Source organism: Manacus vitellinus, unplaced genomic scaffold (genome assembly GCF_001715985.3).
Source record: "Manacus vitellinus isolate BGI_N305 unplaced genomic scaffold, ASM171598v3 scaffold_5_pilon, whole genome shotgun sequence".
NCBI classification, from domain to species: domain Eukaryota; kingdom Metazoa; phylum Chordata; class Aves; order Passeriformes; family Pipridae; genus Manacus; species Manacus vitellinus.
The window spans coordinates 9,920,029-10,031,361 of record NW_021940682.1 but is presented as its reverse complement, the minus strand read 5'-3'; the positions used below and the strand labels follow the sequence as shown (position 1 = coordinate 10,031,361).

General features: G+C 40.7%; 3 protein-coding genes across 3 annotated transcripts; 1 reads left to right on the top strand and 2 right to left on the bottom strand.

The window, feature by feature from the left end:
* Nucleotides 1–60: 60 nt before the first annotated feature.
* On the top strand, nucleotides 61–8,914 carry ADCK2 (aarF domain containing kinase 2). Its single transcript, XM_029963634.1, has 8 exons — nucleotides 61–539; nucleotides 1,244–1,390; nucleotides 2,618–2,746; nucleotides 3,393–3,488; nucleotides 5,446–5,697; nucleotides 6,549–6,677; nucleotides 6,790–6,843; nucleotides 8,042–8,914. The coding sequence occupies exons 1-8, from the start codon at nucleotides 144–146 to the stop codon at nucleotides 8,183–8,185; spliced, it is 1,347 nt and encodes a 448-aa protein (XP_029819494.1). The 5' UTR covers nucleotides 61–143; the 3' UTR covers nucleotides 8,186–8,914.
* A 1,911-nt stretch (nucleotides 8,915–10,825) lies between these two features.
* Nucleotides 10,826–20,425, bottom strand: LOC108641006. The gene is made up of 9 exons (XM_018080255.2): nucleotides 20,337–20,425; nucleotides 19,976–20,153; nucleotides 18,619–18,847; nucleotides 17,527–18,095; nucleotides 16,481–16,622; nucleotides 15,066–15,310; nucleotides 13,378–13,541; nucleotides 12,413–12,662; nucleotides 10,826–11,595 (listed from the first exon to the last, which is right to left on the bottom strand). The coding sequence occupies exons 1-9, from the start codon at nucleotides 20,342–20,344 to the stop codon at nucleotides 11,497–11,499; spliced, it is 1,884 nt and encodes a 627-aa protein (XP_017935744.1). The 5' UTR covers nucleotides 20,345–20,425; the 3' UTR covers nucleotides 10,826–11,496.
* A 13,404-nt stretch (nucleotides 20,426–33,829) lies between these two features.
* BRAF (B-Raf proto-oncogene, serine/threonine kinase) lies at nucleotides 33,830–95,712 on the bottom strand. The gene is made up of 18 exons (XM_018080558.2): nucleotides 95,615–95,712; nucleotides 84,372–84,635; nucleotides 68,643–68,746; nucleotides 67,809–67,911; nucleotides 66,409–66,557; nucleotides 65,194–65,313; nucleotides 56,976–57,135; nucleotides 55,311–55,347; nucleotides 50,933–51,069; nucleotides 50,043–50,160; nucleotides 49,483–49,567; nucleotides 46,924–47,100; nucleotides 45,482–45,528; nucleotides 44,772–44,890; nucleotides 43,899–44,030; nucleotides 41,158–41,292; nucleotides 40,164–40,317; nucleotides 33,830–33,916 (listed from the first exon to the last, which is right to left on the bottom strand). The coding sequence occupies exons 1-18, from the start codon at nucleotides 95,696–95,698 to the stop codon at nucleotides 33,894–33,896; spliced, it is 2,148 nt and encodes a 715-aa protein (XP_017936047.1). The 5' UTR covers nucleotides 95,699–95,712; the 3' UTR covers nucleotides 33,830–33,893.
* Between the last annotated feature and the right edge of the window lie 15,621 nt (nucleotides 95,713–111,333).

Sequence of the window (111,333 nt, the reverse complement as noted above, 5' to 3'; positions counted from 1 at the left end):
GGGCGGCCGAGGCCGCCGGCCCCACCTGTATCAAGCTGGGCCAGTGGGCCAGCACTCGCAGGGACCTCTTCTCGGAGGCCTTCTGCGATGAGTTTTCCAAGCTGCACGTCGAGGTGAGCCCGCACCCCTGGGGCCACACCGATATGCTCCTAAGGAAGGCCTTCGGTGAGGACTGGACGGGCATCCTCAAGTTCCCAAGCCGGGAGCCGGTCGGCTCGGGCTGCGTCGCCCAGGTCTATAAAGCCTATGCTGACCTCACTGCTGTTGCCGGCTCCTGGGCTCAGGAGCTGCAGCAACACTCGGAGTTCAGGTCCGCTTTTGAAGCGTGGGAAGTGTCAGGCTTTAGAGGTCTCTTCAAGTGGCTGAGAAGGAGGAAGAGCAAGGAGACACGGGATGAGAGGAGCAGGGAGGAACTGAGCCTAGCAGACTGCTCCCAGGGAAGTGCCATGAGTAGGATGTCCCTTATGGAGCAGAGGGCCAAACCACTCCTGAATGCAAATCCTTCATCAGCCAGACATCTCACGCCTGTAGCCATTAAAGTAAGTTGTATACCTGAACAGTAGATGTATGAAAACAGACTGTGCTGGATGGGGTCAATCAGATTTTAATTCCCATGGGGATGAGTGGCTGGCTAGGGCCAGGCAGAGTGAGAGAAGGGATGCTGTCTTCCTTGGTGTCCTTTCTCAGTGCTTTTGTTCCAGCCCAGCGCAATCCACAGTTGTGGTGGCCCCAGCTCTTCCCAGCTGGAGAGCCCAGATACCCATACTGCCTATGGTACTGTTTGACATGGCACGTGGGTATTGGGAATGCCTAAAAGGGCCCAGTTTACATTAAAAAAAAATTAATATTCAGTACACCTTCCAGACAGTGAAACCCCTTCTCTGCTCACATGAAGAAATCTGGAACAGACAAGTTCTTTCCAGCAAAGTTTTTTTTAAAGAAGCCTTATATTTGAGCAGCTTCTGATACTAAGTCAGGGACAGGGCTGGAGCCTGAAAGTGGTGGAAAATATCTTTGGGTGAAACTGTAGTCTCCAGCACAGATATATTCCATTTGACAATTATAAAATGTTTTTTTACAACTTAATCCATGTCAAAATGTGAATTCTTCTGGGGGCTAGCTGAAGAAGCTGGTTGGCTTCCAGTCTAATAGGCTGGGTTCTGTCTATTTGGGATCTATCACTTGAGCTGATTGTAATGGAGTGTTTGGAGAGTTGATCTTGCCACTGCTCATTCTTGTGCAGGTCCTGCACCCTGGGCTGGTCCACCAAGTCCAGATGGATCTGTTTCTCATGAAGATGGGCAGCCGCCTCATTGGTCTTATCCCTGGATTCAAGTGGCTCAGTTTGACAGAGATCGTGGAGGAGTTCGAGAAGCTTATGATGCAGCAGGTACATGCCATGCCATGGTCCCCACTTACTGAAACAAAACTGCCCTTTGTCTTGCTGCTGGCTGGCTTTAACTGTTCACACTGCTGCATTTTAAAGGGTTAGATGAAGGCTGGCTTGTTCTTTACTTATGTTCTGTATTCTAATCAATCACATAATGTTATTGTAGGAAAGGTTATATGCTCACAAAGCAAAAAAGCAAAGCAACGACAAAATTTAACAATCTTTGAGTTAAAAATACTTTTTAGACTTTGAAAATCATTCTGAAAACATTCTCATTCTTCCCTGGTTTCTAAAGACACAGTCCTGGAATGTTGCTAGTATCACACTTACAAAGATTTCACCATGGGCTTAATTGGGCTTATGTTGCTATTAAAATGAACCATTATCTGCTAATTTCATTTCTGTGTCTAGATTGCAGAGTCTGAAGTCTGTAACAAGCTTTTGAAAGCCTTAATTATTTTCTACTATTGCAAAAACTCTACACAGTAAATCCACGTTGTAAACTGTTGACTGTAGTCAAATGTGACTCGAGGTCATTTAGTTCCAGTTTAGTCTGGCAGAGCTTTTGGTGGATGTGCTGAAGACTGAGGGTTAAGAGAACATCTGATAGGCTCACTGTAGTTTTAATTATCTTTGAAAAAACAAGAAGTATTCCTGGGATATTTCCCACTGTCAGATGAGGGAGGTGAAGGAAGGTTATCCTGCCTCCTTGAGCAGCAGCAGACAGAAAGAGGCCCTTGTGTCAAGACACTGCATCACTGAAGAGCCAGGGCCTGGACTTTGCATAATGGATTATTTTGTATGTATTACATTAAATTTCTTCCTGCTATGGCTGCCTCTCTGTTAAGTGAGGCTGGGGCTGCAGTTCATCTACCCTGTCTGCTTGCCTTGCAATTTGGACAGTAAGCTTTGGTTCAGGATCTTGTCGTGTCCTCGAACATAACACAGTCATGGTCTATTTTGAGACACGTATAGTGCCTATAGTAAGGCACCCAGATTTCAAAGGTGCTGGGTTGTGGACCATCCATTACCCAGTCTGTTACTCCACTCTTCCATCAGGGAAGCTATAAGCATGTAAAAAGTACCTCTGATTTTGTTTTCATTCTGGCTTTCTGACTAGTTTTGTTGATATTGAGTCCTGTACAGTCCTTTCCTCATACAGGATCCTGAAGATCTAACTCTAGTTGAATCTATTTTCCCACCTGCTCTTTCTGTTTCTCCCTTGAGATTGACTTACGCTACGAAGCCAGAAATCTGGAGCGCTTCCGACAAAATTTCCTAGATGTCGATTTTGTGAAGTTTCCAACTCCCCTTTGGCCTTTGGTAACAGCAGATGTTCTAGTGGAAACATTTGAGGTAAGAATTTCAGGCTCTCGGAGTGGTGGTAGCAGTGAGATGGCCCTGGAGAGAACATGCCAAGGAAGTTTTTTTTTTGAGAAGGGATCAGAGGCAGAAGGATGCTTTTCTCTTATTTGCTTAAGGAGAATTGGTGTCCTTCCTTGGTGTCTCTTCCAGTATTCTTGTTGGTAAGCAATGCATCCCAGAAGACAGGTGGCAGACAACTCCATCTAGAAGTAGACACTTGGCCCGAAACCAAGCAGACCAACAGTGTCTCCAGCCACCACCATGTGCTCGCCTGTACTTGGCAAACCAAACCACACTCCAAGTCTCTTCTGTGGTGGGTCAAAGCAAGGAGCTCAGCAATCTGACAACTTTCTGATGCTTGCCTTAGTTCCCTTGTGGACGTAAGGCTACTCTCAGCCTTAGTTTTCCTGCATTTGATCCTGGCAAGAGTATTTCTGTCCCAGAAATACTATCCCTCTTTGCAAAGAACAAACCCTTGCTTCTCTCATGTTCTCTATCACACTAGATACAGCCTCTATCTGACAGGTCCTTTCTAGGGCATTGTTGCCACCTCCCCTGAACTCTTGGCACCCAGATAAAGGTGTGGCTGAAGGTGGGACACAGGGTGTGTTTGACTCCAGCCCTGTCTTTATTTCAGGAGAGTGAGCCTATTTCACAGTACCTGCACGCGGAGATCGCTACAGAGCTGCGGCAGAGACTTGCAAAGATGGGCATGGACATGCTGCTAAAGATGGTAGGCACTTGGCTGAAGCTGGAAGTGAAGGTTGTTTTCCTGCAGAAGCTATTCAGTTGGGATAATAACACAACATGGCAAAAGAGAGAACCCATTTGCTTCCCCCTTCTCCTACCTGCACCCGTGTCCGTAGGGACATGGACTCAAAGACACTGTTGTGCCTTTGGAGGCAGCCCCTGGATGCCAGGCATCTTGTGGTAACCCAGGACTTGGGGCACTGTGGCACAGCACAGCTCCTGAAGTGGCAGGAGCTGAGGGAGGGTCTGTACTTAGGGTACAATGTCACACAAGGCCTGAGTAAAGCCTGGCCTAGATAGACCACTGCTGTAGAATCCGACACGGAGCTTCCTCCACTGCAGACGGGCCATCTGCTTGCACGCAGCAGGACCGGCCTGTGCACCTCAGTCAGTGCACTGCTTAGGAAACACACTAATCCATTTAATCAATATTCACATATTGCCCAACTACTGTGTAGTGCAACATAATTAGCAAATACCATGTGCTCTGCAGAGACTCTGGATGCAACTCAGGGAAAACAGCAATAGCTGATTTCTTTATCGGCTCCTTCTCTAAAACTGCCTTTCTGTAAGGAAGAATTAAATACACAGTAAAGAAAACAAACCTGGCCAGATGCAGCTTCTGGCTGTCTAGTTCTTCTGTGGATGAAATAATCACGGATGATCTGGAAAGGAGTGTTGAGAGGGTGATACAACTGTCTTGTGAGGAACCATGAGAACTAGCAGGGAAGAGTTGCAAAAGATCCTGACAGTACTGAGTGAGTGAGTGGGCTCTATGTGTCAGATGAAATGCAGCTGATAACTGCAGCATTGTGCTAGGGTGATGGCAAGCCTCCAGTTCTGACTCCATGGAGTATGACAGGCTCTGAAATAGCTTTTACTACTCAGAAAAGCAATGGTGGAACTAGAATAGTTTTACGCTAACGTTGGTTTCAAATTTTAGAAGTAGAAAAGAATTAAAGAGCAAAGAAACAACATTATGTCTTTAAGTAAAACAAATACCTGTTTCTTGAGTACTCTGTGCAGTTTTAGTCCCTTGCTGTCCAAGACCCTCCAGTTCAAGGGCTGTAATAGAACTAGAAGAGGTGCAGAGGAAGGCAGACAGGATGATTACTAGTGTGGAGTGGCTTCAACACTGTAATGGTCAAATAATTTGGACTCTTAACTCTGGAAAGCAGAGAAATTAGTAGCTTATGACAGAGATAAATGCAGTCATGAGTGCACAAGAGTGAATATTAGCAGAGGTATTTTTTTCAGGCAACACCTAAAAAAATATGTTTTCACACAATTCTAATTATTTATATGGTAGTTGGACAAATTCATAGGAGAAATCCAAGAAATACAAAGATGACCTTGGGGCAGGAAGTCCTGCAGTCCCAAGTGGCCAGGAGATTTAGTGGGGAAGTGCTGTTTTCTACTTGCCCTCTTGCCAGTCCTTTCTGGTGCTAACTGCTAGCAGAGTCAGAGAAGAGCTACATAGATTTGTTTCCTCTTAACTTGTTTTCTTTACTTTCCAATACAGTTGTAAGGTGGATTGATGTCCTGGACTAGAAAAACTTAACCATTTACTAGAACTCTTGGCACTGAATGGCAACTGGCCTATTCTTACTGCATTTCTCTTTGCTAAGGCCCACTGGCGTGCTCTCAGTTTAGAGTTAATTACCAAAGAGCACCTCCATTCCCAGCTGGGACTCCTGGCTGTCCTACCTGACCTCTAGCAAACACACTGGATTGCTCCACACAGCTCTGCTGACTCCCTGCCATGTCAGCACAGCTGGTCTCCAGCAGAAGCCATGTGCTGTGGTGCTGCCAAGGGTAACGCACCGTCATTAGGGAGGACGGCAAACAGACCAGGAACAGCCCTCTGCTGTTTGCCTGGGAGTTTTGGTGAGGGCAGGTCTGGTTGGAATGAGCTTCTCTAAGACTCACCTGTCCTCTAGATCTTTGTTGACAACTTTGTCCATGCTGACCTGCACCCCGGGAACATCCTGGTTCAAGGCACGGCCCGTGTGAGCACCAGCTGCAAGGGGCAGACGGCCCTGGTGGACCTGTGTGACACGCTCGTGGTGGAAGTGCAGCCGCCGCTCCGGCAGCTCTGCCTGGTGCTGCTGGATGCAGGGATCGTGGCGGAGCTGCGGAGCGCCGACATGCAGAACTTCCGGGCAGTTTTCACCGCTGTGGTCCAAGGACAGGTGAGGCCTCTGTTGTGGGGCGGGGGAAGGCTGGAGAGTCTGACAACCCAAGTGAGGGTTTTCTCTCTATTTTCCCTTAAAATACTCCCTAAGAGGGGCAAGGAGACTTGCTAGCATGGAAGCTATACCAAACACAGGGCTTAGACGGTCTGCTACAGCAAGGACGCTGCCAGAGTGGAACAATTTCAGTGGCCCAGGAAACAGAAGGTGCTAAGTGGGAAGTATGGCTGCCACTCCCTGGTTAGGAGTGCTTCTGCTGCAAGTTAGGACTGCCTGGGAGCCACTTGCATTGGAGACTGTTGCAGAATCTTATCAGCTTTTGCTAGAGAAGAGGAGGGAATGGATTAATGTCTTGATCTTCCACATGTTCCCTTCTGCAGCCTTGCTGCTGGAAAGCCCACGTGCCTTCTTCCATTTTGCTGTAGTGTGTCAGCATCTGTAGTGAAGAGCATGTAAAACAGGTAGAGGGTCTGACTCAGAGGGCAGGCTCCTGTGTATAAGGAGAACTACTTTATCCTCCTTCTCACTTGAAATACATTTTCAGATGTGCTAGAGAGTCTAGTGCTAATGTCTCCTATTCATTCTGAGAACAAGCATCTGTGCTCATACTTGCCTGTTGCTGTTTCACAGCTGCAGGTTGAATGGCTCACCAGCATATCTCAAGAGGGACACATTTTGTCTTGCTCTGTTTAATCTGCCGAAGCAAGCCAAGGAATCCATGCTAAACCATGTGTTCAGGCTCATCCTGTGCTGCCAGATGTAGTTCTCAGCTACTAAGCAAGAACTGCAAACAGTTAGTTGCAAGTCACCAGCGATCAAGTCCTGATTCTCCTCTCCAACTTGTTCCTCAGGGGGAGAGAGTGGCAGAGCTGATCCTCCACCACGCCCGCGCCAACCAGTGCCAGGACATCGAGCGGTTCAAGGCTGAGATGGCAGAACTAGTGACCAAAGTCCGGGGGAACACCATTGCCCTGGGGAAGGCAAGTGCACCGTGTCTCATTCTCACTTACCTGCAATTCAGTGCAGCTTGGCACTGAAAACTGAAACAAAAGGGCTTTTTTGATCAGTTGTTTGCTTCTTTTTGTATTCCAGCTGCAGGTGGGAAATCTCCTCTCAAATGTCTTCAAACTATTGATGACCCATAAGGTGAGGTCCTGTCACTGTCTGCCTTCAGTAACTGGAAGTTTATTTGGGGAGGGAGAACTACCAGGAACATGAAGGGCTAACAAGGAGGGGGACTGACTTCCAAAATGAACTGCTAGGAGAGGAACTGCAGGAATGTAACCAAGTGTTGCAGGCTTGCTGCATGTTTCCAGGTATGTCTTTTTTGTTGGGTTTTCTTGGTCTAAATACTGCATTTAATGGCTGATGGTGTTTACTAAGAGGAATACTTTTGTAACACATAGTTTTTCCTATCTCTTTTTGTAGTCTCTTAGAAGCAGAAAATGAAATCTCATACATATTCCACTTCTATAGCATTGCATGCTTTCTTCTCTGGACCTCTTTCTTGATATGGTGTTATATAAAAGCACCAAGCCATTTTACTGGTTTGTTAGAGGGATCAAAGGTGAGAAGTTTCTCACAGGACAGAGATAACAGATAACTGATTATTTGGGGAACAAGTTTCCACAGCTGCAAACATGTTGCTTTGGAAATCAACAGAGCTGTAGTGGCCTGAACTAGAGGGGATGAAAAGGTTGTCAGCCACTTTGCTCACTGTGCAAAGGGTCCCTCTAAACATTCCTTTCTTAGAGTTTTTTGTCATTAAGCCTCATTAAGTAGGTTTCTAGTGAAATGAAATGTAATTTAGGCCCTTACAAAGCAAGTCCTCCCAACTTCATGAATTCTTAGTGCCCTGGTACGCCTTGAAACAATCCTGGTACCTGGCTGGGAAATGGGGAGTATTTTCTTCACATACAGAGCAGAGAATCATTTCTTCTGACCTGTGGGGTCTTTTATGGCCATTCAGGTGAGCTCCCTCTTACACAAGTGCATATGTTCAAGTATGTTGGATACTACTGCAGCCATGGTGAGCACTTCTAAGATCCTGCTATTCTTGTATAGAAGAAAAAAAAAAAATCCATTCCCCTTTTTGTACGAAAAACAAACTCTTGGATTCCCTTAGTGCACTCACCCTAAAACTGTCCCCTTATGTTTGGGCCTGCTGCTGGATTTCAGTGAATTCTGAAACTCCAGCTGGTGGAGTTGCATTAGTTTCAGGTGTGCAAGTGCTCTCAGCAGCCTCTTCCCTTCCCTCTCAGCTTACCCAGAGCTGGGACCTTGGTTGAATGGGTACAGAAGAAAATAAGGTCCACTGTGCCCATTTAGTCTCTTGTGGTTCTAGGTGAAGCTCGAGAGCAATTTTGCTTCCATCATCTTTGCCATCATGGTTCTGGAGGGACTAGGTCGTTCACTGGACCCTGAACTGGACATCCTAGAGGCAGCTAAACCACTGCTCATCAAAACTGCTGCTTCTGTCCTCAAATAGACTCCTGTGGCTGCTGCCCTCTCCCTGTGTGGGGTTACCTGTGCTGTCTGTGAGCCAACAGGAGGGAAGCTGAAGGTGAAGTCACGTGTGCCCTGGGGACATGCTGTGCAATGGGTACTCTCCATTAATGTTGCCTTCAGTCGTTTCAGCCGAGCACCAGGTGTGGGATGATCAGAAGGTCTGTTCCAGAAACCAGAAGACTTTGCACAATTGGACATTTCTGACTCATTGCACAATTTTAAGAGCTAATGTGCTCTGGTAGTTTTAAAACTGACATACGTAGCTTAGGTGCACAAGACGACTGCAGCCTGATGAGAAAAGCAGTTCTACTTGTCTAAAAGTCTTCAAAGAGATGCTCATTCATCAAGTCTGTTTTGAAATCTATCAGGTTTAATATTTAATTTACTGACTTACCTGTCACTGTGGTATAAGAAATGATGTTCTAACATCACCTAAGCAACACAGGCTGAAAAAGCCAATAAACCTCTTTGTCTTTTGTACTTTTAACTTCTGCTTTTATTGCAGAAGTGTCCCAAGATCCTGCATGTAGTGGTCTGTTCTTAGTCATTTTGGATGATAAAAACAGACCAGCCATTTTGATTTTTTTTTGTTGTTTTCAAACTTCTGTACTCCAGCACATTATTATGGGAGTTTGATTATAAACAGCATAATAAAATATTTGCCTAGGCAGAAAAACCTAATTCCATAATAAAAAACAACTTCTGGGAATATTTGTGCTGCTCTTAATTTTTCTGGTTTTGAGGCTTAAAAGTCTTTTTTTTCCCCTCTGTGTGCTTCCTTCTAGTACCCTCCCCCATGCTAGTGTCACCCTATTTAACTCAAAGACTTAACTGATATGCAGATTCTTGGGGTTTGCTTCCAGTAGCTGCAAAACAAAAAGTCCAAGAACTTTCCTAATGAATCAAAAACATGTTGTGAATGTTTAAAATTAAATAAAGCCAGCAAAAGAGCTAGATTATATGTGGCATTTACAGTCAGTTATTTTAATAGTAGTATTAAAATTATTTTATGGCTGCATTTTAATAGTGAGAAATACAGTCTATGAATGATTGGAAATACTGTGATATTAAATATATTCCCAGATATACCATATGTGAAATAGCAGTAGTGCAGGCTCTCTGCAGTGGTCTGTTCTCAGATAGTTAAGCAATGAAGAGAAAGTACATAAGCAGACAATCTGCTGTTTTATGGTGATTATAAAGTAAAGGTTAATGGCACATAAATGAAGTCTGAAAAATAAGTTTAGGTTCAGCTCAATATATTTCACGTACTTTCCTTTAAACACTGCATATTCTATTTCCAAGTGCTTAAGGATAGAAACAGCAGTAGAGTTTAGTATCTTTTAAGCTTTAGACTTGTTTGTCTAAGTCTAGTTAGACCTAAAGTCATAAGTAGGCACACCATTGTCCTGACTAGCACATGATTTTATGTAGAAGAGAACTCAAACAAGAAGAAAAGCAAGCAACCCCAAAGCAATACATTAAAGAAAATCTCCACGTGCTGCCAGCACCCACTTTCCATCAGTGGGGCATGTGCCCTCTTCCCTTTCCACCCAGCTCAGGATAGAGGTGCCAGGCACAGCCTGGGCCTCATCCATAAGTTATGCAGGTCTTGGGCACAACCACCCCTGTTCCTGCTGAGCAACTTCCAGCCAACTTTTCCAGAGCCTAAACAGAGTGTAAGCCAAATGACGGAATTCCATGTCTAAAATGCAAAACTGTGCATCACATGCAGTTTCCATAACAAGCAGTTATATTTTTTTTCCAGAATTTAAGTTAAACAAACAAAATGTCAAAGCCTTCACCTGGTATGTAGGCTCATTCTTCCTTTCCCCTTTTTTTAAAAAATACCCAAAAATCTGAGGATGGCTTATGCATATTATGGATCCTAAAGTTTAAAAATACCCCTTTCAGCTATTAAGGCTTCTGAATAGTTTGTAAACATCTGGATGAGAGACTTAACTTTGTCTTTTTAAGAGAAAGCTGAAGGCACAGCCTCTCCATTATCCATAGAGGAATGCAGTCTGAGACTTACTGCTAAGAAACTGCTGGCAGGATTTCAAAGGAGCTCCCTTTTACAAGTTTTCTTAATTTTACCTTTTTTTTTTCCCTTAAGTAACTGCCATTATCACTTGTGCTGTATTCTTGCAAAAGACATACATTTTTATACTCACACTTTTTGTTGAGCAGTGTGCCACAAAATGTGCAACGTGTTTCTAAGTGTACACAGAATGTCAGGCAACAACATTTAAATTTTGTATCTAGTTTGGTTCCAGGCATTACTCGAAACAAGGTATCACATATATTGTATTTATTTTAGCATAATTCTGTGTAAGATAAGAACATACTTCCACATAGCCCTTAGTGTTCCAGCAAATAAACTGTGCCACGTCCATTCTCCTTCCCTAAATACCCACATCCATTCTCCTTCCCTAAATACCCGTCTGAAAGGGACAGGTACGTTTCTGGTTACCCAGAGCTGATAATAGCATTCCCTGTGACACAGCCACTGTATTTTGTTAACCATCAATTTACCAGTTCATTTGTCTTTGTAACATTCTCCTCATTTATTCACAAAGAGCAAAAGGTGTGGTTATTGTAAGCAATACAATACCTGAAAAGGTATCCGAGCATCTTTCTGACCCACTTTGGAGACTGCCAGCCTGCCAGTGAGACTGTAGGCCAAACAGAAACCCAAGCCCACCGCTGGGTTTGGTGACTCTCCAAAGACAGTTATTTCACAGATCAGACCTTTTTGTCATCACAGTGCCTAGAAAGGGGAGCTTGTCATTAAAAAAACCAAAGAAAAACCAACCAAACAAAAACCCCCACACCACTTTGTATTTTGGGCTTCTAAAAGTCATTCCTCCTCTAAAGGAGTGGCCAGCACATCTCAAGCAGTACCTACACCCTGACAGTAGAAGATCTGTACTTACCTGAAGCCCAGGCTGGTGAACCAGAATAGTAACTCCAGAAAGAAAGGCATGTAAAGCACAGAGCAGTGGACATGCACTCTGGCTGCAATGAAAGGGAGATTAAAGACCTCTCCGGGAATTGTAATTCCACTTGTCACAACTGTAGCACACTGAGTCACACTGAGTCACACCTACAAGACAAAGACCAGGTGTGTGAACTGCTTGAGGGCCTCTCCCCTACTCTGCAGCTTCCTTACACTAGCAGGGATGCCCGAAGCAGCAAAGGGGACTGTTCTCCGAGGTACTGCTGGAGGTCACGGATTTTTTGGTCTTCTTTTTCCATCTTCCGATCTTCGGTCTCCGCTCTGGAACACTCTCACTTTGGCAGCCTGGTGCTGGTTTTGTTGCTCGTCCTGCTCCCGTGGTTCTTGTTCCAACATTTCCTGCTGTGACTGCAGAAACTCCTCAGAAACTCCTACATAAAGATATTTACAATTGTACAGTCAGCTTTCACGCCAAATTTCATCCTCAGTTTTCATCTGTGTCCAGCTCTGGGCCCCCCAGCATAAGAAGGACAGGGACCTCCTGGAGCAAAATCCAGAGGAGGGTGACAAAGATGCCCAGAGAGCAGGAGCACCTCTGCTATGGAGACAGGCTGAGAGAATTGGGGTTTTTCAGTCTGGAGAAGAGAAGGCCCTGGGGAGATCTTAGAGCACCTTCCAGTGCCTGAAGGGGCTACAAGAGAGCTGGAGAGGGACTTTTCACAAGGGCTGGTAGTAATAGGACAAGGGGGAGTGGCTTTAAACTGAGAGTAAGTTTACATTAGATATGAGGAAGAAATTCTTTACTGTGAGGGTGGTGAGGCACTGGAACAGGTTGCCCAGAAAAGTTGTGGATGCCCCATCCCTGACAGTGTTCAAGGCCAGGTTGGAGAGGGTTCTGAGCAGTCTGGTCTAGTGGAAGATGTCCCTGCCCATGGTAAGGGGTTTGGAACTAGATGACTTTCAAGGTCCCTAATCATACTACAGCTCTATGATTCTATGGTAGAAGTCAGAAAGGGGTATAATATATGGATATTCATTCCTTGCATGCAGAAAGACTCCTTTTATGGCAGAGATGGAGAATGTTACTTCCCATCTTTCATCTTTATACACGTCAAAAAAATGTTACCCTTTTTTAAATCCCTAAATATAGTTTTATTGGATATAAAACAGGAGAAAGACAAATACTCCAGATAGTGCCACTGCTGGAAACACAGTACAAGGGAAAATAATTTCTGGAATTACCCTTACCAGCCTTTCTTTCTCTTGTTCAAAGCTCCTTTCATTGCATTCTGCCTGCAACTCCTCTCTCTGTGAACTCTGTGTCTTTAAGAACTGAAGCCTCTGACTTGCCTTCCTCTTCCCCTCCTCTTGAAAGGAGGATTCCTTCCTGCTCCTCTCAGCCCCAGCAGCCTGGAGCAGTGCCATGTGCTGCAAAGCTCTCTCTTTGTGCTCCAGCTGTTTCTCCAGCCCTTGCAATGTTCTCTGACGCAACTGTTGCCTGTTTCCAAAACAAAATTTCTCGAATTTCTCATAAAGAAAGAGCAATAAAAAAGACAGTGCATGAGACACAAAGCAGATATTCTGGCAATGTGTGCTTAGTTAATATTCCAGGGCCCTTTGTTAGGTTATGAGGGTTAAACCTGTGTCCAAAACAGAGGTAGCAAAACTCCCAAATGGGCTGGTACCTGATGTCAGCTAACTGCAGTCATCTGTCCACCTGACTACATAAACCTGGTGTGGCCAAGTGTTGTTGGCCCTGAAGACCAGGAATCAAGGAAACAGATTGTGCAGACAGGGCTGTAGGACTGATCCAGACAACTGGGTGGCTGTGTGCTGCTGGTGGAGCCACTGAGGCAACAGGGGAGAAGGCAAGAAGTGGGTCATGGGGGTAATGCAAGGTCCTGCTCAGCTGAAGTGGACTGTGGGCCAGAGAGCAAGGATTTGAGAGGCCAAAGGATCTTTTGTCTGAGAACAAGATCAAGGGGAATTTGCCCTTGGAGGTAACGCTAAAGGCTACGGGGTCCACGTGTACCCGCTCCCACAAACCTCAAGAATCAACTTTTATTCCCACTAGGGAACCACTGTGACCCCTCTGCAGAGTCTGTCATGAAGCACAATGTGTGATGTTCAGAAACTGAAGGAGAGCACCAAGGAACAGATGTTACCAACCTTCCAACATTTACCACAAAAAGCAGTAAGTTCCCAGGCATCACCTCTGGTTGTCCTTGTGCAGCTGGTGCTGGATGCCATCTGCCTCTTGCTGCTGCTCCCTCTTCAGCTGCCTCTGTTCCTCTTTCCTCCTTTTGTGCTCAGTCTTGGCTCTGTCGAAGCCCATCTCTTTCCATCTCTCCTGAGATGCACCATTAAGGATTGATTTCTAAGAGGAAAAAAGCCAAACTGAACCCTTAATCCCATCAGTGTATTTTTCTAATGCAAACTGTAAACACACAAAACCAGAACAGCTTAGTTCTTATGTCACTCTTGAGGTCTGGAAGCTACACTGGCTCATGAATACTGAAGTTGCTCCCCACCCATGAACACACTGAGGATGATGCTAAAACCTATAGAAAACATTAGGTTTAACCAACCAAGGGGCACCTGAAAATCCAATGTTCTGGTGTTGAGCCAATGCTTAAAACTGCCCAGTCTTTGTGTTTGGATGGAAAACCCAGGTTCTGACCACAAATCACATTACATATTCCTCATTAGATTTTATCAGAAAGAGAAATACCTGCCCCCCTCTGGCCAAACACAAAATATTCCCAGAGTTCTCTGCAGGTGTAGCAACTCTTCACCTGTTGTCTGAGATTTCTACTTATGCTCAAGCAGTCTTGATGTGTTCTTCACTAGTGGCTGCATTACAATGCTGGGCAATGCTGCTAATTTGTGGTTTTAAATGCACTGTGCTGTGCAAGGATATGAAGGAGCACCTACAAGGCTCCTTTTCATAGCCAGAGTGAACTGTTTCTTTCTTTTGTACTCCCTACAGTGCCCTGTATGAGGGAAGGAGCAAGGAAACACCACCAAAACTTCAGACATGCATTCAAGTTTACATTTCTAGAGCTGTTTAGGGCTGGAACAGAATTTCCACAGAATATTTTCCTCTCCTTCCTCCTATTCCCAGCTGCAGTTAGCATGTTCCTGCTGTTAGCTGTTCCTCTGCAAACACAATGCCACCTCTCCAGTTCTTTCCTGTGGACAACTCTAATATCACAAGCTACAAAACACTACAGGACCTTCAAATAAGGTCCTGCCAGTCTCACGTAGCATTTGGATGGGTTTCTCTTAACACATTGATCTGTATGGCTTCCCAGGGGCTGTAAACAGCTTTGTTCTCCAGTGTATTGCTATTCCTTGCAAAAAAATGTACCTTGTGGGTGTTTGTGTTTAATGACATACAGAGGGAGAGATCAAAGAGAGAATCAAAGGTGTTTTATAGGTGGGAGGTGAAAAAATGGTGTTTTCCAACAGGTAAAGTACCGGCCTAAGGTTTAGGAGACAAAGTTGCACCTCAGCCCTGACATGCACTCTCTGCTGTGGGATTCAGCTGACTATCCAGACTTTCTCTTTTTTGGTTTCAGTATCTGTAAAAGAGGAATAAGATTTTTGCTGTCTAGTAGAGCTGGCAGAGAGTTTTATTTAGAAAAGATTAGATCTAAAATAAAAAAACCTCTGTCAAAAGTGCTGAGTAAAAATACCAGAAGTGCCCTGCCCTGTACAACATGGATTCCCAAGTGGAATCCTTAAGATTCTATTTATGCATAACCATTATTCTACATAGGCATAATTTTTGTTGCAGCAAAAACCTTTGCAGGAGATCAAAGGAAAGAACATTCTCACACGACCTAAACAAATCTCCTGATTCTGAGAGAGCTAAATCTGGCTTGGACCAAATACTTACTGTAATGCTTTTGTGTTTTAGAAGGCTTAGAAGTTTTGTGGATCTCCTAGCCAGCACATTGGTGGTACTGTGTGGTCTCTGTACACGTAGAGCTGATCTGATGGTCAGGCTGTCTTTCTCTAGTGATTGATTCACTTGGTCAAAGAAGCTTTGGCGCCTGAAAGGAACCAAAGCACTGGTTCCCAGGGAAGGGCTCCTTAGGGAATGCTGGACTGGAGCTTCTGCCACTCTGGACTCAAAAAGACCTTGCAAATAAATTAGGGCAAGGACATATGAGAATATAGGAAGCTTATAAAAAGAAAGCAAGTTGAAAGAACAAAAGGTCTTCTCGTATAAAATATATTCAAGTAAGAAAGACTTTTATAACATTTTCCTCTGAGGGAAAATTTTTAGACTTCACAAAACAGGTCCCAGCTTCTTTCCAGAAACAAGCTTGCTATTGCAGTCAAGGAAGAGTTTTGCCTGGTAACACAGGACTTTTGACTGCACTTACAGCTACTCAAGCTAAGAGATTGTTTATGTGGTATTTCACAGACATGGGCTGCTCTGAGATGAGTGAAAATGATAAATCTCTTGATAGGGCAAAGCCTGAGCTGTACATCCTGCTGAGAGACAGGAGACATTAGCTTGGGCACAACGCTGTGCTAACACAGCTTTTGGGTAGCTGAGAACATGAGCAGAGTTTGCTCACACCCTTCTGCTAAAGACCACAGACCTGAGTGGCAGCTGTTGCATGGAACGATGCTGGAACACCAGCTGGGAGGAAACGTGCACCCCTGTGTGACATTTCATTCTCCCTCTACCAGCAGTGTCACAAAGCAACAACAGAGAAAGCTTTAGGATTTCAGAATCCTCACTTAAATGCCTGCCATTGTCACAAAACTAAAAATGAGAACAGCAACACTTTGATTAAAATTGTGATCCAGCCCCTTTTGGATGTTAAGGGAACAAAAGGTTACTCAATGACAAGCAATAGTTTTCAGCACAGATAAGAGAAGTGTTCTGCAGAAGAGTCCTGGTGAAATCTTTTTGCTATAGACAGTAATAGTTAATGCTACAGATTAATTTGTAAAGTAAAGAAATTTTATAATAAATAGTATTTATTCTGGGTGTTATGATAAAGTTTAAGAAAACCCAAAAGCTGCTAGTGCAGTAGCTGTAAAAGCCAAAAAAACCTGATTTCCATCTGAAAATTCTTTCACCTTGAGATGATGAACAACTTCTCAAGCTAAAGCACTATTAATACCTACATATAAATATACTACATAATGATGGCCATAGTCACAGCATGGCATTATGGCATTTCCTTTTGAAGCATCAAGATTTATGGCAACGGATCTTAGACACCATGACCTGCTGCAGCGATATTGTGTGGCAAGTGTTACATTTGGGTAAAAGAGCTACAGTTCCACTACCATGCTGGTGTTTAAAATTAGCTTCAGTTTCAGCATCCTGCTGCCTGCTCTCTGGTTCCTCCTTGTGATCTGTCTCCATTAACCAGCTGTCTGTGTTAACAGCAGTATCAACCATAGCATGAGCCATCTCCCTCTGAGCACCCTAGAAATAACAAGAAATGCATTCATAATCCAGACCTGATAAGGAAAAGAATAGGTTAGTTTCATGAACTTGCAGCAGAAGATTCTAAGTTGTAACTGAAGTTTAAGAAAATCAAAAAAGACAGACCCTGGGGGAGTTCTTTACTAAAGAAACAACTCTTAGGTAGAGTAATTTCTGATCACTTCGTGGGTTTGTCTACACCTCCAAATGACCTAAAACTGGCAGTACTTCTGCTTGGAAGGGTCCAAACTGGTAAAAAAGAGATCAGGCCAGAGGACCTCTGGCTGAAAGACAGTCCTGTTTCTGGCACCTGCCAGAAATCAGGATTCTAACCCTTGCAGAGATGAGCTTGGCAGTAGCTGGTGCACATGTACCTCCTCCTTACTGATCCTCGCCCTGTTCACAAGCACCAAGTCAACTGCTGAGGATAACTTAAGCCTCTTATGGTCTTTGATTGAGAGAGGGGACACATCTAACAGGGTGGAGAAGTACCTTAATAGAATTATGTAAGAGACTGTCTTGGTGTGGAGCAACCCTTACTTTAATCCTTATCCAGAGCCAAGTCTTCTGTCTGACACTTTTTTCTGCCTTTACCTCCTTCATACAGAAGCAGGATGTAGAGAAACTGGGCTATGCAACACTTCTTATATTCTGCATCCATGGAAGAGATTCTAGAAGCCTGCTCCAGCCAGGGACAATGACAGCTTATAACTCTTTCCCCGGTCAAGGGATCAGGAAGACAGTGCAAAGTCTCTCCATTCTTTAGCAGGCATATATAGGGGCCAGGCCTAAAACCTCTATTAAGTTTTTGGTACCAAGGGCAGTAAACTTCAAGTAACAAAGCAAATTTATAAAAATAGCAGACCACATAGTGACAGAAAAGCCAGAGTGAAACATTTTTTACCTTCTTAGGTTCTATAAACTCACTGTCCTCTTCCAAACAAGACCAAACGTCTTTTGGAACATTTTCTGTCTCTAATCTCTTCTCTTCCTTTTTCTCTTCCTCTCTGGAAACACTTTCTGAAGATGTAATTCTCAATTCAGACAGTTCCTCTTCTATTTTCTTGCTGGGTACTTCTTCAGCCAAGCCTGTTCCTGGGATGAAGGCATTTTCCTGCTGCACTTTGCACCCTACAGGCCGTGTGGGTTCCCAGGCTGCCAGGCAGCACCGGGGGAGCGAGGGACACTCCCAGCTGCACTTAGCACACAGATGAGCTGAGTACAGACCCCCTGGCCAGCAGTCCAGGTCTGAGTGACCCAGTCTGTAGTGGCCTGAGGCTCTGTAACCCGGTGTCACAATGTATGGGTAATGTAAGCTTGAATCTACCACCATCTGCCTGGCTGCTAAAGGCATCTGCAGTTCTAGGATGATGCGTTCGCTTAAGGGCAGAGGAATCTGCAGAGCTTGGTCAGAAGACACCTCCTTGGTCTGCCCATTCCAGAAATTCACAAGCACTCCACTTCTGTTGCGTGCTGTGCTTATCAAAAACAAAAACAAAAAGGCAAATAATGTATTAGCAGCAGAAAGCAGTAATGACTCATGTTTCAGATAATTTTGTAACAACTTCTATGATATTTTTTCTTTATAGGTTTAAAATCTGACCTTCTTTTGAACTTCCTATGAGGAGACAGGAGATAACAAAATTCTCACTTGTCACAGTGAGGCAGGATTTTACCCTAAAATAGCAGGAAACTAGACTAACAGATAATCAGGTGAATACTCATGAGGGCCAGGAACATTTTTTGCTTTGTGTTGCCCAACCCCCAATATTTTAGGAAGTTTTCAGTTACAGAACAAAGCAAACACACATTCTAGGAGCTGCATTAATTCGGACACTGAAGAAAAGGCTGCTTAGTGTCAACAACACGAATATAGCAAAGAGAACCCAAGCAGCAGGTGGGGAACTCTCCGGGATGGAGACTGTTCCCTTTGCCGTACAGTGACCAGCCCCCGTGGTGAGTCCAGCGCTACGAAGAAAACCAGAACACCCCGCACCTAAATGTGCCTCCTTGCTCTCCACAACCTTCAGCACAGTGCCGGGGCCAAAACGTTCAGCTCTAGCCTCCCACGGTGCCAAGACCCTGTCTCCCGGAGCGAGACGCCGTCTCCTGGCATCCTCGTAGTGGAGAATGTCGTAGAGAGGCGTTTCCTGCAGGCGGAGCTGTACCTTGCCTTTTCGAGCACGACTTTTGTCAAACTCAATTACAAAGCGTTCCCTGGAGCCCTACAAGAGTAGAACATGCGGTTTGCAAGGCAGACATCTGGGTCCAATTAACGGCCAAACATCAAGTGCTAAGAGGGAAGTGGCAGTAATCCCGGGAAGCAGGACGTGATCTGAAATGCAGCTTTCCTCTTCTACCAGATTTTTCACTGCACTGCGTCCATATTGGATTTAAAAGTAAATAAAACGCTGGGGTTAAAGGGGCTGACAGCCTTTCTCTTCCTTTGGATTTAGATTTCAGTAAGAACACAACTAGCGTGCTAAGGCAGAACTTTACCAGGAAAACCTCCCATAAGAAAATGAGTAGCCAAAAGAAATTGCTGTGCATGATGCAGTTGTCAACATAGCAATCAGAAGGGTAACAAACCAGTAAAATATCACAACTGTCAAAAATTGAAATGTTTTAATTTAAGCCTTCAGCAGTGGGTGTGGGGAAGATCTATTACTGAAATCTCAGCCTTGTCTGCAGATCTGTGAGTGCACTTACTCAAATAATACTTTCAGCTCCTACTCCAGTCATGCCACTCGTGCCTGTAACTGTCCCCATCTGTTCCACCCCACACTGGAGCTTACAGACATCCTCACCTACACTAGCATCAAAGTTCAGTTAAATAACCTGCAAACAGCAAAATGAACTGGGTTTTAAAAGAAAGCCTGCAGGGCAATTTTCTGTCTGGCATCCAAAATCACCCCGCAATTTCCAAAAGATAGATGGGAGAGAATGAGGAAAGCTCTCAGTTTGGTAAAGAGGAAGTGAAGCCTGGAGACAGACATTTTGGATTACTAGTTGCTATTTAGCTAACTGACTTTGCTGCTAACTGGGCAAAAGTAGACAATAGGGATAAGGGACCTGTTCTGTTTGTTTCTGAATAAAACCTTATTATAACTACAAAAATGGATTGATCTCCAGGCTCCTTTTCCTTGCAGGGTTTCTCACAGTAAACAGCCAGTCAGCATCAGGTGATCAGGTAACAGATTAAAATAGGATGTGAGGAGACAACAGTGGTTGTGAAGTGCACTGTATCACAGGAGAGCCACCCCACAACAAGGGCACGTGACTGGTGAGGAATGAGGACAATAGGGAAAAAACCCACAGATGTCCTTGCAGCACAGTTCCCAATAAATAGTTACCTTCACCTCTTGGGCAATGTGGCCCAGGTAGTAATAGCCATCAGTTTCTCTCCTTGCCAACACACGAGCCCCCCTCACTAAACTGGACACCTCTGGGGATGAATCAATGAAATTACTCTTTGCTGAGGATATCAAGGGTGCACAAAGAGGACCTGGGTTCCATGTGCAAACAGGAAGGCTGTGGAAAACAAAAATACAAGAAGTAATAAAGACCTTGGCAACAGAACTTCTGTAACTTACTGCAGTAAAAACAAACTAAATCAATATGGAGCACACCCCTCACCCTGCAATAACTGTCTTTGATTCCCAGTTTTTCTCTTCTCTGCTTTTCCAGTAGCTCATCTACAGATTTTGAACTTACTATGTCATTGGACATCTTGGCAGCAGAGAGCCATGGGAATCTTTATTAGTGTGACAACACTGGACATGTGAGATGGACCTGGAGCTTACCTGGAAGGGGGAAGGAGGAGATGGAAGCAGAAAATGAGCATGATTTTTGAACACTTACATCCTTAAACTGGAATATTGTTCATAAAGTTTACTTTCAGTACATTACTTCTCTCTATAATTCTTCCACCATATCTTGTAGTACTATGCTGCTTATCTGTAAGTTCACCACAAATGGTTTTGATTTTGAGAAATCAATTTTGGAAAGAAGAAATATTAAAAAATAAAACATAAGAACTATATGATAACCCCCCCCCTTGTGTTGCACCTGGTTTCTAATCATCTGCTAGGTATGTAGCAGGGGTATCACTGTTTCTTCAGTCAGTATGAGATATACTGTTCAAAGGACAACGTGTCATTTCAAGGACACTATTGTAGGTGTCCATTTTGGCCCATCTCAGATCCTATAACAGTCTTATTCTACTGTGAAGGGGGCACTAGGTATGCAATTCCTGCATCAGAATAGTTTTACTTTCTTACAATTCTTAAATCGGAATAGCTTTACTTTCTTACTAACCTTTACACCTTTTAGTTAACTGATTTTAGTAAAGAGCTTTGAACCTGGAAAAGACACCCATTTCTCAGGACAAGGCACAGCTCGGAGACAGGCAGCAGAAGAGAGGGAGGGTGGGGGTCCTGGAGCTGCCTCTCCCATCCCCAGGAGCAGGTACTCCTCAGCAATGCAGGCACATCGATTTTGCTGGCTCCCTCCCAGGCCCTCTGCCCCGGCTCTCCAACAGCAGCGTGGGCAGCAGTAGCCACGTGTGCATTGCAGCTGTCCAAGCTCCCCAAGCCAGCAAGAGCTGAAAGGTCAGTGAAAGGACCTGAAGTCAAAGAAGAATGAAGGAGGTGGGGGTTGAGTCTGGGGAGACAAAGATGCCTCTGCAGGTCAAAGGCAGCAGTGGAGACATCTGGCCCGAGCAAGATGAAAACCACGAAACCTTTGAGAATGGTGACACAGGGAACAACATGCCAGGGACAATGAGAAGGCAGAAAGACAAAATATGAGGCAGTTGGAAGGTAGAGTTGACAATAAAACTATGAACCTTATATCAAAGCGTTCAGCTTTTATGGAAAAACATAAACTTGGTATGGAGCATGTTGCAGCACGTTTTTGCATTGATCACATGTTAAGTAAAAACAAAGATTGAACAGTTTGCTCTGTTAACTGTTGCTGAAAGTGCATTAGGGCTGTTCTGAGGCTCAGATGAGCAAGGAAATTAAAATTGTTTAACTACAAAGATGTCCACTGCTGTTTCAGCTGAGGATGTCAGCTGTTTGGGATGTTAACAAAATGAGATCATATTACTTATTTAAAATACAGTATTTGATATCCTTCACTCAAGGTGAAGGATAAAACAACACCAAAATCTGTGAATCGAGGCCCACTGGCTGTAGGCAAAGCTGTACAGTCACTAGCAAGGAAAATGGAAAACCTGAGTGAGGCATTTGTTCTTTCCTTGGGACCTTCACCCTGCACTTGTCAGAAACACGTCCTTTCAAGTGCTGGTCTGTAAAGTTCAATGAAATCACTTCACAGGCAAATCTTTCCCTGTAAAAGTAAATGGAGCCAGAGCAAGATATACCCAAATTTGACTCCAAGTGTTGGCAACGATGCCTTTTGCTCAGGGGCTACACAAAGCACTGTCTTTCCTCCCAAGCAGGGATTCAGGGTACAGGTAATATCCAACTGGAAGGCTGGATATGCCAACTTGGGATGTCAGGTGCAGCCTGGCACAGAGATGCCAAACCTATTTAAAATCTTTATCCACAGACTCCTCTGTTCACAAGCTGCCAGGTAAAACAAAGTTACTCTTTCAGAGGGTCACAGAAACTCTTCCCCAGTTCACCTTTGTTAAACATCATCCAGTAAAGATTCAGGAGGAACTAACAAGTATGGACCAATCTTACATTAGCAGCATACCTTGTCAGGAGGAGTAGGGGGGAGTCTGATTCCTTGAAAGGACCCCTCTGATAGTCTGGCTACTTTCTCCATTATTTTTTGCTTCTTTGGGGATCACCTGGATGTCCCAGGAGGCATACCACACGTACTACTGAATGAAACTGGTTCTCCACAAGAAGTTGGCAGAATTCCTCCAACCAGATTCACCCAACGGACCTCCAGTAGATACACCCACCGGCAGGCTGGTTCTTCCAATGCCACGTTCCAAAGGCACAGGGATCGAACCCAGGCTGCAGCTCCAGGGACGCTGCCGAGTGAGCACTGACCACTGCAACACCTGTGGGAAGGGGAAAAGAGGAAAGAACAACAAAAGCCCCTCACACGCGCAGACCTTCGCTGAGGCGGGACAGGTGGGAATTCTTTATTAGGTGTATCTGTGCTGAGGAGCCCCGGAAATCGCCTCTGCGCTCCCACTGCCGGGCCACGGGGCGGGAAGAGGCTCCGCACCTGGTGCTCCTTCAGGGCTATCGCCCCTTCAGGAACGCTTCAGGCTACATCCCGACACCGAGAGTGAATCCCCGCATCCCGGCCCCGCCAGGGCGGGACACACCGCGCGCGTGCCCCGTTGCTACGCAACCGCACTCCGCGGGCTGGACACTCGGGAGCCCAGGGATGACACACGGCGCCTGACTCTTTTCAGCCCCTTCTTAGAGACCAGCAAGCCGGCGCCGCTTCTCTCCCGAAGAAGCGCCAAAAGCGCGACTTTGGCCGGGGAAGTCTCCCGTCGTCGACCTCCGATCGGGCGACGGCAACTTCTGGGACTCACGGGCAGCCCCCGTTAGTGCGCCGCTCCGAGTGCCGTGGCAAAGGTGGTGCGGGGACAGTGGCGCGATACCCCGTGCCCGCGGAGTCGCGCCGGGGGTGTTCCGAAGCCCGGGATGTCCCCGCCCGGCTGTCCCGCCCCGAAAGGCGGCGGGCCGGCTGCCAATGGGCGCGGCCTGTTTGCTGGGCCGTGCGGGTGACATTGGCGGCGGACATGTGGTGGCGGCAGCTGGCCGGGCGGCGGCGCGCGGCTGCTGCGGGCCGGGGTGGCCGCGCCGGGCGGCGGCGGGTGAGCGGGGCGGGCAGGGGGGCGGGGCGGGTTTTTGGGGTGCGGGGGAGCGGGGCGGGCTCGAGGGGGGGTTGCTGACGGCGTGCGGCTTACTGAGAGCGGGGCCCTGCGTGGTGGCTGCACGCGCGGGCGGCGGCGGGGTACACATCGGCCGCGGTAACCGGCAGGTCACCGGAGCTGACGCGGGCGCGGTGATACCGAAGCGAGCTCTCAGCGGCCTACATGTGGTTCTGGATACCCCTGGCATTCTGGCACAGCTCGGAAGGTGCTGGTGAGTCCGGCGTGGCGGCCTGCGGGGGCGAGAGCCGGGGTAGGGACCCGGCCCCGCTACTGACCGGCCTCTCCTACCCAGGGACACTTCCGTATCCGACGCTGTGCCTGGACGTGACACGGAGCTCGGGATTCTCGGACGACCGAGGAATAAGGCGCGTCCAGCCGGGGGGAGCGGCAAGCACTCGGAGTGGCTACCGCTCGCCCCCGCACGGCCCCGGGCTGGGCTTTGCCTTCGGAGCTGCGGTGCAGCCCCGGGGCACCGTGCCCGGCTCCGCCTCCTGCTGGCATCGCCAGAGGTGCCCTGCTCTCAGCGAGTATTCGAGCACTGCTGTAGGAATACTGCTGGAAGTGTTTGCCCGAGGTGTAAACGTGCCTAGTTTCTGTTGTACAGGGCACAGGTGTTTGCACTGCTCATCGCTGCCTTGTCTTAGGTGCCCGAGTGCTCGAGACCTGCAGTGTAACAACTTGGTTTTTTATGGGTTGTACCTTAGCTGGTACCAGTTCAAAATTATTTTCTTTAAGCTGTTCTGTAGACCCTGCATTACCTAACCTTGAGGGCATGCTCTCTGTGTTTATAGGGAGATCTGTCCAGATGTCCCCTTAAAGATTTGAGGCTTTTGCTTGTTTCCAGTTCTTTAATTACCCTGTCTTTTAAGCTGTTGCGTCACGTATTACAGCTCTAAAACCAACAGCTTCAACTACTGCCAAAGGCAGCATGGGCACTGTTGAGGGGGTCCTTATACTCTTCGTGGTGGGAAAAGGATGGGTGAAAAGGTTCTCAGGATTCTCTTCTGTTACTTTCAGGTCCCTGGAACTAATGAGGCTCTTGGAACCAAAGTTTTGGCTCCTGGGTCCTTATTTCAATAAAACTGTAAACAAAGTCTCAGCTAAATTGTATTTTTTTTTAGTAGAATTTCTGGAGAGTGACCACTGCGGCTTCAGAGGTGGGGTACTTGAGTCCATGTGAGCTTCTGTAATGTCTGCGTGATAGAGAATGTGTTGGCCCCAAGAAATAAGGTCTGTGAGTGCATAGTAGGTAACAGTCTTATCATTAAAGCTCTGTCAAATAACCAATAAAAGGGTGAAGGGGAGTTGCCACAGAAGCAGGGGAATTTACCCAGAAGAGAACCCAGACCAGCTGGTGCCAGGCTTTCCCCAGGGTGATGGGGAATCGCCCTTGAATACATAAAAGTCCAGAAAAATCCTTGTGAAGCAAAACCCTTTGCAAAGGTAAAAATGCCTTAGGACTCAGCCCAGCAGTTAAGAGGGCAGTGGTCCAGCTGAAGGGAGGTGGCATCCCTTGATTTTATTGTTTTCCTTCTCTTTCCCTTCCAGAGTTACATCCTAGAGTAACTTTTTCACTCCCCTTAACTACCTTAGTTGCACCTCTCCAACTTCATGGAGAGGAGGAGTTGAACATGACACAATAAACAATCCACTTCAGACTTTTCCATGCAGTCAATCTTTATTATAGCAGTATTCTCATATTCACATCAAGTACATAGAACTTTTTGCCTTTCATATAATACAGAGTTCTTTAAATAACTTTACACAGAAATAGTTTTCTTCAATCTGAATTCAGCTATCAAATTTTAATATGTTTTAAGTCTCCATGCTCTCTAACCAAACTGGACAATATTTCCCATTGTACAAATTTACATGAGAAAAACTCCAAAGTACAAATGGAGGGACAACAAAAGTAAAGGGGGAAGGAACAAACAAGAAAAATAAGTTGTATTGGCAATTACAGGGGAAACTTGAGAAGGAACAAAAGGGAGTTGTCATGACCTACGTAACAGGAAACCGAAAATAAACGTTTTGTTACGAATTAAAAAATAAATACAAGTTTCAAAACAATTACTCCATTGTAGATTTTAAAAAGCAGCTATGGAAATCTACTAACACAATTGGTTGTTTTTTTTTTAAGTAACCAGACTGGACCTTCTACTTTGCAGTCATAAGCCCCTTGCAAACCTCTGGTGGTCAAAAAAAAATACAGCTGAAAGGAATGTGTTAGCACAGAGTTTAAAGTGGTGGGTCAAACATTTCATTGCACTAAGGAACAAACAAACAGAAGAAATTAAATCTGTATATAAATTTCCCTTTCCTCTCCTTACTACATACTTTGCCTCTCATAAACAAGCCTCTGTATTATGAGGTAATGCCATTGTCTTGACTATATATAAAAATAATAAAGTTTAAAGGATATAGATCTGGATATCTATAAACTTTAAACAAGCCAGTCCTCCCTTACTCCCCCAGAGGGTCCAACTACTGAGTGCTACACCTTCTGTCATTGCTCAGTGCAACGTGCCTCTCCTGGGAACCCCCAAGAGACCTGTGCCCCTTTCCTAATCTAGGAAAAGCAGCCTGTGCTCAAGTGAGACAGAGAGACAGTGCAAGTAATGCACCACAGATCACACACACCCACACCTGCTCCTGCAGAACAAGGCAGAGTCACAGAAGGCAACAGTGGCCAGCCTGCATGTGTGTTTGGACAGGGGAAGAGGGATCCAATTAGGCATGATAGCTGATTACTTCTGCAGTTGTTCAAGAATAATGTCACCTGCCCAGCCCTGTGAGATGGTCACTACACCCAGAATGAGGTGGGAGGGGAGTTACAACTGGAGGACAAAGGGCCAGGAAGAACATTGCACTTGGAGTCAGGATGACCACGGCGCAGGTGGGCTGGCTCCGGCATCCCACATTGTGGCAGACCTTGCTCTGGAGGCACAGGTCAGCACTGGATCCCAAAGGGATTTCAAGGGTGGCAAGATGTATGAGGCAGGACTTTCCCCAGTCCCAACAAATGAGATCAGAAGAACAGCAACATTAATTTGGGTTGCCAACACATGCAAGTTGGCCACTGTCAGGTTTCTGTCAATTGAGAAGTGTGGAGAAGGGGGGAGGAAAGGGAGGCAGATAGGACACAAGGCTCATGAAGGAATGATGTGCTTTTTTTTTTGGTTGCTTTTTTTTGTTTCTTTTTTTTTTTCCCCCTAAAGGTTCACAGCTTTGAATAAAAAAGCACATTTATTGCACTTACACATTTTAGACAGAGTTAATTTAAATTATGCCCTCGGAACCCCCCACCATCCCAAAATAACCCAACACCCAAGTTTGGTCCATTTTCCGCCCCCCAGACCCAACATCCATGCCCAGATGATGGGCTTCATTTCTTCTCCTAATTTTCCACTGAACTCCCACACACTCAGATAGATTTTCTTTTCAACTAGGGTGAATACACAAATGCAACACAGAATGACATTTAGCAAAACAAAACCTGACCACTTCCCAAACCCAAACAAAAAGAAAAAAAAAAAAGAAAACAAAAAAAGAAAACATAGTTACTTTTGTGGTTTACTTGCTCAAAAGTAAATGTCACACAAGGCTTATTCTAAAGTACAGCTGCTGCAAACATGACAAACTAGACAAAATGATGGACAGGCCACTGTTGGCTCTTAAGGAGACTGGATGAACAGAACACACTGCTGCTGGATACTATGAAGCAAATACCTAGGTAGTTTAGAAGTTTCTAAACCCTCCCATCAGCTCCCTTCTCTTAGGGAAAGAGTTTCTTTGAGATTTTCTTAAGAAAAAAAAAAACCAACAAAAAAATAACTACCTCCTCACATGTACTTTTGGTACAGAATCTGGGGTAGGTAGAAGGATTCCAGATAGTTCCTGGAACATCAGTAAAACATTTTTACACTTTCCTTTCTAAAAGGAACAAACCCAAATTAAAATTGGTCTGATATTTCAGATGAACTGTGCATTTGGACATAACTTTATAATTTACAATTATGCCCAAAGTCTTGCCCCAAAGAAAATGAAAAGATCTGAAAAAGCACTAATACCCAAACCATTATTTTGTCCCTCATGGACAAGTAGGTTAAATATGACACTGGTATGTAAGTACTGCCAGAAGCCTATGTAATCAGTTTGAAATTTGAACTAATCAAATTCACACATACTGGCTGTCCCTCAGCTGACACAACACCTACCATCTCCCACAGTTAATGTGCAACAACAGGATGTGGTCACTGAAAAGCAACTGCAGGAGGCCCAAGGAAGAACTGGGGAAACCTGCTGATATTCCAGAAAACAAAACTTACTGCACTTTCTGGAACAGGGAACTGATTATATGATATATGTGGACTTTCATTACATGAGTACTAGCCATCAATTTCTCTTCATCTAGCTCTCATTTTTCATCTACCATCTCATTCCAAGATGCTATAACACTGTAACTTTGGGTCTCTTCAGAGCTTTCTATTACTTTTCTTTGACAAGGTCTCTGTGTCTGTGGAGGGGGAGGAGGGCTTGTTTTTAAATTGAATGAACCTCATTTAACTGCTGACAGAGCAGATTTCAAGCAGCAGGTTTACTGCAACTGAGTTAGGTATCCTTCAATTCCTACCTTTGAAATGCTAATAGGTATCCTAGGGAATGCTCTGCCCTCCTTGCTCCTTTACAGAAGTTTACCAACTCGAAACTACCTACCTATAGTGATAGCTATATACAAAACTACTGCAGCAGAAGTAAACCAAAGACACTGCTCTAGTTACAAAGCACCTGGTTTACATTCTGTTGTACTTTTTAAGGTTGCAAAGGCACATGATCATTTGGCAAACTACAAAAACTGTTTTGGGGGTCCCTATGTAAACACTTTAACAGATGGTCTTGGTAGCTCTCTTTTCTAAAGAAAAGAGATATGCTAGTTTTCATCTGAAGTCACTCTCGATGTACTCTATATTCTGCAGCTTTTAAAGTTTCCTCCTTCCACAGGTTCATAGTTACTGACTGCTGTCACAGTGCTGACTTAGTAGCTTCTGTATGAGCATCCTTGAAACTTAAGTGCAAAGAAAGAATTTTAACAACTTTGCTCTGCTCTGCTGATAGTTTTATTGACTAGGCAAGAATCTCAGAATATGCTGAGTTGGAAGGGACCCATCAGAATCACTGAGTCCAATTCCTGGCCCTGTGTGGGACACCCCAAGAGTCACACCATGTGCCTGAGAGCATCGTCCAAATGCTTCATGAACTCTGTCAGGCTCCGTGCTATGACCACTTCCCTGGGAAGCCTGTTCCAGTGCCCAGCCACCTTCTGGGTGAAGAACCTTTTCCTCATATCCAACCTCAATCTCCCCTGACTCAGCTTCATGCTGTTTCCTCGAGTCCTGTCACTGGTCATGAGAGTGAAGAGATCAGTGTCTGCCCCTCCTCTTCCCTTGTGAGGATATTGAAGACTGTAATGAGTCTTCTCTTCTCCAGGCTGAACAAGCCAAGTGACCTCAGCCACTCCTCATATGGCTTCCCCTCAAGGCCCTTCACCATTTTCATGACCCTCCTTTGGATACTGCCTTATAGCCTAATGTCTTTTTTACATTGAGGTGCCCCCAAATGCTCACAGTACTCAAGGTGAGGACACCCCACTGCAGAGCAGGACAATCCCCTCCCTCACCCAGCTGGCAATGCTTTGCCTGATGCCCCCCAGGACACAGTTGGCCCTCCTGGCTGCCAGGGCACTGCTGACTCATGTTCAACTTGCTATTGACCAGGACCCCCAGGTCCCTTTCTGCAGTGCTGCTCTCCAGCCTCTCATTTCCCACTCTGTGTGTACATCCAGGGTTGCCCCATACCAGGTGCAGAATCTGGCACTTGCCTTTGTTAAACTTTACACAGTTGGTATGGAGTAATGAAGCAGTGAAGAAAAATATTTAAAATGCATATCAAAACAAATACTAACTACAAACACACAGTAACAAGGTTGCAGCAAACAGAAAGTTTGTTTCATAAACTTCTATGTAAAATGCGTAACAGAAAAGAACACCCAGCACCTTCAGAGTGATGCCCTAAGAGTCAACTCACACAACTGCTTTTTAACTTGACTGTACCTAGAAAGCTTTTCTGTCACACTGTGCTATCGGTGATAGATTCTTTCAATAGACAGAAGACATGTTGTATACAGTACTATGAAGGGTTTGTGCTACACATGCTGTACTCATAGTCAAGAAGGAAATGAAATCTAGAGGCTGCAAAAGTGTGAAATGTCTACATGCTTCTTCCCTAAATGCAGCCCCTCCGGCTATCAAAGCTTCAATTTGAACTTGTTTGTGAGATGTCTGGGGATCTGGCTTCCTTAAACATTCTGTAAAATGCCAGATGCATTTACATCACCAGGAAAACACAGAAGAAAACCTATTTATGCGTGATCTTCAGTGATCTCCCCCAATTTGGGCATTTGTGTAACGACATGGTATTTATCAACAGTCAGCATTTTACTCACTTATGTCACAAAGGCCAAATTCTCTAATCCATGTAATGCTGAGAGGCCATGGTAAGATGGCAGTACTTGGCCTCAAACATTCTGCATCATCATCAGCTGCTAGAGCATTCAAGTACAAGGAGAGATAATTTTAGGTAAACATAAAACACAGAAGTAGATTCATTTAATGACCTGCGTGAGTTTAGCAAAAATGAAATGAATGGGTTAATTTATCTGGGGCCATGTGTGACTTAATTCATGCAGAAATTGCTCTGAAAGTACCCCAATCTCTGTACTCCTACCATCAGGTTTAAGCTCCACTAAACTGTTCCAGTTCCAGCAAATACAACACAGGAAACAATCACGTACTGACAGGGAAGATGTAACAGATAACAGGCCTCATCTAACTGTATGAAAAAGGAAAGGCAGAGGGGAAGGTCTATGTGTGGTTGATAAAGACATGAACAGCTGGGACTGGATACTGGTACTTTTGCAAATAATTATTAAATACTGGATACTGTAGAGCCTAAAGAAGCTGTGTGACTGACGTTTGCCCCAACATGTGCACACAAAATATGTACTAACATTTCCATACTATGGAATGTGCTTGTTGCTGGGACACCACGAAGAAGCTTAAGGAATTTGGGGTAATGGGCATGAATGTATTGATCATTTCAGTTTACTTCCTTCATCCCACTGCTACACAGGGCACTCATTTCTCGTCTACTCGTTTCCCCATTCACTAAACATCTACAGGGCACCTTTAAGACTGGTTATGATGGCATGCAAGACATCCAGAAAAACTCCTGAAGGAAAAGATAAAACCAAAAATAATCCCAATTATTTACAAACCACATTTCTTCCAACATTTTGCATGAACATTATGTGGGACCTCTTACAGACAAACACATATTACTACACTTATCTGGAGGGAACAAACAAACATGAAAACCAGTAGAAATGCATCCTGAAAGGACTTATCTAAACAGCAGCCAAACAACTTGCACATTCCTCAGGGAAAAAAAATCAAACCAAAACCAGAAACAAAAATGAAAAACAAAACTACAAAAAAACCCCAGTTAAAAAAGAAAAAAACAAAACAACCCAGAGATCATGTGTTACTTATAAAGTGCTTTGCATGGACAAGGATAGCAATTTTCCTTGTGCTTTTCCTATGGGCTCAAGAAGCATATTGTAGACTAATGGGTAATGAATCTCCACCAAAGTAAGTTCATTTTAAGCAAAGACAGAACAAAGTTCCTAACAGACAATCTTCTGCCAGCATGACTTTGTGGAAGGAAACTAGGGCTTTTAACAAGCTCTGTGAAACAAATGACTGTTGAACCACCTGTCCATAATTGCTCCATTAACAGTTTCTTCCAAGAGAACAATAATTTCCAGTATGCCTGACATGTACAAATGAGGCCAGAGCCCACAGAAGGGCTGGAGCCAAGCACAGGGTGAAAGGAGAAGCAGTGACTACTTCACCCTCTGGGAGCCTGTATCTGGTGAATGCTCTCACCTGCCTGCTGACACCAGTGGCCCCAGTGGCTCCCTCCACCTCTTATGTACTGGCCTCAGATGATCATCAGGGAGAACTCTGACTTCACCAGTCTTCACCACCACTTGCACATTGGCTTCTCCACACTAGAAAGTGGCTATTGCTACTTTTTAAATTGCTGCCAATCTCAATAAGGAAAAAACCTTAGAGCATCTGAAGATCCACGGCAGACAAGAAAAAATTTGTGCTTTTTTTTTGTTTGTTTTTAAAATGCGTCCTGTACACAAAATCATTTCTATTCATGTACCAACATGAATCACTTCATTCTTGTAGTGACTATTAAGTCATTCACTATTGCTGTCTTGCTAATGTTTGTGGAATTAATATGAATACACAGTATTTCAGTTATAATTCCCACTTCAGATTAGTCCGGTCCCTATAACCCCAGTAAATATTTACTGACAAACATAACAGACTACCAGCAACACCGCAGAATTCCAGGGTATTAAAAGCGCCTTCCACTACCCATGTGCATTTCCCCCTTCACCTGGGAGCAACCTTCTGCAGACAGAAACAGTCCAACTCTCCCCAGGGAGGGAAGGACAGTGTCCTCACCCAGTACATCCATCTTTAGCATGGACACCACATTCACACACATTAAACTCCTTCATTTATTTGTCACGATTTTGTTTAACATCCCCCACCACGTCTAAGCAGGAACGTCCCTGCCAGAGGGGGGAAGTCAGTTCTCCTGCCTCACCTGCAGTGGTACAGGGCCAAAACAAATCAAATTCTGAAAACTTCTGTCTGAGCTTGAGTTTCTTTCCAACGTGGTCTGCCTTGCCTCTGTACAAATAATTTACAGGTAATACCACATACCAGAGAACTCTGCAAACAGCTCACATCACAAGATATTCTACTAGAGGTAAACGATGTGCAGAACTTTATGAGTTGTTTTTTCCCTGACTGGGTAACTTGTCAAAAAGCTACCAACCATTTGAAAACCAGGATTGGAGGACAGGAAAACAAAGCAGTCTAGTGGAGATACCGCCACCTTCATCCTAGTTTGCAAAGTGTACAAAAGGGAAAGACAAACGGAAGGGAAAAGATGACAGGGAGGAAAGCAATGAGAGGAGAAGTAGTCAGCGTGGATCCAGCAAGTACCGTTTTGTTTTGATCTAACAACTTGCCATTAGGACAAGATGCTCCACATTTACACACACACTTATCGGAGGACGTTTAGTTAACAGGATAAAAATCCTCTAAAAAAAGCTCTTGAAAGTACCAAAACATAATTTTTGGAATGTCTAATTCTAGGGGGTTTTGTATTTGTATTCAATTCAACCTGAGAACTTTTTTCCCCGTTTACGAAAACATTACATATTGGTAAGGTACCTGGCATTAACCTGCACCCTCATTTAAAATAAAACTTTTAAAGTAGGTACATACACCATTCACAGTCTGTATCGGGAACTCTACAGACTTCAGATGCTGCAGTAGCATCTTTGATAAATACATTGTATCATATGATACAAAGAAAAAATAAAAGAGAGGACAGTATCGCTACATTTTTTTTTTTTAAAACTTCAGTTTGTTGCTGGACCAACAAAAGAAGGATCTACTTAATCCTTCTAAAAGATGTTGTATATGCACACACCAAGAAAATACGGGAAAAGGAAAAAGGTTAAGGATGGTGGTCATTGTTTGTTCTTTTTAAGAAGTGGTAAAGTAAATCTGAAAAAAGGTGCAGCAGCATCCCCTTTTCCTTCAGCTGAACCTCTTCACCTTCAGAATAACATCTTCTCCAGTTCCCAATGCCCCACACTTTTAATTTTAAAAGAATAAAACCCAATAATATAGACAGATTGAGGTGTTTGACACTGTAACACAGAGAAAAGGGGATACTGCATTGTCCATAAATCAGGAAGTACACCAGGAAAAAAAAAGGATCAGAATGGAGAACGGTTCTTTTAAATTAGCACTCATCAGATTTTCAGCCTCTGATGGTTACACTGTTAGAGGGAGAAAGCCGACCGGCAGACCATCCAAAGCAAGTCTCCTAAGTTGCAGCAGCAGTTCCATCCCCTCATGCCCGAGCACCACAGTCAAACCACGAGCGCCCTCTCCTCTCTCCTGGGAATGATGCCAGCAGCACAGGCAGCCACTGCGGGTCTCCGAATGCACGTGGTGGTTTGTGTTGAAGGAGAAACACTGGCAGCAGAGGACTCTGGTTCCCAAAAAGGTACTTTTTCCCATTGTGTTGGACTGGCAGTTCCATTCTGCTCCACTTTTAAGCTTATGGATATCTTTTCTAAATTATTTTAGGTTTTGCGGAGCAGAATGGAGTTTTGATGTTAAGAAACTGTAGGAACACAAGACTTAAATAACAGAGTGGGTGCTGCCATGGTGCTGTGGCTACTTGAACGCTGCAAATTCTCCTGTAGAGGGAGGACAAGAGCTTGGTTTAAAAAGGTGATTTCAGTTACTAGGCAGTCAGAGATTTTCTCTAGACTAGCTGAACATCAGGTTGAATACAAAAGATGTTAAAAAATGCAGACTGTTAAAATTAAAGCACGAGAGAATACATAGTGAGAGAACATTGAATACAGACCCAGCATATTTAACCAACATAGAATTTCTTGAAAGCAAGCTGTACCCATTCTTCCCAAGAACTGTGAGAGTTCAAGCAAAGTCTAAATCATCATGCATTTGAAAAAAAAATGTGGCAGCTTGATTTTACTTTAAACTCCTTATTGCACATATATCCTCCTGAGAAGCAACAATTTCCATAAATGCGTCTGACTGCAAACTAGTTTCTGTTCTGGTGTAAAATTGGTTTAATAACAAAGAACTGTTTGACACACCCATTAACCTTCAAAGACTATATACAGTAAAGTGCCTGAATATAAAACCAGTATTAAAGAATGCTACAATCTGGTTTAGAGACCAACATAGCAACCTACTGAGAGAAAAACAAGAATGGGGAGACTATCTACTCAATCCCAGACCAGAAATTAGGCCTCACTAACAGAGAGCACAACAAATAAAGCAACCACATGCTTCCTTCAGAATTACTGAATAAAAAATAATTAAATGCAGTGCTTTCACATGTGATGACCTCCTGAAATTCTACATAATTTATTCAGTGTCACCATACCATGAGATAGACTGGTAGTCCCATTTCTGAAAGGAACTATGGCACAGAGTAAAATCGCTGCCCAAAGTCTTTAAGGAGTTTCCCAGAAGATTGAATAGAAGCTGTATCTAACATACTAACCCTCTCAATCTTATGATTTAGCAAAAAGAATTTCCTGCCACCCACAAAGAAATTGTATTCTGTAGGATTTTTAGTGAGGGGTGTCCAACTGCGCATAATCAAAAGGACTCAGGAGGAAGAGAAAAAGGAGCAGACCTGTAATTTTCCTGTGTTGGGTTTTATATGAATTTTGGGTTATTTTATGTCACTTTCTTGACAGCACTTCTCAGAGCTTTTGTAATAAGGAAGGAGTGATAAGTAGGCATAAGAGACCCTTTGTTCTGTTCAACAGAAGAGTGCTGAATGCCACTACATCCAAACAACTGCTCCCTATCTTGGTATCCTTCCATCTTTTCAAGAGCAACCGTGTTGTTGGCTTTGTTTTGTCTTAAGATTCTTATTCTGAATATTGGAAACGAAACAGAAACATCCCTGTAAACAAAATTTTAGGCTTATCATGGAATGTCTTGTTCTATAAAGAAGAGAACCAAAAGAGTCATCAGCAGTCTGCATGAGGAGGGGGAAGAAAAGGCATCTAAAAGGCCTGGGAGGAGCAGCTGATCCAGTTCTAAGGAACTTGAAGAAAGCAGGGAGAGTGCTCTGTGTGTCCCAAGAAATGAGAAGGGAGTACACCCAAGGTCTGAAGTAAAGGGGCTGGCACAGGAGGCAGTGACAGACCTGAAGCTCTGTGTGTCTTTATAGACTGTGGTGGTAGGTTTAAGTTACAACAACGAAGGAATAAAAGCTTCACGATGGACCTAATTTCCTATTTTACAAGTTCCACCAACAGATAAAACTCTTGCTCTAAAATACTCTAAGTATTTGATCCTTTTTTCTTGCTGCTTTCTGCTACATTTCACTGATCTCTCGACTCTCTTCACAGTATCTTCTACAAACATCTCAAGTTTTGTATATTTTTTCTTTTAAGAGAAGGACAAAAAAGTCATCAAGTATTGCCTGTGAGGCCAATTTTTAAGAATGACATTCATGCCTAGCTACACCTTCAAAACATGCTCTACTTAATTTGTTTTTCATTCTGCCTTTCTAAATTGCTGATTAAAGATCAATTTATAAACAAGAGATGGCTCCCTCATTACTCATCTTGTCCTTCTGCCCATTTCCAGTAATAATTCAGATTTTAATAGTCATATAGGGATTTCAGAAGATAAAAGATGAACCTTCAATTGGAAAAGAGCAATGGAAAAACAGGATCAGAAGTCAAGAAGTATTTCAGAGAGTATGGTAGCTTTAAAAAGGTAGTTTTCAGACTTTGCTGCCATTTAAATAAAACCTTAGCAAACACATTTTCTTTGACAAGCTAAAGCTAAATCTTGCCTTTCAAAATTCTGGTGTTAATCTATCTCAAATCAATAGCAGACCAAAAAAAGGTAACATGTTCATCTAATAACAAGATTATGTTGATTGAACATGTATAAAATGCGGATGCCAGCAGCAGCTTTCCCTAGATGAGGAATGTAGATGGCTATACCTATCCACGTACGGGAATCCTTCATCTAGGTGTCAATAGGACCTTCTGAGGAGTAGCTGAAGTACTCTATGTCACCCTTTCTATTCTGAAGATGTAAAATATCTGTAGCTGGTTCTTTTAGTTTCCAGAAGAAACTCCACCTGAAAAAAGGGGGAGAGAACCCTCTTCCTGAGGCTAAGATGCATACAGATAAACGAAGTAACATGAAATGTCAATTCATCATTTTCTAGCAGGCCAGGAAGGTCTTGCCTGAGAGCAATGAAGACAGCTTTAGGAACACAACCCAGTGTGCCCTGTCCTGATTCTGCCCTGCTAAGCCTTTGGACACAGTCCTGCAATGGGCAATGCTAATCCAAACTGGGACTATTGAGGTCCCAGTCTATCTCTTGACCTGGGCTGTAGAGCAGTGACCTGCCCATTGTGCCACAGCAGCACTATGTGTCCTTAAAGCAAGATGGTTCAAGGACCTGGTGTAGGAAATGCTACCTCAGGCTGTTGGGCAAGGAGAGTTTTCTAACCAGTTTTTGGAGAGCTGCTTTGTTCATGGTGGGGGAAACCCCCACAAATGCACGGAACAGACTCATGGAATTGGAGAGCATCTGCCAGTGCAAGGGTAAGGAGGTAGGCCATGGCTGATCCAAATGAGATCAGTTTACCATGAAGCTATGAAACCACATACTTAGACATTTTTTATGTGAAAAAAACCCCAGACATTTATATTCACTGTGAGCCGGACATGTGAGGTGCTTCTGAGCAAGCAGAACTTCAGATACTTGCTTTGACTGGTAACAAAGAAATTCCTTTCCAAAGGATGGATAGCATCTGAAAACACACACTTCTTACAAAGTCCTTTCAAGTTAGCTGCTACAGTCCTTTCACGCTTGTATTATGCAGAGCGAGCACAAACTATTTTAAATGCACACTTTCAAAAGATGATCAAGATCTTTCATGTTGCCTCCAAACAATGTAATACAAGGGCATGTTTTGAGTGAACCTGCTGCCCCTGATTCCTGGAGGGATTCAAGATGCAGCTACCATTCTCTACTCTCACAAATTTCTAAGTTACCTGGACTCATGAGGTTACTCAGGTATATACACAACACTGTAACTGTCCTCCTTATGCTGGGGTAGATGCCATGTTTCCCTGAAGAATCATAAGGAGAATAGTGGTTCCCTTCCAGGCCTGTGCCAGCCTTATCTACTGAAGTAGAGAGTAACTGACTTATCAAAGAGAAACACCAGATTCCAACACCTTGCCTGGATTACATTCACAGACACAGGAAAACTATGACAAAGAGGTCATTTTCTGTTGGATTTTGTGCTGATCTTTTGTATGGATACCATCCATGGGGTTAAATAAAAATCTGGAACATCTTCTAGAAGGTAACAAGACAGATTTTGTTTCTATACCGAGATGTAGGAAAGTAAATTAAAAAAGAAGCTCACCTGCTATAAACTACTCCTCCAGAAAAACCTGAGATCCTACGACCTGTTTTCTGGACCAATAGGTATCTGTTTCTGAACAACATAGCTGAGTTGCACCTTTGAGAACTTTGACCCAAATCCACAGATGTAGTTATCATCTTCATCCTACAGATGTTCCCAAATCTCACTGAAGCAGCAATTACAAATTACAGAATGCTCTAAATGCCTTTATGTCAGATAAAGTTAATGATCCACAAAACCCAGCCTCCTTTTAGGCTTCATAAAATGTTTAGTGAGAAGCTAAGATCACGTTATAGCCATGGACCTCAAACGGTGCTCGACGTGTAAGAACAGGTGAGACGGGAAGAATGCACTGACCATGCAGCAGGAAATGGGGCCAAGTGTGTCTAAGGATGGCAGCATTTTTCCCCCATAACTGTAGTTCCTAGAGCACAGACGAACAATCTTAACAACAAGGAGGATAACACTACTCCAAGGAGTAACTTGTTTGAACTGATAGGGCAGATCTGAAAAAGAGTAAGCCTGGGCAGGGCAGTGATGATGGTTCTGCACTCTCTGCAACTCCCCATGTAGTCAAGACTTTTCTGTGTGGAATGCCACATTTCTAGATTCTGCAGGAGACCCAGTAGCATCCTCTTGCTCTGAGATGGAAATTGTAGCCTGTACTGAATACCCCAAAGCTTAGGAAGCATTCCTCCTCATTGTCTAGAATAAATATATAAAATAAAGAATGAGAGAGGAAAACACTTAAGTCCTGTTTTCATTTTAAGATAAGCCTGCCAAAATGAGGTAAAGCTACCAGAGAGATGGGAAACAGATTTTCTAAAACAGTAACAATTTTCATCCTATATAACTATTTCCATAGAGGGAGATTTCAACAGTTAAATTTTCTTGACTAAGAAAATGAGAAAAATTGTTCCAACAGCAGAAGCCAAAAAGCCTATTAGAATCCAGCCACAAAATGTAGAAACTGCCTATATCTCTTCCAGTTCTCTACATCTGCTTCTCATTTTAAAAGGCTCAGTTGTCTGACATCAGAAAGTCAAGCTTTTTGGAATTCCTGATCTATTTCAAAAACTTATTGGTAGCAACTTCTCCATGTGTATGTAAATCAGAAGCCACTAGGAACACTCTTGGCCCCTGAAGTCCTAACAAGAGCAGCAATAGCTTATTCTGATGCAAGAATCTGTAAAAATTAACAGCTTAGCTGTTTAAACCAAGTAAAACCATGTAACTCACCTCAAAATACGCAAGAACACTGTCAGTACATCTTGTTTTCATATCTGACATCAAAGACTGATACAACCTGAACCACTCCTCTGATTTACCTACTCCAGAGGAATGCTCCAGAGAAAAATACAAAGTGAGCTGGCAGGATTTTGGTAAGGTGTCTAGCTTTCTCAGTCAGATATCTAGTCTAGCTGACTCCCTTCTAGTCAAACTAGCAGCTTCTATATGGAAGTGAAAAAATCAATTTGTCATGTTCAGTGGTATTCTTAACAATATTAAAATAATTAAAACCTTTCATCTTAACAGAATTCATGGTATAACACCGATTTCCATGAAAACAACTGCTTTTTCAAATCTTCTTTTCCTATTATGGGTGTTAAGCAGCATTTTTTTCAAAGTATTTGGTCATGCTTGAGGTTTAAAATGTTTTTCTAAATTTTGAAATCCGTGCTAATCAAAGGATACAGGCATCATTACCAGTAATAGTCTTGCAGTTTGGCAAAAGCAGATTCAGAATTTCTTCTGTGTTGCATTGTAATAGAACATTTTGATATGGTCTAAACTATAGCAGGTCAGAGTATTTAGGGAGGAAAAAAAAATTAAAAAATAACAACCCATGTCACCACTCTTCTGCAGGAAGAGATGTTCTCTAAACAGGACTATTTTAAATTTCGACTTTCAAAATAAGAGCCACACCTAATTCAGGGCTTTCTCTGGATTCTGTGTTGTATCTGCTCACTTCTGCTGACCACAAGAAGTTTTGACTGTGTTCAGCCTTGAAGCTCAGTTTTTTTCCAGTTGTTTCCCACATATGAACAGCATTACTAAATGAAGAATCTAAAGCTTATTGTTCAAATATAATGACCTCAACTGAAGTAAAAAAAATAAAACCAAAACAACACACCACCATAGCTTGTGTAATTAAAATCAAATACACTCCTGAGTAACTAATTCCAATCAATAAACTAGGCAAAACTGACACCCCATGACCTCAAGAGGACCTTGCTTGTTTTGAAGTGACTTTTCCCATGTCTCTTACGGGACGTTACAATTCCTCTCGTGCCAGCTGTTCCCAGGGCACTCGTTACCAACACAGACTTTGTGCTTGGGACATTCAATGCCCAGTGTAGGGAAGTGAATCTTCATTCCCTCAGTAAACCTTAAAAACACAGCTGGTACACGAGCTGCACTCACAGGAACACCCCAGCACACGGACACACAGGCACATGCTTTCACATTTCTTTTCAGTGCACTGGAAACCCACCGTATCCCCCTGCTTGGATGGGTGTTTTTGGAGAAGCACAAGCATATAGACTAAAATCCTCTGTCTGGAAGCCAGCCCGGTTTAATGAGGGCTCAGATGCACTGCGGTGAATTTTTGGCAATGACCGGGCCAGAAGCTCAATGGAGGCAAGAATCTAAAACAGGTAGAAAATAAACGATCAAACCTGTTGTTCCAAAGCTGAAACTCTTTCTTAAAACCAAAGGCACAACATTAATTAACTACAGAAAAATATTTAAATTAAAACAGAATTTTTAAAATATTGATTACTGCATTGCATGCTTGATGTTTGTATCCTGCAAAAGCTGGAAAGGACAGTTTGGGAATTTCCCCCTTTATAAAGGCATACTAATTTCCCTCTGTAAGCACAGTGTATACAATTGCTTTTTATTTGGCTCCTTGTCCAAGCACTAGTACCTGTAGCTGCCATTGCTGCAAACAAACCCAGCTTTGGCAGTAGTTTGCTCAATACCATTTACCAAAAAGTCAGCAGGGGGAGCTCCTTATTTTTTGAAAATTATTTGGTTACATTCAAAGTAGAAAAAAATCATATTCCCACTCCCCTCCTCCAAGCTTTTAGAACCCAAACCTTCCTCAGCAGGCATGATAAAAATCTAGTTTTGTGGCAGAACTATCAGTTTCCCTTCATAAAGCTTGGGGGAGAGCAAGAAGGGGGGGCTATAAAGATTTCTGAGCACATATATGAAGTTCTAATTTGTGTCTAACTATAATTATCAATTTCACTATCTTCCAGTTGAAACTTTCTCCTACATATAAATGCTTTTCCAAATACACAGGTCATTTTACTACCTGTGTTCTGAAATTAAAATAAGCATTTCTAATTAAACAGCTCTAACCAGCCAATGCTCTTATGAAGTCATGCTGTAACACTAATAAAAAAAATTTGGAACTGGTCAGTGAGTTTGCAACTTTGAATTCTAAAGTCTATTGAGAGTTAAAGAGGAGCATCTCTCACCTGTGGAAAAAGGGGTCTCTCATCTCTCTTCTTTTTTAAGCATTCTGCCATTAGTCTCTTCATAGCTTTTGGACAGTTGCTCCGTACTTTGCTGAGGTCTGGAGATAGATATCCTCGTCCCACCATAAAAATTATCTTTATTAAAGGGGGAAAAAAGATGAAAGAGGAAGATGATTAGTCCATAAAACAAACAGTAAAAAAAGGTGAACATTTTGCAAGAACATTTTAGTTCCAGCAGAAAGTTTTCTGCTCCCAGGAAACAATTATCTGGTATTGAAATTGCCAGATTTCTTAGAGCAATGCTTGCTAACCTATTCAGTACAGAGAAAAAATTAGATCTTTCCTCCTCCTCCTCCTTGGAGAGATTTCTGTGAAACTTGAACACTAGTAAATGGTTACCATTTATAGCAATAACCATCCAAGGAACGGTTCTTCAGTGTCAAAAACTGTGACAAAAACAAGAATAAGCAACTTTGGCAGGAACAGAATGTCTAAAAATAAATATTCTGTAAAAGGAAGTATTCTGTTTTATAAATCAACAGCAAGTTCACGCAGAAAGGTATTTTAAGAAATACATGGACTTTGGATATTAAAACCCTTCAGTTTTTAAGAATAAATTCTGCCATATACTTTTCCAACACAAAAGCTCATTCTTGACATCTGATCATCTTCCCCACCCCCAAGAAAACCACAAAAGAAAAAGAGGTACTGTCTCTCCTCTGTAGAAGAGGAGACAGACAGGTTTTGTATTTTTACAGTAATTCTTTGTACATGGAAGGCTTATATTTCGCCTAAGGATAAAACTTAAGCATAAACCAAAGTAAACTGATAGGAAGCAGGAAAACAAAACATAAATATGGTTAATGGTCTCTTGTATACATAAAAAACCCACATCAAACATCATCATGTCAAGCCAAAGTCAAATGCAATGTGGTTTGAGTACTGCAGTTGCACTGACACTAAAAAGCCCTTCCAAACTAGTTAATCAAAGATCCATTCATGCTGCAGCAGGTAATCACTGCTTTTTCTGAACACTCAGGCAGACCCAGCAGGTGTGTCATACCTTCTATCTAATGAAGTGTAACTATTTCATATCTTGACACTGGGGAAAGAAAACCATCAGAAACCCCTCACATCTCAAGCATGTCATTCGTGTTATTTATACTAACACAGTCCCGGTCCTTTTTCAGCTTTCTGCTTCAGTTACATCTGTGTTGGCATCAAGGAGGAATATAAAACTCCCATATGGTTTCTTTAGAAATCCCCATGTGCCAGAGCAGCATTTCATAGTAGACTTATGTACCCTGTCCCTTACCTCTGCTGCAATGAGACTTACCATGATCTGCGTTAATATTTTCTAAATAATTGCACAAGCTGAAATTATTCAAAATTCATTACTTATGTTTCAAATACTCTCTTTACAAATAACATAGGGATTAAACTTTTACTTTGAACTAGAGAAAAGAGATTATCACTACAAGAACGGTCTAGAAAAATCTATTATGGTGAGAGGAACACTGAAGTGTAACAAGAATGATGCTTTGCTCACTAAGAATCTTAGTTGTGTCATAGTAGTTGAATATGTACAACTTTGGAGATAACAGACAAGGAGTGGCAAAACTCAAGACATTAGATCACATTGTATATGGTGGCTTCACTTGCATTTTAAAATTTGTTTCAGCACTTAATTGTAAGCACCTACATCACTGGGTTCATCTTTCAAATCTCAAAAGGTAAAGACAAGACAATGTTAAATAAGTTTTTAGAAGGCTGGATCCATCTGGCCAGGAATCCAGACATCTCCCTTTTTTCAAAAGGTAAAACAAAAATTATTAAAAAAAAATTAAAAAGAAGGAGTCACTCCAAATTTGATGAATTGGGATGATATGTTCTGGCAGATATGGAAGCAGCCCTATAAAATGGCATTCACAGATGAACGTTGCTATGGTTGCAGTTCTCAAGTACTGACAGTGAAAAAACAAGAGATGAGGACACAGAAGCAACATAAATACATCACTGCTTAGACACAGAATAGTTCACACCAAAGATCTTGATGCACAGATACTATTTTCAGATTAGACAGAAATAATGAATCAGGTATGCCTTCCCAAAGCACCTAACCCATGGAGATATATTACAGGCATGTGGTATCATTAAGACTTAAGGAATATTTGTTCACAATTAAGTAATCTTCTTAGAGGATTCACACACTCTGGAAAGTCATATACTCCATCAAGCAGGGTTTGAGAAATGCTGATTTCCTGAAATTCAGTTAGATGGTGCTTGCATTTCTCAAGATCGAAATGAATACAAAACATTCAGTGAGATGACTGTTCTGTTTTGTCCTGTAGCTGCACTATTATTCCATGTAAGTGGAGGGGTGGGGTGGGGAGGAAATAAAGAGGAATAACGGAACACATACATAGAGGATCATTTCGCCTTTGCAGAACTACTCTAGATTACTATTAAGTAACCTGCTCTCTCCCTAATAAGTATCCTGGCAACCAGTTCAGAAGCTGAGAATCTATACTTGAAGTAAAAAAGAACACAAAAAATACCTCAAGAGAAGTAAGTAAATTGGTGCTATGTGGCTGAGGCAGATCTAGAAGACGCAGAAATGTCATCTCACAACATCAGAATTGGAAATATCAATCACACAACACACCAGAAAGTGCACTACCCAAGGCTGAATTGATCTCTGTTTCAGGCCACAGCTGACTGAAGTCAATCCCTTCCCTTACCTGATCCCTGTTGTTGATGTTTGAGTATGGTAACTGTCCAGTCATCAATTCATAAAGAACAATCCCAAATGCATACACATCCGACTGAAAGCTATATGGGTTTTTATCTTGCATCCTAATAACTTCTGGTGCCTGTATCATAAAAGGGAAGAATTAGTTTTCATTTCTCTACATCACACTACACCTCACATACCAGGAACAAAACATGGACTTTTCCAGAGTACAAGTGGCAAGGTCCACTCTTCACAGGTTACTGGGTGCTAATACAGAGTGGGTGCTGACATGAATCTCATAACCCATTGCTTCATTTCAGTTTGGTGATCTCTTTATTCCTCTACGACAGAACAAAATTACCTTGGCCAGGCTGAGAAGACATTTGGAAACTAGGATTATAACAACACTGAGAATAATGCCAACTAACAGAGCTTTAAGTTTTTCCAGGGAGAAAAGGAGAAACTGGAGTTGTACAGGAGTTGTACTGTGGAATAACCATGCTTGAATTCTTAAAACTTAAGAGCATCTTACTTTTAGCTGAGCTAGTTCCTCTACTCCTTTGCAGGATGTTTTGCATGGCTTTTCTCACCTTCTCCTCAACACTGGATTAATTATACCCTTTTTCCTTAGCCACCATTTTCTTTTCAGTTTAAACCTCAGAGTAAAGGATTAAGACACTAAAGCTTTTTTTGCTGACTACTGGAAAACATATGCTTAAAGTACAGTTGAAAAGTATTCATTTAGTACTTCATACTACTGCTTGTCTTTTCCAGTTTAAGACAGCTTGTGTATATCAGTGTGCTGGAGGAATAGTGTAGAAATTTTGGCCAAAGGCAAATAAATTTGTTGAAACAAACTCACCACTTCCCCTTTACATACCATCCATAGAATAGATCCAGACAACTGTTCAAACTGTTGGGATCCACTCCATCGTGATTTCACTGTAGCTAGACCAAAATCACCTATTTTTACTGTGAGGTCTTCATGAAGAAATATGTCTAAGGGGGAAATGTTAAGGGAAAACAGACAAGCAATGCTGGTCCTGTCCTACAAGAACAAAAAACAGCTACAAATTTGCAACATGCACATGACAGTTTTTACCACTGACCATCACTGAAGAAGGTTTTTGTGAAACACAGATTCTAAGCAGCCAGCATAAGGAATTATGCTACTTAAGGGTTACATAAGTAATGACTGGGCCAGTGCTGAACACACCACGGCCAGGTGGCTTTCTTGAAGTGCCAAGTACTTTCTTGAAATGCCAAGTATGAGGAAAGCTGAAAATATTTCGTGAGTGAACTGGCACAATCTTCCATTACATGTAGAAACCAAAGGATGCAAAAAAACCCCCAAACCTCCTATGTTATTGCAATGAAATCAACAGACACCGTAGGCATCCCTTATTTTGCTGTTACTGCTATTACCCCTTTTATTATTGATAATACCCCTATTACTCAGTGAAATTTCTACTTGGCAAATATTTATACATGAACAGATTTTCATATCATTAAGTTAATCTCTGGCAGAACAAAAAAAAAAGAACCAGGAATGCTGTCACATTCCAGAATTACATCTCTGGGAAAGGATACTATTACTCTTGAGGTCTCTGTGGATGATTGACTTGGCATGCAAATAACTGAAAAGGAATATCATAGATTAGGTGGGTTAAATAATATTTCACTAATCAGCAACTCAAAATTCACTGTATTACTGAAACACAAATTCTGTAGATATTCAAACTGCAAGGTAGTAAAACTTCAGTTACCAATGACAGTTTCTGCAACATTCACAGGAAAAACAAGCCAAAAGCATAATAAAGCTTAGATTTCCAGCTCAAATCTGATGCTGCTGCTGAATGAAATAACAATTATGCTCAAACTTCTGCTTTTCAACTCTAACTCAATATTCACAATAAAAACAACTTCAGTAGTTTTTTCACATTCAGTGCTGAAAGTTCTGCCTCCCAGCCTTAATGGTGACTGTCAAGACCCTTTGCAGGCTAGTCAGAGCTTTAGGTAAGGTGTTTCTAAATGTGCTTCCCAGTGTCAGTGTGTACTCAGGTATGCTGACTGCTTTTAAGCACAAGAGTGGAAAAAAGATCCCTTGCAGACTGGATAAATAGATGGCAGGGAACACAGAGGAGAGTACTTGCCCCACAGCACAGATACAGCCTAAATTAGGCAACCAGTCTCCCATGGTTCTTTGTTTAGTCAATGAGATTGGCACGAAACTCCTGGAAAAGCCCCAATTTATGTCTCTGCTTTGAATCATGCTCATAAAACAGTTTCTGCATCTCCACTACCTACAGATGGGGCCTGGGGAGATGAGCAGGCTAACAGAAGGCTAAGGCTGGTTGCTGCAAACACCTCCCCACCTCTTGACTGAAAATATAATAGAATACTTAGTAGAAAAATGGCACAATGAACTGCAATCATCAGAGTGGTTTTTCAGCTGGAGGGTGATTTCTCTGATCTTACAGTAGTGCTCTGATTTTGACAGAAAACATTGGGCTAATTTTGTAAATTCTAACTCAGTGGTCCTCTATGGGAGTAAAGATTATTTACAATCCTTAGAACCAAATAGGTATGTTTTCTCCAAATACTGAAATCTGTTATTTAAAGAGCTATGATACTTAAAAAAAAAGGAAAAAAAAAACCTGATTCTTTTCGCTAACAGGGCTGGGCTGTCTGCCTTGTGCATATCTTATGGAATTCTGTCCTTTTATTCACAGGGTGTTTCTTTTTAAACTATGCTCTACCTCCTACCATATGATTATCTGCATTATAAAGTTTGTAAAGACTCTTCTATTTAAGACTGTATTTTCCTATGTTCCGAAAAAAGCACACAAAGTCTATTTGACTCATCAGAATAATAAAACACTTCACCAAATGCTTTGATGATCGAGACAGGACCCTGGGCTTGGCAAAGTCAGCAGATAACCAGCCTTATTTGCCAATGTCAGCCACAGTGGAAAGGGGATAAGAAAACTTTGCCCCAGAGCTCGTTTTCAGACAAGTAATACGATACTTACTCCATGCCTTGTGCAGTCTGTCGTGCAATATCAATTAGCTTGATCATTTCAAATTTGGTCTCAATGATGTGTAGATGGTGATACAAGCTGGACCCTTCACACCATTGTGTAACAATAGCCAACTGGGGTTTTGTTGAATAACCCATGAAAAGCAGGATATTCACATGTCGTGTTTTCCTGTTTAAAAACAAATAAAAATGAATAGGAAATCAGGCAAAACCCAGGCAGGTCTATCACAGTTGACATATATATTTCCAAACAGAAGTTGAGTCAATCTCAAGTTTTACTAAGGTAACACGGTAATCTCTTGCTAAATTCAGTTTAATGAATTATTCCAGACATTAGCCTTTCTGATCATAATAACATGAAATAACTACTCTGAGATAAACACGGTTTCCCCCAGGCAAACACTTTAGCACAGGACTGCTCAGAAGATACTGTTTCCACTAGGACCCCATGGATGGAAATGGTTTGCAGGCAGGTCTGCTTTTTGTGTGATCTTAGTCCAGCTACGATATGTTGCTGCCCATAAGGAAGACATCCAAAATGAAGTTCCAGTCCCAGAGACTTCCAGAAAGGACAACTTTTTTGTTTGTATACCATCAACACACCTCCTTGACAAGTCTTCAGTTTTACTTAGGGCTTTTTTTGACAAGAATTTGTATTCTCTATGAAGCCAGTATTAAAAGAAAGGATGGAAACAGGCATGAAAACTGTTCCTCAGCAAGGTTATGATATGAACTTGTTTCCAAACAGCACTTTGGAGAAACTAGAGTTCACCACAGAGATCTGACCAGATTAAATCAAACCTATTCCAAAGATGGAGCAACTCCATACAGAAAAATTTCCTAATGAACAATGCAAAAAGAATTATCTCAGTAGATATCCCAGTAGATTCAAGGCCTGAAAGAATCCACTGTGAAATCTGAAATGTTCTCCTCACCCTCCAGGACAAGTCAATCATGTTCTTACTGCCATCAAATAGACAGGAAGAACTACATACCTCCAAACATACCAACCAGATTTTACAAAGATGAGGCCCTAAGAATTATGGAGTATTTCCTAGCTTTCCCAGGGGCTGAGGAAAAATAAAGGCAATCTTCTTCCAACACAGCTTGGTATGCTAGAAGGCAGTCAGCTCTCTGCTGGTGAAACCTGACAGATCAAGCTTAAAACCTGTGGTAGCTTGTTAAGTCTTTGCTGTGGTGGAAGATGGCAGACTCTTATTATGTTTTCTTATGTTAAAACACTAACATGGGAGCCCAGAGTGTGAACCTTTGTCCTTGCAGAAATGCAGACCAGGACAGTTCTACGCTATGTGACTGTGCCTTTTTCAGGTTCACGGATTTGTTGAGAGTTGCTGAGAGTAACTGCTGAGGGAACAAAAAATATGCAGTTTCTTGCAAATCTGGCAAAAAATCTTTGCAAAAAATGATGAAGCATAATGGAAAAGGCACAACAACGGGTAAATCTGCATTGTCTGGGTCAAAGGATAGAACAACTGACTAAAGAAATGCTGAAACCATCAACAACCAAAAAGGTTGGACTCCAGCTATGGGACTGCTGGCACAAATCTGGACTAGCTATGAAATATAAGATTTTTCATTTCATGAAGTTCTGTCAAAATTATGTAAAAAAAAAAGAGATATCCAAAGCACAAATCTGGACTAGCTATGAAAAACAAGATTTTTGATTTCACGAAGTTCTGTCAAAATTATGTCAAAAAAATGAAGAGATATCCAAAGTACCATACCACAGAAATGCCTCTACTTCCACAGCTAAGAGCTTAGAGTTTTTGGAACTAACATTTTCCTTGGGAAAAAGGCTGACCATCCCCTTTTCAGCATGTAACTTACTGGGGATGTTTCTGTAGCACAGGCACCCAGCTCAACACATCAGGTTTCCAGAGGCAAAAACCTTCTTGCTATTTTGTTTTTAAAACAGAATTAGGCTCGACAATGCTCAAGATTGTACTTGGATGCAATGTTCTTTCCCAATAAATATTCTATCATACTATGTTGACGGATCCTCTTTTAAGAGCAGAACCCAAACCAAATACCTCCTCTGAGAAACCACAAGCAGTAGACATGAGAAAAGGAAATCAAGAAGTGATTTTATGAGAAATACAATTAAAAAAAACCTCAAAGAGAAATTAATGCTACTCAGCAGAAACTATTAAACAACAGATAATGTGGGCAGTGCTGCAGCTGAAAACCAACAATTGGTGTGCTCTCCTTCAATCTCAAAATGTGAATGTGTGGAAAGAAGGGCCTACAGCTCACACTTAGGCTTCACTGTGCCTTGGGGGCAGTATAATAGCAAAAACCAGTCCTGTCTTGAGTGTTTTGACATACACATACTGACAACACAGGTGTGCAGACAAACACATACAGAGGAGGGAAGAACTAGCAGTGGATACAAAGAAATAGTTATTTTTTTCTGCCTGAGGTATCATCACGGAGGAGTAAGACCAATGTGTTCTAATGGAAATCTAAAATTCAGTGATTAATGAAGCACAAATTTACACATGTTATTTTATGCCTTTAAAAATAATCTTACCTGAGCACTCCTACTTCATTTTTGAAAGCCTGTAACTGCTGAGGTGTGGGTGCCGTAACATTCAACATCTTCACTGCCACATCACCTTTAAAACAGCAATTTTTAGTAAGTGCCACTGATACATATTCCTCTACTGAGAAAATGCTATACAGAGCATGAAAAATACTGAGGTACCCTGTTTTCTAGCTTTCATGAAATAAATCACTACAACATTAAAATAAGTAAATACTCAGTGAAATGTAAAACCACTGTTCTTACTTTACTCTGAGGAATCCTACCCAAGCCAAAGCTATTAAAATACACATTTGAAATCCTCATTCGTCAAGATGGATACTTTGACCTAATAACTATGTTTCATCTTTACTCTTATAATGCCTTAATTCAGAATAACATGCAAGAGTTGAGTCTCTAAACAATATGAAGTCCTTACACTACTTACTGATTTCCAAATCATATTTACTGCCCTTCAGTGGACTCTCCCTATTACGTTCCAGCTGGGTGACCCCTGGCAGGGAGCGTGACTTGCTGAAGAATAACTGTTTGCCATGATGGCCACATACCATGCCACTTTCCTTTGTAGACTGTTCCAAATGATCCAGATCCTATTCTTTGTCCAACTGTGATCTGTCCATCTGGTATCTCCCAATCGTCACTTGAATCCCGTCGACCAAGAGTTTTCTTTATATATATGCAAAAACAATAAAGAGTAAAAAAACCAATCAACCAACCAACCAACCAACCAAAAAGTGCATTAATGTCTGTAAAAGCAGCTCCTTTGTTAAAGATTTGGTATCAGCATTTCATATCATTAAAGTCCTAAAAAACCTTTTTTTTTTCAGGTATTGTTTTTGACTTTTCAAATCAGCCATAAACAAAACCTCAGGACACAGCTATACCAAATTATTTACTGGCATGAAATATTTGCCACAGCTTTCTGGCAGTGTTAAAACCAGAAAAGATTAAGAAACTCTTACCAAAAAGAAAGTAATATTTATTTTTCAATTCTTATTCAATCACAATGTTAAATTGTGAATTTAAAAAAATGCAGATCTTTTTATGCATTGTTACATAAAAATTTGTTACACAAATTTGTTACTTTCAAAGTTTATGAATCATGGTCGGAAAAGTTAAGCCATTATGTGAAGGGAAACTAGCATTACAATATGAAGCACACCACACATTTGGGTGCAAGGGAGTAAAAGTGAGTCTAGTCAATTATTTAAGTGATTTATATCTCAGTCTCACAATTACTTATTGGTTCAAAGTGGTTTAAAAGTGGTTCTCTCACTCCATTATTTACTGGTTTCAAGTCCTTGACCATTGCCATAGTCATCTTCAAAATAATTCAGATGGCTTGGATGAAAGCAAAGTGAGAGGAACACGATTGCGTAGTATTTCTATACTACAAATATCCCACACTACAAATAAAAATAGCTGATCTTTTCCTTACCATTCTATTTCTGTCTTCTGAGGATGAGGATGATTTCCTTTCCCGCTGGGGTCCTGGTGATTTCTGTAACGCTTTCACATTGGTTAGTGACCCAGGCAAAGAGGCGGGAGGTGTTGCAGACAAACCTGTGGTTGAGCCTAAATTTCAGAAACAGGATAATTTTATCTATAAGAATCCAGCTTACAAGAATGCACTGATATTAGCTGCAAGAACTGTGTTTAAGATGCAGTATCTCCAAACATCAATGCAAATGTTAAGAGGGAACAAACATATCCTAGGAATATTGTCCTAACACTAGATTAGCACTCGAGTCTCAGATTTCAGGAAGAGACAAGTCTACAGCAAACATCCCTGTATAGATAGTCCCCAGTCTCTTGTTCATGAATTATCAGAAGGACAGTGTCTTTTTAAGTAAGAAAAAAAATTTTAAAATGTATTTTTTTAATTCCATCGGTTCCTTTGAGTAGAAAAGCAGTAGCATTTTAGTTATCAGTATCTACCTCAGAGATTTCTTGTACCTAAGCTTCTAGAAACCCAACAAATAGCTGAAATACTGTACTTTGGAACCAAGACAGATTAAATGCAAATAATTGAAATGTTTTCTAGTTGAGTCTCCAAGTGCCACCTGAAAACCATTTGGCTGTTTTAAAGCTATCTGTTAGCAGAGAACTCTTATTTAAAAATAAATATTAGAGTGTAGAAAGGATTAAAAAAGAACAAGTACTTTAGTTAGCTATTTGAAGCATATTCTATGAAACACAAAAAGAACAGTATGTCTGTAGCCTGTATGTTATCTAAACAAATCTGTGCAGGAAAATGTCACTAAGAGAGCTGTTTCAGAGCCCCAATGGCCCTTTACAAATAGAGCACTTCAGCTAGACACTGCTTTTTAAAATACACCACAATTATTCGTAACAAGGTTATGCTGACCCTTCCAATGCAAAGGACATGAAATAGGGTCAACTGTTAATTAAATTCATGCTGCTCTGCTAAACAATGTATGTCATTGTACAAGACCTCTAACATTACAATGCTTTCTCTCACATTAGAGCTCTGGAAAGCGGTGGAAGACAATACTCCTCTTCATATTCTTTCAGCAACCCCCTTCTTAACCAAGAAGTGCCTCCTAATACCAACTTGAGTTCAAAAACTGACTTTGTGGCTTTTAAAACTGTTGCTCAAATTCAGTCATTCAGTGCATGCTAAATTATCAGACTAAACACCACTGTCCTCACTGAGCTAACATCTATAAATTTAGAAGTGGAAGCACAAAATAATGACATAGAAACGCATCCAAAATGGGACACAGCATCTGTAAACTGTCCCTTATGCTAAAGTAACAATAATGATGCATATTGGGCATCCTAACTACAATTATAATCAGCTGGAAGTCCATCCTAACAAGACCTGAAGGAAGGACTTATGTTTATGTTACAGCCACTATACTGTCATAAATTTATTATATAATTCATCATACATACATGGAATGAAATGTATGATGTTTCCATAAGCAATTTTCAAAAAGTTTACTGGGTTACAGACTTTCTCTGCAACAGCAAAGCTCTACCAGAATGCATTTTCTTTTGAGGTAACTAAAGTCTCCTACTTGATTTTAATACCACAGTATAGAAACACTAGCACAATATTCACCCTTCACCAAAAATGCTTACAGCACATGGCAGAACATTGTAGTTAATCTGTTCATAATAATACCAGATGGTCTGTTTCCCAAGTTATTAGAGTAGAATACTTCAGATAATGTTGGACTTAAGTCAACAGCTTGGGCTCTGAAGCTGTACGTAACGTATTCCATTCTGTAGCCAGTTTGCTTGTTGGGAACACCTGTCTTCTTACAAAGACTTCTGGAAGAACTTTACAAGTTCATAAGGTGAACTGCTCTTGATATATTCTGAAACAAAAGTCTTTGAAACAGCCAAGATGGTAGCATTTGAAAACCACACTACATGCACTGAACTGACCATTTCTACACGTATACGTATAGACACAAGAATTTACATTTCATGCTGTTACTCAGTAGTTGGTTTCTCCAGCATATAAAATCCCACAGAGTTTTTTCGGGATTTTGTGCAATACAACAGATCCATTGACAGCTTAAGGCCTGAATAACCCCCAGGGTCAATGATATGAAAATCTGTGTTTTTTACATAGTACAGGACACAAATACTGTTTCAGTGGAAATCTGCTAACTAAATAAAAACTACATGGTCTAAACCATCTAGGACCCCAATGTGATGTCAACAGCACACTCTCAAAATGAAGTATTTGTCAAAAGCTGACATAAAATGTTACTTGAAAACCTTGCGACCTAACAAGATATCAATGGAAATGTTTGTAATTCACATTTAATTTCCTAGATTACTTCTCAAAACAAAGAATATCAAATATAGAAAACTGTTATAGCACTGAACTGACTTAAACTGAACAGTCAAGGAAATTCTAAGTTAAGGACATAATTTTATCTTTAAAATCACTGCAGTGCAATCCAAGGACCTTTGGTTAAAAAAATTATGCTAAGGTCCACAGAAAAACCTCAACTATGAAATTCCTTGCTTTTGAAGATTTAAGTCAGACTTTATTTATAGTCATTTTCAAGCGTGTAAAGGTGAAAGTGAGTATGTGTGAAAAGCACATTCAAAGCATTCCAGCCAGGCCAAGCAAAAAACAGAGGTGTTTTGATAAACTCACACACTTACATACACACGGTGTGAGGGTGAGGCACAAACAGCATCTGTGGTTTTACTTATTTTGTTTGGGTGAAAACAAGAAAGAAGAGCCCAACTACCTCTGAACACTGGGCCAGGCTCAAAATCAAACACTATTTCACTGGGGACAGAATGAAGGAGGGGACTGGGAGTCCGGGATTGGTATTTCCGAAGACAGCGCATCAGCTGGTTCAAAGGGGCTGTTAGAGAGAAAGAGACGGGCAGGCAGAGACAGAAAGACAGACACACAGAAGAAATGAAAGAAGTCATGGGAAATAACTAGGATGCTTTGACTCCTATTCATAGATTGCTTCTGAACTTTGAGGGAAAAAAAAAAAGTCAATTACTAATAACACTGTTTCAGGACCGGGAATAGCCAATTGTTTTCAGATGCCAAACAGACAGTTTATGATCAAAAGTTAAAACCAACATGATTGCACAACATTTAAATGCTGGACAAAATGGGCAAAACTGTGGAAAGCCACACCTATCAACACATATAAAAATACCTAAAACTGGTAACTTTCAATTAAGCTTGCAGGTTTAAAGGAAATTTCTTTTTCAAAAGTGCTCTATTGCTGGCATAATTAAAGACAGCTCCATCAAACACAATGCAGTAGGCAGGTAGCATTCTACCAAATACCAGATTTGCATGGGACAAAGAAAGTCAGTGACAGCCCACAGAACAAAATCTTAGAGATCAGGAAAGAGTGCACTAAGGTAATTCAGACCTAACTTATGGCTGAAGCAAGTTATAATTAGTAGGAGACAACTGTGTTACTGATTTAGAGTTGGAAAAACTGTCATATGCCTGCCCTACTTACTACTTCTTTATTTCCAATAGTTCTATTTTATTATTATATTCATAGGAATATAATACAGCACATAAGAAGCCCTACCTGGACTTCAGAAGCCAGTGGGAGAAGTGACTTAACAGGCCTGTGCTCAACATGTGAAGAAAAATAAGCTTTCTGGTACTAGTTCTGACTTAACTGTGAATTAGGGCTCTGCATTACTGAAGGAAACACAAAAAACCCTGGCTTTAGTGAAAGGTCCTAACAACCTGCTTCCAAGAGCAGCACAGGCATGCAGTACAGCAAAGCAGCAACTTCAGCAGGGCAGAGGGGGAGAAGAGCTGGAGTATTTCACACTGCTTTAGGATGCAGCAGTTCACATGGATGGCCCGTCTACCATGTCGATGGTTTTCAATAATAAAAACCCCCACTGTTTCCATGGGTGAAAATGTAACAACAGGTGTAAAAATCTCTGAGAGAGACTTGGGAAGTTATAGTGTATCTGTGTGCAGCCATGTGAGTGAATGTGTGTGTGTGTGTGTGTGTATGTGTGTGTGAGAGAGAGAGAGAGAGAGAGAGAAAACAAAGAAGTGAGAGTGCAAATTAATTTTAAAACTAAAAAAACTAGGTACTACTTCAAAACTTCTTCTCCTTCCATCTCCCCCACTCCCAGAATGACCAGCAAATGACTCAAATCTTCGTGAGACAAATACTAAGTTCATGGACAAGCAAATGTAAATTCACTTTTTGCTCTAGTCATATTTTCCTTTGTGCCTGTGTTTTGTAGAAGGAAGTAGGGTAACGGGACAGAGTGGTTGTGTAATTAAGTGTAACACAGTAGTTAGTTTAAATGCTACTTACCTCCCTCTCCTCGTAAACCCTGGTCTCTAATCAATTCCTATAAAAAATTAAAAAAAAAATCTGTATTTAATTTAGGTATTAACATTTAGATTCTGGAATCAATTGATATTGATCAATTTGAGAATCCATAATGTCATGTGCTGTCCATGAAATAAAAGTGGTTTCCTATTCTCATTTAATAATAGCAGCGACTCCAAAGAACTACTTATAACAACTACTAAACTTCCCAAAATCAGTTGTTCTAAAACAGCATCTCTCAGTAGTAAAGTGAAATGAACACTACCCAAAATAGATGCTGACATGAAAATATTGGTTTAAAAAGAGAGGTGGTCAAAATGTGTGAAGAGATATTGAACTAAATGTTCTAGTTACACTGTTTGTGGCACAAATGATTTGAAGTGCCACATTAGAAGCTGGGACATCAATTTCCTGTACTGAGGTACATCAGTCAGATGAGTCCTGCTTCACTTTTTCTTAAAACAACACACCTGATTTGCATAGCCAGGCGCACTCTGTTCTTCTCAGAAATGACTAACTGCAAAAGGTTTCCTTTGCTTGCAATACACTGTGAACTGAGAGTATCTTTTGCAACTAAAAGCAAACTACGCTAAGGATTTTCTAAACAGAAGAAAAGCAGAAAATTCTAACAGTTTCCATCTGTATTCCAACAGTTTTCATCACGGAGCAATTTTTTTTTTTTGTTACACAATTATCTTTGTTCCCTTTTTTGTTACACAATTATATTTGTTCCCTCATACACCTACGCTGCTGCTGAAGGCACTGGCTATGCCTCGGCTGCACCAGTGCCATATATCATATGTAAATGTCTACACAGCCACACTCTTAAAACTAACACTTCACCTTTCCATCAGCTCACATGCAAAACAGATTTTGTGCCTCAGTGTCCAGGCAGACTTCAAGACTATTCATCTGACAAATGAATAATTTCTAGAGAGCAGACTTAAGGGTAAAATACAAGCTGTGTATTTTAGCAAAATTAGAAAGTGGTTGTCGTGATCAACATTTTGAAAGGTTTTAACTGTCCTTACACTATTATCAACCACTATTATTAGTTACATTTCACCATTCAGAGATTTCAAAAACGTGGAAAACGAGTTAAGTGTAGCTGTTTCTGAACACTCTAAAAGCATGCTCAGAACATATACTGGGCTCTTGAAATCCTAAGGTACTATTGGTATATCTGAACTCAGCTTAACTTAATAATTCAATTTTCTTCAATGCCAAAAATGTTACTTGGAATACAAATACTAAAAACCTCTATCTTGCATAAAAATGTGTTTAACACACAGAATGGCTTGCAAGAGTGGTTACTGGCTACAGCTAGCAGCAAGAGCCTTGGGACTAATAACACAAAAAAAAAGCAGTGGTTTGGGGCAAAATGTTTATTTGAAAATGAAAAGGACAGGACTGTCAAGAGGCAGTTCTCCTTTTGGAGAATGGGTTATTTGTGTTCTTACAGCTCTCAACAGCAAAAACGCATCTGTGAAGAAATGAAAAATGAATGGTCCTTGAAGACTCTGATAGACCACTGAGGATAAGCTTAGAAACACAGCACTTGTGTGCACATGATAAACCTAATGCACTGATATTCAAAATGAACACATCAAATCTACTATTCTTGATCTAACTGTTATTAATACTTACATCAATATTGACTGGCTCAATTGTATTGATGTGGACATTGGGAGCTGAAGAGGATCGGTCGCGTTGCCCAAACTGATTCCGATGGTCTTCATCTGCTGGTCGGAGGGGCTGTGGGATTGGAATGGATTTTGAAGGAGAAGGACTAGGGAGAATTGGTGGTCTGAGAAACAAAGTCAAGGAAAAAGAGGATTTAGGTCTACAAATGGCTTCAAACACTGCATAGTGGGTGTGGTAAGTCCTTTTCAACTATAATAATACATACATAAAAAAACTGATCTAAAGGCCTGAATAAAAACAATTTATAATGAACGATCTCTACTCTCCTATGATCAATTGCAACAACTCTCTTCTGCATAAACTACCTAATTACATGGCTGTGAAGAGTTCTGAGTTAAAACAAAACAAAAAACTCTACCATGCCATACCACACTAGTAACAATAAATCCTGATCTGAAAAATTCATGTAGCCCAACATGCACTGCAGATAGAAAGATACTCTGCAGTTTCCTCTGAGTCAATGCAATACACTCTTTAAAATGGTAACCCATCAAGAACTAAAAATGCTTAACATCTCACATCAATTTTACAGTTAGAAAATGTCACAAAACAAATTGTATGGATAGGATTATTGATCAGCAAATATAGAGTGAAAATTACATATGGTCATTGAACCTAACTGATTAATAATATGGTCAATTATAATTGATACTAAAAATAACATGGCCAATGTTGATGTAATAAAAATCAACATATCACCTTTTAATCTCAATCTGTAAGTAATAACTTTGAATAGGCAACATTTCAAATGTTATTTACAGTGCTACAGTTAGGCAATGCAATAGGTTTGACTTGAATGATAGGCATTCAGACTACACAGACAAGATTCCTGAAGAAATTTAAACACTGGCAGTCATAAATGTAGATTAAGTCTTCAATTTATTGTATAATGAATTGAATATCTAAAAGACAAAACATCTCTTGGTTTTTTGTTTGTAAAAAGGCAGAAAGTCACTTCTTTGGTTATCCGTTAATTTTGCTGAAGTACAATAAATTGGCAATTATCTCTTACTCTAGTCAAGGTCAGTCCCTGTTAAGTCTAATGATTCAATCTAATGGATATAAGGCAAAAGGTCAATGAAAACATTTGCCAGCTTTGTCAAAGAAAATTTTATGTTAAAGTATATATGGTGTCTGACAACAAGGGTTTTAGGAGCGAGGGTTTTTCTTGCCAAATTCTAAGAGAAGAGTGGAGTCCTCCACCCATTCAATGACTCATGGATTAATTACTATGCCCACAAAGGCAATGCCCACAGGGAGAAGCCTCAGAAATAAAACACAGAGCAGCATACAGCAGCAATAGGTCCTGGAGCCACCTCCTATAAGTAAACACTCCTTGGCCTCTCCAAAGGTATTTAGAGGCAACTAACATTTTCACCAGGATCTCTTGGCATTTTTAAGAATCAGGTCTGTTTTAAACACTATTATCCTACCTTTCACTGAAGAGTTTATGTAGTTTGGCACTGGTCCCAGAACTCAGTGCTATCTGTATCCTAAGGACTTGTCATCTTTTCCTTCCTGGCCGACAATCTCACAAAATTGAGATTGGCAAAACAAAGCTCTTGTGAATTAATGCAAGCAACAGTCTAGTAAGTCTTGTAGTAAAATACATATGTTTGGGAGGTGTGGCAGGGAAGAAGAGGTAGGGGGTTTAGCCATGTTAATTTTTAAAAAAACAGTTACTTATTGTCGCATGACAGAATATAAATACTGGGAATGCACTTGGTTGACATTTTAAGGTACTCTATTTTCATGTTAAGGCAAGTGTGTCAGATGTTGCACAAAAAAATACAAGAAGTGTAAAAAGTGTCTCAGCCAGGTCAGTACTGGCATTGTTTGGATAGCTAACTCCTGCTAAACTTCCTGAGAGTTCTCTGGTAATAACGAAATTAAGGGAGATGTGTAAGAACATCCCTCAGATCACTGCAGTAGGAGTGAGCGTGAGACACTATCTGAGCTCTGCCACATGACGAGGACAGAAGCAACCAGATTTTCTGTGATCATCAGTAAGATAACAGAGGGAAAACCAGATTGAAAAAGTATTGTTTCAATTACATCCTCCTTTGAGTCATAAATGGTCATCTGCTGCTTCTGTATTTCTGGGCACAGGTCACCACGTCCATCATGTTGCTAGCACAGATAGCGTGCTATCACACATATTTGAAAACAATTTTAATAGCTTTTTCCAGTCATTAAATTCTAACTGGGGGAAGTCCAGATCTTTAGTAAATAATTACAGGCTGATAAAGAATTCCCTTTTTTTTTTTTTTTTTTTTTTTTTGAGTCTCTGAACTATTATTGTGAGGGTCCCTGGGCTTCCGACACCAAGAATCCAGGGATGGGAACCTCATAAGCACTTAGCCATGTGCTCCATCAGAATTTTATTATTGGGTGTCCTTGGGACACTTATAAAAAATTTTTGCTAAACGGCAATTTTGCTTGAAAAAGGGAACTAATGAAGAGAAAGACACAAGTGGTTTGCTGGCCAAGATGGCCTACTGAGATCACAGGCTCAGGGGATATTACCACCAGCTTCTGCCTGTGTGGCAAAAGCTGTATCTTGATCTGCAGTGAGATCTTGATCTATCAAAGCACATCACCCCAAAGAATGTGGCAATCCTCTGAGCTACCAAAAGCCTGTTTGTACAGTATTCCTACATTTTAATTGCTCTAGAAGAGCAGAAGGGACACTGGAGCTACAAGGACAAGACATCATCATTTGGGAAAGGGTGACATTGTCTATTCCAGGCCAGGCCCAAAACTTGTTCTGTAGGCTACGAAAACACATTGGTCAAAAAAAATAAAATAAAAAAATCAAGAGGACCAGAACAACTCCTACAAAGAACTGTTTACTGTGACATACACATACAGCAGGCTGAGGCTTAAAGGAGCCTCAATCTGAATACCAGGATCTGAGTTTCTGTTGCTCCTGTGGACTCTGTGAGCTGTTTACAGCCACCCTGCTAAAGGAGACCTTCTACAAATAAGATCAATATTGGAGTGGTTATACTACCTCATCTTGACCACTTTCTCTCAGACTCTTAGACGTGGGCATTCCTTCAACAATGATTCTCAGCTTCTGAGACAACAGGGTGATAATTGCCAAATCTCAATTTAATGTTACCTTTCCTGACAATATGACCAAACTTTTACCTTGGACCATGTATCTGGGGTAAGTACATTGTTCCCTCCCTTTTTATCAAGACAGAGCAGAAAGAGGTTTCGTCAGGAGACAAAAATAACTGAATATAAGATGTAAAATTTTTATACCCTTTAGCAAGCACAGCAAACGCCAGTGTGTCCACAGATTTACTATTCCACAAAACTGGATCCACAGGAAAGAGTAAGGCAACTCAGAGAAGTGTCCACACATGGTACGTTATATAGGAACAAGCAATTTCATAAAATCATATACAGTACCTCCACCAGATTTAGAAATTGTAATGATAAAAGTTAGTTCACTTTACAAATACAAAAGAAGATTTTTATACAGATTTTCTGCAATCTCCTTTAACTCATCAATGTGATGTTTCATAAATGTTTAAGAGCTGGTCTACTCAGGAAAGATTTTTCTTAAAATATGTTTGTTTGGGCTTCAAAATTTTTTTCCCATACTTTTATTTTGCTGCAGTTGGGCAAAGGCTTAAACTGAAAATTCAGTCACCTATCCAATTATGAGGTGTGTGCCAGTTCCTTTTTGAATGGACTGAGATTTTCCCTATTCCCCTTCTAGCCTGAACAAGTACACCTCAGTTTAGCCACAGGGCTCAGTGTTGTATGCACTGTTCACCTGTAGGTTGCACAGTCATACCTAGGCCAAATCTAAAATGTGTTTTAAGGCACTTTTTTTGATTAATTTTGCTTACACCAGAATATGACTGGATTTGTTTTTTGTTACTGCTGTTTATGAAGAACACAGTGCACTTCCATTTTCAGGAAGGTTCTAAGGACTGCTAAAGATCTGTGACACAATGATATTTCAGCTAGTGATTTAATTATCATAATACTCCACAGATATTGCCAGAAAACATATTTTTTTTTTCCCAACTCTGCAGCCTGGAAATATTCAATAACCTCAAATGAAATGGTGATTTGGAGAAAAGGACAGCAGTATCCATTTGTAACTACAAGGTGAAGATCACTCTTGCACCATCCTTTGAAGTCAGTCTAGAAGTAACATGAGACAGTTCTGTAACAGTCATTACCTCTTAAAAATCAGTGCAGTTTTCTATACCATGATAACTTGTTTTCATCCGTGTTGGCTTGCAGGTGAAAAAGAACTGCCAGGATTATCACAACGGTGTGCATTTATTTTTACTGGCCCTTGGGCCCAGATCAGAGCTGACAAGCCTAACATTTCCAAAACCTTCATACACCAGGGGCTATCAAGAGAATCACACTGCTGTCATAAGTCCTCCAAACCAGGTTTCAGCTCACTAGTGTGTTTTTCTAATAAAGTTCTGGAGAGTAAGAGGTTTTCCCCTCCTGTTGTACAGGCTAGAAGCAATTTTTCTAAAGATTCTGGTACCAGACCTTTTCTGCTCGGCAAGAATGCGTATCAAGTTGTATTTTGTAGGAACTTTGGGAACATTTACATGGAAAGGCCTGGAAAAGATTCTGCCAGTATTTTTAGGGGAAAATTTGTTTTATAAAATAAAACACAAAGCTTTTGCTCACTTAAACACCATGGGATCTAAATGCCATTGTAGTACTAAATACAATATTGTAAGACTGTGTCTTTGCTTCCTTGGCTTTTCAGAAGCTTTTCTAGACATTTAAATATCTTTGGCTGAGGCAGAATGATCAGTGAACATTTGGAAGACAGAAAGGAAAGCAGAGGTGTTTAATCACAGGCTGGAGCCTGCTCAAAGGCAGGGACTGGCAAGCTTCCAAGAACGGTGCACCAGACATTCCCTCTTTCTTCCTCCAACTTAGAAGATGAAGCATATTGGGAAATGTTGTTTTTCAAAGAGTCAAGATGTTGCCAACTTGCCTACCAGCAGTGTTCTGCCTGGAGCAATGCAGACGTTTTTGGCTTTTACCAAATGCAACCTGCCCCTGTGCTATTCCAAGTCTGACCACATGCCCTCTTACACCCACTCCACAGGTTACTTACCCTGCCATAACACCTGCCTCATGTGTGTGCTGAGTTTTGTCCAACATCACAACATCTAAGAGAACAGATCAGAGTTGAAAAAGACAAGTTTGGAATATTCTGAATGGCTAATCTCTCCCTTATGCAGGTATTTGAGATGGAGGGAACTGGGTTCAAAGGAATTCTGTGCTTGTATTTTACGAGCAAAGATACAGAAGAAACTTTATGACAGTGCAATGAACAAAACAAATACAATGTATCATATACAGTTTGCTTACTTCAATTTTATTACAAATGGCTCTTATTAGGGAGACCTACACTTCTTGTATTTCTTTCCAGTTAAGTGCAGATTATAACTAAAGTGGCTGCTTTAGCACAAGAGGAGAGTGCAAACGGAAAGAACTAAAATGGGACACAAGACCTAATGTGGAGGCTGGATACACAATGTTCAGAGATGTGCAAGTGGGACCATATGTGCTCCCTCATCTTTGGGTGGAACACCTGGAGGGACTGCCTAACGCTTTCAGTTGGAAGAATGAAAGGCTACAGGACTGGATTGCTTTAGGATGTTACACATGACCAGAGTGAAACAGTTCTCCCGCATGTTTAGCAGCTTTTGCATCATGTCCAATGGTCTTTTCCTTTATGTCCCTTTCTCTTTCAAACTTTTCCATTTGATCCCTTGACAATGTCTCAGCATGTCACACACGCCTTTGCTCTCGAGCTTGTCTTGCAACACAAACTTCCTTTCTTTGGGCACTCTGCCTGCCGCTGGAATCCCTTCACAAGGCTAGAGATGAAGAAGGATGTTTGCCTTCTCTTTCCTCAGGTTTACCAAACGATTAGTAACATCCCTTCCTCTGTGGGCTGAGCCATGCAAGATGCTAGGAGAACAGAGAAATCAAAGGAACAATTATTAATCTAGTAAGTGTTATTAAAGCGCTAGTTCCTCATATTTTACATCCCATTGCCCAACTCTCAAATTTCAATCCCTTATTCTCCTCCCAGACAAGATAATCTCAAATGGCAGCCCTTTTTTTTGTTCCACTTGAGCTGTTGTCCCATATTGCAGCAATACCCTTTAACAAAACCACGGGTAAGCATATGTTTTTATGGAAAAGGCCAGTTTCTTAAATTCAGACAAATTAATCTTTCCACAATTATGTTTTTAAAAAGCAGAGAAGTATTACTAAAGAAAGGCAAAAAGATACCTGGAAAAAGGTATGGACACTGCCATATGCTCATATAATAACATCTGAGCTAGTTCTGGAAAGGAAATACTGCACACACAGATGCTTGGAGAAAATCTCCTGAGTAACATGCATATTACTTACAAACACCAGCTGATAATCATAAACCATTTTCAAAATGAACATAATTTTGCAGACATGATGTATGCTTTTTTTTGGTCTTGTTTAACAATGAAGTGTATGGCAAAGCAAGAAAGCAAAAAGGAGGAAGCCAGACACCTTTTACAACTTCTACAATTACAAACATTTACAGATGCAACATTTGGGAAAAGCGCCTTAAAACCAACTGGCAAGTATATTTAAAAGTTAACATTTTTATAGATGTCAAGTTAAAAACCTTAAGGCATTAACCAGCTTTGGTTTCAGCTTTTCCTTTCCATTTTCACTTCACAAAACTGAGACTGATCGAAGTCTTATCAATTAAGATAATCCATACTGTTGTATCTTCATAAACTGGTAAGAATGGACTAATGTGAGGCAAAGACAATTAAAAAGCAGAAAAATTTAGAGTATTAGGATTAGGGCTATATAGTGCCTTTGGCATCTGCTGCTGTTTAAAACAGTTGGTATGAACAAGTTTTTTCATGGATTAATAGTTCTAGCCTGGTTATAATTTTGGCTGTACCATGAGAAAGGCAGAGCCTGCTGCACTTAAGAGAACCATAACAGCCTTGTCCACAATCTGCTGTACTAACATCCATGGGATATAAAGGCAACATCTACTACCTGGAAGAAGCACTTTTGAATTTACTTGAATCTACACATACAGTATAGTAAAAATAAGAAGATAATCTCTGTACTTACCAAATGAGGTTCCCTCTGCAGGACTATCAATCTATTTTCCTGGGAGGCATCATATTTGATCTTCCATAAAATAGTCTTGGCTGTCCAGAGAATTTATCTTCTAGTTAAGAGTCCGTAAGCGCCCGCGTAGCTTCCAGTTTGTTTCTGCTTTAGTCTGGGCACAATGGTCACTAATCCAGAGGCAATTTCAGCCCAATTCCATGCAGCACACATGTCCTGGGGATAGTTTTCTGAAGGCTTTTGTATTTGGTGTTCTTAATAAATCTGCATCAGGTTTCTTGACTGTGATACACATCCCTGAGTTACTCTTCCCTGGAGATTTGTTCAACTACCTAGTGCTGGATGGTGTCATTGATCTCCTCACTACTGGGAACATCATCTAAATATGGTCACTTATCTCTTCAAGGAAAAAGGGTCCAGAATCTTTGTTGGAAATACAGGGGGGATGGTCAGTTTTAGAGGTCTAATTCTGCAAAACCTGGAGCTGCAGCAAACAGATGCTATTGGTATATCCCAACATGAACAGGAGGAAGACAGCTGGTCTGGAGGATACTAAAGCAATGTGTATGTGGAAAAGCTACTAAAGCAGTATTATGGACCTGGACTTGGCCCCTGTTCACACCAACCTTACAGTGGTGTGGTTTACTCTGAAACTGAGGTATGTCACTTCAAGGCAAATAAACTGTAGTTTGATAACCAATTAATTAATTAATCTTAAGTATAAAATCTTTCCAGTTTAGACCAGGTCTAAGCCATCATGTAGAAGAAATCAGTTTAACAGGGAAGGCCTCAATTCTACAAACAGTTACATACATATTTAACTTTGGTTCATTACTAATTTATATAATTCCTGTGAATGAAAACATTCACTTCTTTTAAGTTAAGCATAGGTGGATATATTTGTATGACAAGCCAGATTACAAAAATATAAGAGTTGCAAAGCAGTATTTTGAGTGTTTCTAAGCATAGTACTGAAATGTTATGTTATTAAACAGCAGGAATAAGGTCATACCCAACAGAATCTGAGGGGGGCACTGAGGGGTACGATCCAGATGCTGGGGTGGTCTCTCCTAAGGAGGCCTCCTCCGGTGGTATGGGGTGATGTTCAAAGAACTTGGAGACAAACAGCAAACTGTGAGGCAAGAACAAAACAAAAACAACCTAACTTGTGCAAAACCCAGAAGCTTCACAAAATAACACTCAAAGACTACAAGACACCCCCAAAAGCTCACTGATCAGAGTCTAAATTTTAAAATAAAGATTACATTTACACACTAAATCTTCAAGATTTGTTAAAAATATTATTTACTTTAGAGAGGATCAGAAGATCATGCCTTAAACATAACCTTTGTGGAAAGTAATTTTTTAATCTTTTAGTTGGATTGCAAACATCTGGTTCCTCAAGAATGCACAACCTATACCTATATTGAGTACATAAACTTATTTTAACATTTGCACTGATGTAATGCCAAAACCCAAACGTCAAATGGATACAACTACGTAATCCATAAACCCTGAGCACAAACTCTAGAGATGTCTATGTAAACAGTTACAAACATAAAATGAAACTAAATTAATTCTTGGGGGAAAAAAACAGCATTTTAAACTATTCATTATATGAAAATCTATTTAGAAGACTTAATAGCCTCTTCTAAAACTGATGAAATAGAACACAGAGCCATTTTACACCAGATCCTTAACCTATATCAAAGACTTACACAAATAGATCAGTAACTCGATTCAAGAACACGACTGTTTAGGACATTTTCTTTTATGTTTCTTACCTAGGCATTTATCTTGCTAACAGATTAGTTTTCAATCTCTGTAAAACCAACTGCAATTTCACTATATTCAACTGGTTGAAGAGAATAAACACAGAGCTAAAAATTTAAACAGAGGCCCTAGCCATCACATAATAAAGAACCAGTTTTGATTAATAATAACAACTGTGAACAATGAGAAGTCTGTCTGATATAGTCAAGTGCTCAGCAACCCTACTCATGCTTCAAAGAAAGCATTTCATAGTCCAGCAAAGAAATATGAACTGGTTGTCTGAGCTAGCACAGAAAGAACATGAATTAAGCAATTTCACAAGAACAGTGGAACCCCTATATTTTTTTTCAGGCACTTTCTCTGACTTCCTCAATTCCAGATTCAATGTAAGAAAACGCTGACAGCTGTACACTTATTAGAAGGTTCAACTTGAAAACCAATTGTGATTACTTACTCAAGTTGGTCATAATTAACACACATCAGTGGCACTTCTGTACTACAGCGCTGGTGAAATTTGTAGCCACACGTCTGGCACCGGAACCCCTGGAAAAGCAGCTTTCGACAGAAGTCGCAGAACGCTAACGTGAAGAACGTTTTTCGTACCTGCGTTGTAAGACACAGTCACAATTACACAGAGTCCTCCTGTAAACCTGAGACAGGCTATCTGCTTTTGTCTCCCCCCTACAGTTTTATGTATCAGACAGATTTGCATAAAAGATTGTCTCTTTTTTGAAACAGTATTCATGCATTAAAATTTTCTTTCGAGTGTTTATTGGAATTAATGCTTCACTTCACTAGCGATAAGAAAGACAGCAGCAAATCTGAAGCAAAATGTCACTATTATCGTGCTAGGGACAAACATTCAGAATTTAATTGGATACAACCTATAAAACCAAAAGCTGCTGAAATATTATCTTCTAATTTTTCCAGGGCCCAAATAACGTTTCTATCCAACACTCACAGGACTGGAAATACACATATGGCTTATATATAAGGCTTCAATGTATGGTTACACATATAGTTGTAATTTTGATTACTGAAACTCAAACATTTAGAATCACAAAAGGGTGATCATGTATGATCCCCAAATTACAGGGGGGAGAAATGATTTAGTTAATTTTCTATTTTAGCAATACTTGGCATAAAAACACATTCTAGTTCTATTACTACCTGTAATGATCAAAATTTCAGAAGGATACTAAAAAAAATGTTAAGCCTACTACATTTCATCTAACTAGCCATAGCCAAACTAGATTGCGTAAAATATTTTAAGCAGCTCGCAGATAAAATTTTGGTATTTTTTAAATTGAAACAGAAGGTCTTTCTTCTCAATGTGACAAACATGATTTCCAGGATTTTGTATGTAGCTGGTACCATTTAGATGGATTTTGTTTAGCAGTTTCCATTTACTTGGTGCTTTATCAGGTCAAAACATATTTGTGCTCTAGCATCATTGATGATGTCAGCACTGCTCTGGGAATAGTTAGTTCATTAGTTAATTGCTGCTGCAGAGCCAGCAGGGAGGCCCAGAATACATTTTATAGATACAGCAATACTAAAATAGTAGATTGTTATTACAGCTCTGCAATGCAGTGCTGACTTAAACCCCCTACATTTATAAATTTTAGAGGGTGTATTCCATCCAAACCTTAAGAGTTTTAAGGGTGATCAAGTACTCTAACATCACTTACTTCAAATACAATTGTATCTAATTCACTTAAGCTACTGTGATTAAAAACCTTTTTTGCAACTCCCACCACATGCCACAGATAGAAAATATTCCAAGTTGCTGATCTGAATTTGAAAGTACAAAGTTAATGTAACCCTACTCAATGTCTCACAAAACGAACATACGAAATTGTGTGTCGTGAGTGGCACATTCTCCAAGACTTCCACATGCAGCTCCTCTCCCGTGAGCCAGGAAATGTCTGTGTCCCAGCCAATTGGCTTCTTCTCTCTAAAGTGCAAATAAGCCTCTCATTAGCATCGGAGCACAAGCCCTTGCACATATCTTGCCGAAGTTGCGAGATCAGCTAAAATGTTGCACTGTGGGGGTTTGCTACTCAGGCTCCAAATGCCCGAAACTTTAAAGGCAAGACATGAAGCTCAGCACACAGTAAATAAAGCACACCCTCCCTGGACAAATTGCATGAAGGAAATGTACTTTTTTCCAGTCAGCTCCAGTAGTAGCCAATTCCTTGGCTCCAAGGTGACGGATGCCTTTCTGATCAAATAAAGTGTTTGTGAAAGTACCTGTTGCGTAAGAGTTGCACAGAGATGGCTGGTTGTGTGCAGTAAAATAATCTACAAACTTTTTAGGGCTGAAAACTCTTTTTTTTCCCCCCAAGGGAATTCTTGTTTTTAGTTAAGAATGCATCATAACCAAGTGAAATAAAAACAAGAAGTTAACACAACCTATTTAATACTTGTTTGGCTAGCATGAGTTTGATTAATGACTGTTTTGCCACCAGTCTATAAGCCCATATTTACTCAATATTATGCCTGAGCCTTTTTCTAGGAGTTTGCCATTCTTTTCAACATGTCTTTGAGGTACAAATTGTTCTAATGAAAAGTATCATATAATTCTCAACTTTGAAAAACAACTTCCACAATGCTGGATAGAACTGACCATACTGGGTAGCTCCAGTAAGATTCTAAGAACAAAAGGCCATCCCACACAAACCATACCCATCTTGTATTCTGTAAACGGCACAGCATTCTGGAATAAGACCTCTCATCATCAGTGCTTTCTTTAGGCTGTCTCGGACTGTCACTCCACATCTTGCTGGAACCTAGAGGTCAAATAGGAAAGAAATGAATTAAAACAATTTCCAATTTATCTCCCTAAACTGATGCAAACATTTTGACCCTCAAGTGCTAGAACTCACTCATGATACATTACAGAATGGTAGGTCAGAGGTTTTCAAAACCTTTTTGTAGCGGGGAAAACTTTGGTGAATAGTATGCGTGAAACAGAGCTCAGACAGAACAAGTTCTACACTTCTACTAACATTTGGAATGAAATCTTCATTCAACTCTAGAAGTGACTTTCCAACTTTTCTCAACTGGAAGAAACTGGAGACCCAGCACATGCACAGCTAGTAACTACATACAGCTATAATTTTACAGCCTGGCCTGAACTTCAGTGGGGAAACGTGCCAAGTGAAATTAAGTGAAGGAACTAACTTGGACTGCACTCAAAAAAACATTACTATAAAATGTAAATATTTTATTTTCTATTTCTAAAACAGAAGATAAGCATGCAAACAAGTAAAACAAAACAGTCCTCCGAGTCAGGCAGACCATTACCTCACACTTTAACCTATATTTGCAGCTCTACAATACTTCTTATATGAAAAACATATTCCTCTCTTCTGTTTCACTGTTTGAAAAGTTTAGATATCTAACAGGATGGGAAGAATGGAGGAGCACACTAAAAGTAGCCAAACAAAGAACTGCGAACTATGTAAAGCAAAGATATTTTCCTTGCCTCTATTCTAGCTTTAGGCATATCTTATATGAGTTAGTACATCATCTCTAGGTATACCTGTGGTGTAGGCATACAATTGTATACAATCTGGGTATATACCTATACAGTGTCAAGCCATAAAAAAACCCCCAATACATATTCTTGTTAAATTAAGGTGTTGAATATTATCTATTTACTATTTCTAGAACTCAACAGTGAAAATATGTAAGACTTTGGGTGCTGTACATATTGGGACATCTCCTATAATCATGAACAGAACTTCAAAAACAGATCAGAAGGAAAACTCACGAACTCAACAAACACAAGAAGCCTATCTGAACATCTGAAACTCAATTCTAGCTTGCTAGTGGCTTAAGCCAGAGCCCTCGGCAGACAAATGCAGTCCTTTAATCAGCTTCAACTGCCTTTGGATCAGAGCCTAGTTTTCGCTCCTTGCACTTAACTTTCCATGGGTATTTAGGGGCTCTATGTCCTACTTAAGGATGACAGTGGAAAGTACCTTTGTGAACACCACTTGAGGTTACGCTATATATTGCATCTCTAGAACTCAAACATATGCTCTTTCAGAAGAGACAAAATAAAGCAATATTTTGCTTTGCCATCTTCCTCCCATTAACATGAAAGTGCTTCTTACAGGATATTTGTGCATTTCATCTGGTCAACACAAACATTTAAAAAATAGAATTTCTCTTAATTCCTTGAAATAAACATCCTATAGCACACTGCTTTACAAACTTGATACTCAGCCTTAAGTGACTTTGGTTTACACACTGCATTCCTGTTTAATGCATCTTTTTATTAATCTAAAGATTAAGAATCCCAGAAGTCAGCACCACGGCTTTCAGTCACTCGTAGGTCATTCCTGCAGCTTAAAACGTCCTTAGTCATTACTAACACCCATCACTGATATTAAAAGGGAGCCTGGGAGCCCCTGTTATCATTAATACATCATTATCAACAACATTCCATTGCAAAACTCAGCCCTCCGTTGCTTAGGTCTCTTCCAAAGTAATTGTTCACACCAAAACCAACTGTTCATAGGGTCGTTCTGTGACTGGTACTCCCTGCTCCCAACCTCTGGAAACATGGTCAGTATAACCAGCACCATTTTATGAGGCAAGCGGCCATTCCCTGCGACTGAGCGAGTCATGTGTTTGCTCTCTTTCCCCTCATTATCAATCCCTGAAGGTCCTGTCAACCAAGGAGACAAAATGAAGAGAATTCTTCTTCCCCTCCCTACAGGCTTCAAGGTTTCTGGGTGCCAGGCTGGCTGCTCCCTCCCTTGCCAGCCCTCAAGGTGCCAGGCACCCAAGGCCACCAGGTGGTGGTAACGGCCTGGTCACAGAACACGGGAGTCTCAGAGCTCCCAGGACACTGTCTATAAATCGAGCAGCCCCCAGTCCTAAGGGGGGAACTTGGACTGGAGGTGCTGCTGGACAGTGAGATCTGGGACCTACCAGTGCCCAGGGATGTCCTCTCCTTCCTCCAAGGATTGAGGGAGTGACTCATATTCTTTTATATGAATGGCGAGTCTAGATTATGATTGTTATACTGATATGATGTATTAAAGATTTGTCTTGATCTGCAAAGGGTGCAGAAATAAATGAGGTTGTATTATAAATTCTGTATTATGCTACTTATAAATCGTACAATACTGATTCTGCTTGTAAAAATCACATGCCATTCTAATCATAAATTCTGTGTTAATATCTTGTTACAAAAATAATTATTTAATTGTACCTATGATTAGTGCCATGATCATCATTCTGCCAAGGATCCCTGAAAGAACCTGTCTGTGCCCTCAGTGTCGGGTGACAAGTTCTCCTTGCCTACAACGTATATACATATTTACAAATACAGAGTAAGTATTTTTAAGAATCTGACTAAAATCTCTGAGGATTTCAGAGTGTGCTCCAACCTCCCACACATATTAGGTCCAGTCATGAGCCATTTTGATGGAGCAAGCAAGTGTTCTTTGGCTCAAGGCTATTTTTCCTCTAAAGTATAGCTCCTGCTGGATTGAGGTTGACTCCCTACAGACAATTAAGGTCTACCTTTCCAGTAACCTCAGTCATTTCACCACTGATATCCACAGTGGAAGAAGAAAGTGAAATACTGAGAAGGTGACAGACAGACAATGGGGACAAAAAGGAAAACGAAGAGAACGAGGAAAGTGGTTCAGTATGAGGCAGAAATGGGAGGAGAGAGTCAGGACAAACTTAAAAACTGACCAGAGAAAGTACATGTCTACTGGGAGAGGGAACTGCTATCAGCAAGTTGGTGGGAAACAAACACACAGGACAGAGGGAAGACGGTCTGAAGAGCTAAATGAGGCAGAGGACAGGAAACAAAGATGTGATGAACTACCTTGTAGGAGAGAACTGGTTGCCAACAGTTGGAGAAATATTGGAAGTACATCCTGAACAGGAAGCTTTCATGCTGTGATTAGGAGAAAAGGTGGCTTGTTTTGGATAAGGAGTATCAGAGGGAAGGAAGTGCCTAAAAGAAGCCTTACAACCCAGCACAGATTGGGAAGAGGTTCTAGCTCAGGCAGAAAACTCCAAGGCAGTAAGTATTAAAAGAAACCAGGTTAGTAAAATCTTGACCCAGGTGAGGGAATGGAACAAGACAAGGAGAAAAAGCCAAGCAGAGGGAAGGTGACTAACATTAAACAAGACATAAGGAGTCTTGGGCTCACTGGAAGACATTTTCTTCCTCCAGCGCTCCATAAATGATGACAACATCCTCCAGAACTCAGGAAGCAAAGATCTGCATCAGAAACCTAAAAGTTCCAATGCTGTTAATGAATTACACTGGTGTAAATAATGCCATTTCAGGTGATTTCTAATTTTTTTTCCTTTTCATTTTGCCAAAAATCAAGATCTATGAAGTTACAGGGTTTCTTTTAAGAGATCAATAAAGTCAGAAATGCAAACCCTCAAAACTTGGGAAGTATCAGAATGAAGGTTGCCTACAGCAATGTAACTGCAATAGGATTATGAAAAATGTGCATTAAACATCTTGCTCACTCATTATTTGCTATTTCTCAGTATTACTTCCCCAAGTCCCCTTCATTAAAATCCAAGCCATATTTCTGCAACTTCCAATTAGAGACATGGGTAGAACATTTGTTCTCTTCACTGCCATTTGCAACAAGATCCAGCTAAAAACCAGAGAACTGTTTTGATTACTTTCAAAAATCACCACGATCCTGAATCAGCATCACATTTAGAAAATTCTCCTACAGAACTCCTGAGCAGAGAAACATAAGGCTAAATTAAAAGAACTTAGTGCTAGAATAAATCCTTGTGGTATTGATTAATCATTTTCCCAGACTGGTACAGCATGGTCTATCACCATCTGTGCATGTAGCCCTTCAGCCCCCTCCTTCAGGCCCTATCACCACCTGCTGTAAAGCAGAAATACCACCCTACAAAGCACTCCCTCTGAAACTTCTTCCTGCCTCATCCCCTTTTTACCCCCAAAATATGGCAAATTTAAAGAAAAACCCCGCTCCAAGAAAGTGATTTGGAGAGCAACTCAGAATTAAGAAAAAAAACCCAAACAACCCAATTTTTTTCCCAGCTAACAGACTCTGAAGCAGGAATTTCGGAACAGCCTCTTGCTCACCCCCAGCCCGAGGGAGGGTGTGCAGCCCCACAGAGAGCTCAGAGACCGCAGTGCCCCACCCGGGGAGCCCCGGCTGCCTGCCAGGAGCCGGCACCTCCCGCACGGCAGGCAGGGACCGCGGCGGCTTTATCCATTCCAGCAAGACTTCTGTCAGGATTCCCACAGAGCATTTGAACTGAATCACATCAGCATTTTTTGACAAAATCAGTTCCCCACGAGAATGTTTCTCATCTGCTCCAAAATACGCACTCTTATGACTGCAGTCCAGTAAACTGAACAAAGTCTGCATTTTATTGAAACACAGAGTGCTTAATTTTATTTCAAATCCATTCCGTGCCATCCCTTATCTTTTTATCTGTTTTATAACTAAGAGACTCTAAATACATTTCATAATGATTATCATCCAGAAAACTCACATTACTGAACTAGGGGATGTACTTCCAAATTGTGATTGCTAAGGGCTTTCTTTTTAGGACACTTATACATCTGAGATTTGTAGATCAGAAAAGGTTTAGGCTTTTAAAGCAACTTGAAAGTTGATTCAGAAACTTTCAAAAGTGAAGACTATGAAATAGTGTGGGCTACACAATACTAAGGAATAGTAGAGAAGCTGCCAACAGAGACTGTGAGGTGTGTTCAGTGCGTAGCTTAATATACTGGAGAAAGTAATTTACTTGTGCCTCCTGAACTGGGCAAGTAGTGATTCAGGAAGACACCAAAACACATGCTCAACTTTGCAAATGTTAAGTCCAAAGGAAACAAACGAAAATTATTCCAGATTCAAAAAATTCTCAAAGCAGTCTTACTACCTAAACAGATTAAACAGAACTGTAGACCTTAATTTCCTCATTTCTTTTACTCATGTGAACTGTTTCTAAGGACAGTAAGTATTCATAACAACATTGTTGATATATATTTAGTACTGGAGCTACAAGCATTTAAGCAATGCATAATAAATCACTTATTTCTGTAAATCAGGTCATTCCCGATTCAGTAAGAAATTCAAGGCTATGTCCCTAAATAACTCTTACATCACTCTTCTAACATCAGAGTAGGAACTGGCATAGTCTCAGTAAGTTAAATATGCTTCCTTACACCAGTGCAGTTTCCAATATTTTAGAGCAATAAAGAGACTAAAGAGACTGAGAAACACTTCAAAAATCAATGTATTCTCTGCAAGTGGAGAGGCTGGTCAGCTGTGAGTATCTAGTACTACACTTCTCAAAACCAGTTAGCTGGCTCTATTTTTCCCCTCAGCCTTGCACTATAGTCCAGCTCACTTTAGCCAAGTGTTGTGTACGTAAGGTATGTGTAACATACCTTAGAGCTTCAGAGTAATTCTAAACAATTAAGCAGACTACTGGGTACAATAGTGGAAATATTCCAAGTAGCATGGATTTGAAATATCATTCAAAAGTATTTATTTGCTTACCACAACATATACACGCTGAAAGATCACACTTTTCCCCCTCTGATACCTATATGACTAAAAAATGACAGCTACATGCTCACAGAATTCAATGTGTTGGGAGAAAAACCGGCTAAGTTATCTTTTTGCCAAATAACTAGTTTGGTCTTCCAACATGTCAGGTTTTCTTGTAAAATCCAAACATGACATCCACATTTAATTTCTCATCTTAAATATGAAGGACAAGCATTTAAGCAAGCCAGTCAGCCACTTCGTACAGCACTAACATTAGGATAATACTGAACATCACATCCTCTATAAAATAAAGAACATGGCTTTTAGACACAGCTCCTCTGGATTTCAGAGCATGAAGCTCTGTCCAACTGCCAGGAGAAAGCAGCATTTAAGAAAATACAAACACGTTCTATTAAGAATGTCAGACAAATGATGTGCAATTCCATTGCATTAAATCTTGTTTCCAAGGGAAGTGAGTAGAATTTACCCCTTTTATAAAGCTGCTCCCATTCCAACAAATGCATTCCATTTAACTTGCAAAGACACCCATTTGCACCTCCAATGTAATTAACTGTATTCACTTGCAGAACACAATGGGGCTGATTTATGTCCATACAGAAATATTTTTGCAAGAATTTACCATCATTAAACCACACTGGATCAAGCTGGTTGTGCCCAGTCAACATTAGCCTCCACATTACCATTTCTCACACTTCTGAGGGACAGCTCCCAAACTGTTCAGAAGAACAGTGATCATTTGTAAGGTGACAGTAGAGCACAGAGTCACTATTTTAAAATTTTAGTTAGGGTGAACACCAATGGCAGAAGTTGTGAAGACTGACAGTGACCTACCAATAAAGTTTGGAAGAGGTGGCTTTAGACTTCAGCCTTGAGAGAAATGCACATCTAGAAAAATATCTGTAGCCATTCTATGGGCATCAAACCCCAGGACTCAAAGGTTTCTGTTCAAGTGACAAAAAAGTCAGTTGGCTGCTCTCCAAACCAAAACCCAAACGCATTAGAAATCTAGGATACAAAATAGTTTAAGTAAGTCTTTGTAGTAAGTCAGACCCAGAGTACACTTGGCATAGATTCCTGTCTCAGATGATCACACTCCAAATGCTTTAAAGGCAGGGTGGGGACAAGAAACTACTGCAGAAGGGCTAAAATTCACATTCTTCTCTAAACTGATGCAACAGATCCTAAAAACAAAGAGATAGTTTCATGTCCGGGTAATATATACATTCTCTACAAATATTAAAGCCTTGGTTGGCTAGTTTGCTTAAACAACACATGAAGCCATGAATTTAAGTATGACTTACTAGACATGGAATTAAAACATTTACTACAATTATTTTCAGATTGGTGACTTGCATTCCATTTCACTGAGCACCTGCCCAGCACGTTATGACGTCAAGGAAGCATGCTCCAAACAATATTTTCTTCTATCACTCATTACTTTCTACAGCCAGACTTTCCATCTCTTAAGGAGTCACTAAGTACTCCTCACTTGAGGAATACTCTTAAAAAACAGTGATCAATGTTGCACAAGGCACTCCAGATGACAAGGCATCAATTTTATAATGGCAAGTTTTCAATATTGTTTGACTTTGCAATCTAAGACAGTGTGTCAATAAAACTGAAGTAGATTAAATTATTCTCTTTTAAACACATATGCCTTTGAATTTATCCAATATTGAGTTTAGCCTGGGGTGAGTTATCCCTGGCAGGCAGCTAAGCACCACCCAGCTGCTTGCTCACTCCCCCCTGCAGTGAGACGAGGGAAGAGAACTGGAAAGACAAAAGTAAAAAAAACTCCTGAGTTAAAAGACAATTTAATAAATGAAGGAACAAATTTTTCTAGTGATACAGAAGCAATCAAACACCACTGGCAAACTGGTGCCCAGTCAGTCCCTGAGCAACAGCAACTATAGAAAAACTCCCCTCCATTTTATTGCAGAGGATGACATTACCTGGCATGGAACGATCCCTTTGGTCAGTTGGGCTCAGCTCTCCCCACTGTGTCCCCTCCTCAGCCTACTGGTTGGGGGGCAGTGGGAAACTGGGAAAGCCTTGCCCCTGTGCACACCCTGCTCAGCAACAGCCAAAACACTGCTGTGCTGTCAGGACTGTCTCAGTGCCTGCTCTAAAACCACCACGAGAGCTGTGGTGAAGAAAGTGAAGTCCACCCAAGCCAGCCCCCAGCACAGTTTGCTGCAGCACTGCTGCCCACCTTGCTTCACTGAACACCTCCCAAAGACACACTCTCCAGGCTTCCCTAGACATGAAGGACCTGCTCAGCACAGCTGCAGAGTCCATTTCATTGTACAACTTCTGTGATGCAGTAAGATTTTCTTGCTTATTGACAGGCTAACAGAGAGTCTTCCATTAAGTTAAATTTCTTCACAATGAAAACTGGTAACTAAGACTATAATTTGATTTTGCCTGTCAGCAATTCCATAGGCAGGCCAATAGCTCTCCCAGATGATTCAAGTATTTAAAAAAAGTATCAAATGAAGTTTACTTGAAAGTAAAATTTACTTGAAAGTAAACTACCATTTACTTTATGCTACCAGCACCAAATATGATGCATAAAATTCCAAAGCATTCAGATACATTCAGCAACCACCCATTGGCATAGGCTAAAAATAAACTCAATTTCTGCTGCATGTTTGATATAACACGGGAGGTTTTGTATTTTTTGATTAGAAAAACCAAATCATGTCAAACCACATTGTAATTAAATGCAAGAAACTAGTTCATTCAGCTGCCTGAACATCCCTTCTCTGAATTTTCCTTATACTTGACAGGTGAAACTGGTAGGACAGCTTGAATGCTGTGCTTACTTGAATCCAGTGCTTACTACTCAGCAAGTTTGAGGCACAAACTCACAGGCATAAACTGCAGAAAGCAAGATGCAAATCTTAAGTCAAAAGAAATGCACTGAGTACCAGATTTAAAAGCAGAACATTTGAAGGATCTCAGTTGTGCGTGCATGATGAATTAATTTATGCTAAGAATTTACATAGGATAAAAATAGCTGATTCTTCCAGTCTTCATGACTGCAAAGATCACATGATTGCTTGCCTAATTAAAAGGTAGATGTAGTAATAAACCAAGGTGTGACAAGAGTGAGACTTGAAATAAGAACTGACCCCATACACAGCATTCACAATCCTGTTTAGTTTCTCTAACTCTTCAGAGTACAAATTCTCCCTTTTAAAAACCTAAGTCTCATATTTGCATCTTGAGAACTTTCATTAACTTTGCAATACATATGTAACTATGAAACACATGTGAAGCATTCCAACACATACCAAAGTGGAAAAGCTTTACTGGCCCAAATTTATGCAGAGTTTTTACATGAATCGCCTCTAATTACTCTTAAACTTCAAAAAAAAGGCAAAACAAAGAACAACCAAAACCCACACAATCTTCTATAGTTGAACACAGAAAAAAGAGAAACTTCTTTTTTACCCAAAGTATTACTTTTGGTTTAGAAGCTGCCATAGGAAGTTTTTAGACCTCAAGAATCTGCAGGAAGCTGAAGTATTTGGAAGCCACCAGGCTTTCCCAAAGCACCAACAGCATCTGCTATTCTTTTTCCTTTGTTGCTGTTCCCCCTTGATTCACTGTCACTACTCAGACCACTGTGGACAGAAGAATTCAAAATGACAGAATCCACTCCTTGCTCACACTGACAGAGAACAGGCAGTGGGGCTGTGAGAGGATCCCTTATAAACTCACCAGGCAGAGCAGTGGAGACTCCTTCCCACCCTCACAGCCACTCCACCAGAAGGCACGAAGCAAACATCTCCTCTGGCAGCTGGTAATGTGCAGCAGACACCAACAGACTACACAGAAATGAAAAGCAAGAACCATCCCCACCTGATGCCTTTCAACTGCCCATTACTTCTTACATCTAAACACTGTTCTTCTATAACTTCCCACACTCCAGAACTCATACTATTATTCAGGACTGCTCATTTGCTTTCAGACTGTTTTTTCCCCAAATGTAAGTACTTGGCCAGAAGGGATTTCTTGGGTAATGACAATCATTCAGGGTTGCTAATATAAGCAACTTATATGATCTTTTCACTGAGTACTTGAGTTAGAAGCCCCCCTACCATATTCTCTTCTTTCCTACCAGACCTCACTACAACATAAGAAATCTGCTAATATTGTTCCTCTGTGCAGTTATGACCAGTTTTAGCTACTTGTTTCTATACCTTATATTAAGTGGGTTTTTTTAGAAGCTTTTATTTCCTTCAGTATAAAGTAGCATGTGGCAGATTTAAAGGCCAAAACAGAAAATGATTACTCACACCACATACAACCATGCCCATGGAATGCCTTACTACAAGAAACAAATTCCTAGTAGCCATAGCATACGTTTAATGGAGACTGAACAGAGGCTTTCCAAATAGAAAACACTTAAACTCATGAAATTCCTGAGTGACAAAGAGCTCAAATTTGGAAGACAACACAGAGACAACATCATACATGCCTGCCCTGTTCTTGTGCTCTTTCGCTGTGACAAAGAGATACTCCAGGTATGTCCACAAAATGTTTATTCCATTCCAGGTTTCAAAACACTTTCCTGCAAGGGACCAGTCAGAACTGATAAGCCACAGGAAAACTGTCTAAAAATTCTTACTAATGCTTTAATGTTTGCAGTGATCAAGCAATCTAACAGGAGAAATCCCTAAATAATACTAACTGTTTTGTCAACTTTCATATAAGAGAGCAAAAATTGAAACCGTTTTTACAATTGGGAGTGGGGATTTTTCCTTATCTCAAACCTATCAGTTTAGAATTGGCAATCCCAAAGACATACAAAGATACTTTATCCAAGTCCTCAAAAAACACTCCCCTCAAAACCTCAAAGAAAAAGAGAAAGAAAAAAAATAATAATAAAAAAATCACACAACTAGAAGCAATCCCATAAAATGCTTAAATCCCGTCCTAGATGCAAATACCATATTCCTGTAATCTTCATACTCATAGAAAGCTTTTTATGCTCACTGCCTGGAACTCCTTCATTTCATTTTAAAAATTTTTTCACTGCATTCTGTCTCCTACATTCTCCATGCAGTCTCTCAAAAGTCTCATCAGCAAATAATGTAACATGCTTTTATGACACCACACTGTCATCTACTTCCATTCAAGACTACCTCCCTTCCACCAAATCTCAGTATCTAATAACCTCTCAGACTTCCAGCAGCCAGCTGGAGATCAGAGTTCTTACTTTCCTTCCACACCCAAAAGCTTTCTCAATTAGTAGATTTGTTTCTTTCCACACCACAGCCACTTATATTCCTAGCCCAAAGAAGTTTTGAACTAATATCTCCCTAAATTCTGCCACAATTTGGATAAGCTTCATCAACTTGTTCTGCAAAACAACTTTTCATCTTAGGTAGACTTTTATCATCTTTCATTATTTCAACACCCTTCTCTCTGGCCTAGAACAGAACAGAACAAACCCAGCTGCACTGACTTTTCCTGGTCACATCTGTGTGGAATGCTTCTCCAAAGGACATGTAACTTGTCAGCTGACCCAAGCCACTGAGAAAGGATGAAGTACACATATACATCTCTCTGCATTAGAGGGGGAAAAACCTCCCCACCCCAGAGAAGAGCAAACAATCTGTTGCTTCTTCTAAGAGGTTGTTCAGAGAAAAACTTCTCTTTATTCCTTTCCAGGCCATCTACAAGGAAAAACAAAAAAATCTGACACTACTCATTCCTTGAATCCTCTCCAGCTAACCAGGACAGTTATCCGGTTTTGCTTTCAAAAAAGTTACATTTGAACTCTGCCCTGTAGCCAGCTGAATCAAAATGCTGACTTCAAACTGCTAATTGATCATCATCTGTAGGCTCTAGTACATACTGGCCAGGCTTTCCTACATTAGGAAGAGGTTTGTCCAGTGCTCTGCCTTATGACACACGTGAAGAAACTTCCCATCAGAAACATCAGATACACTGCCTCTTCACCAAAATCACTTCCACTGAACAACATGGTCTCATTTCTCTTTACTCCATCAGCTTCCCCAAACTGTGTTTCTAATTGGAGTCGACTCCAACAGATGTATTTGCTTGATCCTACACGCAAACAATACTAATAATAAACAAAACATGTAGACAACTCTCAAGTAACAAGGCAGTTGCTAGTCAAAAATGTAAGATATGTAAGCAACTCCCCCCCATTTCCTGCATTTTTAACAGCTCTAAACAAATAGCAGAAGGCTGTCGTAGTACTTTGGACTGCTTCAGAGTATGATCAAAGATAAATAATGAGGTTGGCTCTCCATTACCAACTCAATTCCAGTGACTTTAAGTCAGTTTAAGAACTGTCATGGCATTTCCAGACAAAAATAAACATAGAGTCCTTAGGATCTGACAACATTTCTCTCCTGCTGAAGTGAAGTTGTGATTGGAAGTAAAAACTGAAAATATTATTGGGATATTAACAAGGTTTTCTTTCAGAAGTGGATATTAATTGAAAGCAGCTTAAGTCGGGGTGGGGAGAAGATTGCTGCAACTCTGCAACTTCAACAGTATCTCCTTTCCTGGGTACAGTGTTGATTGTCAAACCCGTTATCCTTATTTCACAGCCACATGGAATGGGGACTTGGAAAAGGCTCTGATGGCAGGTACCATATATTTTCACAAAGAATCTCCTTCCTGCTTCAACCTCTCACAAGCTACTTTGGGTATCTGAACACCCTAAACTACCATCATAGCAAATGGCTCAGTCAATGGGCACAAGTGAGACCAAACAGGTCTGCTTTTGAAGCCAGAGGTTAGGAAGGAAGACTAAGACATGTGCAACACTCCTCTATCCATTGAGAGAATGAAGGAACTCTGATACAGCACGTAATCTCAGCGTTCACTGAAAAATGCTGGGTGTTTTTTTAGGCTGGTAACCCATCATCTGACTGCTGGCCATTAAAACTGCACTGTAAATCACAGAATCTTATACTGTGCCACCCAAAAATGCACATAGCACTCGAGGTGAGGCTGCACTGAGTAGAGGGGGAGAATCACCTCTCTCGACCAGCTAGTGATGCTGAGCCTGATGCACCCAAGGATACAGTGAGCTGCTGCAACTCCTTCTGAACTGTGTTTGCATTTCCTTAATTTTCAACAGACTACACATAGGATCAATAAATATTGAAAACAAAGTAATTACATTAAGAGTCACCGTACAAGAAATTCTTGACTTTCTCAATAACATGAGCGCTGTTTCAAATTTCAGAGGAATGAAATTCAGCTCCAAGGCCAACAACCCCAACACTCAGAGTTCCTATAAGCACCATTTCCCAGCTCTAAAACAGAGATAATTTACTAGTGTGCTAAAAAAAAAAAAGTTCAACTTAATAACACAACTAGATCCAAGCAGTGTTTAAAACTGAAGTAAAAAGAAGTCAGCTCTCTCCTTGAACCAAAGCCAAACCATTAATGTGCAGTATCTGCTGACCAGACCTTACCTCATTGCAGTCTACACCTTCCTCGTGAGGGAAAGAGGAGGGGTAGGCACTGATCTCTTCTCTGTGGTGACCAGTGACAGGACCCAAGGGAATGGCCTGAAGTTGTATTAGGGGAGGTTTAGTTGGATATTAGGAAAAGGTTCTTTCCCCCGAGGGTGGTTGGGCACAGGAACAGGCTCCCCAGGGAAGTGGTCACAACACCAAGCCTGACAGAGTTCAAGAAGTGTTTGGATGATACTCCTGGTACATGGTGTGACTCTTGGGGATGACCCTGTGCAGGGCTAAGGGCTGGACTGGATGATCCTTGTGGGTCCATCCCAACAGCATATTCTGTGATTCTGTGATATATGTCCAACTGCTTATTTAGAATAACAATTTCAACCAAAACCAAGTCCCAGCAGAACTGGAGTTGACCTGGACCTTGCTATACAGCATACGAAGCTGAATCCTGTCAACTTGAGTTTCCAGCCAGTGATCCCACAAGTAAGATCATGCCTCCCCACATCTGCAGGCATCTGTCTGTTCCTTTATGCACATGTACCTACAGACATATCACATTTGAGATGAAAGGAACCTTGACTACACCAGTAGCCTCTCTCCTCCTTTTCTGTTGGTACCACTTTTTGTTTTTTTCAAATCACAGCCCAAGCCTGCAAATTTTCCTGAAGCTTTACTCTTATGCTCCACAGTTATCAAGCTGGAAACAAGCTACAGGGTTAGACTTGTAAGGGAAATAGAGTTTAGCCTCCAGTACAAAGGTGGGGACAGAAGCAAGAGCCTCTCCCTGTTAAATGACATTTGCTTCCCATAACTGGGAAAGAACATCTAGATTCAGTGCAGGAAAAAAACCCAGGACTGAAAAGGAGGCAGAAATGAGGACAGATAAAGTAGAATGAGAATACTGCAGATGGTGGGAAAAGAATATGAGTAGAATTATACTATGTGGCTTAGAGAGGAGGACAAGAAAATACATAGGAGAGAAAGAAAAGGTAATGCACAGAACAATGCAGGATGTGATATATTGTGACCCAATGTAGGAGAGAAGCAAAACCAACTTGTGAGCCCCATGTCAAGGGCTGCAGCTCCAACATCCAGACAGGGTGGGACATATGAAGAAACCAAAATCCAGTACCTTCTCTTCAGATTTCACTATGTGGGTAGTACTATGTGCCTAGACTTACAGGCAGACAACAAAATCACCTGGCTTAACACTGTACATCTGCCCAGTGGTCACAGTTTACATTAAACTCCCATTCTCTAGGTCCAAAACCAAATAGTACTTTCAATCTTGAGTGATATCTTTAACAATTAAGCAACATTAAAAAAAACTCACGTGAAAACAACGGCCCTCACTGTGAGTCTTTTGTTCAGTGGGGTAGGGAAAGGATGGAAATCACAGCCCAGAGACAGTTGATACCTGTCTGACTGCTACAGAAAGCACTGTTTTGACATGGACACTGGTTGTCCATTCATTTCCCACTTTCTCTGGAAACACAGCTCCCCTGCTAAGTTCAGAGTATGTCCTGCCTTGCAAAACAGAGCCTAGACTATGGTTTGTCAGTAATTTCACATGTCACACTTTGTAGTGTATTATTCTAAAACACATATCAAGGCTCTTTAGTTGGCAGCTCTTAACTGATAAAAAAGTCCCTCTTACAGCAGACAATTAAATAGCCAGCAAAAAATCAACTGCTCTTCCAAGACTTTAGGAATCACTGTAACACTGTCAAAGCTGATAAACATCAGGTTTTGAGCAGTTTGCAGGCAACCCTTCTTGAACCTCCCAATAGCAACTATGTCCCTCCCCATGCCAGTTCTCTACACTGGGATGGGGCTGATCCCACCAGGGTCCTCACATGAAACACCACAGTGAGTGGGGAGGAATAGAAAAACAAAACAAACCCAAGTGATTCTGCACAGGCCTCCTCAGCTGCAGGAGGCTGGTTCTTGCTCTAAAGCATTCACGGCTTGCAGTAACTTTGACAACACAGAAAACACTTCTCAAGTCTTGGCCTGTTAAACTAATCAATAATTTTGTATAATATAGGAAACAGAGTTTCCTGCCCCTTCCAAACCATCGTAAAATGGTAGATTACTATTTATCCAAGAAAGCTGACTTGAGAAAAATATTTCTGGAGTTATCTTCATTGCTATAAAACTCCGGAAAGTTTCTGTTCTGCGTTACAGCTATAATGGACTTTTTTGTGTTAATCCTGTAGAAAACACTCAACAGATCAAAACAACGGAGCACTGCAGAGCACACCGATTGTGCCACCTCTCTGACCTCCACACAGGTATTTTTTCAGCTCTTAACTTTTGCATAGAGAGGGAGAGAGATACAGGAACTACTGAGCTTCCAAGGATGTGAATAGAAAGTGACTCACCACAGTCCTTTGCTTGTTGGGCAGGAAGACTCTAACAATAGGCTTCTGTGGAGACTTGGGGTTATTCCGTGACATATCAGCAGGGTTTTGATAAACTGAAAGGGATGAAGGTGCTACAGAGAGGCTAGAGGAGGAAGATGATGCAACTGTGTCTGTTGAAGCTGAACTGGAGACAGAGAAATCAGTTCCATTCCCCATGGACTCCAGTAACTGCTGTTCTCTCTGCTGTAGAGCATCAAGCTTGCTGGTGTACTCTTCGTAGGCCTGGGGAGGAAGAGCAGCTGTTTTAACCAGGGAGTAGCCTCAGACAAAATCAGAAATCTAAATTCACAACAAACATGAAACAAAACACTTTCTAAACCAGATTTCTCAGGAATACGAACACAATAGTCTGTTTAAATGTTTCAGGAGGACACAAGGAAGAAACAGCTCTCGATACATTATTTTAAACCTTATGAACCAACAACTAATGTTTTAATAAATTAAATGGATCAATGGATAAAAGAAATTGTAAGTTACAGCTTCAAAGCACCTGCTCTACAGTCTAATTCATAACCACTTTAAAAAAAAAGACAGAAATCTTTCACAAATGTTGTCAGCTGTGTTGCTGAATTACTGTGCTCCAGATAAATTCTTCATTCTGTTGGAATGACAGCTAAATACATCTAATGCAATAATTAAGAGAAAGCTCAAATCTGCTTTTTACCATCTATATCTGATAACTCACCTAGCTCACTGTTCACCATCCTCCCTCTCTAGCACTGTCCTTTCATACCACATAGTACAAAAAACTTCAGTTAGAAAATACCACAGTTTGTCCTGTTTAAGTCATTCATAAACACATAAAAGTGATTCTTTGAAAGAACTTTTTTAACACCTGTGTAAGATCAATTTGATTTTCCACAATTTTATGTAAAACCTAATTACACAGTGACCAACTTTTTTTAACAAACAAAAAAAAAAATCAGAATTATTAAATTTTCCCATTAAGTCTTTATTATATGTAGTCAAGTCAAACATTATTGCCAAGACCTATAATATAAACACATAACCAGTATATATTTTTCTTTAAATTTTGTTTCCCACAACTCCGTAACGTGTAAATTTTGATCTGTATCCAAGTATCAGAACAATTCCTTCAGTACATAATTTAGTACAGAGTACCTTCAAAAACCTGAATCAGTTAAGTAACGTGATACTTATCACACTACAGATACTGGCTATTGGGCAGTGTTAGCCAAGCACATGTTTAGATCTTTACAGTAAAGAAGAAACAAATATCTGCCAAACCTAACACTTAAGTAGTGGGGAATCTTCTAATTTTCTCTATAGCAAGATCTATACAAAGTTGCATAAATTTTTCAACTATATTTTCAAGTATATTTACATAAAAGAAAGATACCTTTTGGTTCTGTTTTTATTTATCTGCTCTCCTAAAATTTTCTGTGCATAACATATTGCTAATTAAAGTTACAGGAGATCTGAACTGACCAACAAGTGTCTGCAAGGTCTACATGTGGAGAAGAAAAATTCAAATCAAGAGAAAGAATAACCAGCATTCAGTAGTACAGGCACAAGTACTACATTTTACTAGGAATTTATTTCTCTGGATTCTATGTGTAGGGTCACCTAAACCAAACTGGTTTTGTTGAGTGAAAGAGCAGCTGGTCCCTTGCTTTTTATGAAAGTTGAGCATCCTCCCAGGATGAACCTCTGCTCAAAATGTATCATCGACCCCACAATGTTAACAAAGCAAATGATAATTTGACAGTGAGGACTAAGAAAGGAAAAGCATTTTAATGAAGGGTGGTGAAGATCAGTTTAAAATTCTAAATTTTATGGGTTCCATCTTTAATAAATGGACATACATTCAGAAGCTGAAAACTACTTAGTATTTCCTTTAAAAACTGAAGATGTTGGGTATTTCACAAATAGACCCCAAACTCTGAGACTAAAAACCAAAACATTTTCACTCTAGCATCAATTCTACTGTCAAAAGTAAACTGAAAGGTTACCCAACTATAAATAATGGCATTTTTTGGCTGTACAGTAACACAAGTGTGTCTCTTCCACTTCCAGGATCAGCTTTTCATGGAAATTCAAGTAAAAGCTCCATGTGTCAAGAATAATTTTCAGTAAACAAAAATTAAGAAACATAAACTGTTACCATTTCACCAATAGTTTTCTAAATACTTACTTCCTTTTCTCATGAACGTTGCAAAATATTATTTGAACACACGCAACATTACACTGGTTCCGGATACTTGTGGCTTTAGTTCCTTCACAAAATTACACACATCTTTCAAAATACTCAATCCTACAATGTTTACCCTGGCAGCTTGATCTGTCAGTAATGCAAACTCCAAGTCAAATGATTTATCTTAAGAGAATAAACAGTGAGTATGGAAAGCTGGGAGCTGCTGCTGGCTTTGAGTTCTGTACCAGTAACTTCTGCAAAAAGCTCTCCACTTCTTATGAGGACAAAAGCTCTCAGGTATCATACTGTTATTTGGTGTCAAAGCAGAAGATCCCATAGCAAAACATAACAGAACTAGAAATGCATTGGTAGACTTTAAATATATTTTCCTCTTTAAAAAATCCCCACCTCTTTCTATACAGAAGGAGTAACAGTACAGGCAGCAGAAACAGAAGAGCTCCAATAAAATCTCATTTCACAAAAATTAATTACTTTGGAGAAATACTGGTTTCATCTGGTGGCCCACATCAATAGACCTCACATAGCTAACAGCACCAAGTCAAGACAGAATTATTCCATGGAGTTAAATTCAAAGAGTACTACAACAGCAAAGCTGACCTATGGCAAGTATTTCTAGCTAAAAGAAAGATGATGTCGCAGCGTTGGCCTGTGTACAAAAGAGACCTGCAGCAGCACAGACACCTTTGCAGACAGACATCAACACCTACACAAACCTTCAAGTCAGTCAAGGCCTTCTGGGTCAACTATGAGGTTTATTTCTGACAGTGTTTTTCAAAAACAAACTAAAAAAATAATTAAAATTAAGTTTGTGCAGCATCTACAGCATGGAAGAGATTAAGATGAACATTCAAAAAGATCACTAAATCAAAGATTTAAAGGCATTTCAGTAGGGTTTATGAAATCTAGACTGCAATCCCATCAGTTTACATATTCTCATTAAGAAGTGAGTAATGTTCTACATAAAACTTAAAACTTGCTTTCAACTTGATACAGAATCACAAGAGGCAAAAAAAAAAAAGAAAAAATGTTAGAAGGTATCCCTGGAAGTCATCTAGTCCAAACACTTGTTCAGCACGGAAATAATTTTTAAGTTTAATCAGGTTGCTCAGGGCCTTGCCAAAGCAAGTTTTGAAAGTCTCAAAGGAGGGAGAGCTCACAGCCTCTGGGCCACCAGCTACAGAGCTCAAAAATCACTCTCATGCCGAATTTTCTCTGATGAAATTCACTTGATGCTGTGACGTTGCCTCTTCCCCTTTTGCTGGCAATGTCTGGAAGGAGGGTGGCCTTCTCCTTAGGTTGAAAGAGCCTGCAGATTCCTCCTGAACCTTCTCTTCTCCATGCTGAACATCCCTCCAGTGCAGCCCCACAAGTATCAAGGAGTTGGGTCCCTCTTCCCGCTGGGCCCAGTGTGCAGTTTGCTGCTGGGACCGTGAGGGTGGGTCACTGACAGCTCAGTTGGCTCCCAATTTAGCATGAATTCCAAAGGTACAGCATTTCACAAAGTTAAGTGAAACACTTGAAAAGCTGAATATTAGATTCAAATTGGCACAACCTGTTGATCTACACATAATTTAATGGCTATCAAAAATAGAACAAAAAGTTAATTTTAATAATATTGCCTATCAGTATATATGCACATCATATAATAGTCTCATACAGGCGAGAATACTCCTGAGACTTCATCTAAGTAAAATGCATAAAGGCCTGATAAGCTGCCAAGTCCAACTAAAGCCTTTCAAGATGGCATGTTTATATACAATATGTATACATGCCAAAATACAACTGCTGTTGTATTCTGCTGTGTATATTTTGCAGTTGTAACTGTTGCATATATTCAGGAGTAGCAGCCTAAAAGTTACTTCCCAAATGTTGCAACCTATTGACAAAATAAAAACTGACCTCAGAAGTCAACAGAATTTGAAAGATGTTATACAGATGTGCCAACAAAGTTCTCTTGATAAGATGAGGACAAGGGATTTTCTCAAAAGTATGTGGGTTTTTTTCTTGCATTTCATTTATATTATATTTGAAATTTGCTTTCTTGGGGCATGAGCAGACTATACACTCTAATAACATCATGTAGGGATATGAAAAGCAACAAGTTAACTTTTTTTCCTTAATTAATCTGGGAGAAACCCAAGTAGCAAAATATGATTTCTCCTTCTCTCTGCTCTCTACCACATCTGGTTAGAAAGCCAGTCTCAACTCAAGCAGACCAATTGGCTTTACCTTCTCTCTCTCTTCCTCAACCAATTTTAGATAATACACACTGCAAGACTCTTACAAGCCTAAACTACAGGTTCCTGGTCTTTGAAACTGAGACTGTGTTTCTATTTAAAAGATGACTGACCTTTTAGGCTGTTGATTAAACGCAAATCCCACTAACTTAGACGGGAGCTGAAGATAGACAGTAACATACGTCACGATTTCTTCATTTAGTAAGACTCCTAAATCTGTACTTAGTCTAACTTTAGACACTCCAGTTTTGGTCTAACATATTTGAACAGCATCTGTTAGGAGCCTGGTAAAAATCAATCTGAATTTCCCCAGAGGGCCACCAGGTTTCCCAGTGCCTGTATGCAGCGTTAGCATTTTCCTGGAATACCACAGTCTGAGACAACCTGAGATTCACCACTAAGATCTGTTTCAGACTGTATCTGCCTGCTGTTGCAATGAGCATACTTCAGATCAGTGAAGAGGAAATCTTCTTCAATTAACTAATTTGACCTCCTGAGTGGATTCTTCAGATATGCAGGAATAAGGAATTAAATACTCTACTGATGTTCAACAGCCAAACTCCCCAAAACAGCAGCAGCAACAACTCTGAACAAAACATGCCCAGGAAAAGAGAAAGCTAGGAAAAAAAACAAACAAAAAGTTGGGGCAACCATACCCATGATTCTCATTTTAAATTGCTTCCAAGAGTATGAGTAGGAAAGAGCATGATTCCTTCAAGACAAAGCTGACTGAGCTTATTTTGACACCACTATCATTCTATGCATTTGTATATGGTTTTATTTTGTGTGGAGTCCAAATTAAAAACAAAACCAAACCACACACACAAAACACGCAAAACAAACAAACAAACAAAAAACAACCAAGAGACCTCTCAGCTTACTCTTGGACCATTACCTGGAGTAACCTACAGGTCCAGGATGCAACCTCACACCACACAAAAAACTATTTGCATGTGAATGGGTCAATACTGTTCGATTGAGTTCTCACAGGTGAGTGTTCGTAGGTAATACTGTACACATGACTGAGGCAAAAAGGGCACACAATGCAATTGGAAATTTTAAGTAGGTACAGCCTCCCTGAACAGTCATTAAGAGTCTACAAAGGTTAATAAATCTGATTAAGTCATTTATGCATGATCCCTCCTTCTAAGTTTGAGCTGGCTGCTTTTGGTCAGTCTGGATCTGTACAATCCATTTCAATCTGCACACAGCATTTTTTGCCAATGTACAAGTCTTTACTCTCCTTTCCCTAACTCAGGTTATCCTTTTCATCAGTGTTTTGTTGGTAGAAACAAAAGAAATACAAATTTTGACCAACATTAAGAACACGCAACTGGGTATTTTAATCACTTTTCCTAAGTGAATCCCAGGTTTTCCCAATATCACAATAGCAGCCTTCTTTGCAGTAAAGATTTCCAATATTTACAATGCTTAGACAAACCCTTAAGAAAAGGGTTTTTCCATGGTGAGTCATAAACTGTGTATTTTGAGAAACAGCACTTCAAGGACTGATATAACGCACTAAGAAATTATGTGGGAAGACAAAAATCATTGATGTTTTCAGCTGCTGAGATACAGAGTGCTTCCAAAAGTGTGGTAAAACCTACTCAGAAACTCCTGCAGCCTCTTTTCCAGAAGAAAATAAAAATGCTATTAATGATATTTCTATATCTACTGAGTCAAGAAGTTACTTCCAATATTTGGAGCACCTCTCCTATGAAGACAGGCTGAGAGAGTTGGGGTTCCTCAGTCTGGAAAAGGCTCCAGGGAGACCTTACAGCACCTTCCAGTACCTAAAGGAAGCCTACAGGACAGCTGGAGAGGGAACTTTTTACAAGGGTATGCAGTTAAGAACTAGGATTATCCAAGAAAGAAATTTAGCTACAAGCCATTTTTGGATTTTAATACAGCCTTTGTTTGCTAGATTTATTATTTCTTCCAGACAGGACAAACAGAAAAGTTTTTCTTACAATCATATTAGAGAACATCAACAAGATTGCCAAACCTATTAGTAATTATAACAATTAGAAGAAAATTGTGTGGTTAATGACGAATGTTCTTTCTTCTGCTCATTTTGTTTCCTACCCATGTACTTTGCAGACACATTCAGAAGTCTCTCAGCTTTGTTATCTTTCCTCAGCCCCTATTTTCCTGCCCTGGGAGGACCAAGACAAGGGACTCATTGCCCCCCAGCTTCACACTACATTTTCCACCCCTAGGCAGCTGCACACAAAGTCACCTGCCCAGGTTTGCAGGCTCTGCTCTCTCCCCCTGCTCCACAGTCACCTTTTTAAGACCATCACTGAGGAGTGATGGATCAAGGCAGGGAGATAGCCCTGAATCTGAGTACTCCTGCTTGCAGGAATAATTAAATATATGTTGAACTCAACATAGCACATGTCAATCACTTTCAATATTTCAATAAAACCATTCCTCTTTTATAGTCAGTTGATGAAACCTGAAATGATGGTTGCAACAACAGCTGTCAGTTTTAAAGTTCTTTTGATGTAAAATGCATTGACACCCTCTCCTGAATTTAAAAAAAAAAAAGATCTGGGGGGAAAAAAGAATTTTGTCTTTTCACTCTAAGATGAGCACAGAAACAAAAGCTTCTATTTCTTGAGCAACTGTAACTAAGGCATAAATCCCTTTTTATTTTTAAATGAGGTGTATGTGTTATATTCCATGCACAAATAATTTTACTATACCCTTTGAATGCTCAATTTTCAGAATTATTTTCTTGTTGAATTCTTCAGCTTTCCCATGAGCTTCTGTTCCCCCCGCCCCTTCCTTTCACTTTTAATTGAAAAGCAATTTTGTTGCCAGGTTGAACCACAACTTTACTTGACAGGCCTAGAGAGGCAGCTCCAACACAAGGTCAGGAGCCAGTGTACAGGGTGCTGCAAGTTCTCTAAACATGAGTACTTAGATGTGTAAGAAATGAAGGATGTAAAAGCCAGACAGGAGTACAGAAGAACCAAACAAATCCTCTGGTACTGAAACTCCATGCACTAGAAGATGGATGGATAGCTGTCAAACTTGTCACAAGCACACAAAAACCCATGGTTTTGCAGAAAGCATTACAATAAAACTAGAAGTTTGCAACAGTGAAAGACAGCATGGATGAAAGCAAAAGTGTTCATCTGCAGGTATGTACCTAGCAATTAGCTTTGGCTAATTCCAATTTTTGCCAAAAGAAGACAATATGCTTGCTGATAGCATTCAAGAGATGATCAACTGTCACAATTTACACAAGTCCTTAACAGTTGCTCACACGTTATGGGAGATGCAGAGAGATCAGAGCAGCAGAAGGACTTTAAAATCAATATCAATACAGGATGATGGAGGGTGAAGAGATTGAGAGCAATCCTGCAGCACAGGTACTGGTGGATGACAAGTTGGACGTGAGCTGGCAAAGTGCACTCATGGCCCAGAAAGCCAACCTGGGCTGCATGAAAAGAAGCAGGTCCAGGGAGGTGATTCTACCCTTCTACTCTGCTCTTGTGAGATCCCACCTGGAGTGCTGCATCCAGCTCTGGGGGCCCAACACAGGGACACAGCCTTTGGGAGCAGGTCCAGAGGAGGGCCATGAAGATGATCAGAGGGTCGAAGCACCTCTCCTATGAAGAAAGGCTGAGAGAGCTGGGGCTGTTCAGCCTGGAGGAGAAAACCCTCCACCAAGACCTAATTATTAATTAAAGGACCTTTCGATACTTAAAGGGACTCTATACAAAAGAGGGGAACAGACTTTTTAGCAGGGCCTGTTGCAACAGGTTTTAAACTAAAAGAGGGTAGATTCAGACTAGACATAAGGAAGAAAACTCTTACAATGAGGGTGGTAAAACACTGGCACAGGTTGCCCAGAGAGGTGGTGGATGCCCCATCCTCGGAAACATTCAAGGCCAAGATGGATGGGACTCTGAGCAACCTGATCTAGTTGAAGATGTTCCTGCTCATTGCAGGGGGATTTGAACTGGATGACCTTTAAAGGTCCCTTCCAATCCAAACCATTCTATGAATCTGAGGAAACAAAGGGAAGGGTGATGCAGTTCAAGTTACACACCAGCAAAATTACCCATACAGGTTCTGGGTAAAAGCAGGGCACACACTACAGCCAGAAACAAGTCTGGCAAAACAATAAAAATACAGAGACCAGATGAGGATGGGCAGAGCATAAGCACCTCCCCTAGTCTTTAAATGTTACCTTCCTGTTTAAGGACTTTGGTGAGAGTACACAGACCACAGCACCAAGACCTAGACACAGACTAGACATAAAAGCTTAAGGGGAAAGAGGCTCCTCCATGGAAGTCACAGGCCTGATATCTCACAGTAGCTCTGTACATGAGAAGTTTGCTATTTCTAACAGATGTGAGATAGACAAGTTATCTACTGAACCACTTAAACTTTGTATGTGTATTCTACAGCCTCTCCTGTTCTTTTTCTTCATATTTCCTTAGTTCTGCATTTCCTAGGGGCAAACATAAACATATTCTTTCACACATAATCACACTACAATCAGAGTTTTTTACATACAGCTTTGTCCCTCTATGCTGCAACCAGAGTTTTTCTGACAGGTGAAGGAACACACTAAGTCAAAACATAGCTGTAGCAGTGACAGGTTAGATTCAGATAAACTGCTGCAAAGGAAATGCTGATAGTAGAAAGCAACCCCTGTCTTGACCAAGGCAAAAGCAGCCAAAAAGGTGGAAAAGGCACAGAAAGGACACATTAGACAACTGTTACTGGGATGAAATGAAAAGTCAAGGGTATAGAGTAATCTTGCTTCTGACTGTATCTGGCACTCACTAATCTACTTCTTTTTCTTTCTTTCTTTCTTTCTTTCACACTAGTTCTACCACAGGAAATCTACACACTAAACAAATTACAGGTCTGCAGCATTTAATCCTGTTCACTTTGATAAATCCATCTAAGGATGATCTAATCTATGCTAATGACCATCCAAATAGAAGTTCTACTCCTCTCTCACACTTGGCTAAAAGCTGCAAGTTCTTCCCCTTCCCTAACCTCAAGCGCAGCTTTGCAGCTCACTGGACTTCATCATCATCAAGTTCAATCTACTAACTGGATGGTAAACTAATCCAGCAAAACCAGAAAATTATCCTTTCCTTAGTGATTGGGAGTGGCTCAGTCACTGCCAGTACTGCAGGCACCTGAACAGAGGAAGTGGAGGGGCCTCACACCAAAGAGCTGGTAAGAACAAGGCTTTTCATTTCAACTATGATGGGCTCTTTTCACAGGACTCACTGTCTCCTGGGATAACTCAACTGAAAAAGCAGAATGTCAGCCACTTTCACCTTCCTCCCCATGGCTCCCTACTCAGTACCAGCACCACTTGTCACAAGACCTGCTCCACGATCCAGTAGAACTCACTGCAGCAGAGGAACATCCTGCTCTGCCTCACAGGGCTTCCCTACCACACTGACGAGCCAGAGTTGCAGTTTCAGACCAGTGGCACATGGATCCATTGAACTTGCAAATCTACTTTAAGCTTCATGGTTTATGGTCACCAACTATTTTCAGACTTACCATACCATTTATGCTGCTGTAATCATCTCCCAGTACATATTTATGACTGCAAATGCTCTCTCCCCTATCAGTGACCTACAAAACCAGTGTAGCTTCCAGTGTTGAATCTCAGTTTTAATTTAGACACAAGCAAGTGACAAATGGCTGCAATGAACCGACAATTTCACTACCTGTAGTCCAGACTTACCACAGACTAAAGCTCACTATTACTGCAATTTGATACACGATCTTATGAATCCCACATACACGTGGCAATAGTAAATCCAGACACATGGAACAAACTGGTTCATGTGAAAACAGAGGTATGCTTATATGTAGCACTGAGTGGTTAAAATAGTGATTAGCAGTGATTCAGTACTCCCATTTCACATTAGCAGTAAGTAAAGCAACTGGGGAGGGCCTCACTTGACCTTAACTGTTAAGGACGTAATGTCAACATTTGTACAATCAAGCTAGTGCCCTGCTCTGACATATTAAGATAAAAGCTAGAAGTACCTCAAATAATGAGATCTTTATTTTTAATTATCCAGTACCTTCAGGCAGCAATTACAAAGACTACCAAAGAAATCTGGTTGACCTTCAGTTATTCCAATACTTGAGAGAAGTAATAAAAGGGCAGGTTTGAAGGAAGGGATGTCCATTCAATTCCTAACAGAGGTAACTTTTGCATACAGTTCTTTAAGCTCTTAATGGCCCTACATCAACACAACTTGTGCATCTAGAATGATGAAAGAATACAGACATTTAATTTGTAGTTAGCTTACAAATTAAACATGGCTTAAAAATATTACTCCACACACAATTTTACGTATTTAAGAAGTTCCCTTCTAGTAACAGAAATTTTTGGATTATACATGATCATTTTTCAAAGGGAAAAAAGTGAAGTCAACTGCTTTAAAGGCAAAGTTACTCTTCTGAAATGTTTTCATGTGTATGTGTATATATTTGCTTTTAACAGAGCATGACTTTATTATACACACACAATCTTGTCCTCCCTGACCCCAAAAAGGATGCTCTATATTTTAGTTGCACCAATATAATTATTAGACCACATCATTGATCTTCCCCTACTGATGTGTATCAGGAATCTCATACAGTTCCTCTCTATCTTCAAGAAAAGAGTTAAGTTTGTAATACACAAGGAAAATATTCTCTTTTACTAAAGGTATTCTCAGTTTTAACATAAGATACTTCATATCAGATTAAGATAACATACCATTAATTGAGCCACATAAACTTACCTCTAAATATATCGATGGTGGGTTATGCTCTCCTCCAAATTTGTCTAGCAGTGCCTCTATATGTTCTTGAGTCAATTTAATCATCTGTTTGATATTCCACACCTAAAATAGAAAATTAAGTTTTTTAATCATCAAAAGGACCCTGCAGAATCTGTCCTAAAACAAACAACCAACAAAACATTTTCCTGATATTTAATAAGTCCATAATAAAAATTTTAGTTATCAATAAAGGAGTGCAAAAGGCTATCCTGTTCATCCAGTGTCAGTAATAGCGTGCTTCTGAGATAAACAGAGAAAAATCAAATTTGGGTTTAAAACTCAGGACCTCATTGAATAAACAACTTCTAAGAATGGTTTATTTCTCTTGTTTATCAAGATCATATTAGGTATTTTCCTTGCAAGACTTTGCAATCCAATTTCTACAGTACCACAAAGTTTAGCCAAGGAGTTTTTCAATCAAACCTCAATAATATGTATAAACAACACTCACAAAACCTAGACCTAGTGTTCAATTTACATGGGAATAGGACGTTTTGATCTTAAAGAGTACCTTTTACACCTTGACTTCTGTACTCAGTCTACCCTGCAAGTTGCAGACCTTGGACACAATCTGGAAAACACATTTACCTCTAGTGCACAGCGACAACTTAGGGCGTTGTACTGTGAAGCAACTTATGTTGCTACTGATTCTGCACAACCTGAAAGAGTTAACTTTAGCACCTGTAGACTACTGTAGGTGAACAGCATTATGAATTCAAATTTATATCTAAAAAAGCAGCAAAGCACAAACCCAAACCTTTAAAGCAAGAATGCTACAATGATGTAAGAAGCTACTTGAGTCCAAGCAAATTCAGAAATTTATAGCTGAGCACAAGGGAGGAAGAAAGGAGAATCACTCTTCATCTGTACTGTTTTTAGACTACCTATCAGAAAAAATTATTCTATCAGTTTTTAGATCTAGGATGGAAGAAATGAAGGTAATATAAACAGTGCTTCTTCCAAAGGTAGTTCAAAGACTCCCATTGCCTTTTTCAGTTTAACTCTTTTCTACTTCTCGGATTGAAATATATACAGCCTCAAGACCAGGTCTGGATGTACAAACTGTGACAACCCTACCTCTTAAAAAAAAAAAAAAAAAGCAAATAACTTCATTTTCTAAAGTAGGCACCACCAATAGGATGTAATCCAAGTTGGATCAAAACAAGTTTTATTACTTAAATTTAGAAGTTCATGAATAAACGCCCTCTAAAATACTGAAACTGCATTTTGCACACCACCTTATTTCCCCATCCTCATTCTATATATCAGTTATCTGCAGCAATTTCCTGAAGGAAACTAATGATTGATTCACTTCTAGACCAATTTTTAGAACAGCTACCAGAACAATGATTTCATCAAGAAGCTGCAGTTGAGCAAAAATAGTTTGCTCAGGAACAAGCAAACCAAACTATAAAGAGTGAGGAGTATGGGGGGACACCAAAGAGTGTGCTACTCAAGTATTCTGTACACAAATTCTCTTGAGGCAACTGTGGAAGTCAACCTGCTTCTCAACTTGCAATCAATTTATCATGTTGAAGCTGAGACTGCCAACCAGCAGCAAAAAGAAGCATTTCTGCGTTTTGCTAGTTTTTCCCAAGATGGCAAGGGCTAGTTGTATGCTTGGTGAAAAGAACAAGCTTGAATCAACACCATTTCAATTAACCTTCAATATAAGGGTGTCAATATATTAGGATATTAGGATGTTTACTTCCCATGTAACTGGCAATATGCTGAAAATTCCCGGCAATCTTAGGAATCGTCTCATGATTATCTTCAGAAACAGGTTTATTAGTACTTAGTGAAACTCCTTTTATTTGGTCACTCTGGCAATTTTACCCAGCAAAGGTTTTCCTCAACATCTTCTGCATCACATCAACAACTTACTCCACTTAAACGCCTGGCAATGGGGAGGGTGAGGAGGGAACATTCTTCACTGACAAAGTAATACAGAATTGCAGAAGGATTGAGGTTGGAAGGGAACTCTGGAGATCATCTGGTCCAAACCCCTCCTCAAACAGGCTGCCCAGGACCATGTCCAGACGGTTTTTGATTATCTCCAAGGATGGAGGCTCCACAGCCTACGTGAGCAACCTGTGCCAGTGTTCAGTCAAGCTCACAATAAAAACATCTCCTGATGTTCAGAAGGAACCTCCCGTTTCTGTTTGTGTCCACTGCCCCTGGCCCTGTCACTGGGCACTGCTGAAGACAGCCTGGCTCCATTTTCCATTCACCAGCCCTTAACCATCTTCATGGCTCTTCACCGGACTCCCTCTTATGTCTCTCTTGTATTGGGAAGTGTCCCAAACTGGACACAGCACTTGGGGTGAGGCCTCACTAGTGCCAAGCAAGAATGAGCCCCTGCCAAATGAGTTTCCAAATACTTTTTTTTTTCTTTAAGATTGATAATGAGTAACTCCCTTCCTTGTATGTTATTTTCTATTTTGTGTCCATAACCACAACCTTGCTCCCCTCTTCTCTTACAGTGAAGATACCAAACAACAAATATAACTGAGCAACACCAACATGCACAATGGAAGTAAATTATTTAGGAGATGCTGGCAAGAGATCAAACAGCATTTAACAAGGGCAGACATCTTCCTCCAAAGTTCGTATCATGACAAGTGCAAACACTGAGTGACTATTTTAGGTCACCCCACGAGGCTGTGGCTGCCCCATCCCTGACAATGTTCAAGGCTTTGAGCAACCTGGTCTAGTGGAAGGTGTCCCTGCCCATGCCTGGGAGGTTGGAACTAGATCTTCAAGATCCCTTCCAACCCAAACCAATCTGCAATTCTATGATTGAAGAAAAAACCCTTAAGCTTACTGTCAGCTGCCAGGCTACAGTAAAAATATCTTCACCTGAAGAAGCTGAAATTGAAGTCTAATGGAAGACAAAATTTCTCAGAGGAACCAAAAACATTTCCCTGAATTACCTACTATACATCTGTGCAGTAAACCAAGAGCCTTTCCACAAGTGAATCTTACAGGCAAACTTCACATTTCTATAATCTTAGAAAGGCTTCTCACACAGTTAAAAGTACACTGAAGGCAGAAGGAAATTTATCAAAGTCAACCATAGCAACAAATAATGACTTGTTGCACACAGGAATGGAAAAGCTATTTTGTGTCCCATATTCATCAAAAGTCTTCTGACAAGATGAGAAAACTTTCACAAATCTAGTAGTGACTAGCATATTCTACTCCTAACCAAGTATGCACAAGAACACATATGCCATGACAAAATTTCCAAGCTTCACAATTCCCTTTTAAGTGGCAACCCTTACTTAACTTTACTTAAAGAGAACTTACCTTCTGGCTTTCTACATCAGGGAATAAGTCACAGGTTTTTTGTGAACCAGAGCAACCCTTAAGCAGCTAGCTCCTTGAGAATCAACCCGTGTGCAGGTCTATTGCATCCCACTATGCAGGATCTATGCCTACTTCAACTCATTTGAAGGAACTCAAGTCTTTTCCTAACTAGAACTCAGAACAAGTGACCTCACCTGACTCGAAGAAGTCTGTCTCTGCCCACAGTACACGCAGCTTCTGCCTCACAAAATCTACACCACACCTGTTGCACTGACACAGCCAGCAGAGCCAGCAACTTCAGCCTGTCTTTCCTCCTCGCAGACTTGCTTGTTCAGACAACTCAGCTAAGTTTGCATCATGTGCACAGCCCAGCCTTACCAACCTCGAGCCAAGATATATCCCTATCTCTGCTGTGGAAAAAACCCTGAAACACTAGGTTCTTAAGAATGACATCTCTGGAATTCAGCAGCATTCACACACATATAAGTTTCTTCAAACTGCCCAGATAAAATCTAAATGTACAAAAATCGCCTAGCAGGTGTCTCATTCCCCATAAGCACATACATTCCAGGAAAGCAGCAAAGAACTACCTAACAACAGACAGCAAAAAATGACACATGGAATCCTTTTATCAATCGGTTCTGGACCAAAGAGCTTGTTCCTACACAACAGAATAAAACCAAGTTTTTAAAGATTAAAGTAATCCCTTTATCCACTCTTTATTCACACTTTCTTTAGAAGTAAAAGAAAACTGCAGAAGCCTGATGGTTATTAAGAAAGAACAGACCTATTTTTTCTTACTCTTACGGGCGCTCCACTGCATTTATGAAGCTCCACACCTGTAGGAAACCGTAAACCCACGACTGCCAAGTATCTTACAGAAACACAAAAATCCATGCCAGCCTAAGAGACAGTTGCTACAAATCTTAATGCATTCTGAAGGAAATCTGCAGTGCATCTAGTACTGTCCACATGCAAGAACGGTCCCTTTCCATGGGAAACGGCACAGGGACGTGAGACACTTTGTTTCATTGTAGTTCCACGAAAAAGTAATGAATCCTTTACAGCATGGATAACCTTATCATTTTTCCAAAAAAAGCATCAAATAAATGTTTCTGTCCTATCTGGTAGCATTAGGTTAAGGTTATTCTCTATCACAAGAGATTAGATTTGATTCTCCTTTTAGTGCTGCTGACACAAGGAAGCTGACGCAGGCTAACAGACACAGGCAGCCAGACGACTGGAAATATTCCAGATATACTGGAATATATCAACTTGAATCTGCCGATTGCGGATAATTGTGCATTAATTTTGCAAATAAGCACTCCCTTGCAATGCAATAAAGATGATGACCTATTTCAAGCCAGAGGCAAGTCAGATACAGAAGAAGCCTAAATCCATTCTATTCAGGGAAGACTGTGGCTCCACAGTCTAAGCCACAAAGTTATTTTCGCATCCTTTGCCGTTTGTCAAAATGTGCAGTACCTGAGACAATACAAAGCAAACTTCTCTTCCATACTTTTTGCATCTGGCATCAGTACTCAAATCTTACAGCACATCCCAATTCTAAGCTGTATGATTCATATTTTGTAGAAGACACCTGAAAGTTCAAATCTATTCTGTAAAAAAAAAAAGCCACTATTTGTCCAAGCATGGGATGTCCTGAATTTGGATTATCACATTTGGTGATGATAGAGAATACTCTGGTAGAACCAACAATGTAATTAAAAATAAAAAATTAAGCATTTTATTTGGAAACTGTTTTAGAAGGAGGACAAAATCATCAACACCTATCCAATACTATTCTAATCACTCATTTTTAGGCTTCTTTCTTACACAATCAATTCAATGGTTTGGTCCACTGAGCCAGGATCCACTTGTCAGAAAATGCTTTAGAGAGCTGTCACGTAAAAGATCACCCTTAGCTGGACTAATGTATTAACTAACTTGAAAGCAAAGTGCTTGGATGCAAGAGAGGCAAGAGGACACAGGAATGGGGTTAATAACACAGTACCCCATCTCATCATTTGCATGGCAACATGCAGAAGTCGTGTTTTCGAGTTTCTGAGCTGAAAATCACTGTTACCTCTTTCTCACGTTTTGGTAACTTTCCTTCAGGTACCTTCCCCACTTATCCATCCTGAATGGTCCCATTCCTCTTCTGGATTCTTACAAAGCTTGCTTTTCATTTTCTGCAGGCATTTTCTGCTGGAACATGTCCATACAGTGGGAAGGACAGTCCTTTCCTTCTTCTGATACTCCAGACTCTAGCTCTTCTCCATCACTCAGTGGAAGCTTCTCACAACTTGCACATGCCCTGCGTTAATTTTTCCATTTTCCCTACTATCCCCTGGCTCTTCATGCTTACCACATTTTCAACAGTGTAAACTTTTTACTGAACAAGTGTAAAAAATACCAACAGCTGAAAAACTTTAATGAATTGAAAACAAGCTTGCAGTGGGTTTCATATGAGAATTTACACAGTGACAAGAACATCAGCATCAAGGCTGCCTTTCCTACTTTATTTCCCAGTTTTTTATTAATCTTGGTGAATTGGTTTTATCATTTTTATTTACAGGTCCTTTACAATGTCTGAGACAGCCAATAATGGAAATACACTATCAAAGTTTGTACCCAGGCTGTTAAAAATGAGCCTGATAAAATTTACAACCACAGATGAGTAGACAGGTTACAGACAACAATATCTACAGAAGTTACTGTAGCCAAGAAAAAAAGGATCCCTTATCTCTTTTTCCACAAAAGTTTATGAACGTATCTTTCTAGACTAACGAAGACTGGCCTTGGTGAAGATACACAAAATTACATTCAGGAAGGAAAACCCTCCAGAAGAGGTACAACATTTTTTGTACCATCCTGTCTGATGACAAAGATCATAACTAGGTCAACTAATACAGTAATGTGATCAGCAAGCACCTGCTGTAAGCACAGCAGTTAATAAAATATTAAAAAGGCTTCAAGATGAAAAGCTATTTTCCATTTAACAGGTAACACTTTTTAGGAAGGAAAGACTAACTTGTAACCAGCAATGCAGGTTTCAACCACATCTGTTCTGACACTGTGCCTGCTAAACATCATCACCCCACCAAAACCAAACGCCCAACAACTTCCACCCTTCTCCAAAAAACTGGGAAGCATTCTGCTAAGGTAACGCTCAAGTATGAGAGCACCATCTTTGAGGAGTTCACTGCAGAAACTCTATGGAAAAAAATCAGTAGCAGACTCATTGTGTGATTCTAAGACAAACATATTCCATAAAAACTTGCTTTCTTTAACTGGGGGCCCTCCACTACACAAAATCTGGGTGTTACTTCACTCTCAGTTGCAACTGATGGTTTGCAAAGAAATGAGAGAGACAAGAACATTAAGTAAAAGTTATCTATGTCTTTTCCTTTCATTAATTCTAAACACAAACTGAATTGCTCATCATTCAGCTCTACTCTTAAAGCAGAATAAAGTCTTCCAGTCTGTCCAGTTTGCCCCTTAAGTTGCCTCCTCTTTAACAAAGGAATTAAGACTTTAAATGTTCATTACATCTTTAAGTGTTTAAAAATATTTTTTCAAATACATTGAAAAACTGTAAAGGATAAAGCTCAGTGAAGTCTAGCTTGCAACACAACCAAGTAGTTTTACTGTAAGAACAAAGCCACCAGGAGCCTTAGGCACTGTCCCCTCTGCAGCTCATGCCAGCCTAGATGGTGGGTGCAATTATCACATTGTCCTTGGCTATTTACCCCTGCTCCCTTCCTTACTTTTTCTCCAGAACATAAACCTTTGGATGAACCATTTCAGATGCTAAACAAGCAAAAAATTGTTCTCTTTGTCAAGGTTAGCCTTCTGCCAGCCTACTGAGCTGAAACAGCTCGGCAAAGGACCCAGTGATCACCTGAGCTGATGAAAAAAGTCACCTTTCCTCTCTATAGCCCACAGTTAGATGGATTCTGGCTACCATGAAACAGCAGCCTTCCTGTTGAGGTTTCAATTCTCTTTCATTTCCCCACTTTTTCCATCACCTGCCATCTTTGCTGCTTGCTGCTAAGTAGAATTTGCCTCCAAGCGCTATAAAAAGGCAAGTTAACAAATGTTCTCTTACCACAGCAGAACAGCAGCGTGTGGAAAAATAAGAGCTGTCTGTATCCTTCATTTAAATCGTTAACCACCAGTTGCACAGCGAAATCTTTAATTCCATATTCCTCCCGGCTTTTGTGCTGCAGTACTAGTAGTCCCTTTTATTCACTTTGGTATTAATTCAATAGTCACGAAGATCACGCACAGACTGAGTTCTGGTACAATCCACTGTATTTACATCTATTAATTTAACAACTTCTCCCTAGACAGTCAAAGGTTTTTAAAAAAAAAAAATAAAAAGAGAGAGAGAGAGAGGGGGAAAAACTCCCAAAACAACTATCCAGATTTTCTAACCCATTTAAGAATGCAATTTTGCTTTATACAGGTAACTACCACAGAATCTCAATAGTGTTAAACTCATGCAGAGGTGACATTTAAAAAAGATTATCATGAATACACCAAACTACTTCTCTGCACACCTTAAGCTGAACACAAGTCATATTTGTGATGGAAAGTAAGCAACCAGCCAGCTAATTACAATAATTGCCTATAAGAAGCAAATGGTAGTCGAGCAGAGCTCCTACACAGCTTGGGTCACATTAATTAAAATGACAAAACAAATAAACTCAGTCTCAGCTGAACTACAGAACTTAATTCTTCTCTCTCCTTGCCAGAGCACACAATTAATTAGACTATCCAGAAAAGATAATCAGCACCTATTTAAAAGTTCATGTTATCAATCCACAAAATAATTTGTTGTACACTTTGCAATATTCCACCATTAAACTATTACTACACTGTGCATGTGTTTTCTACCAACTGATTAGAAAATGTAAAAGACAGCTGGAATTGTTTGGTCAAGTACAAATATATTCTGCTTGTTTAGAAAGATCTGTGACACAATAAAGCAATTAATGTATCCCATTTTATCATAAACAGGTCTGAAAAGCTGAAACAGGGCAAATATACTTGCTTTTTTCTTTTTATTTTTAAAACACAGGTAATTTGCTCCCAGTCACAGAAAAGTCAAATAGGAACTGCCACAGAAACCACATTCTCCTAAACAGCATTCTGTGTTCTACTCAGCAGACCATCCTGCCTTAGTAACCCTTGTATTAACTTCAAAAATGAAATCATTTAAAAGGCAGAATTAGCTCCTTGCCACCCATCCTAGAATGAGAAGCGTTAAAGAAAACCTTTATACTCTCTAACTACTTAACCTAGAGTCTGGAAAAAGTTACTTCAATTTTCAAAGACGTACATAGGCTTAAAAATGTCACAAGAGACAACACAAACTGCATTCTAGCAAAATTATGAGAACGCTTAAAGAAATCCTTTCTGAAAGACACCTTAGATACTAAAGACTCACATTTAAATCTACATTACTTAAAGCAATCAGAGAGAATGTTTGACCTATCAAGTTTAATGAATAAATTTACAAAACCAGATCAAAGACTGAGACACCAATATACAACCATCCAGTTCCAAACACCTAGATACTACCAACTTCTTAGTCATAATGATGTGTTTTACTTCAGGTTGATTTCATAGTGCCTTTCAAACACCACTAGTGAATAACTTGCACTAGAGATATAAAAAAACTAGACATGCTACTCAGACTTCAGAAATGTCTACCTTCAAAACAAACCCTTTATCTGAGATAAAGGAGGAAAAAAATTAAGTTACCAAGTCTGCGCTCCAAGTGTCAGAAAATGTTGACTGAACACTACATAACTGCACATGAAAAGTATTTACTACTTACCAGGGCATTTAACAACAGCTTTACTAATAATGATACTGTTTAAGTGGCCTCACTATGGAACAGATGAAGATATTAGAGTCGGTATTGCTGTTTTTGTGGACACATGCAACACATGTTTAAACTAAGTTCATTTTGTTCATTAACAACTTCTCTTCCTTGTCTCCTAGAAGAAAGATTTTAAACAAAGTCGGTACCTTTCACATAGAAACTGAATTGCCCCTTCATGCTGAGCTTTGTGTAGGTACACTGGGAGAACCCACAAAAATATTTCACCTGATCACGACCTTAGAAAAGAAAAAAAAGTTTGCTTCAGTGCTCAAACACACTCCTGCGATCTCCTGAATTTAATACAGATAGTGTGGAAAATTCATTTGATGCTGAGCATTTGCTGAGCACTGCACAACAGCCTGCATTTTTAAGAGAGCACAGGTTCTGTTTGCTGAACTTAAATGGAGTGTTGCAGGAAAATGGCAGTGCCCCCTGAAAACTCCTGCCTGAACTGACAACATCTTCAGTCACTGGGAAGGGTTACAAATTAGATTTGCTGAGCACTGCACAACAGCCTGCATTTTTAAGAGAGCACAGGTTCTGTTTGCTGAACTTAAATGCTTGTGCTGCTTGTGGAGTGTTGCAGGATGGTAAGTGGCAGTGCCCCCTGAAAACTCCTGCCTGAACTGACAACATCTTCAGTCACTGGGAAGGGTTACAAATTAGACCCTTGCCTGCTTCACCCCTTTTTTGCTAGGGTACACTTTCATAAAATGTCATCAGAAACAGAATAAATAAAGGCACTGTTGCTGCTCCTCCAAGACTCACAAATGCTAAAAAGGTGGAGTAACAAGCCAAATACTTGCAGCAAGGGGTTTAAGTGGGGAAAAAAGAAACAGCCTGTAATTCTGCATCAACCAGCCTTCTTTAGCACTGGCCACAGAAGAGAGAATCAGCTGAATGAGTACATATTTCATTGTTTTGGAAAGAAGCTGTGCACAGGAGGGAAGATTCAGATAATTCCATTATATACCCAAAAAGCTCAAGAGCAACTGGAATAAAAACACCGAAGCAAAGAAACATGTATCTTGCATGCTGACTTCTGTATCCTGCACTAGCTATGAGAAAGTAGCTGTGTTCACACACAGATGTGTGAACAGTTGAAAATTATGAAAACCATCTCACACCTCAAAAACCGAAATACTGTACCCAGAACTCTCACGTGGTCAAGGCTGTTGGAAACATACACTTGCTACACAAGAAGCTCGCAGACACCTTCACGTCCCTGGCAAAGCTGTGGCTGCAATCCTATTTCTGTGGAAGGCATGGCTTGCTCAGAAGGGCTCCAGAGACACCAAGTCAGATTGTTACAACCCAGCATGGGAAGCTCAAGACCATCAAATCCAAGGTGTCAAGACCTAAACCTGGCAAGTCCAGCGAAGGAAGTCTCAGGCAAAGATGAAGGTTAGTGCACTTTCATGGGACAAAGATGATTTATAAAAACAAATCAGAAAAGGGGACACACACACATACACACACCATACTACCACTACTCCCCCCTGACAAGCCCTTAGGGGCCCATGGAGCACTCCTCATGTTGGAGAGATTCCATTAACTAAGTCTGCAGAAAATTAATCCAGCAGAAGTGATGCCAATTTCCTACAGCACTACTGAGTTGAACAGAATTAGGACAGGACCTGCTTGGTCCCAAGGTGGCACAGGGGAGCAGACCTGGCTAAGCCGTGTGAGACAGGCCCAGGAAATGGCAAAACCTCCAGCTCTGGGTGTCAGAGCACAGCTTGGTGACCTGGGTCTAACTGCAGGGATCTTTGCTGTACCATACATCTCACCACCCTCCACAAGCGAGTGGTTCAAACTGAAAATAAAACTTACATTTGGACAGAGTGCGTCTCAAGAAAAAAATCCACAACCCTGTTACACCTGAAACAGTTTCTACGTAAGGCTGGACTGGAAAACAGTTAAAAATTTTATGATCAATTGAAGCCTTCTTTTGTTTCCCTTATAAGTACAAATAAAATTAGACTTCCTTCTAAGTCAAATTCCCTGCAAAATGTTTCATGCAGTCAAATTTTTCTACAGATGTAACAATTAATTAAACCAAACTATAGATTTGTGACAAATTAATGAAATGGAATATTGCAACCTTAAGGAAATCTATGGGGTTTATCAGTTTGTTTTAAAAATTAGCTGTCATCCAAAGATATCTCCATTTAAAAAAAAAAAAAATCAACCAAAACCAAAATCTTATTTGGTCTACAGTATTTTTAACTTCATGCAACAACAGAATTGCCATTCCTGACTACACAAGTGTCAAGGATATTATTAGAACAGCTTTAAAAATACAAGATCTTTGAGTTTAAAACAAAATACACAACAAAATACAAATGGGAATAGCATTAAAGGCTTAAGCAACAACATAAATCAACAAAAAAAAAAATCAGTACTAAACATTCTGTGCCCAACCAGTTTGTGGATATCCACAGAGACAAGAAACAAGCCTCCCAAGACATCAAAACTTTTCAGAAGGAGCCACTACTCTATTAAGCAACTTTTGTGTAATCAAACAAGCTACCACAGGACAGAGCTGTTAATCCTATTGCTTTTGGGGAAAAATATCATAAGGAGAAATCTCTTTAATATCCCCAATAAACTCAGATCTTTCAAGGTTGTGTACTAACGTTCTATCTGCCTTGCCACAAATAAATCATAAAAAGCCCAAGGAAAAAAAGATGAGAGGTTATCAAAGTCATTGTCTTTTCTATACCTGAATCAACTTTCCCCCATCATTCCTGACATATGGTTGCCTGTGGAGGTGATAATCTATTAATGGGCATTTTATGAATAAGTTAAGAAAGTCTATTTTAATGCTTCCCTGTACCTAGCCATAAGGAAAATTATCTCATAGTAACATGAAACCATCTCCTCTGCTATCATTCAAACTCACTACTTCTGGCAGTAATGGCCACAAGCTGGCAAATGAGTTATTTGGATTCTTCTTTGCAACAGATTTAAAAATTTCCATTTCTTTTTTAATCTCAGGTTTTTTTCAGTCTTTCTTCAAAGCTCTGACCTTCTAAACTTCAGATCACTTATTATTCTTCTCTAGACTCTCCTCAGCCAGACCATGCACTTCTTGAGGCTGAGACCCAAACTCAGACATAGCATGCAGCTACAGCCTTTCCTGTTCTATGCAAAACAAAAAAAATATTTCACTTATCTTTTGAGATATACTACTGCAGAATATTATCTACAAGATGCTTTACATCCAGCTCAAGTTTAACTTGTCCTCACAATTAAATAGGATGTCATTCACAGACTGTGAAGTTAGCTCAATCACTGAACACAAATGCCAGTAAACATAATTGAGATCAAACATAAAGTAGCGAAGTAAAAAACCACTCATGTGGTTTCAACTCTCCAAACAAGTAGCATGTTTAACTGCAAACTCTTTGAGAACTAGAAACTTTAAAGGAAAGTTGTTCTAATACCCAACACAATAGGTTCCCTAAACATTACTGTAACAAAACTAGCCCCAGTTTTATTTGGTGTATCCATATTATTTTATGAGAACCCACAACTTACTTCATACTGTAAGGTTAGAGGTGCCTTTTCGTTCTATCTTCATCTTATATATCTTTTCACCCACTCTCCATTTTCTTCTTCTTCTTAAATCTGTTTCATAGGATTAAGGTTTCTAAATTTATCACTAATATTCATGCAGGATAAATTCCAGCATTGCTGCCTAGAAAATGATCGACCATCCAGCAGCTCAGGCCCTCACTTCACAGCCTTCAAAGTAATCTTGGTCTTACAAAGAGCAGTTCAGGGCACAAAGCTCCGAGTACAGAAAATCCCATTTGAATTATTTAATATTGGTGTAAATAATCTCTAGCAACAAGAGCAGAACCTTTCCTCCCAGCTGTCACACACTCCTTACTATATCAACAACCCTGGAATACTCTGAAAACCTTCCATCCAAACAATCTCTTGTCCCAAGAATTCATGCTGGGGAAGAAGCCAACCAACGTGCCTCTGGACGCCGGCTCACATCCAGGCCTCGGAGCACCAGCAACCAAACAGTGGGTGGAAGAGGGAAATTTCTGTAAATCCACTTGCCCCTACCCTTTTCAGGTCCTTCTGTCTCCAAGTACTCATTTCCTAGATATCCCATATGAGTGCACAAGCAACTACTCTTGCCAACCTTGAATATGGGGAGGGAAAAGCTTTAGCAACTACTATTCTCTTTATTATAAGAATTATTATATGATTATTAGAAGATTTTTAGTATTGGCACTTAGGCTAGCGAAGCAATTTCTAAAGCCCTAAATTCACGATTTGAGTTGAACAATATGTCTTAAATTTGTTTTTCAAAGCCCCAGAGAATTCATAAGGGACACTGGTGTAGCTGTAACCAACACAGAACACTCAATTACAACCTCAATACAGAGCACTCCCTTTACCAGAGGGCTCCAACTTACAAGTGTAAGACAACTTCAACATCTGCCACAAATTCTTGTTGTCTGCCCCCTTTTAAAACTAGAAATTGGGTGTAGAACTGAAGGCTTACCTCCTGGGAATCAGGACTGCATTTCCCTAAAGACTTTTAGGAACTGAAAGGTTTCCAGGTATGTCCTCAGAATCATTAAGGTTATGCTCCTTGACAGGTTTCCACAGCAAGGTTACTTTTAAAGCTTAGATTTACCTTGTCTTGAAGGACTGAGACAAAACACTAGAACATGGATTTGCATTAGAGCCATGAGTCAATTAAAGGCACTTCACTATTTTTCTGATTTATGCCACTTTGAATTTGCATTATTCTTTATGTTGACTTGGTTTAGTATTAAGGATAGCTTCCATTTTAACTGTGTCAGCAATTTTTTGGGCTTGACCTTTACTAAAGGTACAGGTCTAAATGAAGTAATAGCTGTACTTATACAGTAAACAAAACTTAATTACTTACAACTCAAGGAAGAACTAGCTAGCTAAAGAACAAAACCACATCAGAAAATAAAAACTCTAGAACAAGCTCTGCCTTAAGACCTGAGTGTTTCAGTATATCCAATGAATAAAAAGTTGGCTTTTAAATAATACGAGAATATCCCCACACACTTCCTAAATACTTGCACCCATACTGGCAATGTACCAACCTTTCTGGTTGGCAGGTGTTCCAGGTGATTGTCCCTCTCCCTCACATGGGGAAGATATTCAGGATGGGGGCAGAAGCAGCCACACGACGTAATTTACCATTTGGAATCAAATCTAACGACTGACACAGGCTAAAACATTTTTGAAGTTCAAATGACTTACAGCAGTTTCACAAACACCCCCCCTTTGGTATGAAAATTGATTTTTTTAAAAAATCCTGCCTCCTGCCACTGCTTTTCCCTCTCTTCTCTCTTATATTGCAGTTTATCAGACCAGCTCAGCTGTACTGATGTTATTGTTCCGAAGGCCACAATATAAACTAGTTATTGGAGTAACTCCATAGAGATTTGTTTTTTATGGCAGAAAATAACCGAGAAATTAAATTCCGTGCACAGCTGCACCAGCACAAACTGGGCAACACAAGTCAACGAGAAGCTTCTTAACCTCACTTTGCTGCTGAAAGTGTGTGTTTGTTAAACCCCACTCTTCAGGTATTTCAGTTTCTCAACCAGTTGAGAGTTTCTCCTTACTCAGGGAAGTTGGGACTGGACTCGCATTACTCAAGGCATTTAATCACCCTGCTGGGTGGGTGTAAAATAGATGGTGCCCTGCTCAGTTTTGCCTGCCTTAAGCAAGTAACTCCTTAAGATGAGGGAATCAATCTCACTTCTTCTGAACATCCATAGGGGTGGAATCCTTCCCCATTTCTCCCTTCTGACCATCTCCCCAGCACGAGCTCTAGTACTTGTCAAACTTCTCAACTCGTTAATTCCACTATAACCCACTATGCTATTAATAAATAAAATGGATTAAAAAAAATTGTCTTTGGTGAGTTGGGAATCAAACTGGACGCCCCTGAGAGCTGCTAATCAAAGCCAGCTCATTTTTGCCTGCTAGACGTAAAAAGGAGAGGTCACCAGGCGGGCTTGGTCCCTCACAGGGCCACAGGACCGCTCACAGGTGAGAGGTCCCGTACGGCTTGCACAGACACACCAGGGAAAGCTGAGCTGAGATAATCCCCAGCGAGTTCAGAACAAACCGGCAGAGCTCCTGGCGTCTGCATTCCCCTCCGGAGCAGAGCCGGTGCATGGCATCTGGCAATTTGGTCTGGCTCGGATGCCTACAGTGCCTGGATTTGCAAAACACCTCGCGTTGTTAAGGCGCAGTTTGTTCCTTCCCCCTCCCGAAAAAAACATCTCAGAAGCGTTCGCAACTCACGCTGCAGCCCCGGCAAAACAGGTAGTGCCGCTCGCCCTCCGTGGGATTGGGAAGTTAAGTAATAAGCCCCAAAAACACAGGAAGTATGTAAGAAAGGCACAAACCAGAGGCCTGACATCCTCCGTGCCCCCACAGTGCCCCGTCCGCCAAC

Coding starts and splice junctions, on each gene's coding strand:
- ADCK2 (XM_029963634.1), top strand. CDS start 144: ATGCTCCTAAGGAAGGCCTTCGGTGAGGACTGGACGGGCATCCTCAAG. Junction 6,678..6,789: donor ACACCATTGCCCTGGGGAAG/GCAAGTGCACCG, acceptor TTTGTATTCCAG/CTGCAGGTGGGAAATCTCCT. Junction 6,844..8,041: donor AACTATTGATGACCCATAAG/GTGAGGTCCTGT, acceptor TTGTGGTTCTAG/GTGAAGCTCGAGAGCAATTT.
- LOC108641006 (XM_018080255.2), bottom strand. Junction 15,311..16,480: donor TAATTTTAAACACCAGCATG/GTAGTGGAACTG, acceptor TTTATTTGCAAG/GTCTTTTTGAGTCCAGAGTG. Junction 13,542..15,065: donor TAAAACACAAAAGCATTACA/GTAAGTATTTGG, acceptor TTTTCCTCTTAG/AAATCAATCCTTAATGGTGC.
- BRAF (XM_018080558.2), bottom strand. CDS start 95,698: ATGATTAAATTGACTCAAGAACATATAGAGGCACTGCTAGACAAATTT. Junction 84,636..95,614: donor CACCATCGATATATTTAGAG/GTAAGTTTATGT, acceptor CTTCCTCCCCAG/GCCTACGAAGAGTACACCAG. Junction 41,293..43,898: donor ACATCAACAACAGGGATCAG/GTAAGGGAAGGG, acceptor CCTTTAATAAAG/ATAATTTTTATGGTGGGACG.